Source organism: Anguilla anguilla, chromosome 4 (genome assembly GCF_013347855.1).
Source record: "Anguilla anguilla isolate fAngAng1 chromosome 4, fAngAng1.pri, whole genome shotgun sequence".
Classification (NCBI taxonomy): domain Eukaryota; kingdom Metazoa; phylum Chordata; class Actinopteri; order Anguilliformes; family Anguillidae; genus Anguilla; species Anguilla anguilla.
In genome coordinates, this window is record NC_049204.1 from 57,842,688 (window position 1) to 57,982,349 (window position 139,662).

The window sequence follows — 139,662 nt, forward strand, 5'->3', positions numbered from 1 at the left end:
TTTGTGTTTACTCAGTTTCCCTTAGTTGAATATTCAATTTTGTCTAAAGATCTGAAACCGTTCAGCGTGATAAAAATAGCAATAATAGGGTAAATCAGAAAAGGGGAAAATACTTTGTCACAACATACATATAAAGTACTTTAGGTAGAATATTATTTCATTTTGTATATGAAATCCAATCCAATGAAAACCCCACAACACAAAACCCCCTTTGCTTCCCTTGAAAAATTTTGTGAGGGGGTTTTATTTTGACATAAGGTTTATTGTGCGCCTGAACCATATCAAGGACCAGTGCTGTTGTCATAGCTAGAGCGTATTGTGGGGACATCATAGCCCGGGCGACATACAATTCATTACATATTCAGCAGAGGGCGCTCAAACCGAAGCATAAAAGAATGACATACGGAGAACCGAACTGATTTTTCTGATGATTTAAGTAGGCAACCTAGCTATCTAGCTGCACTGCTGCTGCTGGCCGTGGTGGTGTCCATAATGTTTAGTTCTATATTGAACGGTCTGAAAAAACTAACTCAATGGTTATCCGTTATATACCTCCGAAAACAGCCAGCTTGTGTGGCTTCACAACGAGATAGCTAGGCTATTTCACGAGTTGGACTCGGTTAGATAGCTGATGAGACAATACAGCCCCGCTTTGGACGAGGCTGCTGCCGTGGGCTTTCAGGCAGCGCTACCAGTACCATCGTGTTCTGAAGCGCTGACTCTGCACCTGTGCAGCAAGCTAACGTTGCCTAGGTAGCTTTCTATCATTACTAGACAGTGTTCGTGGAACCGTCAGCTGACAAACTATGGCAAAGGTACAAGTAAACAGTGTAATCGTACTGGATAATCCATCTCCGTTTTTTAACCCCTTTCAGTTTGAGATCACCTTCGAGTGTATAGAAGATTTGCCTGAAGGTAAGTTTTTTTTGCGGCGTTAGCCACGAACCGTTAAGATTAATGTTCCCATAATTTCAAGTTAATCAGTGGTCTAATCGTAGGCATGGCAACATAGCAGCGTTTTTACTTTCCGTTACCTGCTGCTGCTGCTGCTGCTGGGATGGGGTTTCCAGCCAGCAGGCTAGACTAGCTAGTTGTCATTCAGTTAGTTTAGGGGTTTCGTACATTGTATAGTGTGACATTTAAACCAAACCAAACAATTTGACTCTCTGAGTGCATGGCGAACGTCAGCTCATAAGATAATGTTTCTAGGGTTGTTGTTATTCTTTGCTAGCTTAAAAAAGCGACGCCAATTGACGTTGAGTAACAAACGTATCGATATAATGTTGGGTAACCTGGTGTTTGGCTAATTAGTTGGAGTAAGTTGGCTAGCTAACGTTTCTTTTTTGAAGTACTGGTGCATAGTAGTCTAAATTTATAACTTTAGACCTATTGCAGTTCACTAGTACAGTTGAAGGATTTAGTCAACGTTAACCATATGCTTACTTGCATGAGTAACGTTAATTGCATCCCTTAGCAGTTTATTTTTTTTAGCATTGCTTTTATTCTCATTAAAGCTAGTCAATAAATGATTGGCCAGGAACAATTTCTGCCAGGAAGAGCATTTATTCTTACTTTGAGTAGATGGACCTCTACTTTGTCTCTGCCTCATGCTGCTGCACTCTATCAGACAGGAATGGTGTGCTTATGTATGAACATAAACTACAGTTAAGTAGCATCTCACATGTGCTTTGCATTAGACGTGGGGAAGCTATACTGTAAACCAAATAGCCTACATTACACCTTGTATTCTGAGGGATTTATTTACTTCTAATGGGGGGGCACGGTGGTGCACTGGATAGCTGCAAGAGGGTTTGAAACTCGGCCGGGGCCTTTCTGTGTGGAGTTTGCATGTTCTACCCATAGACTGTACCCGTGCCTGGGTTTCCTCAGGGTACTCCGTTTTTTTCCCCACAATCCAAACACATGCAGGTTTCAGCTAATTGGGGGCGGGGGGTATTCACGGGGCACTGTTGTAAAAGAGCGTCAACCTACCCTGTATAAATGAAGGTTCATAAATAGTGTTTTAATGTGGTGTGTATCTTTTCCCCCACAGCGCGCAGGCAGGACTGCCGCCGTTGGCTGTGCGTGGAAAATTGTGGTCACTCACTCACCCATTCATGCACGTTTAGTCGGATGGATGTGCATGTGCTTCGTTTAGTAGGACGCATTCGCAGGTGGTGCTAGCTAAAATGTGTCTGCGGTAGTGAGTTGCACCCTGGTTCTGGACAGTTCCGTGCTTGTTTAGTCAATATTCACTGACGTTTTAGTAATAAGGGGATACTGTTTTTGACCAATAGGCTCTGTAACCTAAGCAAAGTTTCAAGTTTATAAATTAAACAATATATATATAAACAAAATTAAAGTTTATGAATATCTGTAGCTAGCTAGCCATGATTTAGCTTGTTAGAACAGGTTATAACCATTGGAACATTGGCGGTGTAGCTTTCTCTGAGCTGTGATAACTATTAAAAAACTTTGTAACATAGTCGAATGATGGAAAGTAAGAAAAAATATGTTTGATCGTAGTTCTTAATCACAACTAATGAGTTAGGTTAACTTTAATAACTTAAAGAACATTGAAACAATGAGAACGTTCAAGTGGAATTTACTGGAAGTCATGATTAAGGCAGCTGGGAAACTTATGTTTTTGGCCAGACCGCAACAGTGGGGCCAGCCCTACAAATGAAAATGTCTGTGACTGACTGAGTGAGTGATGAAGTCACACCATTGGTCAGCCGGATCACGTGTTAGGTCCAGCCATATACTAGGTTTTAACCTGGTTTTATTTAAATATTATTTTTTCCAGTGCAAACATGGTGAACGTAGTAAACCAGATTTTAACCAACAAAATCCAGTTTACATGGATAATTAGTAAGATTGTGCATGCTATCCCACTACCAGTACAAGTTGGGAAAAAGATTTAATATATTTCCCGGGGGTTGCAGTACAACCCCCCAGGAAAAAACAACAGCCAGTTTTTGCAACTTACCTGCTCATCTCACGTCCATGCTGAGTATCACCGTTTTATATTAACCCAAGTGAAGATACAAATATGCACAAACAAATCCTTTAATCCAGTTGCAATTCAAACATGTAGGTCTACTTCTATTTTAAACCCCCAATAAGTCTAAATACAAAACAGGTAGACTGCCTCACGTGACCTAATCACCCAGAGCTCCACACAAGCTACCCAAGAAAGACCTCCAATTCCATTTCAACCCCTTTACAGAATGAACATTTCTTAACAGGGTTATACCATGTAATTGCCATGAAAGAGGTATTGTAAAAATGTGTGTTGATCGCCACTGGAACAGAGAGACATTCCAAGAATCACCGCTTGTTAAAATGTACAGGAAATCCCATGTCTTCATACCTGCAATTGATTGTCCTACAGATCTGGAGTGGAAAATAATTTATGTGGGATCAGCAGAGAGTGAAGAATATGACCAGGTGCTGGACTCTGTTCTTGTTGGACCAGTGCCTGCAGGAAGGCACATGTTTGTGTTCCAGGTAACCTCTCCTTTTTGCCCTTTACAGAAAGCACCAAATGCCTGACATTTCTGCTTTAACTTGCGTCCTTGTGAACTATGCTCTTTGATAGCTTATTCTGACACAAATAATTTTACTAACATGTCCCTTTGGTTGAAATAGATTTCAGAAGCCCAAGTGATTTAATGTTGATAGAGAAAATGACCATACTAAAAACTGAACCAGTGCACCTGGGATGCACAATAAGGGCTGATCCGTTTCAGGATTTTGTGCCTGCTTCTGCTCATAATTATTTACTTAGCTCTATCGTATCTCGATCTGGCATTTGAATAAGCACCAGCTACAGCCACAGACTACAAGTGTACGCTAAAGATTTTTACTGTGCTCGAGTACAGGAGTGAACCAGCGTTGTTTATAGAGCTGTCGTGAAGCTAAAACTAAGGTAACCGTTTGTAACAAAAACCAGAGTGACAGACCGGTCCTCTAGGGCAGGATTTGTACATCCCTGCAGTACACAATAGTATAAAGAAGTACACAATGTTGAAGTTCCCTCAAGCAGTTTTGCTTTTATATGACATATGATCTCTAAATGGCAATACGTCTCGAGTGTTTCTCACCAGAATTATTAAGCTTTTAAAATATTGCCTTAATTTAATCCATTAAGACTTTCAGGTTAGGCTGGGTGTATTTGTGTATTCACTGGATCATGGATGATTGACATTTTTTTTTGCCAAATTTACATCACACATTTTACGGCAAACCATTGCTGAGTCTTGCTGTTGACAGGCGGTAGCTAGTTTTCCGACCATACTTGCAATTAATTATGCTATTGTTTTGAAGTTCTTTTCAGACAGCTGTGCTAAGGGAGCCACATGCGTTATAGAGACATTCATTGCCAGAAGGCAATGAAAGGTGGTGAGAAGCGATGCAGTCCTAACAGCAGTGAGAACCTCACTCCATATTTAGTAGTCAGTTGAGCATAAACGGGTCCTTTTTGGCAACGAGAAGGGATTGAGTGCTAGTGATAAGTTATTCAACAGCTTGAACCATCCTACCACTTACAATGCACGGGGTTATTACTGTATATATTCACTATACACCCTTGCATACTGTAGATGCGAGTGGGTCTTCATTACTCTGATTTTCTTTGTTTCTGTTCTGCTTCTTGTCTTCAGGCTGATGCAGCAAATCCTGCCCTGATCCCTGACGGAGATGCAGTGGGAGTCACTGTCGTGTTGATAACGTGTACCTACAGGACACACGAGTTTATTCGGGTTGGGTATTATGTGAACAATGAATATATGGACCCAGAGCTCAGAGAAAATCCACCCGTAAAACCAGATTTTGCAAAGGTAATTATTGATGTAAGGTATGTCATACCTGTTAAGTTAGTAAATGGTGTCATACTAAATATCTACGTTTCTTATATAGATCGGTAATAAAAAGACATAAAAAATTTGACATTGTTCTGTGTACAACTGCATTTTAAACTATCAAGGAATGTTAAGATGTTTGCTGCATTTTCGAAAGCAGCTTTTCATATTTTCTTTTGCTTCTCAGCTCCAGAGAAACATCCTGGCCTCAAACCCACGAGTCACACGCTTCCACATTAACTGGGATGAGAGTAACGTGAAAATGGATCATTCAGAGCCCCCAAACCTCAGCATTCAGCCGTTGCTCACTTCAGACAACTCGACTTCATCATCTAAAGGGCTGGTCACTGGGAATTCGTTACACCTCATGTCAGACTCACTTATGAACTGTCTATGACTGACCAGCTTCAACGTCATTGCCATTCTGTGAAGGAAAGGCTTATTCTGGAAAAAATGGTCTTTCTATGTTCTGTTTTAATTGTGTGTGTTACTTTGTTATAATGCCAGTGAATATAACATCAGGTTCTGAAAAGGCTAAGATTCCTTTTGATCGCCTCATTTGTGGCATTTCACCATCTAATTGCAAAACAGAAGTGCTGCTGTTATTTTTGTGAGAGTTGCTCTCAGTCAGACCAACATCTGTTTTCCACTGATGGAGCAGTGCTGAACTAAGCCATTCTAGACTATGGCCTAGCTTATCAATGCAGTTGGTTTTACATTATCGTGCACAGTTGTAGGAGAGGTACATATTACTGCAAGAAAAAATGTAACTTCAAGTTTCACTTTGTTAACAAATGTATTCATCTTGTATTAATCCTTGTTCAAGTAGTGCTGGTTCTGTCCACAGCTGTGTATGCTATCTGTAAAAACTATACATTTGTTCTAACTATTGAGCTTAACTGGTAGTTGCACTACGCAGAATATCGACAGAATATTTCTCCTTTTTGACAGTTTTGTAGCTGACTGACAAAAGTCACACATCCTATGCTCGTTGGTAACCACGCCAGCACTACATTGGTTGTGGTGTAGAGTAAACATGGGTAAACCTGGTTTGTTTTGAAAAAGACATTTATATGACGGTGGAAGTCCACCTGCAATTTGTGTATAAGGGACTCACTGTTTGGCAGCTGCAACAAAAAGGCTCAAATGAATATTATATTATGCTGATGATGCATACAACATAGTTGAAAATGGCATTTGCTTTTTTGGTTTCAGAACATGGTATAAGAGCAAGAAGGCATAATATTGGTGGAAAATACCAAATAAGGTACTTTAAAAGTGGATGCTGCCATTTCACGTGTAGCGGTTGGAAAGACACGTGTGTGAAAGAAAAAAATGTAATGAATACAGGAAAGTTTTTTTTTTTTTTTTTTTTTTTTTTAATGAGAAAATATTTTAGAAAATTGGCCTGCTACCAAAGGAGGGAAGATTGCATTCTGCTGTGCAAAATGCATTCATTACCTGCAAGAAAGCCATTCATTAGGGGCCAAATAATCAGACATTTTTGCAGTGCAAGATGTGCCACATTGGCGGCGGTGAGGGTGGGGGGCGGGGTTGTTAATTGACCACCATTTGTCATTTATGGCAATAAAAGTATTTAAATTTTGTCAAATATACTTCTGACAGTAGTGAGGAAGTCCATCTGTGTGTGGATTGAGAGACGGATGGAATTTTTCCATGGGGAGTGAAATGCCATCCAACAATATGGAGGACTACTGTTCTTGTCAGACACAGAGCATGCTAAAATAAGTAGAGCCCAGACTGACATGCAAAACTGAAATTTTTAAAGACTGCTTCTGTCAGATGAACTTGAATATATATATATGGCTTCACTTAAACATATATATATACTGTATGTGTGTGTGTGTGTGTGTATATATATATATATATATATATATATATATATATATAGTGTAATAATTTGAAAGCTAAAACATCTATCCAATGTATTTAACTGTGCTAATCCAGGTTGTCAGAATTAGCATAGGCTATATTTTATGTTACCAACAAGTGAACTAAAAATGCAGTTGTACCCTGCTTATGCATGTTTATGTATTGGGTGAGCAGTACAACGTTTCCCCTCTATTCACCATTGACAGCAGTAGGTAGTTCAGACAGTGTTTAGTGTGACTGACTACAACACAGTAAAAATAAGCGGGAGGGCATCTCTTTGACTTCTGCCAACATGCTGTCACTTAAGAATCTTGAGAATCCATTGTACAGCGATTGTTATATTGCTGATGTCAGCCTTCTCACCCAGTTGGACAGTTTTATATTTCAAAACTACTCTGTGAAGCTAAGTTTAATAATAATTTTAGTAATAAATGTTATAGATCTAACTATATTTTTCCATATAATATGCAAAAATATGAGATTTTGCACACAATCCACCATTCACATCTAAAGCAAATATTTTAAAAATATTTTATTAATGAAGATTCCACAATATGTTATGCTGATATGCTGATGCTCTAACATGCCAGCATATTATTTGCTGCACAGACTTAGCATGGGCTAAAAGTTTTGGTGATTTTGCACTAATCTTGCCTTTTAGTTCATTATTTTTTAAAGTACATTTTAAGCTCTGTCTCTAAGTATATTGTGGCTTTGGCTTTGCTTTTCATAGTACAGCAGGTGATAAAATGCATTGTCTACAATTATTAAAATGTGTCATTTAATAATTGACTTAGGCTTGAAGTCTTTGTTGCAATTTAATTCAGAGTAAACATGTATATGTGTGTGTGTATATATATAGATTGAGCTCCATAATGTTTGGGACAAAGACATGTTTTGTTTTTTTCTTGATTTGAACAGTCAAGGGTGGTGGGAGGATGTGGGCTGATTGTTTGACTTCTCCAGTTTCTAGTAACCATCTTCCCTATGCATTTGTATATGGGGGTGGGTGGGGAATTTTTGTTTCATCACAAACAACATTGGTTTTGTCACATAGGTAGGGAATTAACTGGAGTTCGTTACCATTTCATTTAAGGATATACTAGACACATTTACGGATTCCGATTTTGGAAGAAAAACGGGGAAACCTTGCTTGAGAGTATTCCATATACTTAAAAGTATTTCATATGCATTGCATAATTACAACCCATAAGCTATATAAAGTTAAACTATTTTTATGTAAATAAACACGTGCAAAACAATTGCAATTATATTATACAAATGTAAAACTCCACAATTGTAATTTGGATTCATTTTGATGTAAATAATCTTATGTCGCTTAAAGTGCATTTTGTAGATGCTCTGGCTTCGGAGCATTTATTTATAACAATAATGGCGAATATAACATTTCACATAAAAGTAATTTATTATTTTGTACTCTATACGGATGAGCTCGTAGGTACGGATGATTTTTCCAATTTAACAAATATATATGAATGAATGAATGAATGTGAAAATCATCCAGAGAGGCAACTATAAAATGCCCATTTTTGTCAGTCGCCTGATTCTTGACCATTAAATGTCGCTATAGTTCCAACCAGCTCCCTGTAATTTTTGTCGTCATTTCCTGTGTGCACCAAAACTGTTTTCCTTGGTCGTGGTGTTGAAAGAGAACATCAACAGTGGAACTAGAGGCTAAAGGAAAAAGTGTGAATGTATGTCCAATTCAGTAAGGCAGGCGAAAGCTTCCCCGTCAGTAATAGGATAGGAAATAACGAGAATAAAGGGGCTGACAAAGCGTGTTTGGGCTCACCCCTGCATCACACAGAGCGACCCAAACTAGCTAGATAGCTAACGTTAGCTGCACACTACAAGAACGCGACGAGGAATACAACGCAACAGAGGACCCCTTCCAGAAAGCATTATCGCCATCTCCAGCACTCTGAGCCATAGTCGTGTCTTCCTTACGATGGGAAACGCTGCTACAGCAAAGAAAGGCAACGAGCTAGAGAGCGGTGAGTTACAGTTGCACCGGCAACTCAAATGGCTAGCTAGTGCTATCCAAGTTGTATGTATTACGTTAAGTTATGGACAACTGGCTGGCTGGCAAACAAACTGTCTGTGCCAACTAAGTAACACAAGATTTTTGTAACATTGGGGGGCAAGAGCAGGCCATGGCCGGTGGAGGTTGCTGGAGCAGTTTAGGGAAAGCACACGCTCATTCATTCCTGTGGTGTAAACATTCCGTCAACATTTGCCTGTCCCCATCCAAAAGTTAAACTGGGCATGGTGGCAAATGAAGTGGGGGGTGTGTAAACTGAATAGTAAATCCAGTTGAAAAGCATAGCTAATTTCGGCTAAGTATCTAGGGAACAGGAATCAGAATAGTTCTTTAGATACTTGCCTGTCGGCGTTTCTCTTTGCTAGAGAGCGTATTCAACACCTTTGTTGACTGCTACCTCGGGTTAAATGCAAAGTTCGACGGTCACTATCATCATTAACCAGCTAGCAACCAACGACGTGGAGACCAAGTGATGTACGATGGTTGGTGCTAGCTAGCTGCTAACGCTACCTATTATATAGCTAGAAGAGATCAAACGCTCAGATAGATGTCACTTGATCCCTAGCAAGCTAGCTATCCATATTCGACTGGCAAATGTTGACTACCCTGCACATGTATCTAGAAATAACTGCAATTCTACGAGTTCCGCACCAACCAGCTAACATTAACATTAGAGATGTGTGGTAAGGATTAACGTTGTCTATCGATAACAAAGTTGGTCAGTCTGCTGTTCCGCTAGCTGACTTGCCAGTTGGATTTGGGACCAGAATAGGCCCCCGATCTAATTTGGAAACATTTCCATCCTAGTTGGTTGTCTACGAATAATTAGCTAGCTTACTAACTGTCTAGCGATACACCTTTCTCGTTTAATTTACAAACAAACGAGCTCGTATTAGAATTATGTGGTTTTCCTGATCCCCTACCCAGGTATCCATGCCATACAGCAGTAAGATAACAAGCAATGTCTAACGTTCGCACGACTCAATATATTTTGTTATTGTCCGCGAACGTTAACTTTGCACTGAATATTCATTTGACCTTAGACGTGGGTTTTATTTAGCAACTAGCTAGCTAATGTTAGCTTGCTGCTTTGGCAATGCCACGATTCCGAAGGCCTGAGATATTCTTGCATTAACTAGCGCTAACTATCCATTTATAGAAATGCATGCTGATTACTGCTGCTACAGAGTCAGCAATAAGTTTAGCGCCAGTTTGCAAACATTATATTGGTGGCGCTGCATTCTTATGGGTATATTTAAATGGACACTGAAAACAACCATGTTGTGGTCAGATGTCTGTTTGTATTTATTCACATGTTGGTTTGACGCAAAGCTTCATGTTGACTATTTTTAACCAGCTGTCGAAGGGGTATTGTTTTTAATGTACTTTAATCCTAAACATGTTAGCAAATGAAATGCCATTTTCTAGCCAGTATTATCTAGCTAATGTTAAATGACATTACGTTTGCTGTTGCCAGCTATTTGTCAGATAATTGCAGCAAGTAGCCTAAATGCTTCGGGATTTCGTTAAATAAGCAAACGTTGTACAAGGTTAACAAGCAATATGAGCCCTCCCCCCTTCAGATTGCAAACCTTACGTAAACGCTGATGAAAGTTTTCGTTATCGTAGCAAATGTTACCCACTCCAAAGCCGGGAAACGTAGCGCTGTTGTTAGCCCGTAAACTACCAAACGTCCACGTGCGAGACAAGTTAACTAGTAATATGCGCAATTAAGCATGTCTTGTGGCCATAACACGATATTACTTTCAACAGACAAGTTCAGAAAGGACGCGAAGTAATTTATCGTTTTCTGTTGTAACATTTAATTTATGTATTGTTAATGTGTATGTTATCGACTGTAGTGAATAAAATAACGGGGCCGTTATTGCGCTCTTAGACTTTTGATTTTGGAAATATTCAGAATGTTGTAATACTATACAAGTAATATTTATTTGTGTGAGTTGAATCACCTGGTTTTGATAGAATAGCCTCCAGTATGCAGAGAGTGGAAGGGGAAAGTCAAGTCTTTCTTTTTCTCATTTGGAGCTTAATAAACCCTGGAGCAAAAGCTGCAGTAGAATGAGTCTTCATCTGAAACATGACAAGACTGGTATTGTGTGTCAGTCTTACACAAAATTAAACGTCATCCTCTTGCAGTTTTTGAGCTATAGGTGCCAGATCTGTTAAGTTACACCTGAGTTGACCTTGAATAAGTTTTCTGAAAACATAGTCGTTTTTTGTTTGTGAAGCATTCTTTTCTGATTTACTAACATAACTGTAATATCATGTGAATGATGCCAAAATCCAAATATCTCTCAATCCTGACAAAAATACTTTGTTGTAATAGTTTAGTAGGACAGTCCTTGTTGTGCATATTCACCTGTGAAAGATTGACTTGGGTAAATGCCCTGTGCTATTAATCTAAATTGTATAAAATATTTTAGTAACTGTTAAGAGCCATATTTTCAAGCAACTAAAGATTATGTATTCCTCAAATTCATACTGCAAATAAATCAATAATGCCAGTGTAGAATTAATTTTATTTGTTAGAGCTTTCAGCTATCTCTATATCTGCAGTGAGTGCAGAGATGGAGCCCGAATCTGCAGCGCATACTCCAGGTACCTGCTTCACTAAAGACTACAAGGGGCAGGTACTTACAGTCCATGTGCTGGAGTCAGACAACACCAGTCACAGGTTGCCACTCCTATTGAATACAAATTGAGGGGCTGGGCGTTACTACAAAGCGCCCAAACCTGGGGTGAGTTTTTGAAGTTCACTTCCTTGTCTTATTGAGAGACATTGCTCACTTGCACCAGTGCAGTTTGCTTCAGTATCAGTGTTTCAGTCACCCATTTCAGTTTAAGTCAATGGTAACAATACGGTCAAATACAAAGTCAGTAATTTTTTCCCACAATAAAATGTAACTGCAATAGGTGTTTCTTCTTCATCTCATGTTTCCCCCTGTGCCAATCTGTTAAGTAATTGTTTTATTTGGACAACTCTGTAATATTTTGTGGACAAATCAGGGACAGTTGAGACTGCCGAGTCACCGTATCTCAAACTTTTGTGAACGACTGGACATCATGTCCATACTGCGCAGTACAACATGGCTGTACCCACAAACTGCACTTCCTGAGCTTCAAAAAGCTTTCTACCAAGCCCATGGAGAGTCAATGGGTGATGTCCCAGTTACTTTGAACTTGTTTTTCTACAGTCTATGGTTACTACTTTCCTGGAGAAAGGGTAACGTTACTCACTAACAACCTAGCCACTAATGACGGACAATATATGTTAACGTGTTCAGTTCAGTTTAAGTTCTGCTATAAATAGACTACTGCTTCAGTGGAAAAATTGCATTGGTTTAATGTAACTACTATTTGAATTACTGGGAATTATGCTGTTGGCTTATTGCAAGCTATTTCAGACATGGTCATGACTTGTGCAATATTTGCTTCATAATAAATCCAGAAAAACAAACGTTTTTATAGAATACCGGTAGTGAGAGAGAGAATGGGGGAGAGGAGATGAAGGCATTAAGCCTGGCAAGGAGAAATGTATGGTTAACATTCCATCATACAAGAGCTGATAAAGTTAGCCTATCTACGCATTTCAATAAATTTTTTGACAAAAATATCACGCTTGTTTTCAGTGTGGTTTTTAGTCATCCACATTACATTTAGTTACACTGTCTACAAGGTTTGGGTTATTTACCTCAATTTTGCACTGTCATTCTACCTTAAGCATTGACTTAAATTTTTTCAGTAAACAGTTTGTAAAGTGTGTGTTGTTCTTCTTAAAAACATGCCTATGGTGCTTGAGTAGCCATCACACCAAGCCTATACAGTAGATGATGTTGCACAATCCCAGAATGCACCTGTCTTGATCAAAACTACGTCAAATACAGTGATTACGTCTTTTTGTAGGTGAACCTGGACGTTCCTTCCGTCCATTTTCCCATTGATATTGTGTTTTCTGCAGAAAATAAGGTCTGAGGTTAACGTAAGCCCAAGTTTCACGTTGTGTTTTATGAGATAAATTAGCAACATATTTTTTTTGAAGTACATAAGTTCAAAATTCACGGTTGAGATATTAATGGGTCAAATTTATCTTGTAGAACAAAACTTGTTGGCTAATGGTTGCTTTGACCTACATGAAAAGCCGGCAGGCTAGCTGTGATGCAAATAATGTTTGCAGCAGTGTTAATGTTTATCCATTCCCATATTTGGCTTTCTCATATTTAGACGGCCATAATTACTGGGTTGAGGTGCATAAAAATCCCACTTTTCTGTAATTTTAATATGCAAATAAAATGACTTGTTAAGATTGAACCAGCATTTGGATGGTTGTTTATTGTTATTGCTAACTGACTTTGATGGCCCTGGCCAGGTTTTTGCCACTGCTAGCCAATGAGGCTGTGCTAACAAAATTTAAATGATTATATTACACATCTCTGTACAGTTCTGTGCACAAGTATATATTGCATACATTCTGTACAATCAGGAAGTATGGCAAAAAGTGAATTCTGCTTTTAATAGGATCTGGTGTGAATTGTGACCAGTAGAGAGCAGTATTATCTTTGATAAACCGATGTGCTTGTTGTTAGTGCATATGCAAATATTTACGGCTTTTTCTGTTGTTGTTGTAATTATCATTCATACTTACGTCGTCATAATGTTTTACAACCTTTTGCCACAAATACCGCAAAACGTGTTGTGGTAATATACATGTAAGCCTAATTTGCCGTTACATGACAGTCATTTTGCACTCGGCAAAAATATATGCGTGTATTTCCGGTCTGTGAAATCTAGCTTTTATTATTTTAGTAACAATGTAGGACTGCCAGGGCAATGGTCAGTGTAATTAGGTTGTATTGCCTGCAGTGGCTGTACAAGTCATGAATAAGTTTTGAACACGTAAAACATCAAACAAAGAAAGACTTTTAACTAAGGTGTTGCTAAAATATTAGGGTATTGTTCATACGTCTAACCAGGTTTTTCTTTCACTTGAGCACAGTGTGGAAAGTATTGAGAGGAAGTGGTTCATAACATAAAAGGAAATAAAATCTGAATAGGTCAACTCAAAATGGCACAGATATGTTCATGAGACTTATCAACATTGTAGGTTAATGGGACTGTTTGATAAATTCTAAATGCCAGGGCAAATTTGAGCATCATTAACTGTTTGTTGAATCAATGCAAGGAAAAGCAAAAATAAATAGCTAATGTTAAATTGTGCACTAAATTAACATTAAAACACAAAATGGGTTCAAGAAAGATGCAGGCCTGTTGAACCTGTAGTCACAGTCACAATAAGAGTGCATTTTAAATATCCAGTTTTGTAATATATTATTTTAGCTATATAATGTTAAAGTTTTCATTTGTTGATAATAAAACAATGCATTATGCATGTAACGTTGTTACCCATTCTAAACAAATACTTCTAGCGCAGAGAATGTTCAGCTGTTGCTTGGAGTTATTTCTAAATGTGTATGGTCCTCTAGTACTGGTTAAATGCTGGGACACAAGATAAGCAAAAAGTTGAGTTGTACTTGAGTGCATTTACTTAGGCAAAAAGAAAGTACATTATTGCTGACAGGAAGCATGACCAGTTTCACATGCGGTAAACCAAGCAGCAGCTTAAGTGTTGCAAACAGGAAGTCTATCACTCAGTCTCACCAAGTTGAAAATATCTTGCTTATCTTTTAGCTGTATATTCTCAAGCAGAGGTATAAGCTATCAAAGGAGTTTTTTTGGAAATGGCCCAGGCAAAGGACTGTAGCCAGTCTACAGGTACCAATTCTGCCCTGCAAAAACTGGACGACCTGGCCAGCCGATTCTTTCACAAGTATCGCAAGGGGAGCCAAGAGCAGAAGACGCAGGAAAGCGAAGGGCCCCACATTTCTGAGTTCACCCTCAACTGGGACAGATGGAGTAAGTGAGCACGGCAGACTTCATCTGGTTAGATAGGCAGCAGCTTCCTGCAGTTTGAATTCTCTTTGCCGCTGCAGTCCTGTTAAAAATATCTCCCGAAGCACGGCTAAAATGTAGAAACAAGAGCCATTACGCTAATGTGGCTCTTCGGTTAATTGCTGAGCACATTTGAAACCACGCATTTGGCTAATAATGTGTGGACCCATTCTGTATTTAATGGAATGTTGGAGATGTCTTTACTTGATTTCCTTGAATTAATATGGCAGTATTTCAATCATTTGTCATGTTACAATCCAATGGACTTGTAATGACTTGCTAAGAATCTTTTTGAGAATGTGCCCAGTAAGCCTAGCCTATATTTTTCACTATTTCTGTGCTGCTTCACACCATGGTGTATGACACAAACAGCCACGCAGTTTTACCTTTAATATGTGCTAATTTAATATATTGATGTTTTGAATATTTATTAAGGTTTAGTTCAGTGATCATTCTTTTTTGTTGTACTATAATAAGTGGTGCAGTAGAGGTGAAGATGTTAAGTGCTATATAAGGGCTTAGCTATTTAAACCAGTGAAAGACAGTTCTTGAATGTTATTAACACTGAATGTTAGCATTAGCAGCAGGAAAGGTGCAGCGGATTATTGCTTGTTGCAGGGCTAGTCTGCGCTTCGCTGTTATGAGGAAGTTGAACTGTCTGTAAAATGGCGCTGAATGCTCATGGTAAAAGTGTAGCTCAGTGAAAGCTGTTAAAAAGAAGCGCGCAGTTGCACACATTGGAAAAATGCATGCATGCTGTGCTGGGCACAGTAAATCCTGAAGTGCTCACCTGCAGGATTTATAAAAGAGTGTTTTACTTGAGGATACGATGTAATAGAAATTAGGAGTTAGTTACTCAAGCAAATTAAATTTAATCAGCATTGAATTTTCATGCTTAAATTTGTGTTTTTCTCTTGACAAGTGCTTCCACTAGATTATTTGATAATAAAATGCCTTTGATTTATTCACAAATCAAAAATATGTGTTGTAACTTGTTCACATTTGGTCTAGGTTACCAGTAATACACAGAAAGTCTTACGTAGCGGTTAAGGTATGCATACTGAAAGGCAAAAAAACTGACTGGAAAGATCTCAATTTCCTACCATAAATATTTCACACATTAATATGTGACATTTGTCCCTCTTTAATGCATTAGCAGTAGGTGACCTTGATTTATACCACCTACCACTAAGTACCCCTTCCCTCAAATCAAAACATGTAGCCTACAAGCGGCTGTCCTAAAATGTTGGTGTTAGTTGTCTCTTCTAGTTCAAAGTGAACATCATCTGTGGCATTTTACTCCCAGGTGCCCCCCCCCCATTCCTCCAATGAGTTTTCATTTTGATCTTAACTTTCTTTATCTCTGCATTAAATCCTTGTTTGTGTTCACACTCATATTCAGCACCACAAAGAAGGATGTAAAAGGCACTTAAAGGGTTAAGAACCACTCTGTCTAGTCAATGCTACAGCTTGAAGTCAAGTGTTTCTGTGCGGATCATGTTGCTATGGTGATGCCCTATGCTTGATCTAATTGCAAACATCTTTTTGCATCATGGTGTGCTTACATCCTGGGTTCCGTTTTAACATCATCTCAGCAATGCGTACTATAATATAGCTAACGCTCGGGGAATTCCTTTTTTTTTCGACCTGACCTGCATTTGCTTAGTTTGAAATGGTTGTGCTTTTCCTTTACCTTGCTGCTGGGAATGCTGTACATCTGGAACCTTATTTTTATTGATTATTTGCATTCTGCTGCATTTTGGATTCGTGAAAAATGCTTGTAATGTTTCTGCAGTATGTTTTCAAAGAGTTAGATTCAAAATGAATGGTGAGTATATGTTCAGATGATGCCGTTTCATTGTGCATGTTACTGATCAAAGACATTTGATCATTTTATTTTTTTAAGTAAATAAACCAATCGAATAAACCATTTTATTTATCATCTTGTCATAAGATATATACGTCTGTTTAAAGACATGCAGAAATAACGTGCACGGCTGTTCAAATGGTATCAGTTTGCATGGTGTATATACAGTATTCGTTTGATTTTAGTAGATTTAGTAGCAAAGCTTTTCTAATGTTTACATGCTGTGGTAGTTTTTTCAATGAAGTAGCATTGTTTTGGGAAGGGATGGCTGCTGAATATTGTGTAAAGGTGTCACAAAATGGATAGTATTCTGGATGTGTACAGATTGTTTTCAGATTGCATTGCACTATTATGACTCAATAATAGTGCAATGCAGAGGTGTTCATTTGGTAAACAAAGGCTGTATCCGATTTGTGCCATGATTTCTTTGCTAATACAGAAATATATTGTACAAATATCTTAAAAACTAGTACATCGGTATTGTTTGCATGAAAATATTGCAAATTTGACAATATGACTGCATTCCATTGCCCATGCTCAGGTTCACCTGATTCACACCAAATTAGCCTGTCCTCCTGAGCATTTCTTTGAGTTTCACCTGTCCTTTTAAAGCTTACAGCTGACCCTGAAAATATTCCCATTACAGCTATTGAATACTTCCTCACTCTACCCCATCCAGCCACGGTCAAAACCTAAAATGGAAGTGCTGCGGCTTTAAAATAGACTACTGCTTGACTGTTTGAAATATACTAACTAAACAGGTCAGCAAGTAATGGCTTTGTATGTCTGTTCATTTAAACATTTACATTACATTTATATTATTTTAGGATGGACAATGTAATGCCTGAGCAACAGGAAGTGCTACTGATTATGATATGATCTACAAGCCAACTACTTCAACTGAGTGTGGGCACATGAAACCATAGCAACACATTAACTCACAGAACTGTTTGAGACCATTTCATCAGAAAGAATGGTTTGATGTAAATTATTTGTAAAATGGCTGAATTGGAAGTGGTGAGAAATATTTGTAACGTTTGATAACTTGCACATAACAAAAATACTCACCAAATGCAGTTGAAGCATGAAGACAGATTATAAGAGCCAGGATATTATATAGCCTATTTCAGTCTGAAGGGAACGATGTCCAAGGTTGTGTGCTGTTCAGTCTGAATGAACCCAAATAATACTGCTTTATGTGATGTTTGAATGGAGCTTAAAGGGCTAGTTACAAATGTAATAAAATAGGCTAGGTTTCCAGAATTTTGCTGTTTCTCACAGAAGCAATAGTCAACAATTAAGGTGAACGCACGAGCACATTTTTCAATATTCAGATTTAGAAGGGACAGATATTTAAAGAATTAAAATAACACATTATAAACTAGGTCCTTATTGAACTAGCTTTATTTTTGATTTTGCATAGACCGATAAATGAAAAAATGAAGCAATTTTGTGTTCATTGAAATGAGCTGTTTGTAGCTGGCTGTTGAATCAGGTTGAATCAGACCATCGATATGAGGCGTGGAGAAACCAGTCATAGCTGAAGTACAGAATAGCTCTGAGTTTGATTAAATTTGTGTCATCCAGTGTCAAATACTCACCCCTGAGGCTAGAAAATTCCAAATAATTACATCTATGTTATAAATTGCCGATGTGTATACTCTCATGGACGAATATAAAATTGCAAATGAATTATTATTATTATTATTTTGTAACGTTTGTAAAATGTGCTCTTTTAGTCTCTTTTCATGAGTTATGCAACTACTGCTTCCCATTTGCTACTTTAGTGTCATTCCATGCCAGCTTAACCAGTGCCTTACCCTCTCAGTTTTTTCCAGAATTGTCCAGAGAATTTTCAGGTGTGACATTATTATTATTATTAACCTGTGTCCTAGTAAAGTCAGTAAAAAAGGGGACCTTGACCAGTAATCATCCAAACTTCAAGCTATAGGCCTATATCGCTCCTAATTTTGTTAACAAGACTCAAATAAAATACTTTTATTTTCTGCAGAAGATCTTTCAAAGATCTGCAGTCTTTGCAGATCTTTGAAGTTGTGTGTGTGATGCCTTCCAGTGTTGTCTGTTGAATGTTGATGCACACCACATATTTCTTGCTAAACTGCCTTTTAACTTCTTATTCTTCATTTTCTAGGTTTAGTTGTTGGATTTAAAGTGAAAGTATTTACTTAATAGTGCCACTGCTTGGACCACAGTTCCCTCAGGGCAATGTGTAATTGGTTGTAGTTCCCCAGGGAAGAAGGGCCTCAGTCTACACAGTATTCTTCTTTCCAGCCTGTGTGCACTGTGTGCTTGCTTTGTACAGTACATGTGCCTGTTCAAATCACAGTGTAGGAATTTTCCATCAGTGGGAGTGGCCTGCTGTTGCAGTTGGCCATTTTTCATGCAGCGGTCCAATGCTCAGCCTAAAATTTAGGAATTGAGTTTGGTTACTTTGACAGTAGTTAACTTTCTACTGAGGGAATGTGGTCATTGGGAGGGAATTTATTTTCTTATGGATACTCTTATAGGTTTAGCTTTCTAAATATAGGTTAGCTGTATAGTGGGATTATAGTTGGCTATGGTGACCTATGGGATTGTAATATAATGTAATGTCAGTTGTCTTTTGGGGGGCAGTGCTTTTCCTTTTCTTCTTTTTTAAAGGGGAAAAAATGCTCTTAATCCTGCCCAGGATCAGAATCGTCTTAAAATGGTTGCATTTTGGATTTAGGTCCATCTTAAATATAACTGATGTAAGGCATGATTCAAAAGTATTTGTTCAAAATCTGTTTACTCTCAAGTCTTCATCTACCCCGTAATAAAAATATTTTCAAAGTGACAACCAGGACTAGGGAAAGATTACCAAGAGGGCTTATTTTACTGTATGTCTTTCTGTCTTCCTGCTCTTGTAAGACCTTTTCAATTCAATATCTGATGTGCTTCTTTTTATATTCAAAATCCTTTCTCCCTTTCTCTTTCCTCATCATCCTATCCATGTGGGTGAATGTTCCTGCAAAACCTTGGTGAACTATAGAGACTTTTGGTATGCTCATTCTTTAACAAGATGTCCAAAGTCACAGAGAGTACACAAATCCTCATTCTATATGTACTGGTTACTGTAAAATTACATTTTAAACAAGGATTATTATTATTTTTATTATTATTATTGTAGGCTGTATTGAGACCTCAGAATTGCAGGGCGCTATCTGCCATTTTACAGTTATGAGATATTGCTTTAAAGTTTTCATAGTTTCGTTTTGTTTTATTATTTTATTTTATTTTTTACTATTTTTAAATAACATTGAAAGTTAAAATTAGTTTAAAATTAGAATGGGCTTGATAATTTCATGCTTAGCATTAGGACTGGCCCACCGTAAAGTTTCATATTAAATCTTTAATGTGTTGAATCTGTGTTGTCCATGTTGTGGTCGAAAATGACTTAGATGATTATGATCATTGCTCAGTGTTTGTCACGGAAGTCGTGGGTGTTGCGGATTCTGTGATTATATGTTTTTCTTTTTCTTTTCTTTTTTTATGGCCATTTCAAAGGTGTTGGGTATTTAACACCAACATCTGGACGGTGATCTAAAGAGTACTTGTGTATAACAAAAATATATATAGATGGTACTTTGAGCCTGGCTGTTCTTAGGTCTCAGTTTGTAGGACCTATCCCATGTGTCATATTACAACTTATAGGCTAAGTGCACTGTAACTAAACCAGTACATTATTTATTTCATGTTATTAGTTTTGACCTTATGTTTTATCTTTGAACCTCTGTGACTATGGACAGCTTAACTGCTTTGTTTTTCATATATCTCTGTTTGTCTTTGCTTGTAGTAATACTGTGCTTTTCAGACCATACCTTTCTGTTATTTAACAGTATTACCTCTGAAAGTGATGTACAATAGCTCCATTATTTGAAACAAGACAAATCTGGTTTTCAGGATTGTTCATACTCAAATTATCCATCTGAAATTTGGAGACCTGTTGGCATCACTTATAGGATTGCTTGCGTGGGTGTTGCAGTGGGTTGTAATCTTACAGAAATGAGAAGCATTCGTTTTTCTAATGGTGTGGTATATTTAGCTAACATTTAATGTAGATGGGAGCTTAAAAAGGTCGTTCTTTTTTATTGATCTTCCTCCAGTAATATTGAACTCCCTCTTACATTAAAGATTTCTCTGTTTGCTGCCCAACCCCGAATGTGCCTTATAGGGAAATATAGGCCACGCTCCATGTGTGCTGAGTTTGTTCTCATTTCTCCTTACAGTGAAAGAGTTCTTAGCCAAAGCCAAAGAAGATTTCTTAAGAAAATGGGAGTGTCCACCACAGGTAAAATGTGTTAACATTTCAAGACATCTGCTTTCCAAATGTTCAGGCAGCAAGAGGCCACTTTTTAAGATTTTCCACGTGAAGGCACTTTTCAAACAAATCTATATTTGCCTACTCTGCCAAGTGTTTGAAATCAATTTAAGTGCAATTCACTTGATTAAAATCCATTTATAAAACTCTTCTCCATTCATAGTTTTTCCACAAAGAAATCTATAGACATAATGTTTGCCATTTGCAGTCCCAGATGTCTTTAAATCCCAGTTGCTGTACAACTGGCATAGCTATAGGTATTACAGTTGATTTGAGTTGGTCTACTATGCTTAACGTACAATATATTTTACATTTAAGTTGTTGGCTAAGTCCTGGTTTCCACTTGATAATCAGTGATTGAGATCTATTTGCCCAAAATTAATTTGTACTTGTTAATATTTGTTCATTTACTTGCTTAAAAAACGAAATACAAAAAACACAAAAAAGTCTTGCATTGAAAAATATTTTCTTGAAATGTAAGCAAACAGACATTTTAGATTTGAATTGTTGGTGTGTCATCTTAATTTGAAGAAATGCATTTATTTGTTTGTGATATATGTGGATATTGTGCATATTGTGCATATCTGGACATTCATAAGCATCCCTGAGCTGTTTTACATATGTGTAATATTCTGTTCATCCCTCAGAGCACAACTGGTCTAGATGACTTTGAGAGGCTAAAAACTCTCGGCACAGGCTCGTTTGGAAGAGTTATGTTGGTAAAACATAAAGGAATAGACCAGTACTACGCAATGAAGATCCTGGACAAGCAGAAGGTAGGTGAAAATTGGATAAAATATTATTGAATGCAAAAGTATTGGGAGAGTGATATAATTTTTATTGTTTTTTGCTCAGTACTCCTGCACATTGGATTCAAAATGAAACAGTTGAAGTGCTGACTCCGCTTTAATTTGAGATACTTGTGTCTATATCAGGTGACCTGTCTCTGAATTGCAGTCTTTTTATTTCTTTTTATTACTTTTTATTAATATGTATAAAAAATTTGTGTAATTCCTACACTGACCACCTGACATGGGTATTGCTACCTTCAAATTAATGCTGACAGCCTGCAATTTAACCTCGTGTTCATCGCTTTATTTAAAATCTAATGTTCTGGAGGACAGAGCCAAAACAACAAAAATTATGTCACTCACCCAATGCTTTTGCATTTTCTTGTAACTTGTACTGCCAACAAATACAATTGAATATATTGCCCAGCGTTATTTAAATCTTTATTTATAATGAAACTTCCCTCCAGTTATCCAACTTTCTCAGTGTACTTTGCCAGTTACATACTAGTCTGTAATTACATTTACATTTTAAATTGTAATTACAATTTATTTAATTATATTTTTATTTATTTATTTCATTGTAGTAGCTGTTGTTTTTGTACGTAATGTCATTTATCTTGATTATGTTTTGTCATTTTAAAAGGTGGTGAAGCTGAAGCAAATAGAACACACATTAAATGAGAAAAGAATATTGCAGGCTGTGTCCTTTCCCTTTCTTGTCAGATTGGAGTATGCCTTCAAGGTAAATTCATTGCTTGATAAAGTCAAATATGGAACTATGTGGAAATGTCAGATTCTGCTAAACCTCTTTGGTCAGAACCTTTTGGCCATTGGATGCATCAGCCAATTTCAAAACAAAAACACCAGTCTGATGCATGGGGAGAGTTATTTCCTTGATTAACACTGTTTGTCTAAGGTGTGCTTATATCACTTTTCTTCAAGTATTGCATCAAGTATCACCATTTGTGAGTTTATCAGATCATCCAGTTGAACATAAAAATTATAAAATGTGAAATTATGCAAATTGTACATTTTAAGAATGATTAGGAAACTATAAATAATTATGATATGTTAAATAATTGATTTCCTTTCTATCCTTATTTTTAGGACAACTCCAATTTATACATGGTGATGGAATATGTTCCTGGTGGAGAAATGTTTTCACATCTTAGACGAATTGGCCGGTTCAGGTAATATTCTACAGTGATTTTTTTTTCTTTAAATCAATTTTGAAATTCCTGCTCTTTTTTTTATTTGATTTGATTGATGTTTTTATAACCTTTACCAGTCTTTGAATGTTGAACGCTCTCTCTTTTCGTTAGCTCCTGTTTCTTTGAAAAAAACTTCCATCAAAGTTTACTCGGGACTAATATATTTCTTTTCTTTCCTCCCCACAGTGAACCTCATGCAAGATTTTATGCAGCTCAGATAGTACTGACTTTTGAGTACCTCCATTCACTAGATCTTATCTACAGAGATCTCAAACCTGAAAACCTTCTAATTGATCAGCATGGGTACATCCAGGTATGTTATAAAGTTTTCAGGTTGTTGTTATTACATCTGCCAGCAAGTTGATAGGTATTATGTTGTCGCCCCATTTTGTCTGTCCATTTGTCTGTCTGTCGGTTTCCATCTCATCTAAAAGGTGCTCTATTGGATTGACTGCTCTATTGGACTGTGCAGACAATGGGAGTAAACTGAAGTCACTCTCATGTTTGTGGAACCAGCTTACAATGATGTGTGCTTGGCGACATGGTGCATTATCCAGCTGGAAGGAAGTAAAATGTATCCATTTTAAAAAGGGTTGACTGTGGCCACAAAGGGAGCCATATGGTCAATGTGTTGTTATCCTGTGGCTTTCAATTGGTGCTGAATTGGTATTAAGGAGCCTAATGTGTATCAAAAAAGAAATCTCCACACCATTACACCACCACCCTGCTCCGTTGACAGAGATGAGGATGGGTCCATGGATATGTGCGGTTTACGCCAAATTCAGTCGTCCAGTTTTGGTGATCACGTGCCCACTGTAGCCTGATCTAGGCGGCAGTGCAGTGTAGTGGGTAAGCAACTAGGCTTGTCATAGGTTCGGTTCATGGGTAGGACACTGCCGTTGTACCCTTGAGCAAGGTACTTAACCTGCATTGGTTCAGTATGTATCCAGCTGTATAAATGGATGCAATGTAAGTCGCCCTGGATAAGAGCGTCTGCTAAATGACTGTAATGTAATGTACTCTTCCTGTTCTTACCTGACAGGAGTGGAACCAGCTGTGTTGGTCTTCTGTTGTAGCTGTAAACAGCTGTTGTTTGAGTAGTTCCGATCTTTACGTTAGCTTGAATGTGTCTGCCCATGTTGTTGTGTATTGCACTATTTGCTGTAAACTCTAGAGACTGTAGTGCATGAAAATCCAAGGAGGCCAGCTGTTTCTGAGATGCTGGAACCACCACATCTAGCACCAGCATTCTCATCACAGGCGAAGTTGCTTAGATCAGGCATCTTGCCCATTCTAATGTTTCGACGAGCAACAACAAAACCTCTTCTCCATGTCTGCTTGCTTTATATATTGAGTTGTAGCCACATGAATCACTGTTTGGAGGAACAGGGTATCTGCACAAGTGAGCAGGTGTTCCCAATGAAGTGTGTTTGCCTCGGTTCTAAACAACACATTTCAGCCTGCAGCAGAAAGGTTCTGTTATTGGAACACAGTCCCTTCTATTCACAACCTCAGAAACAATTAGGCACCTCCTTTTCACCGAGCTCAGTGGCTCTTCATACGAGTTGGTGTCATGGAGCCATTGTGACAATCAAACAGGCACATGGGGCTGGAAGGGCTGTATGCTTGTCAGCTACAAGAGTCATTGCAAGGTGTGCTTCTCTCCTTAATGCGCATGCGTTTTAAGAATTGTCTACTTGAATAAATGGCCATTAAAGCCCTTCATTTGCCATAATCATCACCTCTTCCTTGAAATCCATGAATGAATCCTATTGCTTTAAGGCTTGAAACCTGCTCTTTGCGACTTTTAAAAATTTTTTTATTGTCTGTTTTCATTTAGACTTTACAATTGTACTACAGAATATTTAATCTTTTTGAGTTTTTCAGGTTCTTCCCTTCTTGATCTGTTTGTTTGAATGTGCTCAGTAGTGACCATCCAACTTTAATTTTTCTTGTGTGTTTCAGGTCACAGACTTCGGCTTTGCCAAAAGAGTAAAAGGCAGGACTTGGACGTTATGTGGAACACCAGAGTACCTGGCACCAGAAATCATACTCAGCAAGGTTGGAAATTTAACGTGAATTAATTATTTAATATTGATTCATTGAATTATATATAGTAAAGTTCATTGTAGAAACAGTCTTAATTTATAAAAAGTTGCATATTAAGTCAACTATTCTCCAGAACTGGAAAACCAAATTGCATGTTCATAAAGGAGTCTTGTTTGTATTCATGCTAATCTTAAAGTAATTAATCAAAGAAAAATCCTTCGGTAACTTTCCTTTTGCTTTGGGGATGATTGAAGTAGGGATGGGCAATATAACACAACGATAATTATCGAATGCCATAATGGTCTTCGCCACCATATGGTTTATTGCCTTTTTTTGGCTTTTTTATTTTTATTATACCTGAAACAGTAGTAAAAAACAAACTAAAAGAGGCTGCGTGAAATGCTTCTTAATAAAAAATGTTTTAAAACGTAACCATGTTTTGGTGACAGCCAATCGGCAGCTAGGTCGCACAGCTTCATGGGATCATGTGTTTTTCTCGATAGCATGGAAGTTGCGAGGCCTTGCTGCTGATTGGTTGTGTTATGGTCACCCAATAGATAACAGTGGTGACATTGTTCTGGAAGAATATCACGTGGCCTCTGAAACATCTGGGTTAAGTAAATTGACCAAGATGAAAAGAAAGGCAATACGCCACACGGTGGTGATGACCGTTATTGCATTTAATAATTATCGTGCGGGATATCGCCCAGCCCTAGATTGAAGTTGCATTTGTTTATTTGAGGGGTTAACTGGACTGATTGTTTAACAGGGCTACAACAAAGCTGTGGACTGGTGGGCACTGGGGGTTCTAATCTATGAAATGGCAGCTGGCTACCCCCCATTTTTTGCTGACCAGCCAATCCAAATCTATGAGAAAATTGTGTCTGGCAAGGTAAGAAAATATGTATTTATACAAATGTATTCTATTTTAGTTAGTTACAATCAAGTAGACTGTAAATAACACTATAACGCAATGATAAAGGTACGGTATGTTAACCACTGAGCTACAAAATTAGCATACCTATATTTCACCATGAGATGTTCTTTTCCATATAAATGCCAGACCCACTGCTGGTATGCATGAAAAATTTAGTTTTGTCAATTTTGAGCTGCAGAAATTTAAATTTTGCAGTTTAGGTCAATGCACAGACTGACTACGAATGTCAAATAGTTGGTCTGATGAAGTGTTCCTCTGTCGAAGGCCATATTTCTTAGCTAAGCCTTAAAGATTTTTTTTTATCCATATGGCTTTTTCCATTGTAGCGACAATATTGTTGAACACACTGGTTTTGTTCAGTAAAATGTATAACCAGTTATTTATTGATTTATTTATTTTACTTTTAGGTACGATTCCCTTCTCACTTCAGCTCAGACTTGAAAGACCTCCTGAGGAACCTGCTGCAGGTGGACCTGACCAAGCGCTATGGCAATCTGAAGAATGGCGTAAATGACATTAAAAACCACAAGTGGTTTGCCACAACGGACTGGATTGCCATCTATGAGAGGAAGGTATGAAGGAGCTAAAAAATTTTGCAATATGTTGTTGTAATTTTAGTGTGTACATGTCTTGTGTTGTCAGTTTCATTGTGCTGTACAGGCTGCTTTGTGGCGAATGGTCAGGATTGTTTGTTTGTGCTTAAAGGTGGAGGCTCCTTTCATACCAAAGTGCAGAGGCCCTGGAGATACTAGCAACTTCGACGATTATGAAGAGGAGGACATCCGTGTCTCTGTCACAGAAAAATGTGCAAAAGAGTTTTCAGAATTTTAGCACAAGAGTAGTGTTGCATCAGGGCTTGTGTATATATATATTGGGATATTTGCACTCTGCTTTAAAATGGGGTGGAGCTGAGTCCATCATGTTCATATAATTACCTTGTTCCTTCATTCCACAAGGCTGAATGAGGTCCTTATTGCCATTATCCTTGTGTGCAGTTATCTCTGACTCATTCACTGGCACATTTAAGCACTTCTTGTGCTGCAACACAAAGACCTAGACCACATTCTTCTTTTCTCCCCCCTCTGTTTTTAAAGCAGTTGTCGCTGTCTTTAAAGTTGTTTTCCCCTTTTTTAAACCAAGTGTTTTTAAATAAATGGGAAAGTCTACAGTGAGCGAAACGGAATTTTTGTTGGCACATGTTAAAGTAAGCGGTTGTACCGGGAAGAATTTCACTTGATATGTGATGGGTAATTGAAAGAAGGTGTTTCTTCCAGTTCTTCCCAGCTAACAGTTTGTCTGTTACATGTTTTGAGATTATATATTTTATAAGTTAAAAGAAAATCCTTTTAGCTCAGACAATATTATTGAAATGCATTGAGCATCATGCAGAAGGAGTACTTGCTCTTAATGCATTAAAGTATACTGATCAAATAGCATAAACCCCTTACGTGTTTAAACCAGTACCAAATTTAAAATGAATGGATTAATAAAATTCCCAGTGGTTTTTCCAAAACCAAAACTCCCAACAAACTTTAAGACTGATGCTTATCCTTTGAAATAGCTGTGTACTACAGAGCTCTGTGCATTTTATTAATAATTAGGCAAACCTAATTATTAAGCAGGAAACCTTTAGTAGATGTGCTTGCCATTTGTAGCAGTGTTTTACAGGTTTGTCAACTCATTGAAAGTTTCCTTTTAACTCCTTTTCCCATGTATCAAAATATGTTTGGCAATTAAAACACGATGAGACATTTTCAAGTACACAAATTTAGGATTCTATGAAGAAACATATAGACCTTTTCGTTACTGAATAGTACAAAAATGCAATATTGCTAAATTAAATGGTCTCTTATGATTCATATAATGTATATGAAAAAGGGTTACTTCCTAGTTTTACCAGTGGAACAGTGTTGGTAAAACTGGACTTGTGATGTGCATACACTTTTTTTTCCTCCATCATGTTAATGCTTTTTTTTGTTTCGCAAGTTCGCAAGAGAGATTGTAAAACTGCCATATTTTTGTTTTCAATTTTACTTCAGCATTTTTAGTTGAGTTTGTTATGACAGAATGTAGTGACAACTAGTATATATCTATGTTAAGTTATATTCACACACCAAGTAAAGCAAATTTTCACATGCTGACATTTGTCAGCTTCTGCACCTTTCTGTCACATTTAATCCAATCTTTGTTGAACTAATTTCATAAGACACAATTGTTTCTTATGTATTTTTATTTATATACATCTTAGAGAAAGAAGCTGTTAAATAAATGTCATTTTTAAAGGGTTAAAACAACTTAGTCCTTCCTCTTTTGAAAATGTTTTTCAGTCTCATTAACATGAAGATACCACAGTATACCACTGAAATGTAGTCATATCTGTCAGTTGGTATGACATAACTGATGACACTTTTTCCTAACCATAACAATGCAACACAAAATAAAATCATTTGGAAATGATAGTACCTGTTTGTAGTCAAATACATTACATTATGAGCTCTACCATGATTCACTTATGGATTTAGTTTGTTGGATATATTTTACAATGTCATTAGAAGGCTCACACTGACAGAAATGTTGTCCTCTAGTATTTACTTGTATTTGCAAGGGAAGTAAAAATACTTTGCTGTTGCATATTATATGTAACTATATATATATCACATTAATAAATTAAAAGGAAACCCTTTGTATTAAAATGTAAGAATCTTTTGTATTTTATTTGGACTGAGGACATACTGTTTGCTAGCAGTATAAAATAAATACTACAGTAACTTACCATTCATGGACATAACACCTTTAATAAATCCTAGTAATTGCATTTCCCTTTCTTTTCAGAATTGCTGTTTCATGGTTCCATCAAAACCACTCCTGTAGTTTAACTTAATTTTACTTTTTTGTTTTTTATTAGTGGATTCAACTAACAGAGTTTGGTCATTATGATTAAGTCTTGAAATTTTGAAGTTGTCCCAAATTAAATCACCAGTGATGTTGGAAACATGATTGTGTTGGGTAACTATTATTACTTATAGTGTACAAATGAATCAAACCACACTTCCAATGTGTAATTATACACTGAAATAAAGGTGAAAATTTTCAAAGCAAAAACATTCTATAAACAGTCCCACTCACATTCAAGTCCAAAGGGGTTTTTCAGTGAATACTGTAGAAATGTCTGGTACAGCTTAAGCTTTCACAGTAGTTCTGATAATTCCAAAGGCAGCATATTGTTTCAAGCATATTGTTTTTTTTTTTTGTTTTTTTGTTTTTTTTGAGGTACTTGTTTTCGTGAATGACTCCCGTCATATTCACAACACATTGCTAGGTAGGAATATTAGGGTTATGCATGGCTTCCTTTTCTTCAACTCTATAACAACTTCCTGGTTACTGGTGGGTTAGTCTAACATGTCTGTCATAAGGACCTGTTGGATATTGTCTTTAAGAGAGGGTAGTTGAACTGAGAAAGTAGTCTGAAACCCATTGCTTCCTTTCCCCCTGAAAATGTGACATTGGAAGGCACATGCATTTCAGTCATATGGTGTGCTATATTAGATATGTATTTTGTATGTGCAACGCCTGGAGGTGTATGCAAGTCCTTCACCTCATGCATCATCTTTGAGAGTTCTGCACAATGCAGAACTGCACTCTCTCTTTTATGAAACCATTTGGAACATATCACCGTCATTCTACTATTGCTTCAAGCAGTAAATGTGTGGGTGTTGTTACCTTAACACAGGCGTTGCTGAGAGAAGCAGCAGCACTGCACCAAACCACAGGTAAGACATATCTGAAGACTGCCGATCCCCCCCCCCCCCCCCCCCCCCCCCAACTACTTTATATTCCATGAAAGTGTTAGTACTATGTGTGCATTTTTTAACCTGAAATTTAAATTACTGCTACTGTTAAACTGTACTTTTTTAAAAACATAACTACAGGACCTCTAATAAATGTTTTGATGTGAGCAATTTGAATTAGAACTTGTCATTATTTTGATATCAAAACTTCACTTTTCAATGATTCATATAAAAAATCTGTATTGTAATTGAGCTAGTTCAGTTTTTTTATGTAATTGAAATGAATTATAGTCAGAATTATATTTTCTATATCAGAAAAACGTATTTCCATAGCTAACTATGCTAGCAATTAACACAAGAAATGTTCATTAGCAATGAAGTGATTATATAGAACTACTGTATCCACAATCCTTTGTAGACTACTGGCTTTTGTGATTGGATACTTCGTGATTTTTGTCGGGAGCTCTATGATGTGAATTTAGCGCTGGGAGGAAGCTATCAACCTATTTTCAGAATCGAATATTTAGAGAGAGAAGGTAAGTGCGTCTTTTTGTTAATTTTCATGTACTGATGAAAATGTACAGTTGATCTCAGAGACATATTTGTTTTTCCATGATGTCCGGTTGCGAATTTTTTTACATTTTATTTTGCAGCTTGGTTGCTGCTGTTGCTAGCAAACCAGTCAGCTAAATGTCACACGCCAGCTACTTATGCTGTTTTACTGCTGTTTGTAGCTAGGCAGATGACACTAGCTAACTAGCTACCTAGCTATTAAAAGTGTTCACGAATGTCCGTACATAAACCGACTTCCACATTTTAGCTAGCTTAGCGGTTTAGCCTATGTGTCTTCTTCGCTAGCTAGATAACTAAACTAGCTTGCTAACGTTATCTAACGTAAGTTGCATTGGAGACAGGACGAGATGGGTTGAACTTGAACACTGGATTAGCTAAACTCAATGTAGATAACGTTAGGTAGCGAGCTATAATTGTCTACTTAGCTAGCTACGTTACACACAGAGTAGGTCAGCAAACTACTGGAGATTATATTAGCGGTGTGAACAATGTATTTTAATTAGCTGATGTTATCGTTTTAAAATCTGTTTTTAGCTACATAATTTATTTTATCGCGCCATTCGGTGGTACTGTACCAAATGTAGTGTTTGCTATCCATTTAAGATGTTAGCTGGTGAGGTGAGCGTCTGAGGTTCTAGGTCTGGATTCTTCTGAGCTTGGGAAGTTAACTTAAAATCAGCTAATGCTAAGAAAAACAAGAAGATCATCGCTCACGTTGCAAGTAGGTAAAACTTAGTAGCCAATGCTGCGTTTTATTTAATTGTTGCATAATTGGTTTGTATTTGTTTTGATTGTTATTGTGCAACTAATGGTCAATAGCTGGTGATCAACAGCATTATTACTGTGTCTTCAGTAAGCATGAATTTGAACAAACAGGCTTTCTGTGCGGCAATGTCGGTAATTAACGTTATTTCGGTCAATGTCTAGTTAACGTTATCCTTGCAAAGAGGTAGACTAGCTAAGTTCCACGTCGCTAGCTAGTGCAGACATTCAACAACAACAAACAAAAAAATCATTTAGTTTGAATGCTCATGAAACATCTGAATAGTTCTAACAGGTGTATGCTATACATTACATTCTTTAAGTTCGTTACCTTGCTGGATACCTTGGGCAGTAGCGGCGATGGTAGCCACCTCTTGTTATTTATCATTTCTCGTAGTCTGGATTTCTACAGAGGGAATCGTTGTTTGCTTTATGGAGACATTGTGGAGATGTCTCGTATTATAAGTTGTCAGGTTTTAAAAAAAATCGAATTATAAAAAATGTATTCCGCGAATATTTTTAGTTTTTATTAGTAGGCCTAAGTTGTATTCCACTGAAATGCGTTATTCACCTTGTGTTTTAAACATACAACACGTTATCATCCGTAAGGCTGCGGTGTCAGTTGTCAGACATTTTGATTAAATAGATTCAATCGTAGACTACGTGGTTTCTTGAAATAATTGCTTGGCTACTATCTGAGAACTTTGGATACTTTCGTTAAACCGTCTGTGTATGGCCGAAATTTGGTAGCTTTGCTAATTTGCATTTCTGGTTCTGCGATTTTTGTGATTGATTCCTGATAAATAAGATTTTTTTTTTTTAAGATGAGGGTTAGGCCGACGCTAATGCAATTCATTTCTCGTTAATAACATACATTGATAAAATGAATAATAATTAGATTATAATAATATTTTGCAGAATCTATGTTTGTATGATACTTGTTTAATTTATGCATATTAAGAAATAAGTCAAAGGTAGGCAATGAGGGCCATATCTGTTTCTGGTTTTCGTTTCAACTTCTGGCCTTAATTACTGAATTAGCCCCACCATTTATGCCGTCTGACATTTTAGTTATAGTTCTTGATAAGCGCATGAATAACAGCCGAAGACTGTTCTTGTGTCCCTATCTGGTCCCTATGTGAAACTTTTTGCTATGATTTAATCTATGAGTGAACCAGTGTTGGTGTATAGTATACAGCCATTTAGCTCATTTAGCCAGGGTAATTGGTAACAAAACACTACATACACTACATCAGTTTCTACCCAGTTTGTCTGCCTTTCTTAATTTTTAAGAAAATCTTTTAAGAAATCTTAAATTAAAGATTCCTTTTGTGTTTTCAAATAGTAGGCCTACATGCAGGTGTTACATTTTTTATTTTTATATTATGATTATTGAAATATCACTCCTAGGATTTGCATATTGTTTTCAGTCATTGTGCTTTTATCAGTGTGGTGAATGCAGTTTGATTAGGCTTTGCATCGTTGGCTGAAGCATCACTGAAACTGTTTAAAATATATCGATGGCTCCAGGACCTGGAGGAAATGCAGTGCCTAAAGTAGAGACATTAAAGGAACAATGCTTCTGGTGGAAAGATCGTCCTGCGATGAAGTGTTGCGACTGAAGACACCCAATGAAAGGACCACTACAGACGGTAAGGAAATCAGTGGGGACAATTTTAATGGCCGAAGAGAACAGTACTAGGTGATTTGCAAGAGCTGTTTGAAGACTTGCAGGTTGCTAGATTGGAACATTATAATTCTTGAAAATTTACAAGGGGATGAACTGACAGGCTATTATGCCTATATAGGATAATTCTATGCTGCATTGTACTTTTGTGTTCTATCTAAACAGTCTCTTTTAAAGAGATCATAGGGCCAAAAGTTGTTCTGAAGCATTTTGTAAACCATAACTTCCAGCACATTGATATGGACTGATCAATGTTTAATACCATAGTTGTTTAATACCAAGTTATTGTTTGGTTATTGTTAGGAATTGAAGGGATGTTGATTGAGGACTAGGGCCAAAGAAAATGGACTGGAATAGGACTTTGGGTTAAACTGGACTGTTAAATGTTTCATTTCTTAAAATATGTGTGTAGCATGACACCAGGCCTTTTCTAGGCTGCCACTGCTAATTGTGCATCCTGTGGGGTGATGCATAATTGCCCATTGCTTCACCACAGTATGCAAGGTTTGCAGCCTGCTTCATCTGCACAGTCCACAAGGTCTTTGGCAAGAATTTGGTGATACGATACGGTATATTGCAACACTACAACCACTGCAATATCTTGCAATATTTAGTCAAAATTGCTGTGTGCAGAAGAATGCGTGTGAAAGGACACTGCTGGAATTCACTGGGTCCTGGTCTTGCTTCCATGTCTTCTGGGCATGTTTGTAAATATAGCAGCTCTCTAGGGCACTGGGGAGTGCAGGGAGATATCCTTTCCCTGCAGCCCAGGCTGGTGACTGAACCAGAGGAAGAAAGCAAAGGTCCAGTCTTTTAAACTGTATTTTATGTACAGAAGATCAGGGTGTACATTATTTGTGAGCTCCTCTTAAAATGCTACAAGCTTTAGCTTACAGGGTTACTGAATTTGGCATAAATGACTAGAAGGTAGCAGAGGCTGTCTACTTTTTTTTATTATTATGAAAATCATGACATTTTTAATTATATCATTCAGTTATTATTCAGTTTCTGAGTGATTTGTATTATGTTTGCTTAAATTGGAGGGGAGAAGGACTGTTTCTGAGGGCCAAGTGCAATGCAGGGCTGAGCATTGTTGGAGCTGTGTGGGCTGGCTCAATATTGTGTTAAAATAGGCCCCTAATTCTTAATTTTCAAGGACGCTTTCAGTCATTTTTAATTGTAGCCATTCTAGCCCCAAAACATGGGTCCAGATGGTAACCTGGGTAAATTCAGCAGAGAGTTGACCTCAATAACAGTTGATAATGACTTGCTTTGGGAGATTGCTTATGATAATCAATCGCATATTCTGTGATAATAGCTGCTCTTTTTATAAATGCTCCTCAGTCATGTTGCTAAGCGACTGGCTTTTGTTCTGTCAGTGTAGAGATGTGTATAAAAAAATTTAATGTCTGTATGTTTTCTATTTTTGCTCATCATGTAAAGTTACACAAATCAAGTATTTCAGTAACTGCATTGGCTTTATGTAATATTTGGTTTGTGGAAGGCTCAGAATATGCCTTAATACTGCTATTAGTAGTGAGGTGAAGAAAAATGCTGTTGTCTTTTCTTTGAGGAAATTTGTTTGGTTATTATCAATCCAGTATTATAGGCCTACTTGAGATCGTAATCTAATTCCTAAAAATGCCAAAATAACATTGTCAATTTTTTTCTTCCTAGCTGGCATGGAAAATAAGGCAAATGGCTCAATGGACACAAAAAGGTCAGTGATAAAACATAGGCTACATGATTCATGTATTCGTGGAATGAATTTTGAATTGATTGGGTCAAAGTAAGGGAAGGTAGCATTCCCAGAAATTTAGAGCAATCCACCCAGTCCTCCACAGGAGGGAATTTTAAAACTTTAAAACAGGAAGAACAAACTTGACCAGACTAGCCGGATCTGCCTCTTTTTAAATACCTATACATCAGCAAACACACCCAGTGCAATTGTTGCATAAATTACACCAATGCCTTTCCACCATAGCGGTGTGGAGTTTTAATATGGGCATATTAAGCCTGCCTACACTTAATATGGGCATAATATGAGTATATTTCAAATATGACTCACAGAAGGATGCTTTCTTGAACCTGAACTCTTCTGGTACCTCTCTCTCTTATATCATTAGGGTGGGACACCTTATATGTCTGTAAATCCAGACAAACACCACATGACTTTATCCTCTGGCTGACTCTGATAGGAGCTGCCAGTAGCCCTATCAACATGACCATTCAGCTGCAAAATTATTTTGGTTTATCAGATTTTTATAGTACACAAAATATTTTTTTTACTGCTGCCCAGTTGATGTTTTTGCTTTAGTCAGATTTTATCTGATTTTACAGGCTGTCCTTCCCTTTAATTTTCAGTTTGTAACCCAATGATATACCTACACGGTCCACTCTCCTTCAATTTACATGCCACCACTGCGCCACTGACATCTTGCTAGATGTCATTTTGAAATTGGGACATCTTAAAATTTGCTTTAAAAGGGCAAGGAAACACACTTGCAAAAGAATATAGAAAATTTGTCATAAAAACAGGCCATTACTCCCTTCTAAGCTCATAAAGACATATTTTTGTGACTTGAAATTGGCCAGATCACAGGCAATGTCATTTTAATTAACATCTGCTTAATACTGGTGTGTGACCTATCAGACCTGTTTGTTTCGCCCGGCAGCCCCATGGAGAACGGGCAGCTCCCTGACCCTGCAGACTGGGCCGTCACTGACGTCGTTAATTATTTTAAAGCTGCCGGATTCGAGGAACAGGCCAATGCTTTCCAGGATCAGGTATGGGCCGTTGCTTCCTTTTTTTCCCCCTCTCAGTGTTTTGTGGAATTTCGGCTTACTTTCTTGGCTGTGGCAATGGGTTGTGTAAGGATTTGGATTTTTGTTGCTGGCAGGAGGAGAACTCTATTCATTTCAAAACCTGCAACCTGGTTGTTTATGTGTGAATTAGGAATGCATCGATTTATCGGCCAAAGATACAGTCGAAAATACTGCAATGGACTATCACTTTGTTATCCATATTCAGTGTTTGGCCTATAACTATAGGGAAATTCCCCCTATATTCCTGCTCAGTCACAACTGAAGTGTTTGAGTTTAAAACGTACTGAAATCACCTCCTTTCACTGTCTTTGTGTTTTGGTATTTTAGAGACTGCCTTATTTCTTGGTGGTTGCTTTGATAGTTTACCTAAGTGTGCTTTATGGTCTCTGATGTTTGCAGCTCCACCAGTGTTATAAATTTCACCTTACAGCTGCATAACAGGGTAAACCCTCAAATAATCTGCTAGAGATAAAGAGTGAAGACATTTTTATCTACTCAAATTGACACCACCGAGCAATTTTGTGTGCATGTTTGTTATTGGGCAAAAAATATTCTATTTATAAAATATGAGCATGCATGCCATCCATTGCTTGTGTGTTTTCACAAGTACAATTTAATGGTAGGAATTCCCTGCAGCACATTTACGGTGTTAATGGGGCATGTTAAGCACACCAACACACGTTAATATTTTATACCTTTCAGGAAATCGATGGGAAATCCCTGCTGTTGATGACTCGGAATGATGTCTTGACTGGGTTGTCGATAAAGCTGGGCCCGGCTTTGAAGATCTACGAGTACCACGTGAAAGCGCTTCAGACCCAGCACCTGAAGAACAACACGTCGTAGCGCCGCGCGCAGACGCGCACAGAGGACGACAATCACTGGAGGACGCAGCGAGGAAGCTCTGTCTGAGGAGACTGAAAAATGCCAGACTTGTTCCAATCTGCGTCTTATGCAATTAAAACTGTTTTCTGTCCATTTACAGGAGCGAGATGGATCACATAACCTCACTCTGTAGTGATATAATTTTGTGACCCTCAGTGCTGTACATTTGTAAAGGGAACTCTGGGAATCTCCAGGATTTTTTTCAGTTGCTTTTTGACCATTGTAGGCCAGAATCTTGTGTAAGTATTTAAGTACGACCACTAAATATTGTATCATATATGAAAACCCGACAGAAGGGAAAAATGCCATTTGATTTCTTCATATTTCAGGAAATTGTTTCATCTATTTTTTCTTTCTTTTTTAAAAATTTCTCATCATTTTATAAATCCTAGTAAATTAGGATTGCAACTCCTCCACTGCTGTCACGGAAAACTGAATAGTGTGTGCGTGCAATGATCGGGCCAAGTAGTGATCATTTGTGAAAGTCCCGAGACAACTGATTATAAACTGCAGGGTGCTGTAACATTTGGAATCTCATTTTGCCATCAGGACTTTGTACATAAATAGCAGGTGAAGAAGGGGTAGGAGCAAATTTCAGTTTCCTTTCACCCAGATATAAGTACATCCTTTTTGTTCTAAAAAGGGAAATGCAACAGTCAAAACCATAGGACAAATGAGAAACCGTATCTATCGAGACAAGGAACTACTGACGATTGTCCTTAAAGCCGGTACAATGGCTGAAGAGTACCAGTCGCCACATTTACGTGCAGGCAATATTGTAAATACTTGACGATACTGAATAAGTGAAATCCAAATGAACATTCTCAACAAGCTGTTTACATGTATGCAAAGTGTAATGTTCCACAAATATCGCAGTTCACAAATTTGGAATTGCTGAAGTGTGAACATGTGTGACGCACTGAGAGGTACAGGTGGATCATAATGAACAAAACAATCGGGGTGCATTAATCTTTTTTGAATATCAATTAAACCGTTTTGGAACCGGCACTTCAGATGGATGCTTTCATTATTACGTGCTGCTTTCTCAGATGCATTGACAATTATTTGCCATGCTTTCAAATTTCTTACCGTACTGATAATGCATATTTTCCTGCTCGTTAGTTGCACAGTAAGTGACTGTGTAGTGATGTACCCAGATGGGCTTTCACACATTATGTTAATACAAATTAATAACAAGTGATGTACATGGCTATAATTGTGACTAGTAGGACCATTAACGGTGCCCTTCCCCTCATTTAGAGATTCATTACTTTAAGAACACTCTTTTCATGGTCAGGTCCTGTGGAAATCTTGAATAGTCCAATTAATGACAGAATTTTTGGGTGCATGTGAATATAGCCATTAATCTGTTGTCGGACTCCTGAATTTAATATAATTATATGCCTAACCTTTAATGTCTGTGTTTAAAAACAAAAAAATATGTCTGTGTCAGTTTTTTTGACAAGCGGTGCTTTGATTGCTCGAAAGAGTATTTTTTTTATTCTTTAAAAAAGGAGTTTCTCAACGACTAGTCAGAAGTAAATTCATCTTCAGAAGGCCTATCTGAGCTTTGTCAGAAATTCTTGGAATTCTAATCAAATAATTCTTTATTTTACCATGCAGTTAAGTTTCATCACTGACTCATTCTTGTTAATAGTGTCACAGTGAAATGCATAAATTCTATTCATTGTTTTTTCACCACTGAAATGGTGCTGATTCTATGGTGACAACGAAGACCAGCAGCTATGCTTGCCTAGAACATTTTGTGACAAGCTATCCCTGTGGTTTTATTCTGTTTTTTTTTTCTTTCACCTGTGAGCAGAAGAGTATATGTGAGCTACAGCTTCAAGTCAAGACACACTTCTGCCATTAGTCCACTGAAAGCATTCCGAATCCCCCCACATATGAGTGTCATCGTGTTACTGTAAAGACAATTACTGTACTGTAGAGTTCACTGGCAGTAGCATGAAGTGCTAGGAGATGTATTGCATGATATAATTGCATCATATTTGCAGCTCAGAAAGAGTTGAAAAGCGACTCTAATGGATAATGATTGGACTCGTCTTGGAAGTGAACCTGCTTTTAGCGGTGGTCTTTGAGGCTCATTTGTTTCGGTTGGAACGGAAGGGGGTTGGGAAACTATACACTAAAGATGGCATCTTTGTTATTCTTTCTGACCTAATGGCACTCGCAAAAAGTTTGTCTTTTTCCATGTGCAAGGGCTTGTTGCTAGTTCCCCCAACTCGTTTTTTTATACAGTATATATTTGTAAGTATGTTGGTGCTAATAAAAACTATGGAGACGAAAGTATCTAGCTTAGCAAACAGAATAATGAGAGCTTGACATGCTTCATCAAAGCAGTTTTTTCTTGTGATGAGTATATGGTTTCTCTGCTGAATCCAAGCACAGTGAAGCACAAGCACAGGACTGAATATAAGTTGATAAGCTGTGTGTATGAATTGAAATGCATGTCGGCCAACAGTTCTCCCTGTTTCTAGTGTTGTTCTTTTTTCCTCTGGCTATAGGCCTAGCTGTTGTTTGACTTGTGGGGAATAAACACTACTGAGAAAATGTCCGCAACCATAGTACATAAAGCTTTTTGGGAAACGGGAAGGTATGGTAAAATATTGAATAACAATGATGGACAGTTGGCATTCATCTGGTCATTTGCCAAATCTAGTCTTACTGTCATATTAGTGCTGTTCTGTCAACAAAAATTTACATTAAAAAAAACATATATAGCAGTCAAGTATTCAGTATTCAGTCAACAGATTGTGTAATTCTAAATATCTTAATTGGACGTATTTAAACCCTGATTGAATTGCACATTACTTGCAATACAAATGAAAAATTCTATTTGACCTTCATGAGGAACCAAAAACTAATTTTTAGACACTGTTATGGCTCACTGATATCAAAGTTTATTTGCTGTTTGATTTCTCCTTTGCAGCTGAACTTATTTGTATTTTGATGTCCAACCAAATTAGGTGTCAATATGTGTCATTTTATACTCCTCGTTTTAGACTGAGACTGGTGGCTGGGGTGAATTTAATGAACAAGTTTGACGTGGGCTAATTTGTATCTGTTCCAGGGTTTGTACGTAAATAAATGCTCCAGATGTGGTTGTTTTTCAATGAAAACATGACATCCTGTGTTTATTGTATTGCCTTTTGTCACAATGTTCTAATTTGTCAGGGGAAAATGTCATTTGAATCACAAAGAATAACATATTTTATTGCACATATTTTAACAAATAACTAGCCTGTATTTAAATCGGGAGGAATGTATCAGCAGTAATGGCCCAGGGAAGAAACGGCAACCTGTCACACCTGGCCTCCTTTCATTCTCCAGGGGGTTGTGTGCAGCTTCTTGTGACTGATAATATATGAATAATGTAAATTTTAAAATTGAGCAGGTTGGTGAAGTAAAAAGACCATTTCCAAAGACTTTATTTATTGGACTTTATTTGCGATATAGTAAAAGATGCAGTTGGGGAGAACACACTGAATCACTCATGATGAACAATTTGCTTCAAATGTGAAAATCCATTCTTCTTTTACTCATGTAGGAAACATCATGACCAGATGTATATATTTTCTGGTGATTAAATTATTTGAGACAAATTTGTACTGTGGTTGTCTCTTGCCTTTTAACGCTCTGCTACTCTTCCTCTCACAGTTTTGCACGTTTCCTCTTCACTGTTCCTCTGATGTCTCCAGAGGGATTATCCAGGGGCAAGAGGACCTAACAGAGAGCATATATCTTAGATTACCTATTGTTGGAACCTCTAGGGCAGGGATCATCAACTCTGGCCCTCGAATCCAAATCCAGCCCTGGTTTTCTTTTCTCCCGGGTAATTAGTACTACTGATTGGCCAGACTGTCTTCACACCTGACTCCCAGGCAAAGGGAGGGTGGAAAACCAGCAGTTCTTGGCCCTTGAGGACCGTGAGTTGCTGATCCCTGCTCTATGGCAAAGAGAATGTATGTAACATGATTTGAACAATTTGTGTGTAAAAGGACAACATCGTTACAACATTTTGTGCCAAAAATTGTGGTTTGAAATTCAAAATTTCCATGCAATATCTTACTATATGTTTGAGCAAGCATGCTTGATAAGAGATCCTGTTTCTTAAATTCGGCTGTTTTCAGTGATGGGAATACGCAGTTGCTGAATTTACATTCAACGGTTTTCTTAAAGCAAATGATAGCAAGATACCAAACAATCAGTTTTGAATGATTTGCAACCATTATTGTTTAATTTCTGTTTCATTGTATTGTTTTATAGAGGGAAAACCCCTTTTTATAGGGGGAAAACCCCTTTGAGTGACATACAAAATCAGTCAGAAATTTGAAAGCCTGTGTTATTTTTAAATTCATTTAAATAAGTAAATCTGCTCTGATATGATTGCACAATAACCACTCTCCCTGTTCATGCAATTCCTCCTGTTAACTAGGGATATATTCAATTTGTAATTTTGAAACAATTATGGCCATTGAATTCAATGGCATATTTCAGAATCACTGCACTACATACTTAAACACACAGAATGTGCTGTTTATATTTTTAGTCTGTATGCTTTTTTTATTTTATTTTTATTTTTTTTACATAAAGTCGTGACTTAAAATGGCCATTAAATCCCTACTGTAATGGTGTCTGTTTTAAACAGCCTAATAACAGCGGCAGCTAAGACTCACCTCATCCTTGTTGGAAAGCCCCATTTTTGTCATGTCGATGGTGAAATAATGCTGGTTTGGCATTATTATCTCAATTTCTTCTACCTGGAAAGGGAGTTGTATTAGCTGTATCCGATTTTAATACGCTCAGGTGTGATTTTGTGTGGATTTTATCTTTTATACTTTTCCTTAAAGTATAAATGCCCATTCAAATGTGTAAGCCAGACCCATTACAACAACTATTTCCAGTGAGCAGACTAGTATACAGCTTATCCATAGCATGATCTGCCAGATGATGCTTATTTCCTGTCTATAGCATAGCTTTGCTGTGCATTTCATTGTGTTGTAGGGCTGCACATCATATGAACCTGGGTGGCAGACTTCAGGAGTTAGATTGACCAATAGTGAACATACAATGGTAGCCTTGTAAAATGAGCCCTTCTCTGGGAGGTGCACCCAATTATGTGCCATCCTTTGGGGCTCCAGCCAAAGTCATCTCCTGACCCCATGTATTACAACCAGACTGTGAATGTATACGTATTAATCAGGGAAGTCCATGTTTATTTCTCGTGAATGGCCCACATCTGGAGATATTTCAGAAGCATCATACCTGCAAATAGTGCAGTTTGACTGAAGCTCTGCTGAATTTCTGTTATATCACACAGCACGGGAACCCACCTCTGGCACTCTGCTGAGCACTATAACCTGTGTCTCATACAGGGTCTTCTGGACAGAAGGAGAATATTCCCCACGGTCATAGGGGCCTGCAAACTTCTCAATGATAATGTCTCTGACAGTCTTCCTGTGAAAAAAATAAGGATTCTTCGTAATGTATGTATAGATTTTACCTTTTACCAGAAGGTTTGTCGGACATGACTTTCACTTGCGAAAACCGTGCTGGCTATCCCTTAGGATGTTGTTATTTTCAAGAAACTCTCCTAACTTTTCTCTAATGATTAATTTCCATTTTAAATGGAATATTTTAAATGTGAAGCAAGTTAAACTGACAGGCCTGTAGTTACATAACAGTGCAGCCCCCTTTGTTATATATTGGTATTATATGACCTACCTTCCAGTCCTCAGGTATTTCTCCAGTTTCTAAAGACTGTCTAAAAATACCTGCCAGTGGTTTTTAGATGATCCCACCTAACTATTTGAGTACCCTTGGGTATCAGAGCCTGCTTCCTTATTTGTCTTCAGTTTGTCATTTATCCAGTACTTCTTCATCCTCTATCTCAATATCTGAGTACTGAATATACCTTCCAGTCTACTTGTAACCTCTTCTTTCAGAAAACTCTCAAGAAAATATTTATTTAAGGCATCAGCAAATCTTTGTTCTTATGAAGCCATGCTTCTTCAATCCTGATGCACCTGACATCCTCCTTCACTTTCATTTTCCTACTACAGTATTGAACAAAACATTAAGGATTACTTTTTGCATCTTGGGAAATTTGCCTTTCAAAGCTCTTTGAATGCTCTTAGCCTCCCATAGTTCTTTTTTAATCTTAGCACGCATATTACAATATTCAGACTCATTGCTCTCAGTGCTATCATTTTTATATATCTTATACAGTTTATTTTTCTCAAGTCTCCTGTAGGTCTCCTGTATGTATGGCTTTGTTCATCCAGATGGGGCAACTACTTATTCAACTTTTCCTTACCTTTGGAATACATTTAGATTGTGTCTCGAATAATCCTTTTGAACCTGTCCCACTTTTCATTCACAGTCTTGCAGTCAAGAAGTTGCACCCAGTCAATATTACTTAAATCTGCTCACATCTTGCTAAAATGGGCTTGTCTAAAATTTAAAACTCTGGCCGTAGAGGACGGCCATGTTAATTCGCCAAAATACATGCATACATACAAAATACATACAAAATACAACTGACTGGAGAACTTTTCCAAACACCACCAGGCTCCTTCCCCTCACTCTGTCCACCACAAACAGGAAATGCATGTTAGACACAAGCAATCAGGTAAGAGCAGCAGCAGCAGAACAAGAAAAGCAGAAAGATGTAAAAAAAAAAAAAAAAAAAAGCAGATAGACGTAATTTCATTTTGTTTTAGAACCTGGTATTTCATCGTCCATGTCTTTTCTACCAAAGAGCAGTACTTCAGCAATTACCATATTGAGTTGAAGGGGATATCCTTGTGTGTATTGTAGTGCCATCTGCAGTAAACAGAGGTACAGAAGCACCTGTCCTTAGTTTCTTGAAGTGTGGTGAACCTGTCTTTCAGGAAGTTCTCAAAGCCAGATTGTGTGGTCTTCAGAACCGTCATGTTCTTCATACCAGAGTGGATCACAGGGTTCTCTGTGAAGCATATCATAGTCAGCTGTGCAATGAGGCTCTCATCAACCAGCCAGGCTGGACAATAAGATGCACTGTATTACCAAAGGTATCTGGACACCCCTTGGTCTGGGGCTGTTTTTCACAGTTTGGGCTAGTCTCCTTAGTTCCAGGTAAAGAAAATCTTAATGCAACGACATTCTAGACGATTCTGTGCTTCAAAATTTGTGACAACAGTTTGGGGAAGGCCTTTTCCTGTTTTAGCATGACAGTGCCCCCAGGCATACAGCAAGGTCCATATAGAAATTGTTTTGTCAAGCTTTTTGTGGAAGAACTTGACTGTCCTGCAGAGAGCCCTGATCTCAACCCAATCCAACACCTTTAGGATCAGGTGGAAAGCCAACTGCGACCCAGGCCTAATCACCAAATCAGTTCCCGACCCCACTAATGTCCTTCTGGCTGAACGGAAGCAAATCCCTGCAGCAATGCTCCAACATCTAGTATAAGGCCTTGCCAGAAGACTGGAGGTTGTTGTAGCAGCAAAGGGTGGACCAACTCCATACGAATTGCCATTTTTTGGATGAGATATTGGATGTAATTTCTCACATACTTTTGGCCATGTAGTGTACCTGCCATATTTTTTTAAAAAATTACTTTACACTCAAAGATCCCAGTATGAGTAACCATGGGGAAGCACAACTATGAGCACAGTGCAACAGACCACCAGATGAAGATTTGCTTATAATGGAACGCTTACCATTTAGATTTTGCTCAACATCACAAAAGCGGCAAGCTTCTGGGGTGAGGATGAATGCGTGGCTGTGCTCTACACCATTCTATGGAACGGACAGTGGACTGATTACATTTACACAGTGAATGAGGAACACCATTTTAGATATTAGGAAGCACTTAGGGAATATGAGCCTATTGTTACCTTCTCTAGTCTTTTCCATGGTGCCTCTTCAATGTTCACCTTGGCTCTGGTGACATGGTTGAAGGCTGTCAAAAAGTGTTCACAGATGTCTAAAGCAAACTGCTCGATAGTCCTGACCTGCAAAGACATGAAACTATCCATTATCACCAGCCTCTCAGCAACGAGGCAGGTACACAGGACAGAGAATAAGAGATGAGTTCCTACCCCTTTCAGCTTAGCCAGAGCATGCACAGTATTTTTGATGGTGTCAGTGGGGATGATGTCAGAGTTGTCGCCATGCAGGTAGTCTTTGCGTGTCTTCAGTGTAAGCTGCACATCTGCCTTGAGTTCTATGATGCTGTGGTGTGTCCCCTCTCTCCTGATGTACAGCACTTTCACTGCGTTCTTTCCGTAGGCTGTCCGCACGAACTCCACTTCCTAAAACATAACCAGAAGCATGTTGCAATGAGAAAACGGGGCTTCGTTTCCCCCCAAATGTGGAATAACTGATGTGAACCAATCTTGGTCAGGGGCAGACAAATCAAAACTTTTGATTTTTTTTGTTATAAGTGGAATTTACCTACCAAGTGATATATCTTGATTAATGCACGTGGTCATAATTAACAGTCCCCATGTAGGTGCAGTGGAAATAGGTAAGTTATTAAGCTAATTGAGGGAAATCCTCAGGTTGCTTGTTACTACATGGCTTGTTGGAAGAGGTTGCATGGAGCTAGATCAGGGCCAAAATTTTCATAATTTTGAAACAGAAATGTAACTGACGAAACACACCATGAAAAATGTTACATAATGTCACAAAAATAAACTTTCTTGTCAATTTTATTTGAACATATACAGTGCAGAGAAAAAGTGTTTGCCCCTTTCCTGATTTACTCTATTATTGCATATTTGAATGGTTTCAGATCTTTAGTCAAAAAGTAATATTAGACAATGGGAACCTGAGTAAACACAGAAGACATTTTTTTTAATTATTATTTCATTTATTTGGTGAAAAAAGTTATCAAACACCCATATCACCCATGGGAAAAAGTAATTGCCTCCTTAAACTTAACTTGTTGCATCACCTTTAGCAGTAGTGAGTGCTACCAAACACTTCCAATAATTTGATATCAGTCTTTCACATCGCTGTGGAGAAATTTTAGCCCACTCTCCTTTGCAAAGCTACTTTAATTCAGACAAATTGGTAGGTTTTTGAGCATGAACTGCTCGTTTCAGGTCCTGCCACAGCATCTCTATTGGGTTCAAGTCAGGATATTGGCTAGGCCACTCTAAAACTTTAATTTTGTTTCTTTTCAGCCAGTAAGACGTAAATGTGCTTTAGTGTTTTGGATCATTGTCTTGTTGTATAAGTCAATTACTCTTCAGCGTCAGCTCACGAACTTGCTAGTCTTCCATGAATCCAATTTTTTCCCACTCTCTTTCTTATTGTGGAGATGATCACTGACCATATGATCACTGACCATAGCTGAGGCTAGGGAGACTTGCAAGTCTTTAGATGTTCTTCTGGGATCATTTGTGACTTCCTGGATGAGCTGTTGTTGCACCCATGGAAAAAATTTTGGCAGGCTTGCCACTCCTGGGAAAAAAATTTTCATACTTCCTGGAATGTCCTTTGATTGTGATATAGTGTCCTTGTAAAAATTTTGTGGTGAGTGCTTCACTCTGATGGTAAGATTCAATACGAGTGAGGTTTAGATTCAACAGGATTGGCTGCAATCAAGCCTGGCTGTGTTCATCCATCCATCCGTCCATTTTCGAACCACTTAGTTCAAGTCAGGGTCTCAGGAGCAACAGGGCAGAGAAACCCAGACATCCCTCTCCCCAGCAACTTCCTCCAACTCATCCCAAGGCAATCCCAGGCCAGCAGGTAGATATAATCGCTCCAGCACAGCCTAGGTCTGCCCCTGGGTCTTCTCCCTGGTGGGCGTACCCAGAACACCACCAAAGGGAGGCACCCAAAGGGCATCCTTTTCAGATATCCGAACCACCTCAACTAACTCTCCTCAATGTAGAGGAGCAGTGGCTCTACTGTGAGGTCCTCCCTGACAGCTGAGCTCCTTATCTTATCAGGAAGCCACCCCGAAACCCCATCTGAGCCTGATTTTATTCGCAATTTCACTCTAATTCACTATGTGTTCAATCAGCTGAATGTAATTACCAGTTAAAATTGGCTTATTATTTGATTGAGTAACTAGGGGGCAATTACTTTTTCAAATGAGTGTTAGATAACTTTTTCATTAAATAAATATTTTTTAAAATGTGTTTTGTGTTTGCTCAGGTTCCCTTTGTCGAATGTTACATTTTGTCTAAAGATCTGAAACCATTCCGAGAGACAAACATGCAATAATAGAGGAAACCAAGTATGGGGCAATTGCATTTTCACGACAATGTATCTTATTTTAAGTTTTGAATTCGCTACTGTCCTTAGTATATTATATCATCCTAAGGCTGTGCCAGCAATGTTCCTTGTGACTTGCACATAACTTTCAAGGGACTTCCAGAGGACTGGACAAATGTATTTGCTGAGAGGTTTTGCCATAACTTTCCTGGAGCATTATTAGCTGGGAACTGTAAACTGTACTTTGTTTCAGAAGGCATTGACCGAGAAGTCAAAAACTTGTATTTTCACCTTATCATAAGTAAACTAAACTAACCCCAAATTGGATCAAAGGGCCTGATTTCAGACCAGTGCAAAACAATAATGAGTTTTTAAAGTGGGTGGGTTAGTCATAGGTGCATAATAAATAATAATAATAAACATCAATATTTACATATCAGAAAGTAATACTGATAAAGTGTTTTCTGAAAAAAACTGACATGTAGAATGAAACCTGCCCGAATCTGTGATTTCTGTGAGTTAAAATTGAAAATTTAAACAGACCCTTAAAAGCCTTTTTTAAAATCTCTAGGCTACAGTAGCACGGATTTCATTGTAGCTTTACTCATCTTTAGATGTACAATGTACAAATTTATCTGTACAAATCATATGCAACCCATAGTACTATAATTCATTACTGAGGATCTGAAAATGGTAAAACTGAAATGATAAACCGTTTTCATGCCTTCACTGTGCTTCACTAGCGAACTAGCTGAGTTACACCCACTACACAAAGAGCATAGCTAACATTGATAGCTGTATTTCTACCCAGCAGTGACATGACTTGCGTTACCTTAGACATCACTTCAGGCATGGGAACTTGTAACACAACCCGATAAATGCGATTATGGTGTTTACATGTACCGAATAATGTGAGTAAGATATTTTTCCAACACCAGATATTTTACAGTGTTATGCTTAGTGTGACTAAGAGCTTAATCGCAATAAAATAATTGAAGTAACGTGTATAAATGACTTTTACATGACTCGGAGTATTGTCTTAATTGCTTAAAAATCACATCATTAATATGCATGTAAATGTGGCCATTGATATGCTTGATGCAAAACAAATCTGTTGACTGGTTCAAAACTCTTTGCAATATGAATCAATATGTATTGCATGATGGTCTTAAGTCTGATTTTCAAACCATTATAATGGTGTACCAAAAGGCCCAGTCCTTATTCACAATGTATATAAGTAACTTGAATCAAGAAATTACAAATCCAATCCCACATTGTGCTGATGATACTATAATTAATCTTCTTTCATTCCTTCCCTATACATGTATATATACAGTTTATGCACTGAAGACTCTCTCTATTCTATTAATCACAAAATTCAGTACAAGCATTTTTCTCCTTTGTCATAAACCAATCCAGAAAAAACTAACACTTAAATTGTCACTTTGGAGTAATAGTTCAGTATTACACTAGTTCATACTAATAAAACATGGAAAAGTCTTCCGGATCATCTGTGCAGATTTTAAAGGGGACCTGATTCATTCTTGATTCACTGTTTCTGACTGTATTCTAGCACTTTTTTAATCTCAGTGAGCCCTTAGCCGGTTAAATAAAGGGTAAATAAAGGAAATTCAAAAACAAAATGATTTGTGAAAATAGCTAAGAGACAGAAGAACAGGAAACCAAACAGTAGCCACAATCTAAGAAGAACAACGAAATTCCCTACCTGATGTGCCATTTTCTTTCCAGCAGTGTTCTGTCTTGTGTTTTCCTTCTGTCCTCTTCTACACAAGGGTTTGGCTCTGGTTGGGGTTTTTATTAAGTGGGACAAGTCTAATGGGTTGTCTGTAGATCTTTTGGATTTGGGCCGTCTGACTTTTAACCAATGGCAGCCAATGCTTTTATGAGGTATAGGTCACAACTATATGCATTTATCCATCATATCCTCTGAATACCCAGCATTACATTTTTTTCCCCTATAGGGGACATGATTCTCCCTGGTTTTAATCTGAAGAACCATGTTTTTCACTAGGCTGAAGCTTGCACTTACAAAAGACATTCAATAAAAAATTAAATAAATAATATTTTTGAATATATTTGCACTGTAACACAATTGTGGCATCCAAGACACTTTTCCTTACAATACAATGCGAAAGTATGATATCATCATTTTTTTAAACATTTTTTTTACCTTAACCGCAAGTCTCAGTGTCCCAAAAAAGGATGAAGATCTGACATTCCTACCCTATGTTCCTGGAGATGATTTTATGGATAATCAAAAAAGCTGTAAGACTTTGTGATTAATGCCAAAAAAAAGGATGTAAAGAAAAAAATTAATCTGCAGCCTGATTTTATCAGCTGAACTAGCTTGACAAGTGGCCCAGAGAAACTTCCACTATGGACATTAATGGGTTACCTGTTAATGTGTTAACTGTAGAGTCATTTTTGTTCTGCTCAAAGTCGAGTGGTTGGTAGAGCCAATTAGGGAAACAGAATCAATACAGGAGAGCAATTTCACAACATCAATATTTGCCCTAGAGGCCAGATAAGAACCGCCGCACCAACAACATCTCACATTATGACTTCGAAATATCGCCAAAACTGTAAACAGGACGGCTATGGACATCTTATCCGGTCTTGATGATTCTATATTTTCAATTAAGGATGTAAGTGTGGGGCATCAATGAATCTACATACTGAACACTCAGATTAGTAATATAACGATTTTGAATCCATCCTTACATTGTATTTTCTATCTCACCCAATAGCCTGCTGATAACCAAAACGTATTTCTCATAGAAATATTCAAATTTGTAAACAACTTATCCAGGCGTGTCTCTGGTACAAGTTTTTTTTCTTTTTCTTTTCCCCTCCCCATTGCCACATATGCCTTGAACCGGCTCTGTATTAACCCTTGAGTGGTGTTCTGGTCTGTGGGACCCGTAGGCTATTCAGTGTTTACTAAAAGAAAAATGATACAATTAATTATATTTTCAACCTGAGACTCGTTGGCCTTGGCTCATTTTCTGTGAAGAACATGTAAAAGAACACATTTTTACTGAGTGCACACTGCACCCCCCCCCACACATTTATATTACATATGTGGTGTTCGGGTCCACTGGACCTGAGGGTAATAAAAGAGGAACTTATTTGTGAAAACAAGTCAGCATGGTAAAAATGAAACAAAAAGGTTTCCTGTGTACCTTCACTCTGTCTTCCTCCTACCTGGGTGTGCTGCATGTGTGTGTGTGTGTGTGTGTGTGTGTGGTTTGTCCTTCAGATTTGCAGCATATTTCATAGATTGAACACGACCCTCTCCACCATTTTATGTTATATTTTATTACCAAATGTCCCAAGCCTAATCCCATCACCACCCCCCACACCCACTCCAACTCCACCAATACACCCCCATCCCCACACACACACTCACAGTCCATAAGGATTCTTATTTCTTTTTTTTTCAAAATCAGAAATCACTTCCAAGTTTCTCTGTGGACAACACACACACAAACACACAAGGTTTCAACACAGCTCCAAGAACCTGTCTGCTCCCGCTTTTCCCGCACACTATACCCTCTGTAGTGTGTGAAACTACACACACAGACAAGGTTGTAACATTGTTACATTTCAAGCACCAATAACCTGTCTACTACTGCTTTTCCTGCAATCTTTACCCTCTGTAGTGTGTGAAACTGCACAATGTCTTGTGAGAACCTGCACAATGTTGCTTCAAAACATTCTAAACATTCAATATTTTCTCACATTCTACCCCAACTGCAAATTGGGGGAGGGACACAACAAATAAATAGCTTTGCGTGTGGCTCCTTACCACAATCGATTGGTATGGCAAAAAGAATCTCTGCTCAGAGGGCCTCAGAAATCATTTTAGAAGAGAGAGAAGCTAGAGTGGAAGGAATGTCTTCCATTTTGGAAAATGAAGAATTATTTCTTCATTTTCCAAGCTTGAATTAATTGAAGAATTAAGCTTGCACCAGCATGAGATGGAAGGAGACGCACTTCACGTGCAGCTGGAGCTTAGGCTTGTCACAGTGTCACTGTGCTGGCACTTGCGCTATTTCCCTCTAGATACTGTTGATAGCGGTATTACTTCCCTTGATCATTGGTCTAAACCTGTTTTCAGGGATACCGTGTGAATATAATATAATGAGTTTATATTTATTTCATAATGTCAATGTTCAAGGCCTGCTTATACACTATTTTTAATTTTATTTTTAAATCATATTTTTACATATGTCTAACTGCAAAATGCTGATTGTGTGGAGACAACTGTACTGGTGCAGGTGCACACACTTTATGCCAACCGTTAAACTCAATACCGCAGAAAGCCTACTTGAGCCAGCTGACTGTGGACACTGACTAGTAATTTCCTGCTTTGTACATCAAATTAATCACAAACCCTTGAATTTAACTGCAATCTTTCAGAAATAACTGAATAGGGGATGTGGTAACTAAACAGCCATTGTTATGCCACAAGAAATATAGAATGTCCATGTCAGGAGACAAACTCCGGACTTCCCCAACTGTCTTACAATGCAGCTGCGCTGTGGCCAGTTTCAATATTTCTCAATAAGCCCAGACTGACATGGAAACCACTTCTCTTTTTCAATTAAAAACCATTGCAAGTCCACTGGCTCCATCAGACTGCTGATCTGCAGACACATTTAAGATGTGCTGCTTTCATACATGGTTCATTTTGCTTCTTGTTCTTTTCAGTTTTACCCCCTGTCATACAGAAATATCCTGCAAGAATGAAGATGGGAAACCTGTTGACTGGTAAGTGGATTTTGGGATCCTTTGTTATGTGATCTTCAGCAAATCGTCACTATTTTTGCTTCAGTAACGCATGTTTCTATATGAGAATATGAAACATAGCAACGTATGAGAATAGCAACAACTATTCTCATACATTAGCTGGAAAGAACCAGTTTCTTGATAATATTTTTAGAGTGGACCAAGTTTGCTTGACTGTATCATAAAAACTGAAACCCTTTAACTTCTCAAAAACATTGTATTATATTAAATTAATAAAAATAAAAATTACTCTGTGCAGGCTCAATATTTAGATAATTTATTAATATATAAGCTTTTAAGTTAGCAACCAGCTTCATAGTTAAATTAACTTCAGATGAATAGAGCATGTCATGTCGGTAGAAAAGGAAAAAGAACATTTATAAAGACAGGGATAAGTGGAAGTTTATTTGTTTTAGTTGCTGAACGGCCCATGTGCAGCCTTTATGCTGTGTCTGCTTTTTGGTATGAACTAGTGAATAACCATTTTGAATGTATCCTTTTTCTCACTATGTAAGCCATGGATCAGCTAGATTTCACATTGAAGGATTCATTTCTGTTTTACCTTGGCCTTGGATTTTTATGCTGAATTTTAAAAAATATACTTCTCTCGCAAATCTTGAGGCAATCCCCTTGACGGTGGCACTTGTGATTTTAAAATCTCTAGCGTTTTTATCATGTGAACTGCACTTTTTTAAGTAGCTTTGGCTGAAAGCATCTAAATGACTAATCTCTAGTGCTTCTACCATTCGAGACAGGTTTTTTTGCATCAATGCACAAAGAGTCTAAGCGTTAAAATGATGCAGGCATTACAGCAGTGCATCTTGAATCGGTGTCAGATCAAAGTGATAATTTAAGAGAATGCTATTTTTACACGCCAGCATCTCATTGGGCAATAAGAGATTTTAAATCATGGCTGACTTATAACTTTGTAGGATACGCTTACATTTTGAAGTGACACTGTTTCCATTAACGATAGGTTCATCATGTACAAATTACCCAAATATAAAATTGATGATGTTGGAAGTGGACTCGAATACATGTACTTGGACTCCTCAGAGGAGGGCTGGCAGTTGAGCCAGTTTCTGGTCAATTCCAGTCAGGGAGCCCTTGGCAATACACTGAAACCACTGTACACAAGAAGGGGACTCAAGGTAAAGTTATTTTAAATTGTACTTGTTTTGCCTTGCTTACATAAACGGGGGTGGGGGGCAGGGGGGGGGGGGGGGTGGCATGAGCCTATCCCTGCGTGCAGTGGGCGAGAGGCAGGAATAGACCCTGGGCAGGTCGCCAATCCATTGCATGGCCCACACATAATTTACTCCAAGTAGCCCATTACATGCTGAGCAGAACCTGTAAGTTCTATACAGAATGGCCCTCGGTTGGGCTTCAAAATTGATACCATCTTGCTGCGAGGCAAGAAAAGGAACAGGCTAACATCAGCCAATGAGTACGAAGCATTGATTTTCTCAAAATGTGAATGAACCATGTTTGAATGTTCATCCTGACACTTTTATAAAGATTGTGCGAGGTACAGTACCATCATATATATATATATATTTTTTTATTTTATTTTTTTTTTACATTTTTTAAAAAATGTATCCATATTAAAATCCTGTACCTTGAACAATTTAATATGTTTTGTTTTTGGTGTTGGAATTCCTGCAATTCCTGCTTGCAGTTTCATTACATGTATGGTTCTGTTTAGTCCAACAGGTCAGCCTATGTGTTGTACAATGATGCCCCTCCCTTGATGAATTACACACGTCAGTATGGACATACAAAAGGTACTACTGTTTAAATGCTGACTGAAAGATGCTGTTTTTGGACTGCTGAATTTTAATCTATTCTTCACTATGCAAATATAGCCTGCAAAACATTTTTATCCTACTTTTAATTAGTGGTGCGAAAATACTGTACTGGTACACACCGCGGTTCATATATTATCTCCTTATTTGAATTTGTGGCCCTTTGTGTACAAGCATACAGTACATTAATAAACAGATGTCTGGATTAGTTTGTCAGATTCAATATTTATTTAATTTGACATTTATTTATTTATTTTACAATCAGTATGTATTTGTGGATGTTTGAAGTTGTTCGTGAATTCTGTTTGTTGCGCTGATGAGGTCAGAACATAATGAAGCTCAGAAGAAATGAATGTTGTCAAGGGCTGAGAGTCTGTGGTCAGTGTGGTTATTTCTGTAGGATACCCTGAAAAGGGCAAAACTCTCGATGCTGTGTAGATAAGGAGCAGGCCGCCCCTCCAAGCCACAACTTGGCGGGATGGTATCCTTGTCTACCTCAGGCAAAGCCAAGCTTATGACTCTGCAAAAACACAATGTGCTTTAGACTAAAAGGGGGGGGGGGGCACTGGGTGTGCAGGGCAAAGGACACTGATATGCAGTGCTGGTTCCAAGAACTTGGTAAAGGGGTCAATCAAACTTTGTTAAATGTATTTTGCTTAAATGCTACTTCCTGACCCTGCGATGAAAAAAACGTAGTGAAAAAACATTGCAGTGCTGATGCGGCATTAGGATGCATAACAGATTTTTAATGTTTGTGCAAGTAGCTGCTTATGTGTACATGTGTCTGCACATACGTGTCTGATTGCATGTGTACATTTGCACGGTACGTTTATGTCCTTGACAGGAGCTCTACACTTTGACCAGTCTCAAGGCTTCTGGCTCATCCACAGTGTCCCCCACTTCCCACCATTTCCAGAAAGGGGATATTCCTGGCCTTCCACTGGCCAACACTATGGCCAAACTGTGCTTTGTGTCACTTATAAATATGGACAGTTTCCTGAAATAGGTGAGAAAAGGCCAAAATTACATTTAAAATTTGAAGCGTATCCTAGGAAACCAGATTTCTTCTGATTTTTTAAATGTGCCTGCTGATGGAGCTGTTTCCCCACCTCTCCCTTCAGCCCAGCAGCTCCTATACTATAATCCCCATGTGTACAACTGCTCCTTGCCTGTGGAGTTCCAGAAAGACATGGCCAGCCTGGCTCTCCTTTGTGATGGCTCCAAGTTGCCATGGGTCTCTAAGAGAATGCAGGGACTGATTTCAGCAAAAGGAGAACACTTCCTTAGTTTTGCTAAATCAAAATTCTACGTTGATGGTAAGAACGTTGGTTTTAAAACAAGAATCGTGCTATGTGATGCTGTGAAATTGTATCTGATAAGTCTCTAAAATGTTTTCTTTACCTGCAATCCTGTTTTCCTATTGGAAGGTCCTTTTGACATGTGATGTATAACTCAAAGTTCAAGAACATTCTATAGCCCAGAAATTGTTGACATAGGTTATGAAACAGTAAAAAGGCATGCTGTACTAAAGATTTTCGTATTTAGACATTCAGTACATTACACAGCCACTTTTCCAGTGACTCCTACTGTTTTTCTAAAAATCAACCTTTATTTCTAGATATCAAGTTATATTCTAGTGCACTTATGTCAATATTGGACCCAAATTAACTTTTAACGATTAACACTTGTTTTGTGGCTTAATTGTATTTTGCTACCTTGACAAAAGTCATGATAATTACAGTTGTATACAACATCATTTTGCAAATGCACAAGCTCCACAAAGTCTCATTTCAAAAAGAATATAGGGAAAGTTGGGGAAGATCCACGTAAGGTTATGCTTTAAAATCACTTGGAATGGATCTTAAAGCCTTAGCTGGATCTGCTTTGTCCAGACAAGGGGTTGCAGAAAGCCGTCATTGTTGGGTCAAAAGACATTTGTCAAGGTATCAAAATGAATAACATTCCTTTTTAGGATGAAATGTTTGTTTAAAGCTATTCTACTCTCAGGGTTGTGCAGATATAATGACATACTACATAAAACAGAAATGTTTCTAACTTATAGATTTAATATTTCTGTTGACATTCTCCACAGACATATACACGGGATGGGTAGCTCAGACCTTGAAGACTGATCTGTTAGCAGAAACCTGGCAGCACAGCTATCATGTGCTGCCTTCCAACTGTTCTCTCCCCAATCATGTAATGAACATCCAGCGGATCAAATTACCGGGGCCAATTCAGTTCAAATCCTCTTTCGATCACTCGAAATGGTGCGTGTCACGGATGTACAAGGACCGCTGGACATGTCTGGGGGATATGAACCGGGATGGCCCACAGATTTGGAGAAGTGGGGGTCTGGTTTGTTCACAGAACCCGATCATCTATAAAGCCTTCCGCCAGGCTGTAGCCTGGTACATCAGCTGTTGAGACAAACTGCAACAGGAGCCTTTCGCAATCCTTATTCTTCAATACTTGTACTATGAATTGCTTTTCATTAGCCAAGCTAAGCCACTGTATGGTGGTTAAATATTTCAGAGTAGGCTCTCAATAAAAATAACTAACCCTGAAATGGGGGCTATGCATAAAAACGTCTGTATTTTCTACATAATGAAACCAAAATGTATAAAATATTGTTTTATTAAAAGCTGACAATGTTTAACCACATATTAATTGTTTGATTACCAACCTAAAATTATGTTTGCAGGATTCAATGAGTTGTGGTTTCATCATGTCTTAAATACACTTATTTTGTCTATGTAGCATTTCTACATGGAAGTGTAAATAAACCTTTTTCAGCAAATCTTGTAATTTTCTGTAGGCATTACATAATTTGTTGGCCAGTTACTAATCATGTGCGAATGAATTTGAATGAATCTCTTATGAGATTCATTCAAACTCAACTTTTGAAAAAAGTGACTGCTCAGCTCTGCATCTTCTGTAAAAGGTCTTGGGAGAAGCTTCTGATTAGTATATCCTTATCATTGTCTTCCATTGGAGTGTTTGATCATGGAAACTGGCAGCACAAGGCTTTAATTGACTGTGAATGAATCCGTCTGCAACACGCCCACTGATAATATATTCAACATAATCCAGCCCATTTTCCACCTGTGCCATGCACTTTGAACTGTGCGCTCCTTGTCTCTGGTCACAAAAATACCAACATTTAAAAGGCATGTGCTGTGTGCCCACGCGCCATGCTATTGACTGCACCCATGCGTCGTGCAACATTGAATCCAAAAAATAGAGCCCTAAGATTTGATGCTGTTTTGGTTGCTCTCCAGACTATATGTAGTCCTGCACTGAAAGCCTGAGCTATTGTTCTCCTTTTCTTGTGACTGCCATGTACTTTTAATGAACATACATATCTTCATGATGTACAGTGTGACCGAGGTATGATCTCACAGCACACCCAAATTCTTCAGAGCATTTCATACATTTTTCTATGAAACATGCAAATTCAGTGAATTCTGTTTAAAAGTTGTTGGGTTTTTTTCTCACCAGGTCAGTCTGTGAGAGTTATCCTTTCTGTTTTAAAAAAATACTTACCATAGTTGAATAAAGGTATGTGGGCTAAAGGTACAAAAAATATCTGACATGAATAGAGAAGTCAGCGAGGAGATCCAGGCAGTGGAGCTGTGTGTACAGATCTGTCTGTTGTGGATCTTCAACACTGGATAAATATGAGTCTTGTCCTTACCCCATTCCAGGCTGTATGGATCATCAATTGTTCATCAATTGTTTCAGTAGCTGTTATTTATTAAAACAAATAACAAATACACACTGATACTACATTTTATTTTATTACACATTAATCCTCAGTTTGATCTTAAAATAATTGGTTGGATAGGTATTCAGCTAATTAGCAATGGCAAAGCTAAATTATTTCACATGCAAAAAAGTCTGTCCGAAACCCCTGTGATGGGGACTTCTCTTACAATAAAATAAAATGCTGCCATCCCACACCACGGCTATCGCCTCTACAGATACACAAGCAGGCTATTCATTTTCTATTTAAACCCTGGCTTTATGGCTAATATTTTTCATAATGAAAATTCCTAGCCAAATTTGCTGTGTATATTTTCTGACTATGTGTTTTTGAGTTTAAGCATTGCCTTGTGGAGGATATTGTCTATATATATTGTAATTTTGTCTATATCGTTGTTGCCTGGTATTAGATTTTAAAAGTTCTGAACCTTGGAGTTAATACATTCCAGCATTAATTACTCAATGCCATTTGATATGAAATATCAGTCCTGCATACTGTGTAATTGATTAACTTAACAGTATCACATCTCGCTTTGGTTTTACAAAACTCCAGACCGAAAAAGGAAAACCGATTTATCATGAGCGACATCTCTAGTTCGATCAAATTCTCAGCCGCAAAAAAAGTGTAATAGCGAGAATAAAATTATATTCTTTGGCGTCGCTAGGGGGCATAATCAACGAACTGTGGCTGTGCGTTTGAATGAACTCGGAAGTCATTTGAAAATTGTTTCCTGGTCAAAGAGTAAAGGTCAGTAAACGCATGCGAGGAAGAAACTTGGATAAAAAGCACGCAGCATGGATTCCGAAGTGCAATCAGAATCGCGGATTACGAACAAGAAACAAAAGAAAAAGATGAAAAACGAAAAGATACGGAACAAACTAAATCAGGAGGCTGTAGAAAAGGGCGCCGTCAAAGAATCTGAAAATGCGAATGCAGAACCAGAATCGTCGTTTCCCCCACCATTCAGCGTGTCAGAAATAAAAAACAAACAACGGCGACATTTTATGTTCATGAAATATAAACAGGAAAAACGAAAAGTAAGATCTGTTGTCATAAGTTATTACTTTGCTTTGTGTGCAAGATAATTGCCTACATGACAAGGCTAGTGTTATTTTGAAAGTTACTTAAACCGTACAACCACCTTTCTCTGTCTATGCTGGCGATATTTGACCATTTTATTTTATCAAAGGAAAAGCTGGCTTTGAAGAAGAAAAGGAAAAAGGAGAGGGACGCCCTTGGTGACGCGGTAAATTGCACTTATTATACACATTTGCTTGTTATGCTACCATTAGTTTTACTGTGCAGCAGTAACGTTGATGAGGTACTGTTTTTCAATAGTGTAGCCTACTTGGACTGAATGCCGGATGTGGATGAAGATTTAAACGCACAGATGTGATCTCTGTGGTCTTTTAACCATTAGAAGAGTAGTTATTTTAATGCTATTTGTTTAATTCTATGTCGGTGTTATAGAAGTGATTGTTACATCAACTTTATAATGTTCAGTTCAGAACATTCTAATCAGATATTTGTTATCGTGCACCTTAAAGGTGTATCAACAAAAAAAAAGTGTGTGGAAGAAAGTGATGTGGTTGTATATGAAATATGACTTGCTTTTCTGTAGGCACCTCCAAAACCAGTCCCTAAAACCATAGAAAATCAGAGGATTTATGATGAAACCACAGTTGACCCAGAAGATGAAGAGGTAAGGTTTCTCATTTGATAATTATAGGAAAAAGATGAAGCATTAAGTTTGACATCATTGTAACATTAATTCAGACTGAAATATATTAATATAAAATGTAAAATGTTGTACTTGTGAATATTGTGTATGCAGTGGGTAGAGAATGTAAAACACATGCCTCATTATGTTTGTTTACTGTTGTTGCTTAAACGTATGTTTTCGTTTTAATTTTTCAATTTTCTGCAGGTAGCTTTTGATGAGGGAACTGATGAGTTTTCAGCTTACTTCAACAAACTAACAAATCCAAAAGTTCTCATTACCACCTCAGACAGACCAAGAGGGGTGAGCATGTTTTTGGACCGCACCATTAGGACAATTCTTGCATTCCAGTACAGGATGTATGCAAAATGTAGACATCCAGTATGAACATAAATGCTGAAAGTTGTACTCAATTTATTTCCCCCTATTTAAAGTTGCTTCTTTGTTTTTCAGAGGACGGTGAGGTTCTGTGAGCAGCTTGCAACCGTCATACCAAATGCACATGTGTATTATAGACGAGGTCTTGCTTTAAAGAGGGTTATCCCTCAGTGTATAGCTAGAGATTTCACATTTCTCATGGTGGTAAACGAGGACCGTAAGATGCCCAGTATCCTTTTTTATGTGTTTTAGGTCACATCATGAGTTCCTTGAGCTTCTCACAAAAATAAATAAATTCTCCAGCAATTCTACCCACAATTTTCCCATTTTTAACACAGCATTGTCCATTGATTCAGTTTGTGCTTTATACACACTATTTTTGCAGAAATGTTGGCTGCCCAATATTTATGTACATGCACACATTTTGTTTATTGGAGTCTCCTTAACCAAAAATTACAAAGATGGCCTTGTTCTCTGCCATCTTCCGGATGGACCAACAGCGCATTTCAAAGTAAGCAGTGTTCGACTGCGCAAAGAAATGAAGGTAAGCTGTTCTAGCTTCAGCTTTATCTTGTATCTTTTTGAGGTCTGTAGAAATATTGCTTGTTTTATTTAATTGTGAATCCAAGAATGTGTGTTCGGGCTGTACCTGTTGCTGAAGAAAAACATACTTTGCTCTTTCCTGTGAACACTTTACAGAGACGAGGCAAAGACCCAACAGAGCATTCTCCAGAGGTGATACTAAACAACTTTACAACACGTTTGGGTCACAGCATTGGACGGATGTTTGCTGCACTCTTCCCCCATGATCCACAGTTCGTCGGTCGGCAGGTTGCAACGTTCCATAATCAGCGAGACTTCATCTTTTTCAGATTTCACAGGTGAGTACCCGGACCTTGACACCTTCAACATATTTAGAAAAACCAAAACTCATATACTCTTAAAATGGCTGTTTCATTATTACGGAAAGGAAGGGGGGACGGCTGTTCATTGACTGCAACTATTGAGCACTCTGTATTTTCTGAGACTTCCATGGGCGTAACTTACTATTTACCATGTACCACGTGATGGCATTTGAAAATGGTACTGATAATGAATGCAACAATAGTAAAAACAATAGCATAATAAATAGTGTTAATATAAATTAGGGCATGTAGAGAAGTGAAAATGATGTAAAACAGAGGATAGTGTAACTAAAACTGTATATCATTCTACCGGGCTTCTTTGTTAAGGCCTATCATAGTACGTGGACGGTTGGAATCAAAACCAGCATGTACAATGGGGTCAAAGCTCTGACTTTTAAGAAGCCATGATCTAGTCTTAATGTAATGGAAAGCTGTTTTGGATAAATTGGACTCAATCACTGTTGTCTGCTCCCCTAAGGTACATCTTCAAGAACGAGAAGAGAGTTGGCATTCAAGAGCTAGGACCACGCTTTACACTTAAACTTCGCTCTCTCCAAAAGGGCACGTTTGACTCCAAATTTGGAGAGTATGAATGGGTTCACAAGGTGAGTGCTTGCATAGTGATTCTTAAACATTTGGCTCAAATGTTGAGATGAGCAACTAATCCAGAAGACCTGGAATCATTCATGTTTGGAGAAGTAGCTGTCAACTACTGGCAGATGAGGGATTAATACTTCCAGTAGTGTGATAGTGTGAAGTATTCCTGCATCTACATTTCCCCTCTTGTATCTGCACAATTAATTCCTCTAGGATCATGCTGTCCTTGGTGCATAAAGCTAACTGTCATTTAGGATAGTGTCACAGCACATTGTTTCCATTTGGCAAAACGCAGTAAAAACAGAACTACACACATTGTGAATTCAGATTTTCAGGTTGTCGTTATAATGTTTGGGTTTTTTTTCTCTTGGTTTTCCTGATTGTGCATCTTTTAATTAACCGGTTTTCTTTGGCATCCCACAAAAAACTTGTTCTTTCCCTTTCTTGTGTTGAATACTGTGGAACATCCCAATTTACATTCTTTAGCTGTAGTGTCAAGATATGCCTCTTAATATTTAAAGTTTTTAATTTGTGGAAAGTGGGACTTAAGTTGAATGCTTGTCTTTCTGCAACAATGTTAAGGAGGAATTTGGCTAAGTCCGGTGACTTACCCAATGCAATATATAGGTGTTTTTTTGCAGGTCATTAATTAACCTGCGCCCACACCCCCACACACGTATGGACAGGTGTGCTTATATGTCAACTGTACCTTTTTAATTCAATCTTTTCTCACTTTTCAGCGACATGAGATGGACTCCAACAGAAGGAAGTTCCATCTTTAAACATGGATTCCAATATGCATCAGACTACAGCTATGTTAATGTCATTTTTAAAAATATGTATTATGTATATAAATATAATTTGAGTTTGAAAAATGACAAATGTGAAAGAACAATGACCTGTATTTGAATGATTCAAGTTTCCACAAAGTAATTGACCCATAGGCCTATGTTTTCTAAGGCCTGCAAATTAAAAGGACGTGCTCCTATTCAATTGACATTTTATTTTCTTATTATAAAAGTCCAGTGAAGAATGTTGCCAAAAAAGAATGCATTAATTAAAAGGCACAAGAGAATATTTAAAATCAGTCTCTCCCCTTGATTTAACACCAGTTAATGCGGATTTAAAAGTACTGCAAAGCACAGATCCTTCATGGAATTTAATGTAAATTCAAGGTATTACAAAAGGTATTCATTCCACATCAATGGCAGTAAAAATAATTGGCAGGTAACATAATTTTAAATGAGGTATAGTGCAGACACTGTTGCTGGTTTGTAACCAACACATTTCTCTGATGTCTTCACATGTCATTCAATATGACAACTTGACCAAAAACCGTGAAGCCTGGAAAATGAAGACATACAAATATTACAAAACAGCAAAAAAAAAAGGCTACTTTTCCTGTACCACAGGCAATTTAGGGTGAGTTGTGGATTGCACACTAACGTAAAAATATTACACATTACAAGAGTTATTTAAGTTATGGCTCAGGTGAGTTGTTAAGATTGTATACTGATGACACTTACCAGCCTATAGGCCAGGAGCATGTTATAGGAAAGAGCAGACTTTCTGAGGTCTGAAGGGGTTCGTACTGGAAGACAATCCTGTCAACAGAGGGTCATGGAGTGCGTTCTGGATACAAAACTGCTGCAGGTCAGCCGCTGCCTGAGACACCTGTGGAAGGGGGGTGGATGCGCACCGCTAATGCATACCAATAAAAGCCGCAGATTCACACAGTATCGTACACAAAAACTGCGTTACAACCAGCTTAGTCACTTGCACCAAAGCGAACCGCAGGTTACTGTTGACAGATGGTACTGTCCAAATACTTGGCTAGATCTGTTTGTTTGCCGGCGTCTCGAGGCAAAGGAAGAGATGCAGGCTGCTGTTTCTAAAACCAGTTTAGTAATTTCCCAACAAGATGGCTAGCTATTAATGTGAGACTATGGTTAACACCACTCAAACCTATCTTGGCCATCTTGCTAGCCAAACTACGTCAAGATGGCTCGGCAACCCGGTAGTTTTCCATGCTGGCTGAGGTACAAGGTTTATTGAGTGAATAGTATTCGTAGACTAATTTATATCGATTTTATATCTATCTATCAGCACACCTTTATAATTAAAACACCAAGACAACTGACGGGTAACGAAATCGCTGTTTTTTTGTTCCCACTATGCGCCCTAATCCATGATACAGCTAGCTAAATAGCATAGCAACCTAACGTTAGTACACATTTTACCAAGTGATCATTTCAACCACTATTGTACCTTCACTCTGTTGATGCTTGCTTCAAAACGCAACTGCTGAACAGTTTTCTTCATTGCAAGGATGTTTGATGAACCAGACATGTTGATGTATTTGTAACGTCACTAACAAGCAACTGCTGGGAACAAAGGGAAGATGCTGAATCAAGCACACCGCTTGAAACACGTTTCCGGTTTTGAATACATTTCAAGGGTTGCCAGATACAAGAGAACTTTATTGGTGAGTAAAACGGTGTACAACACACGCGGTGAGTATTCTGCGTTTAACAAGTCACGAATTGTATTGTAATACAATTGATAACTTTTACGTCTCGTCTGAACCACTAATCTACAAGAGAGTAGCCTTGATGAATATAAATAATTAGCTAACTGAGTCAGTGTAATTGCACATCACGGACCACGTTTGCATAGCCTTGGTAACTGGCAGTCCTGTCATTTCTTTAGTCTGTTCCAAAACTTTCTCTTTCATCTTCATTTTGTAAATATTTTGTGTATCTCCAAATGCCTGACTACAGTGTTTTCCCTTAATCACACTAAAAGCTATATGATAAAGCGAACTTCTGAGGCGTAGGCAGTCATTACGCCAACTTCCAAGGCTATTTGCGAGAATGACGCCTTGTACATCAACAATACTGTCTGTGTGTACCCTTACCCCTCACAATTTCCGAAGGAACTGCCCTGCCATATAGGCGACTGTTTGATTACACAGATTGTTACTTAGCAGTCTGCTCCACTCCCTTCCCACTCACCAAGCCAACTGGCCAAACATAGTCATGTTTTTTGATGGAATAATTAGTAGCCATTATTATATCAAAGCACCCGCTTTATACAACAAACGGCATGTAAAATATGGCTTCACTGCGACATCACACGCTACATTAGGTTCATTTTAATCGTGGAGTTTATTGGAATAACTTCATCTGTCCACATGAGCAGAATTCCAGAAAAAGAAAGACCAACAACCGCAAGGGTAAGATGCTAACGGTCTGTATGTTCTTTTTTGTGACCGTGTGTAATTATTATTATTATTATTATTATTATTATGCTGTTGCAGTTGGGAAATGTAGGCTACTTTTCTATGAAAAAAAATTTCATTTCACCTTTACACCTTGCTCGAAGTCACAACAGCATCCATAGTATTACTACAGAAACATGATAAATGCAGTCATGAAACTGTTACAATTTGGTCCAGGTTTTGGTATGATTAGGTTGTTTTTCTGAACTATTTATAATTCACTAGTTGTTGGAGCTGCATATATTCTATGTACCAGAAGAAAAGTGGAATTCAAAACTCAATAAAGCTCCAATTGAAGCCATTGACGGCTTCATATCTGCCGGCTTTATCAGGTAAGCATCCTAGCTATTTCCTAACTAAATGTGTCTTTTACTTTGATAAAATATACTGTACTGAATGCAGAACTACAAAAAAGTCATATATTTAAAAATGAGACTCCTCATGAGAGACACAGTGAAATGACTGATATTTGAGGTTAAATGTCATACTGAAATTGTGTACTTTTTAAATACTGGAACTCATTAGTCATGCAGTGCAAATTGAATCCAAGTATAAATTAAAACCTAATGTAACATTTTAGTTACTTTTTTATTTTTTTTATTTTTTTACGTTGTATGCTCTAATTTAATAATGTGTCTTGTTGCAGAGTGTATCCCAACATAAGTTTAAAAACTCTCAGGGATGAACTTGGTGGGCTTCTTGGGGCAGAAAAGTCAATTGACAATTTTTCATTTTTGAAATGTGTCGGTCGAAGTTTGGCATTGGTGAGTACAATACGTTTCACCTGGGGATAAACACTATATATAGTTTGGCCATCTTAGAAAATGTGGAGTGGGGCTGAATATGAAGAAAATGCATGATTTATGCTTGTGAATTAATGTGTATGTATTTATTACCACATGATCAGGTCAAAGCCAAACAAGAAAGGGAACTGAAAGTGAAGTCCTTTGTCCCTCCATTTGTATGTATATTGTGTTGTGTATTTTTAATACAGAAATAAATATTTGTATATTTTATTATAATTCAAGCCCATTTATGGTCATTCATTTTGACTAATTTTATTAATAGGAATTAAACTGACTTGTATATTTTAAAATATGTTATTGTAAGCAGTTTTAAAGAAAAAAAATGTTTTATTGCTTCTTTTTTCATTGTTTCTTATCAGGCCCCACATCCAGAACTGTACCTGCTGCCCATGGTGGAAAATAGTGACAGTGTTCTCTCTGATTCGCTCACACCGGATAGGCAGATTTACCGCACAGACCTTCACACGTACTCTGCCAAGAGTTCCCACGTGCCTACTGTGACAAAAAAGTCCTCAAAACTTCCCCAGATCAAACACCAAGCACCCCAACGGCCTCCCCCAACACAGATCATGCAAGGTTTGGGGAGCTTCAGCTCTAGCGATGAGAAGGAAGATGTCCTCCACTCTCAAGAGCCAGGGTGGGATGAAACCCGCAACCCCCCAGGGAGAGACCAGGATCAGTCAGAATCTGTTCTAGAACAGGAAGGTGAGCAAAGCACACAGCTCATGTAACTATCTGCATGAAACTCAAGGCCTTATTTATATAGTATTTCAGATCATATTTATATATTATCATATTTACACTTCTGTTTTCAGTATTTGTTTCTAGGTGAAAAAGACAGTTTGAAAAACTAATATGTAAATTGATAATCTGATCCCAGGAGGAGTAGAATGTATTGATCTATGTATTCATGTCAAAATATAGAAATGGCTCCAGCAGCAGAGCCTCAAGCTAAAAGCAATACCTACGTAAAGATGGGCCCCCGTTTCCGGAAACACCCCACTAGAGATTCTGGAGTTCCTGAGTCACTGGAGGATTATGATTCTGGATTCTCCCCCTCCAAAGCCAGGTAAACAGGTCTGTCGCATGTACATGTCAATACTTGTTTTTCGCAAATCCCAATAGGATATGTTTAAGACAGACATATTTGTATTTACATGATTCTTCACAGTCTAATATTTTGGTATGCATTCCTTTGTTTTAGGAACTCAAATCGCTCTCAGCCGTTAAAGTACATTAGCAAGAAATCAAATAATCAGGTAAGTAATGTAAAATTACAATGACTTTTTCCCATTGGTTTATTTTGAAAAGAACATTGATATATTTTTCTGTATGACTGCTGAATTCTGTTTTCTAATTAAATGTAAAGTATAGAAACGATTAAATATAATAGCCTCTTTGTACTTTTTCCAATTTCACAGATGCAAAACTTTTGCATACCAGCTTTGAATGTTCTATTTTAAAACACACTATGAAGAATGGGCAGTTGTTTTTATGGAGTTTTGTTGAATCGCTCAAAGTCCACCAGGAAGTCTCGTAGACATGTAAATGAGGGATTCCCTGTAAAATAAAGTTTAGTGTCTTTGTCAGTATCTTTCCTGCACAAACCTTTAGAAATTCCATAGCCAGCAGGGGGGCTGGATACTAATGGAAGAGCCTGGTTCTGTGTCATGAATGCAAAGGGGAGAGCGTCCAGAAAAAGGACTTAAATTTACAGTCTGAGGACAACACACATTTTGAATGTTTTTTTTCTTTTTTACAGATCCGGAGAAATCCACCCCATCTGCCCACTTCTGCACAGTATTCCCCACCCCCTTCCTCAGCACTTCCTCATCATACCATAGCAACGTGCAAACCCACTGCTTCTGTTTTCCTCACAGATAGTAAGCTGACAGTGCTTGGGTCATTTCATGAGCTAATTTCTTTGGACACTTTCAGCCAAACCTATTATGTCTTGCATTAAATTGGTCCTGTTTTCAAACGGGTTAAAACAATGAGCTTACTGTGCCCTGCATAATGTTTAGGACAAATGCTTCAATACTTATAGTGGCATTGGATCTGTCACATTGTTAGACCAACAATGTATTTGGATAAAAATATTTTTGGGTCAAATTCATGCTGCATGTTTAGTTGATGACCATATCCGCTTGTTATACCAACTCATCTTTTGTGCACCCATGTTTTCCAACTTAAATATACAAACTATGCAGTTGAATACCCATCTTTTTTTATTTTTTTAATGATGCCCCTTGACTTTCATTTCCAAGCAGGTACTAAACAGATAACGGTGCTTTTCTCTAGGAGAGGAGTTGATTGAGCAGATTAAATTGGTGAAAGAAGAGCGGAAGCATCTTGAAAGGACTCGACAAGGCCTGCTGCGAAAAGGCAAAGACCTACTGGCACAGAACAGATACCGTAGGATGAATGGTATGAATGAATTAAAGATGTGTGAAACATACAGTGAAACTACGTTTTACCGTACCACTGTTTAACTACAGTAAAATAGTGTTGAATGAATGTTACAATTGAAGTTGTCCTCAGCGCGAGACAGCTGGAAGAGGAAGTACTTTGATACAAAGAAGGCCACAGAACACCTGGAGAGCACTCTAAAAAGTCTCAGACAGGACTTGGAAGCATTTTATCACAAACTGCTCCAACAGCTGCAGGCACGGGATGGCAGGCACAAAACCAAACACCTGGGGAAACCTTACGCCAAGGTGAATTTCCACCAAACGTTTCATAAGGGTAAAGCTGTGGTACTGTAATACAATTCTGCACATTGAAGAGCCACTAGGGGGTAGCAGGCCCTAGTTCATTAGTCGTTTGTTATTATTAGTTGCTCAATGCACAAAACATAAGTTTAAAAGTATTTTAAACTTTTATTTCAAAAGTTAAAATGAGAAATCTGGATTTATCACAGGTAAAAGGATTAATGTATGAACTGTGTCCTATGTGTGCAATACATCCAGCAGTGCTCAGCTGTTTATGTTGTACTGTACACAGTGTTTCCTTTTCAGAATGAACTCATCATCCAGATTATTTTGGAGAGCCATGAAATAGACAAGCTGAAAAAGAAAGTGGATGATGCCAAAATGAAACTGGTCACAGAGCTGAAGGTATCATGAAAACCATTTTATATCAACACAGGAATATCAGCTCTTATTTTTAACCAAGGTTTCTGATCTTTAATAACTCCATGTTTACGGCTCTTTTTCAGCTCAGGAAGCAGGCTGCAACTGAACTCCAGGCACTAAAAGCAGAGCTAATACAGAAGGTCCAGTCTTCTCTCCCTGTCCCACACAAAAGCTCTGTGGGCAATGGGTTTGGGTCCTAGAGCAGGTTGAGTTAGCTGGGCATTTCAAGTAAATCTCTGTGGCTTCAACTCTTATCATAAGGAACTAAGAATTAAGGTTTTTTTCTGTGTGAAGAGGCTGTTTTTATCAAAAGGTAATCAGTGCTCAATAATTCCAAACAACTTCTGTCATGTCAAACCCACTGACATACAAGCGTTATTTCTTCTACAACTTGTTAATCACTTGGATTTTTACACTACAGGTTATAAATAAGCAATTGAGGTTTTACTATATGATTTCAAGATGTTTTATTCAACAGTTTATTAAAGGTTTTGCATTAAAACCTTATTGTTATCTTATTACATGAATGAAGTGCATAATCAAGGTAAATTTGTTTGCGAAATTATATTTATCATTATGTTCAAAATATTCAGCATAAAGCATTAAACAGAAACAAATTCAGATCAATACAGAAACAAGTTTTTTGTTAAAAAACCTGAGAAATAACCATCTCTGCTGCATATCAAATCATTTAAAAGTGGTGGTGGTCAAAAAAAAAAAGTTTCTTTTTTTGACAACTGCTTAAAGGACATCCCACCAATTTTTTACGACTGTAATAAAAAGGCTGTTTAATTGAAGTGCTAGCACAAATCCCTAAATTCAAGAGAAAAACACTTGTTCCTCCTCAAGTCCAAACACAAAGCATTATATTGACTTGTAGAAATAGCTGAGGAGACTGGGTTGTCTCTTCACTCAGCGCTCTTTCTCATGGTTTGGTTTAAGGGCATTCCACATGTCTTTAGTCTGCTGCTGGGCAACAGGGTTGTTACTGTAGTCCAGGAGATTGCCATTCCACATGCCAATCCCCCGAAGGCCCAGTGTGCTGACGTAGGCTGCCTTCAGAGAAATGCTCGCTGGGTCATCATACCACACCTGGTGGACTTGCCCCTCTTTGTTCTGGTGACAGAAAGTCAAAGCTAATATCAGGCGCGGCAAATACTGAGTACTCTCGTATTGTAAAGAAAGGCAATTCACGCAGTACAAGCTACATAATGTACAGAATTTCCTTGGACTCTATGCCAAAGGGGCTCCATAATGCTTCTATAAAATGAACACACCTTGTAATTGTAGTAAGGGGCAGCCTGCACCTCATCCCACATTCTGCCAGACATGGAGCTGTTGATCTGTTTCATCATGGTACTGTAGGGCACCTGTCGTCCAGCTGCATCGCTGCAAGGAGCTCCACGGAAGGGAACTTTAGAGATGGCACACACACCCTCCTAAAAGGGAACGGCCCTTAATGCATTAACTTGTGATTAATTTTAATAGCAAGTATTAATTAGGCCTAACTGTTAAAGACAGGATGATAGATTGGAAATCTGGTTATAGTTCTGCAATTTGGGGGACCACCACAGTCAAAATAATAATGTCATTAATTGCTTTTCAAAAGTTGAACTCATTAATCATTAAATATTAATCAAGAGTCCTCATTTTAAGTCAAAGATACAAAACGCACCCAGTGGTCTTGAAAAAAACAACCCAAATACATAAATGGAATATTCAGCTAAAATGTATACAGGAATAAGATTGGGTAATTTGTTTCATACATGTAAAAGGCATAACTGGAAACTAACAATCACCAAAGTACGGATAATTATTCGTAAAGTGGTGTGCGTGTAAACATGGTCAACTGTTTATACTCAGCCTTCTTTAGAACTTAAAACCCAGTTATTCCAACAAAGCTGCTGATCTGAATTATGACAGGATAAAGGCAGACCCGTGGGCACTACAAGTAGTACTTAAACCACATCATTCTTCCTGTGTGACTGTAATTGCACTTTGGTACTTACCTGTGAAAAATTAAGACATGGGTAGTCATAACCATACCATGGCACTCCCATCACAAGTTTTTTGGGGTTTATCTTCATCATTATGTAATCAGTATATGCTAAGAAAAAGAAAGTTGAGCATAAATTCCAAGAAGTCACCTGAAAAGTTATTCTACTTGGGGAATTCCCTGTAAACCAGCCTAAGCTGCTTGGGCTGGTTTAAGCTGTGTTTTTGACACCTCTGGCTGCATTTACCTGGTCGACCTGCCTACTGCACCAGTTTGTCCATTAGCCTACTCTACCTGGTTTAACCAGCTTTGACCAGCCACAGACCAGCTATGACCAGCTAAGACCAGCTTAGAATCCCACCTGGTCTTAGCTGGAATTTTCAGCAGGGTTGGAATTTTGGAAGATATAAAAACCTGCACACGCAATAGGTCCCAAGGACAGAGTATGGGCAGTCCTGGCATAATTTATATTATGAAATGTAGTAGGCTATATGTAAAAAAGTTCCAAACTAAATCTTTTCGCTAATACTCACCAGTTAAAGTCTGGTTAACAGGCGCATTTGCCATAGCAATGCAGTCACCCCATATCTGACTCTGCTCATCATATGACATCACAAAGAGCAGATCACATGATTCTGCGATGGTAGCATAGTCATAACAACGTTTGTCAATACATTTTCCGGACCATGCCACATCAAATGACACCTAAGAATGGAAAAGACTTTGTTATTCCTATTAACTACACAGTGATATGAGCAGAGTGAGTAAATGAAGGCAACAAGCAACAACTCTAATGCCAATATTGCTATGTAAAAAGTTGTGTAAGTCGCTCTGGATAAGAGCGTCTGCTAAATGCCTGTAATGTAAAGTAATGTAATGTAATGTAATATCAGATGTAATCCATTTTCACTTATGCAACAGGTGATAACACATAACTACACATTCCTTTAATTCATGGAATTAAAGGAATGTGTAGTGCAATGCTCCCGTATCTACCACAAATATAATGATAAACATTATTGGAAACTATTATATTAGAATAAATTATGATATTTCACCTGTGACCCTGGAATATCTCTGTGAAAAGCCTCGGTGGATTCTTTGACAAGGGCAGTCAAAGCATAGTACTCAGGTGAGGACTCCGCCACCTCTTGCTCAATGTCAATATTGATCCCATCCATAAACTGCTTCTTGGCCAAGTCCACTTTCTCTGCAATCCACGCAGCCCTCTTAGCAGGGTCCACAATTTCAGAAAGCGGTACATCACCTGAATGACCCAAATTAGCATGTCATTAAGTGAGTGTGCTGTGAGCGGTGTGCCTAAATTTCGAGTATTTAATATATTCATCAGCACTGCTTACATCACAAAACTGAGAATGAGTGTACAGACTTCTGTTATCTTTGTTATTGTTAAAATGTCTAACGTGTAAATTAAAACTGCTCAGATGATATAGGCCTACTTCTTACCTTTCAGGACTAGCCGTGCGCCCTTGGAATGAGCGTAACACATGAGCTCTGGATCATATTTTCCAAACGCAGCTACTGTAGTTACCTTACTCCAGTCATAGGACTTCCATGCCTTGTTTCCAACATCAAACACGTATACCTGAATAAGGATTAGTCAGGGTGACACTTTTCACTTTTAAGGTCTAGCTGCTTCCAAACAGTATAAGGCAGCTATAAGCATAGTTGTAGAATTTCTTCTTACCATTGAAAATGCATGATAATAGGACAGCCTTTGTACTGGTCGGGATGGATCTTGTAAGGAAACTGCTGGGAAACTCCAAGCGGCAATGCGTACATATGCTTCAATCAAGATCCATCCCGACCAGTACACCTGAGCAGTTCCAAAAGATACGGAACAATGGAGTGGACAATGAAATATTGGTAACTTTATATACAGTGGCATTAATATATGACTTTTTCTTTTTTTAAGGGGGTGCAGAGCAATATGGTTTTAAACACACGTTATGATGGCATTATAAACAGAATGAATAGTGTTTGTTATGCATGGTAGGTTTGATCTCAATGCAGTTATAGCATATAGCCGTTTTTCCAAATTGTATTTCTCGCTATAATTGTGCCGCCGTGGTAACACAAACTACGCTTGCGGGTCAGACACTCTCCATGGTAAGACATTTCAGGATATGCCGGACTTGTGTCTGAAGTGCTGCGACGGAAACAGCGATAGATTTACTTCGCAGTCACATCAGTCCGGAATGTAAACAAGTCAGGCATTCTTCACGGTAATAAGAATTTTACGACAGCGTTTGCTAAGCTTTAGCGTTATTCACTACAAATGCATACATCTTTCACAATAACCACACTATTGCCACCAAATGCTAAGCACGTAGTCAGTACTTCACCCAGCTCACACAGTCTGTTCAGTTCCCTAATTTAGCTACCTCAAAATCCTTTTCATCGGTGATTTGTTTGCAGAGCTCCGCAGTTTCACACGGGCACTGCACATTACAGGAGACCAGTGTCAAAAACATAAAACATATCCAGAATACTTGCATGGTAATGTAATGACTTAAACAGCGACTGTTCTTCGCGAGCAATACTTGCTACTCTAATATGAAGCACATCGAAGGTGCAGTCGCCTACTACTTAGTTGGTTGATATTTCATTAAGTCATGCCAACAACGATACTTCTCAATTCCTGTTGCGACTTCCGTCATTCCGTCAATACGGAGTGCCTAACAGGCCATAAATAACCAGATTTTTCCTTTCACTCTAATTTAAACAATTCTAAGATTATTAGGGGTCTTAGCAGTTCAGGGTCTGGAACATTTATTATTATTATTATTATTATTATTATTATTATTATTATTGGTGTTGTTGTTTCTAAAAATAATAATACTAATAAATAATTTCACCCCTCTCTTTTTTTCTGGTTTACTTGCCAAAAAATTAAAAAATGGTGGATAATCCAACATGATAGATATTATAAATCAATAAGCAGATTTGTTGATGAGGAGTGTGATGTTTTAAAGTTCTTTTCAAGTTTGTGTGTCTAATATAGGGCTGAAGTTACAATTGTTTGAATATTCAAAAGATGATTATAGCAGCATCATGTGGCCACACTGATGGTTTGAGTAGGGTATTTAATTAACATTATCAAAAGGCAAAGGCGTTTGGTGGGGGTTGGGGGGGGGGGGGAGGGGGGGGTTGGGGGGGGGGGGTGGGTCTCAGCAGAAATGTGTAATGTGGATCAATGCTAGTTGATCATTACCATGGCAATTTCCAAAATGTATTTAATTTAGTTGTTTTTACTGTTTAAATAAGGGAACTTTTTAAACTTGAAAGTTCAAAGTCAATTCAGAACATTTGTTTCCACAAGATAAAGAATGTGTCTTGATGTTATGTTGTCAACTGTTCCTCGAGCCTGCAAACTTCTACAGGACAATGTAGACCTGGGCAGGACTCTATTTGGAGAACCATCCCATTGTTATTCTGCTAAGCCAGTTCTGTGCTGTGCCCCTGGGTGTTCCCCTACCCGCACAGCCCTCCTCAACATCAGCTTTCATTGCCATCCTACAGGTAGAATGGCTGCTACACCTCATCCTGATTCTGTCACTTCTAATCTTATTCAGGAATGCTTTATTGGCACGACATAATATAATATATAGCCAAAGCTTTTATAATGGGCATTAATTCCAGTATTTATTTCTTCATTATAACAGTAAAATCTCTTAAATACTACCTTAAAATGACATTACATTACATCATTCACTCTAATCACATTTATATAGCACAGTGAAATTTAGGCATCAGAAATGAAGCACATTAATAGGTTGACAGAAGGTACTTGATGCACTATGGTGCATTTTTACCATAGCATAACACAGTATGACATGACATGACATGACATGTCGACATGACATGACATTCCATGACATGACATGACATGACATAACATAACATAACATAATGACAAGAACAGGCCATTCAGCCCAACAATGTTCACCATTTTCCTGTCTAAATTGTACCTTGTGCTGTGATTACCTACAGACTACAGTAGAGAGTATCTAACACCTTATCAGGCCTGGTCTTGAAAATCCTTAGAGTTTCTGCCTCTACTACATGACCTGACAGGCTAATTCCACACATTGACCACTCTGAGCAAAAAAAAAAAAAAATTTCTAACGTCTGTACAGAATTTATATTTTGTTAGTTTCCATTTATGTCCCCTTGTTCTACTAACATAACTGAACCTGAAGAATCTCTTGTAGTTCACTTTGTTGATCCCCTTTATGAATTTAAAAGCCTCCATCAAATCAGCCCCAAGTCTCCTTTTATTAAGCTTGATGAGATTAAGCATCTTAAGTCTTTCCTCATAGCTGTTATCTTTCATACCAGGACTCAATTTGGTTGCTCTTCTTTGAACCTTTTCCAGCGCCTCCATCCCACTCTGGCATCATGAATTGCATTTGCAGAAAAATTATCATGCCACTCCCTGTGTGTTTTGCTATATTTCACAGATAACCCTCCAAAGACGGATGATCATTCCACCCCAGTGGGGAACAAAGCAGTCATGATGGACCCTGTTGTATCTGTTGTGTTTTTGCCCAACAGACCGATGTTCTGGCTGAGCCTTCTGCAGTGCATGCTGCAAGATTCATCAGTTATTATGATGTAATCAGCTGTCAGAGATACATGGGAAAGGACATCTTCTGCTTTTTGGATCTTTATAACCCCATTCATTTGATTCTTGACGAATGTTTAATTAAAATAATTAAATAGCTGTACAATTATAGTGGTGTCCCCTTTCTATTTTCCTCAGGAAAACATCTTTATCATAGTTAAACCAATCCTAAGCAACACTTATGTATGCCTTGAAATAGTCAAAATAAGCTCACACGTTATGCGTGCTCATATCGTTTTTCTTATGAAACTCTATTGAAGGTTTATTTGAGTCCTCTCAATGTAGCTGTTCTGTCGTATGGAAAATGTATGCAGCTGTTTTCTGCAGTTACCTTCCCAGAGGTGATTTAACATCTGATAACTCCCCGAACATTATCATAAGTAATTTAATAAATAATTAGTCGCTTTGTGCAGGTACCAAATCTGGCCAATCCTTGCCCATTTAGGTGCTGTTCTATTTAAGGCTTAATATCTCCAGATGTGAGCATCACAGAGACTTGGAAAATGGCTTAAATGAAACAAGACACTAGTACCATTTATTATGCCTAGTTAAATAAAGTTGTCCTCCTTTAGTTTTAAATGAAGGACTGAGAGATTGCATATATAATACAGGTATCGTGAACTCCTCAGCCACAAGTGTGTAAATCTGAGGGCGATATGCAGAAGTACTAAAAATCTATAATGCAAAAAGTAAGCAGTGCACCCTCGTGTCCCTTGGTGTCTCCAAATCAATCCAAAATGTATAAATTGTGCGTTCCTGTAAATCATAACATAATCATATATTCCACTACAAATCAACTGTTTTGAGACATGAAACTTACTTTTGCATCATTTTGAACTGGGGATTATTCTCTTCATAAGAGTCTAAGTTATCTAGGGGTCCAAATACCTATCCAAAACCAAAATAGATACAGTATATGGCCAAAAGTATGTGGACACCCCTTCACCCCTTAGTGGGTTTGGCCACTTTAGCCACACCACTTGCTAACTGGTACATAAAATCAAGTGTACAACCATGCAATCTCCATAGACAAACATTGGCAGTGGAATTGCAGCTGAAGAGCTCAGTGACTTTCAGCAGCGGTCATTATGTCCCAATAGCTGACCACCTCATCAGGGATTATCTTTCACATATTGTATGACAGGGTGGTGATGCTTAACCACCCCTGTAGTACATTATTTTTCAATGACAGGACAGCACAGTGCGGTTTATTTCACTTATATTAGTTACTTTTATCATTATTGATTTTTATCAACTTAATCAGCTGAAATTGAAATATTCTTCCATAAATTTGATTAATTTGTTGACTTATTTTCTAAGGGGGAAACTGGTTGATTGAGTAACTCAGGGGGTAATTATTTTTTCACACAGGTGATATGAGTGGTTGATAACTTTTTTCATTAAATAAAATGAAATAATAATTTAAAAATGTGTTTTGTGTTTACTCACTTTCCCTTGGTCTGATATTGGATTGTGTCTAAACAATTCAGTGTGACAAATATGCAGTAATAAAGGAAATCAGGAAAGGGGCCTGTTTGAATATGAAATAAATTAAACTGAGTGTGGTCTACCTGGTATTTTTCAGCAAAATAAAATGAAGAAATAAAAAGCACATTTGTAAATACATACATAATATACATGCACACTGTTATAGATAATTTGGCATTGGAGGATTTCACTAGAAATAAATAAGCAAGCACTATGTATTATTTATATCATATATGACTATTAATATTTCAAACTTTTATTCCATATTTACTTATTTTAATGCCACCCTGGGCTCCTTAAATTATGAAAACCAAATTTATTTAAACCAAATTATTGACCAAATTTAATGAAATCCACAAAAAATACTATTATTACTACTACTACATTAATACTATTATTGTGAGCAGTGACACATCAGCCAAACTAGCCAGTTTAATTGGATGCTCCCAATAATACAAACAGACACTCAAGAATTTGAATATGAGAATAAAAAAACAAAATACATTCAAAGAATTTAATTATTAGATCTTAATTCATTTGTATACACTTTTTCATGCATTACCAACCAGTGCAACCAGTATTAGAGCAATGTAACCATATAAGTAAAATAAAAAATAAATAGCAGTTAATTCATACATTACATTTTCACCTTTCAAAAACATACTCTGGTGGCAAGTAAAAATAACTAACATTAATATGTTCAGAAAATATAACTTAAAATAAAGGTAGAAAAATATTTTTGCATCAGGTAAGCTACGTGAACTTGAAATTATTTGGTCCTCCAATTATTAATGTTAATACTGTGCTTCCATCTTGCCTGACATGTATACAATGAATAGTTACAATGAATACAAATGAACAAGACCTAGAAAAAATATATATTATTCCAGTTTTAATTTCACTGTCAATTCTTGTAGTCATAACAATGAGAAATTAGTTATTGAACATTTTTATATTTTATGTTTTTGTTGCTTAAATGCTTCAAAGAGTTCAAACAAATTTTTAAAATAGCACAGCAATGCTAATTACAATTCACAAATGGTGACAAAATCTTTCAACTTGGACATTGAACTTGACATCTTATGGAAGCCAACACAATAGGTCAGGTTACCCTAGCCTGAAATATATTTGACCAACTTCAATATGTTGTGTTGTCCAATTTGTTTGTAAAACTTCTGTTGTGCTAGATAAACAGCAAACAAAATTTCTCCAACCAGTTTGCAATCTGACAGTGATTTAGACTCAGATTAGTTAATGATATGTTTCTGACAGGTGTGCAGTCAGCAAAAAATTTCTTTAAAAAGGCAGTGTATGTCCAGGAGTCTTCACATCCCTTTGGCCATGAGAGCAGTTGTTCTTGCCCTGACTCTAGCCCTTGTGGGTAAGTACATGGACATTTTCAGTTCTGGTCTTGTGAAATTTGAAAATAATATCTATTTAAAATGAACTTATTTGAGAATTTTTAACAAGAAACCAAACGTAATATGTTTAAATTAGTTTTGCGCTGGAAACATTTTTGTTATAAATATTAAAGAAATGACCTGCTAATGCTGTATTTAGTTTGACAAGTGACTTTCCAAGTAGTGGCAAGCTCAACAATCTGGCAAAAAAAAAAAAATCCTAAACTGCCGGTATTGACTGTATTGTCAGCCTATAATTAGCCCTATTGTGTGTCAGGAAGAGAGGGTGTTTATACTGATTATGTTGTCAATATCGTATTACATAAAAGTAATTTCATTAATTAAAGTAATTAATTAAGACCTGCAGTCTGTCTGTAACAATTAAACATGAAATGTAGTCCTCTAATGCAATGCAGGACTGGCTGCTTTAGAAGGCGAATGCTTGTCTGTCCAAAACTGATGGTGAAAACTGGAAGAAAAATTGGGGTTAACAATTTATAAAAAAATAATAATAATAATAATAAATGAATGAATAGGTAAAAGAAATTGCAGCTCCAGTATAAGCTTCACCATGTAATGAATTAAAATGGAGTGGAAATGGTAATGGAATGTTTCCTGTGTTTTTCAATAAATAAAGTTTTGAGTTTTGTAAGGTAAAAATCAATTCTTATAAAAACAAGACTACCAGAAATGACTGTAGCTGTAGTATTAACCACGGTGTTATACTTTCTCTTGTAGCGGGTCAACAGACTGCCCCAAGTGAGTATTTGGCTTTCTTACTATGTTTTACAATAAAATATTTTGAATGGAGGTATAATTCTAAATGTTAAATGTTAAAATGTTGCTTTTTCAGTGTTTAAAACAAACAAGCTGTTTAATGTTGCATAAATGGCTGTTGTTACAGCACCAGACTTTGGCACCAGTAAGACTTATGCGTACAAGTATGAAGCAGTGCTTCTGGGAGGTCTGCCTGAGGCAGGCCTGGCCAGGGCTGGAGTGAAGGTCAGCAGCAAAGTTCTCATCAGTGGGGTCGCCCCGAATACCTACTTGCTCAAGGTAAAATTTACCAAGACCAAGACTACAACATACTACAGTATATCAAAGCAGAACTACAGACACGCTATTGATACATTGATATGCTGTCCAGAATATAACCACTTAGTGTTAACCATCATTGCTGTTCATAAAATGATTTAATATTTATAATTAATTAATTTTTAATAAATAATATTTTTTAAATAAAAATATTATTTAAAATAAAATATTATTTATTAATGATTTAGCATTTCTTATAAAGTTAAAATGTTGTCTTCCCAGCTCATGGACCCTCAGATCTTTGAGTACAGTGGCATCTGGCCCACAGACCCATTTGTCCCAGCTGCAAAGCTCACCCAGGCCCTAGCTGCTCAGCTGCTTATTCCCATCAGGTTTGAGTACACTAACGGTGTCGTAGGGAGGGTGTTTGCCCCGGAAGGAGTCTCTGCAACAGTTCTAAATGTCCACAGAGGTATCCTGAACATTCTTCAGCTCAACATCAAAAAGAACCAAAATGTGTATGAGCTGCAAGAGGTAAGTCAAGAAGTAGAGGCAGAAATTTGGGGTATTTTCAAGGCTAGGCTTGATACGATGTTAGATGCTATCTAGTCTGTAGGTAATCAGACTAATAATTTAGTCAGGAAAATGGTGAGCATTCTTGGGCTAAATGACCCATTCTTGTCATTATGTTATGTTATTTTATGTTATGTTATGTTATGTAATGAGATGAGAAATGATGTTACTGTATATCAATACATTGCAATTGTTTTTGAGTTGTCATTCATGCTGTATAATGTAATTACCAGGCTGGTGCTCAAGGAACTTGCAAGACTGACTACGTTATCAGTGAAGACGCGAAGGCAGAGCGCATTTACATTACCAAGTCCAAAGATCTGAACAACTGCCAGGAGAGAATAATGCAGGATATTGGCATGGCATACACAGAGACATGTGCCCACTGTCAACAGGTGAGACTTACAGGAACTAAGTGACTCTACTAACATTACCTGCTGCTCATGCATATTCACCATGCTGGTCTCCTTCTGCAGAACGGAAAGAACCTGAGGGGAGCTGCGGCTTACAACTATGTCATGAAGCCAACTGCAGCTGGTGCTCTGATTGCTGAAGCAACTGTTCAGGAGCTTCACCAGTTCACACCTTTCAATGAGATGACTGGAGCAGCCCAAATGGAAGCCAGGTAAAGCAGTTTACAAAACAGTTGTGAAACTCACTGTCTGAACCTGATTGAAATACAATGTCTTATATTCCACCAAACGTTTACGCTGTTATTTCCTTCACATTTGTTCCACAGACAAGTCCTGACTTTCCTTGAGACCCAGAATGCTGCAGTTCAGCCTATCCAGGCAGAATACATAGCTCGTGGGTCCTTGGCATATGAATTTGCATCTGAGATTCTCCAGACACCCATTCAACTCATAAGGATCAGTAATGCTCAGGCTCAGGTATTGTGGATAGTTTTGGACATAATAAGTCTCAATTTGATTGAGTGATATTTGCATAACAATGTACATAAACATAAAAAAATAAACATCCACTTTACATTTTGAAAAGCTCAGGGCTGTCCTGGAAGGGTTTCATCTTTTTCGCTTCTATAAAATTTGTAGATTGTGGAAATCCTGAATCACCTTGTGGCAAACAACATGGCTGCTGTCCACGAAGATGCTCCCCTGAAGTTTGTGCAGCTGGTTCAGCTCCTCCGTGTAGCCAGCTATAAGAGTATTGATGCCATATGGGCTCAATCCAAGGCTAACCCTGATTTAAGGTAGATTTCCCTAGATATGTCAAAAGCAAAATTAAAAAATCACCATTCTGCACAAATTTGCATCCCCAAAAGCGATGAAGACTGATGGGGTGGGTCTTGAAATATTTTTGCTTCCAGACGTTGGATCCTGGATGCTGTCCCTGCCATTGGAACACCAGTTGCGCTACAGTTCCTCGAGGAGAAGTTCCTGGCTGGTGACGTTACCACAGCTGAGGGGGCTCAGGCACTGTTGACTGCCGTGCAACTGGTCAAGGCTGACCAGCCCACCATTGAACTTGCAGCCGTGGGTAGTCTTATTGATCTCAATTGTTAGAGGTACTTTCATCGGTTGTTGGAAAAAGGCTAAAATTATGTGTATTGCCACTACAGAGCCTGGTATTCAACCCCAAGATTCAGACAAACCCCATTCTGCGTGAACTTGCAATGCTTGGTTATGGCTCCATGGTCTATAAGTTCTGTGCTGCACACCCCAGCTGCCCAGCTGATGTCATGAAGGTAAATTTATATTTTTATCATGAAATTGATGTGCTAGAGTGACGATTTTGAATACTGAACATCTACATCCCATTGCTAAAGAATAATTCAGTTCTACACAGAGACTTCAATCATGGTTGAGAAGCCTTAATACATGATATCATGGAGAGAAATAAAGCGTTTGAAATTATCTGCAGTTAAGCAGACAGGAAATCTCATAAAAATCATAAAGAAAAGCATAAAGAAATACACTCTAAATAAGTCTTATGTGCTATTTTCCACAAAAACGAAAACAGTCTATTAAATCCTTCATCCACCCATCTATTCTCTCCAGCCTGTCCATGACATTGCTGCAGAAGCTATTGATAAAGCCAATGTGACTGAGATCACCCTGGCACTGAAAGTTATGGGAAATGCTGGTCATCCTGCCAGTCTCAAGACAATCATGAAGCTCCTGCCTGGATTTGGCACTGCAGCTGCTGCACTCCCAACCAGTGTCCATGCTGATGCTGTGATGGCCCTGAGGAATGTTGCCAAATTTGAGCGTAAACGGGCAAGTTCAAATAAATGAAGGGATTATATTTATATAAGATGAAAGTAGTTTTGACATACACATTTAATGCTAATCATTTTCACCTTCTGTCATTTTCCAGGTCCAGGGAGAGGCTTTGAAGCTGTTCATGGACAGAGCCAATCATCCAGAGGTGCGCATGGTGGCCAGTATTGTGCTGTTTGAGACCAGGCCAACCATGGGTCTGGTGACTTCTATGGCTAACGCTCTGAAGAAAGAAGACAACCTACAAGTGGCCAGCTTCACCTATTCACATATGAAGGCCCTGACCAGGAGCACTGCCCCTGAATTTGCCCCAGTGTAAGAGCATATATTGACATCTATCTTAAACCTGAAGGTCTTCAACATTCATGTGAATGAACCCTAAAAAGAGTTTTCTTCCCATTTTAGTGCTGCTGCTTGTAATGTTGCTGTGAAGCTCCTGAGCCCCAAATTAGACAGACTGAGCTACCGTTACAGCAAAGCAATCCACCTTGATACGTACAGCAGTAAGAACCTGTCCATACTGGTGAACATAAAATATTTACTTTCATGGAGTCATTGATGAATTCTAAAAAGACTGATGTTTTTCTTATCACAGCTAACCTAATGGCTGGAGCTGCTGCCAGCGCATTCCTTGTCAATGATGCTGCCACCATTTTACCCAGGGCTGTTGTGGCCAAATTGCGTGCCTACTTTGCAGGAGCAGCAGCTAATGTTCTAGAGGTAAAAATGTGATGTTTGTAGTACAATCAACATGCTAAAGACCATTGAACTTGTTTGAACTGACAGAACTGTTTCTCTGTCTCAGTTCGGAGTTAGAACTGAAGGAATTCAGGAGGCTCTTTTGAAAACACCTGTTGCTGCTGGTGCTGCGAACAGGATCAACAGGATGAAGCGTGTCTTGAAAGCTGTACGTCCCAGTGAAAATATTCAGATTCCAGAATCACAAAAAATTTTCAACATGCGATAAAAATCTTTATATATCTTAATCCCACAGCTTGCAGACTGGAAAGCAGCACCAGGCAACCAACCGCTGGCCTCCATGTACTTCAAGCTGTTTGGTCAAGAAATTGCCTTCCTGAACATGGACCAAGCCATGATTGATCAGGCAATGCAGGTATTGTCTTTGTTTCCATGCGATGAAATGGTTTTCAAAAAATATAATAATCCAGTTAAAACTGAGAGTTCATTTTTTGTATTGGTTGACAATGTTCCGCACATGGGAAAAAAACAACTTTTTTTGTGATGTGACTGACTGCAGTACACGGCTGACGTTCCTGCAGCAGATGCAATGTTGAAGCGTGTGCTGAATGCACTGCAGTCTGGAGCTGCAATCCAGTGGGCCAAGCCCCTGCTGGCTGCTGAGGTGCGTCGCATCTTCCCCACTGCCGCTGGAGTTCCCATGGAATTGAGTCTGTACACTGCAGCTGTAGCTGCTGCTGCTGCCCGCTGTAAGTTCTCATCAATAATAGGAAGTGTGGTTTTTCATTGTTCAGTACTGCATTTCTGCTTCTTTAGGCAAATATATATCTCTGTATTCACAGTCAAAGCCACCCTCACACCTGCACCTGCTGAAGCCTTCCATCTTCCATCTCAGCTGTTGAACACTGATATTCAACTAGAAGCTGAGATTACACCAAGGTAAATAAAAGGATTTCTTTAAAAAAAATGTGACAAACATGAATTACTTGTTAAATTAATTACTTTTGTCTCTGCTTTCTACAGCTTTGCCATGCACACATTTGGTGTTATGGGAGTGAATACTGCCTTTATTCAGGCTGCAGTTATGGCCAGAGCTAAAGTGCACACCATCCTCCCTCTGAAGTTTGCTGCAAGAATCGACATTGCTCAAGGCAACTACAAGTTTGAAGCTTTGCCTGTTCAGGCTCCGGATCATATTGCAGCTGTGCGGTATGCAACATATAATTGCCTTATGAAGGACATATATAATGGACTCATATATAGTATATAGATTGTTTTAAGGAGATATGACCAGCAATGATGACTAATATATTTTCTTGTACACAGCCTTACTGTAGTCAGTGATTATGAATAATTTCATGGCTACTTTTTCATGTCCTTTCTCCACAGCTTTGAGACCTTTGCTGTGGCAAGAAATGTGGAAGATGCTGATGCTGCTAGAAGCACTCCAATGGTGCCTGCGGCTCTAGCAGCCCAGCTGTCCAAGGAGAAGTTCACATCAAAGGCAGCAGATTCTGCGGTTGGTGGTTTTGTAAGATAAAGATAATCAGCCATACATTCCGAAAACAACAGAAATATTTTGCAGGGAATGCAGATAAAAATATTAATTCCCAAATATTTTATAGTATTCTTTGTTGAATACCATGTTATGCCCTTTTAAATTAGCTTTGGCTAAACTGATCTGCCAGATTGATAAATGTTTATTTCTCCTTATGTTTATCCTTTCTGTCTTTTTCAGTCGAAATCATCCGAAGTACTATATAATGCTTACGCTCAGCCGAAACTGACAGCCATTTCAGCAAGGGTTCAGAAAGCATACTGCACCATGTTCACAACCTTCGGACTGAACGCTTGCTTTGAGCTCACTTCACAGAATGCAGCTTTTCTCAGAAACTGCCCTCTTTACACACTGGTGGGAGATCATAATGTCACTGTTGGTATGACACCAGGTAAATAGTCCAATTTCACTTAATGGCCGTACATCTAGAATACATGTATCAGGTGAATATATGTGTATATATTCTTCAAACATATATTCTTCCAATACAATACTTAACTTGGGGTCATTCTTTTGCAGCAGCAGCTGAAGCAGCCATTGAAAAAGTGCAGATTGAAATCCAGTATGGACCCAAGGAAGCCTCAAAAATAATCAAACTGATCACTCTGAAAGATGAGGAGGAAACTCCGGAGGGAAAGACTGTCCTGCTGAAACTGAAAAAGATCCTGGCCACTGGAAATGTGCGTAGTTCTGAGAAACAATTCATGTGATGACACATTAGATTGCTGGTATCTGACTGAGGAACAACCAAACTAAAAACATGACAGTGCAACAAACATGCTAAAATATATGTTGTTGGGGGACTCTAAGAACAGTACTGTCCTGTAATTCTCAATGTTCATGCTCATCTTTCTGTCTCTTCAGAAGAACCAAAGGAAAAATGCTAGCAGCTCCTCCTCCAGCTCACGTAGCTCCTCCAGCCACCGTGCACCGAGCCTCAGCAAGAGCAGCCATTCTTCTAGCTCTAGTTCCAGCTCTTCCTCTTCAGCTGCTTCTCAGCACAAGAAAAACAGCAAACACCAGGCCAGTGCTAGCAAGGTGAGGCGAACTCCCAGCAGCAGCAGTAGCAGCAGTAGCAGCAGCAGCAGCAGCAGCAGCAGCAGCAGAAAGAGCAAGTCTCCCAAAGGCTCCAAGAAGGTCAGCGCCAGCTCCTGGAGTTCCAGTCGTTCTGCCAGTTCTTCCAGCTCCTGCACGTCCCACGTAAGGCACTTTTCACTTGGTCCTCTTTGAGTGAAATAAAGAAGTTATGCTTACAATTCACATGCTTTTTCTTCTATAGGCGGAAATCTATGACTACAAGTTCACCAAAAACCACATCCACCAGGTAAGGATTTTGCTGAAAGAGAGCTTTGAGAAAATGCTTAAGATCAGCCGTATAAGTGTTCTTCAATGGCTCTGACCCCTCTCTTGCAGCATGCCACCTCTAAAGGTGCATCCAGGGGCAGGGTGTCCTCCAGTTCAAGAACTAGCAGCACTGGCAATAGAAAAGCCAGTCGAAGCCAGAGCAGCAGCTCTAGCAGCAGCGCCAGTAGAAGTCGGAGCAGCAGCGCCAGCAGCAGGAGCAGTGCTAGCAGCTTTCAGGCCATTTACAATAAGGTAGAAACACCCTCACATATTCCTGATCAAAATAATTTTACTGTTGCATCATAATCTGTCAGCTTGCTTAGGGAACTGCCTTTCATTATGTCCCTACAGAACAGATACCTTGGAGATTCTGTGCCCCCTGCCATGGCTATTACTGTTCGTGCGGTGAGGGCTGATGGAAAGAAGCAAGGATACCAAATTGAAGCCTATAAGGATGCTGCTGCTGCTAGGGTGCAGATCATTATGGCTGCTCTTGCTGAAAATGAGAACTGGAAGATGTGCGCTGATGGCATCATGCTGAGCAAACACAAAGTCATGGTGAGATCGGATGTTCTCAACCAAGGCATTCTGTCCAGGATTCATATTGTCTTTTAATCTGTGTAATACTAAAGCCCTTCTTTCCTGAGCGACATCCCACTCTTCAAAGTAGATAACATTTTTCTCTATACAGGCTAAGTTTGGCTGGGGAGCAGAATGCCAGGAATATGCAGCAGTTGTCAAGGCAGAGACTGGCATGATGGGTGCAAGCCCTGCAGCCCGCGTGAAGCTGGAATGGACCAATATTCCCCGTGCTGCTAAGCACTATGCTCACAAGTACAGTAGCCCAACCTGAATCCAGCTTTACTGAAGTTTGTCTTTTTACTAAAAAAAAAAGATGTTCTTGAATACTTCATTTTATTATTCACTCTTGTTGCAGGATCGCTGCTTACGTCCCTGGTGCTGCTCTCATGGCTGGAATCAGTCAGGGCAGACCCAGAAACAGAGCGGGACAAATCAAATTTACTGCAGCTGCCACTTCCGAAAGGACCTTCAATTTTATACTGAAAACACCAAGGGTGACAGGCATCTTTACCTCACTTCGCTTCATTTTAGATTAATGATGTTGAGAGTATATTATAACATTTTTGCAATTCTCTCTAGATGACCCTGTATAAATTGGCTGTGGCCCTTCCCTTTGCCCTGCCTTTTGGAGGTGGAGCTGCTGCTCGCCCAGAACAGAACGTTGCCAGTAGAATTGCTGAAGTCAATGGAGGTTGGTTGTAGTAGGAATTGCAACAACCATTGTTATTGAATGTCTCAAATACATGGTTGCATAATGCACCTTTAAGATATTGCATTTTGATTACAATTGAGATTAGTACTACATGTCTTATCTTAGAACTACACAACTGAATTACTATAGCCATATCATTATAATGTTGTGTTTTCCTACACCTCCAGTGCAGTGCAGCCTGGCCAATGATACCCTGACCACATTCAACAACAGAAGGTACAGGAATGAAATGCCCATCTCTTGCTACCAAGTGCTGGCCCAGGACTGCACCCCAGAGCTTAAGTTCATGATTCTGATGAAGAAGGATTCAGTTTCTGGACAGCACCAATTCACTGTGAAGCTTGATGACATGTAAGTAAAGCTCATACTCTCCTCCGTATTTAAAGACTGAGGCAATGCAAATGCATTGCATTTCACTATGTCCTAAGCAGCATTCTTGTGCTTCTCCTCCAGGGATGTTGACCTGTACCCCAGTGACAGTGTATTGCGGATGAAGATCAACGGCAAGGATGTTCCTACCACCAGCTTACCTTATGAACATCCCACAGGTTCCTTTTTGCATTTTCAAATATGTCGTTCTTGAATGTTTTCTCAAATTTGATATATGTTTTCTTTTGCTTATATTGTGAGAAATTGAATTTTAAAATAGTCTCTTGTTTCTGAAGGTACAATCGTCATTGGACAGAACGGTGATGGGCTGTCTCTCTATGCTGCCAGCCATGGCCTGCATGAAGTCTACTTTGACAAAAATACATGGAAGGTGATAAGAAGCTCATTTTCCAAGTTGCTTTTGATAGAGCACTGTCAAATTTAGCATAGCTAATCATGGAACAAACTTATCTCTTAGGTCAGAGCTGCTGATTGGATGAAGGGTCAGACTTGTGGAATGTGTGGAAAGGCTGATGGTGAAGTTAGACAGGAATTCCGCACTCCCAGCGGACGCTTGACCAAGAATGCTGTCAGCTTTGCCCATTCTTGGGTCCTTCCTGCAGAAAGCTGTCGTGCTGCCAGCCGTAAGTATCTTTCTACTCAAGCTCAGTGTCATTGTTAAGTGAAAGCTTAATCACATTTGCCCTCTCTCTGATCCAGAGTGCTACATAAAGCAGGAGTCAGTGAAGCTGGAGAAGCAGATGATTCTGGATGGACAGGAGTCTAAATGCTACTCTGTTGAGCCTGTGCTCCGCTGTCTGCCTGGCTGCAGCCCTCAGAGGACCACCCCTGTCACTGTTGGCTTCCACTGCATCCCCACTGGTAAGATAACGGCCATGGTTTGAGACATGGTGCATGTGTACTTAAGACAAAGCTTTACGTTGTATGTTTACCTTCTGGTTTTAACAGAGCTTCTGCAATTCTTGTTTGAAAGCAAAACAGTTTTCTGCAGTGTCTGACATTTTCTTTGTTTTCCACCTCAGAATCCAATGTGAACAGGTCTGAGGGCCTGAACAGCATTGGTGAGAAGACCGTGGATCTTCGGGAAACAGTGGAAGCCCATCTGGCTTGTCGCTGCACAGAAAAGTGTTTCTAGGCTGCATGGCTGTCCATGTCACGCCCCTTTTTCCAAAAGTGAGCATTTATGTCTCCACTTCTTGAAGACTTTGAATGTCTTATGTACCTAATATAATATAAATAAAGTCTCAGCTGCATATTCAAAACAATTGTCTCTGATATCTTAAATTTGCAAGCATATAAAATTGCATGTTGGACACTAATTTAATAGGAGAAACCCCTATGGACTGCAGACCTCCTAAACAATCTCCCTAATTCAGCTTTGGACATTTCAAACTGAGCAAAACTCCTGCTAAATGCCATGTACATACCAATTGTGGACTACAGGAGAACATTTAACATATCCAGCGATTCATGTAGGCATTACAGCCCTTTTTATACATAGTCTCCCCATTTTAAAGGACCAAAAGTAATTGGACAAATTAAAATATTCTTAAATAAAGTAATCATATTTAGTACTTGGTCGCAAATCCGTGGTATTTATTGACTGCATTGTCTTGTCTTAATTAAGTGTAATGCGGGTTCAATAGTATTTGGGTCACGTGATTGTCTTGTTCAAGAAAACTCCACTTTTTGACCCTGAAAAACTCTTTGGTTCCTTTAGCAGTGTGTTGTCCACCCCATGGTGGCCTGCTTTATTAGGTACTCATGTTGAGAGAAAACAGCAACAGACTCCAAATGGAAATTACACACCTAGAATCAATTCCTTTTGACGTTTTGTTAGTTTTTTTGTGTGCATGAACTAATGAGGCAACAGCACACAGCTGGCCAAGAAACAGCTGTATAAAAAAGGCCTGCAATTCACCAGATATGGATGCAAATACCCACAAATTCAAGATGACAATCTGCACTTTATCCTCATGATAGTTTTATGTTTTATTTCATATCCAATCATCTGGAGCACAGAGCAAAAACATCAAAATTAGTCTCACTGTCCAAATACTTACAGATTGGCACAGTAGTTCTGGTTCTCAACTGAGAATTGCCAATTTAAATTTTAAAAAGAAAAAAAGTGGGACTTGCACTCACCAATAACAACTGGGTACTGGCACTCCCTTTCACTTCTATAAAAGTCTTTGTGGTTTCAAGCATATGCTATTTGTCAAAATGTAAATGTATTTCAGTCTGCCTTTCACAAATCAACAACAATTGTGAATTCACTGGGCGTCATTCACGAAACATGTATAATCACATATGATCGTAAACTGTGTGTAAGAGAATTTCAGCATTCATCATTTCTTTCTTATCTGCATTTGTTCATGGCTAGTTTCTTATGCTAATCACATGAACAAGATTGCGCATAAAATTTACAAACAGTCAGCATCTTCCAATACACCTGGGGTATGACACAAAAACAAAGGTCTGCACATGTCATGAATCCAATATTGGTTTTTCGTAGGAACATTTTTAAGAACAAAACTAAAAATCATTTTTAAAAAGTTTTGTGAATGAGGTCCAATATGAGGCTCAACACAAACAAATGTTAGTCAAGTAACAAAAAGTAAAAAAATTACCAGCTTTGGATTGTTCAAGAAAATTGAGTTAAAATATTTGTGCTACCTTAGTTACTAGATTTTTAAGGGTCTACTAGTGAATTAATTATTTCTAAAAAAAAACAAGAAAACAAGGCATTTATTTTGGCAATGTAACAATAATTTTAGTTTCTTTGGAAGGTTCTTCACAGATCATGTTGGCTTAGGATTTTCTGCCTGGCAACCAAGAGACATTTCAGGAGGCCTTTGTAAAGTGGAATCTGAGACAATGTGTCATAAAGTTAAATTTGATCTTAGTCACTTTAAGGAGATGGAAAAGACACCATTAAAAATGGTATGAATAGACGTATGACATGTCCAAGCATTCTTATCATAGAGGAAAGATCTACAGATAGGCAAAAAAAAAATAACACAACCATTAAATTACTTCATAATTTAATTTGATTGTCATTTACAGATATTATCCTGCATCAACATGGATCACTATGCCCTCGGAGGAGTTCAACTGTCAACCATGGGCTACCCCAAGATAAGTTAAAATCACCAGAAGAGGCAGGAATTTATAAAAGGATACTTTTAACATACATGCAGTCTTGCGTGAACATACTTTGCAGATTCATAATGATGAAACACATACTTCACATGAGTCGCCTCGACACGCTGCTTTGAGTCATCTTTTGAACCTTTGCATGCAAATGATATCATGTTTAACATGAAATAATATACTATCTGTGGTATAAACATAATAGAGGGGGAGAACTTTTACTGGCCACGATGCAGACGAACACGGCAAACACCAAGCAGCCAGACCAGCAGAGGATCTTTTTGTTATTTTCAACACGACAGTGCAAATTTATTATTTGGATTGTATGAACCACAGTACCATTTAGTATCCTTGAACATGGAGTACCATCTAAAGGGAATTAATATAATTGACCCAGACCCCAGAAGCAGCAGTTGTGACAGCTTAAAGATATTCAAATCTGACCCATTAATTTACTCTGGACCAGGGCAGGACCATATGTACTATGTAAGAATTGATTTAACACTTGACATACTGTATCATAAGCCAAAAAAGAGTGGGCACCCCTGGTTTAGATCTATCGGAAGAGCATGTGAAAATGATAAGGAGATTTGTATTTTTGGGGACTTTAACATCAACTGGGACAATAACATCTGTCCACTGAAGAATAGGCTGAATGAAGCCACACTTTTTGCATTTAATTCTAATGGTCAAAGCACCAGTATGTATCAGTGCAGTATAGACATGGTCATAGTACATCAACTTGCATTGACCTGATATTCACTCATACGCCTGAGAAGTACAGAGCAGCTATGTCATTTAGTTGGGGTTGCACAGACCATTATATCATTAGTATATGAAGGACCATTAAGATTCCTAAGCAATGACCACATAATGTACATAGGAGAAGCTATAAAGACTTCAAACCACTTAACTTTATACAGGAAATATTGAGTACTCACTGGGATCTTGTCATTTTCTTTGATAATGTTGATGACTCTTGGATTGCTTCATGACACTTTTTAATATGGCTGCCATCCATTATGCACCAATAACAATAAAATCAATCAACTCTGGTGGTGGAGCAGCAAAGGAAAGACTTGTGATTTTTTTTGTCTACCTTGGCACAACATATCCCAAAACTATGGACTTGGTTACATCATCTGAATTATTAAAAACTCCAGACAATTTTAAGCAAACAAATTTCAGCAAAAGCACAGTACTTTAGAAGGCAGAGGAACAAACTGGGCACACATAAATGGGAACTACCCTTAAATAGGCACAGCTAAATGGGCACAATAATTAGAAATACACATGCACTCTAAGAGGCACAATAATCCCAATGAATTACACTCAGCACACCAAATTATTTAAACTCACATGGACACTATAACTTGAATTAGCATAGAAGCTGCTCCATTTTTTCCATGTCTGTTCACATAAATCCACGTATTCTACATAGTAAACCCACATATTGTATGGGGTGGTTCTGTACCCCTGTCTGCCTTGGAAAAACAAGTGCCATAAATAAACAAAATGTCTATTCTGCAATCCAATGACACTTCCCTGGCTGAACATGTCCATAAAACGTACTTAATTTACAACATCAAGCAACTGGTGTGCCTGGTTTTCTTTTGTGTAAACGCTAAGTGGTTTTGCATCAATCAAACCAGAGTAAGTGTTTAGCTAAGGCGGTCCTGGCCATTGGAGCATAAACAACCATCTATTCATTTTTAGGCCCAGATTATGGATCAGGAATTTGTTCCCCCATTCTAAGCGATAATTTGTTCTGATAAAGGTCACAGCCCTCACAGCCCACATGAAGTAAAGTCTCCCTCGGCCCCTGTACAGCAAAGTAGTTCAGGCTGCCACTTGTTATGAGTATTTATACTCTGTAAAAAAAAAAAAAAAAAAAAAAAAAACATGTAATACTCAGGGAAATTAAGTTAATGATATATTTTTGATCAGTGTAATGTCAGCAAAGATTTGCTTTAAAAGGCTATGTGTGTCCAGTGTTCTTCACATTCCACTGATCATGAGAGCAGTTGTCTTTGCTCTGACTCTGGCCCTTGTGGGTAAGTAAAAGTGCAGATGTAATTTATGACTTTTTATGTTTGTAGTAGTGTCAAAGAGTTTTTGTTGTCATGCTGTAAATAATTTACCAATTAACATAATTGAAAGCTATTAAGCTTAAAAAAGATATTAGATATTAAGCTTGTTACAGTGCAATATAATACACCACCATAAGTCACTGGCTGACTTTATGGATTTGAAAAATTATTGTTTTCCATAGCAGAAGTTCAATTTTTCCACATTTTTTCCCCAATATTTCCAAAGAATCCTATTATGCTGGAAAATATGAAATAATATAGACAGAATGAATGTACATTATTGGACTGTTATATTTAAACCAGGTTTGTCATGTGATGTACATGATACAAAATGTAATTATTTTTGCTTTCAAAAATGATTTGTGTTTATGTATTAATCATCATGTAATTATGTCCAAATCCAAAAGAGAAATTATATTTGTGTGATGGTTTTTCCAGTTAGTGTTAATCATTATCTTTCTTTTTATCTTGTAGCAAGTCAAGAGGCTTAGCTTGGTGAGTATTCAGAAAACTACAGCAAACAGATATTAATATTTCATGGCAGCAGTAAAGAATTAAGCAAACAAACTGTTTAATGTTGCATAAATGGCTGTTGTTACAGCACCAGACTTTGGCACCAGTAAGACTTATGCGTACAAGTATGAAGCAGTGCTTCTGGGAGGTCTGCCTGAGGCAGGCCTGGCCAGGGCTGGAGTGAAGGTCAGCAGCAAAGTTCTCATCAGTGGGGTCGCCCAGAATACCTACTTTCACAAGGTAAAATTTACCAAGACCAAGACTACAACATACTACAGTATATCAAAGCAGAACTACAGACACGCTATTGATACATTGATATGCTGTCCAGGATATAACCACTTAGTGTTAACCATCATTGCTGTTCCTAAAATGATTCAATATTTATAATTAATTAATTTTTAATAAATAATATTTTAAAATAAAAATATTATTTAAAATAAAATGTTATTTATTAATGATTTAGCACTTCTTATAAAGTTAAAATATTGTATTCCCAGCTCATGGACCCTCAGATCTTTGAGTACAGTGGCATCTGTCCCACAAACCCACTAATCCCAGCTTCAGAACTCACCCAGGCCCTAACTGCTGAGCTGCTCATTCCCCTCAAGTTTGAGTACACTAACGGTGTCGTAGGGAGGATGTTTGCCCCTGAAGGAGTCAAGAAGTAGAAGCAGAAATTTGGGGTATTTTCAAGGCTAGGCTTGATACGGTGTTAGATGCTATCTAGTCTGTAGGTAATCAGACTAATAATTTAGTCCGGAAAATGGTGAGCATTGTTGGGCTAAATGACCTGTTCTCATCATTATGTTATGTTATGTTATGTTATGTAACGAGATGAGAAATGATGTTACTGTATATCATTACATTGCAATTGTTTTTGAGTTGTCATTCATGCTGTATAATGTAATTACCAGGCTGGTGCTCAAGGAATTTGCAAGACTGACTACGTTATCAGTGAAGACGCGAAGGCAGAGCGCATTTACATTACCAAGTCCAAAGATCTGAACAACTGCCAGGAGAGAATAATGCAGGATATTGGCATGGCATACACAGAGACATGTGCCCACTGTCAACAGGTGAGACTTACAGGAACTAAGTGACTCTAATAACATTACCTGCTGCTTATGCATATTCACCATGCTGGTCTCCTTCTGCAGAACGGAAAGAACCTGTGGGGAGCTGCGGCTTACAGCTATGTCATGAAGCCAACTGCAGCTGGTGCTCTGATTGCTGAAGCCACTGTTCAAGAGCTTCACCAGTTCACACCTTTCAATGAGATGACTGGAGCAGCCCAAATGGAAGCCAGGTAAAGCAGTTTGCAAAACAGTTGTGAAACTCACTGTCTGAACCTGACTGAAATACAACGTCTTATTTTCAACCAAACATTTACACAGTAATTTCCTTCACTTTTGTTCCACAGACATGCCCTGACTTTCATTGAGACCCAGAATGCTGCAGTTCAGCCTGTCCAGACAGAATACATAGCTTGTGGGTCCTTGGCATATGAATCTGCATCTGAGATTCTCCAGACACCCATTCAACTCATAAGGATCAGTAATGCTCAGGCTCAGGTATTGTGGATAGTTTTAGACATAATAAGTCTCAATTTGATTTTCAGTTTCTGGACAGCACCAATTCACTGTGAAGCTTGATGACATGTAAGTAAAGCTCATTCTCTCCTCCGTATTTAAAGACTGAGGCAATGCAAATGCATTGCATTTCACTATGTCCTAAGCAGCATTCTTGTGCTTCTCCTCCAGGGATGTTGACCTGTACCCCAGTGACAGTGTATTGCGGATGAAGATCAACAGCAAGGAAGTTCCTACCACCAGCTTACCTTATGAACATCCCACAGGTTCCTTTTCACATTTTTAAATATATCGTTCTTGAAAGACTACATGTTTCCTTTTGCTTACATTCTGAGAAGAATGAGAATTTTAAAAGTCTCTTGTATCTGAAGGTTCAATCGTCATTGGACAGAATGGTGATGGGCTGCCTCTCTATGCTGCCAGCCATGGCCTGCATGAAGTCTACTTTGACAAAAATACACGGAAGGTAATAAGAAGCTCATTTTCCGAGTTGCTTTTGATAGAGCACTGTCAAATTTAGCATAGCTAATCATGAAACAAACGTATCTCTTAGGTCAGAGCTGCTGATTGGATGAAGGATCAGACTTGTGTGGAAAGGCTGATGGTGAAGTTAGACAGGAATTCCGCACTCCCAGCGGACGCTTGACCAAGAATGCTGTCAGCTTTGCCCATTCTTGGGTCCTTCCTGCAGAAAGCTGTCGTGATGCCAGCCGTAAGTATCTTTCTACTCGAGCTCAGTGTCATTGTTAAGTGAAAGCATAATCACATTTGCCCTCTCTCTGATCCAGAGTGCTACATAAAGCAGGAGTCAGTGAAGCTGGAGAAGCAGATGATCCTGGATGGACAGGAGTCTAAATGCTACTCTGTTGAGCCTGTGCTCCACTGTCTGCCTGGCTGCAGCCCTCAGAGGACCATCCCTGTCACTGTTGGCTTCCACTGCATCCCCACTGGTAAGATAACGGCCATGGCTTGAGACACACTGTACTCCAGAACAAAAATACCATGATTCCATTCAACACTCATACAATAATATGCTAAATCTATTCAATCATTTAAAAAGCATCAGTCAAAACATGTATTGACTCATTCTTCATTACTTTTCCTTTCCAGATTCCAGAGTGAACATGTCTGAGGGCCTGAACAGCATTGGTGAGAAGAGTATAGATCTTAGGGAAACAGTTGAAGCCCACCTGGCTTGCCGCTGCACAGATGAGTGTGCTTAGTCCATATGGCTGTGCATGTCATACCACTTCTTACGGTGTAAACTTGTTGGTTCAATCGAAGGTACAATTGTACAATTGTAAATAAAAAAATAAATTTCAAGCATATTAAAACTTTCTTGTCTGTGATGCATTTCTTACGTGCTGAAATACTTGCAGTAACAGGTTATGCATAACATATCGTTATCTTAATAACAAGCTGTTCTGCTTGTTTATACCACTGCTGGGAAAATACCTCAAAAGGACATTTAACACTTTCAGTCAGGAGTAGTTACTATTTTCACGAACTATTTTTTTTTTTTAGTTTTCTCACATTACAAGCAACACCTCTGATTAAGTAGGCAGTGTTATCAATTCATTTTCTTGGTACTGTGAGGCATGGCTGGGGGTGGCCACAGCTCACAGGCAGGACAAACAACTGAACAATGTGGCAACTGCCTGTTATTGGTAACATACCAAAGTAATAAAGACCCTTAGGAAAACATAAAAAGCCCTTTCTAGCTACCAAACCTTTCCAAGGAAAAGAAATGTAAAAAAAAAACATGCAAAACTGGGACCAACCCACCTCACTGTGTATAGCCTAGCTTCCCCAAACTCAAATACTCCCATCCTCTAGGCCTGGAAGCTATGCCTCTTAAAGAGCCCATAATTAGATAATGGGCCACAACTAATGTGATCGCAATGACCCACAGCTCTGGCCATATCTGACTGTAGAGTCGGTAGTGCCCCCTGGTGGGCAGCACCCATATTCCCTTCGTGGCGTCACAGTACATATAGTAATACTGTACAGTGTAAAACAAAATGCTGCAATTTAAGTAGAGGCTACTGGGTGGTTCATCCTATTAAGTCACCACTCTAGTGCAGGGATGAGCTCCAGACAGTGGCAATGCCGAATGACTGCCAGCCACACAGTGATGCAAAACTGGCTGCAGTGGTAACCAGGGATGGGGGGGTTTACCTCAGTGGGATCTCTGGAACTCTGCTGCACAATCTAGCATGGAGGCGATCATCTGTCATTGTTGACCTGAACCTTGACATTTTTATTTAACCTTTATTTTATCAGGCAGGGCAATTAAGATCGAAATCAGGCAAGAGTAAAAAGAGCTCTTGAGGAGGCAAGAGAAGGATGTGGGAGTGGGGTTTTAAAAGGGGTAAAATAAAAGAGCTAAAGTAAAGTAAAATAAGGATAAACCGAACAACAACAGACAATAGAGGCAAACAAAAGGCAAGCTATAGTCAGGTAACCAACACCAAACAAGTAGCATACAAAATGTAGCAGCAAAAGCACAAAACTAATGACAGGTCAACACACACAGTGCATGGCAAGATGAGCAGCTACAGGAATTTGCCATTAGCAGGATATTAGAGATCATTGTGAATTAAAACAGCAACGTGTTTCAGCAGCAAGTCCATTAGATATAGTTCTTCAAAGTCAGGCAGAGGGATTACATTTTGCATCCCAGTCTTTAGCAGCTTAGAAAATGAACAACAACTGACCCCATAAAGTTGTTACTGTGGAGACATTGCGCTTAATGAATTTAGCAGATTGAGTATTTTAACATGAGGGTAATTTGAAATGGAATGCTCTGTATTTAATAACGGTTTGAAGACTTGATAATGTGAACAGCAAGTGTTCTAATAGCCCAGTTAATGACCCACAACATTGCGTCTTACGGTGCTTGCTAGAAAAAATAATTCTGAAGCATGCATGGTCTAATTGCCTATAAACTTTCATATGGTGAAGGGATTGGCAAAATAAAAGAAAATGTGTTGTGCATTTTAAAAATGTGCATGGCCACGAGGAAAAGTTAGTACACATTATGCAAACAAATAAACCACGACAACCTCTTGGAGCAACATTTTAACTGTCCCAGAGAGCTGAATGAAAACCTTTAGTGAGGCAGCATTAGGCGCTCATGCTCCTATTTGCTGGAATAGACTCCCTGAGGATGTGAGGGCAGCTGAAAGTATTGTTATTTTAAAACATAAGCTTAAAACGTAGCTTTTTAGCTTGATTTTCAATTTTTTTATTTATCTGGGAAGTTTTATTTATTCATCTATTTATTTTATTTTTTATTTATTTTAGCATTTGTATCTTAAATTTTGGCATGCACTGGTCTCCATGGTTTTACTTTTTTAATTTTTATTTTACATTGTTTCTTGTCAATCAGATTTGCATTTGTATGGACTTTGAACTGCATTTACTTGTATGAAAGGTACTATATATATATATATATATATGTGTAAGTTTGATTGATTGATGGATTGATTGATTGATTGATTGATTGATTGAGGGATGTGTACGAATCCCAGAAGTGGGCTGTGTGTACACTACTGATTAACCTTTAATTGAGAATCAATTTTAAGCTTGAAGACTGTAAGAATCGTGATCAATGAATGTCAGTGCAACATCTAGACTAGAAGGCCTCATCCAGAATGTCAGCAAACAGCCAAAGGACATCATCCGGCCACGTGGCTATTCTACGTAGGACAAAGGACGCCATCCCACAAGTGATCCAGAATGTCCACAGCAAGTAACCACGGTTAAAATGTTCTCACAACACACAAAAACAAATAGTGTGTGATTTGTAAAATGACTTGTAAATAAATATTTCACTACAAGCTGCTGCATTTATTCTAATAAGTAGGCTCTACAGATTCATATAAGCTAAAATAAAGGTTTCTCATGGAATGTTACTGTTAATGTTAATTCAGTAACTGGTAACTGGATGTCTGGAGGAAACCTTTGATCCACTTCTGAGGTAGATAACTCGGATGAACAAAGTCACATTTAATTGGCAAACACCGCTACAATGCTATTTCAGCCAAATCTTACACAAATAAATCAATGACAATGTCACCTTATCAAAGCACAGCCACAGCCCAGATTTTATCAATCGGACTAAACCATATTAGTCTGTTAAGCAACCTAATGAATGCCATAATGGGGTGCCCTTCAAGATATCTGAAAGCAAAAAAGTTTCTTTTGAGACCTTTAGAATTTTTTTCTTTTCATCAAATGTTTATCTCTTCTACATGTGAATGTCAATACTTAAGACAGAACGCAACTGGAAAAGTCCTATATTTTGATCTCTGTATCTGTTTTGTCAAAAATATTTACTGTAAGTCATCTTACAAGTTGTAACATATCTAACAGTACTCATAATGCGGCTTTGTGGCGCCATTGGTACTTAACTAAGGCCACTAGTTAAGTCTCCACCATGTGATTCAAACTTGTATTTCATTAGTTTTCCTCCAGGGGGTCTCTACAGCAATGAATTAGCTAGACAGTTGATTACACAGTTAACTCAGGCCACCTGGTTCCTTGGGTCTGTCACTGATCTTAAGGAAAAATAAAAAACCAACAGGCTCTGTGGCTATCCAGAAACGGGATTGTGTGTGGTTGCAGGAAAAAGAAAAATGCAACCATATAAAGCAGGGGTGTCCAATCTTATTCAAAAAGTGGTGTGTGTGCAAGTCTTTATTTTAGTCCAGCACTAAGGCATCTGATTCTACTTGATGTTTTGATTTGGAAATGGGAATGGGTTACCGACATAAACTAAAATTACCTACATGAACTACAATCAAGTACACATTTCAATGAATTGAAATATTCCTTCATAATACTTTTTAAGACAGTACTCCTCTTATTGAATTTGAGTTCTCATTTCTTGTATATTTTGCTGTTGTGTGCATTTAGGAAGACAATTTATATTTGTTTATATTGATAAATCTAGTTTTACAATTTTTCTTAATTTTCATGGGACCCTGTCTATGACAAGATTCACAATTTCAAGAGGCTTTATTCTGTCAAAAATGTTTAAATAAAATACCCTTTACACACGCAGAGTAATGTCTTTTGAGAAATTTTTGCCCAAATATATTTGTTGCTTTATCAAAAAGTATGATAAATACTTCAATTCAAAAGCATTCTCTTGAGTTATCCTAAACTTGTGCTTCTGAAGGCCATAGTAAATAAAAAGCAATTGATTGACATCTATCTTGTTCCCTTTGACAAAAATGGTCGTTTTGACCTGATATAGCATGTCATGCCAACTGTATTGATTTGTCCAAACAAGTTTGAAGTTATTCTGGCATTCTAAAACAGAAATGATGACTGATCAAAATGTATTCATTTTCTGTTAGTAAAAGGCAGAATGAATGGAAATATAATTATTATAAGAAAATGCTAATTGCAAAACAAAGCTTATTCGATATTTGTGTACCGCTCCCTCCAGAATTATTTATGCCGCTGATAAAGATAAGTAACATTACGTGGTCACCAAATTGGTAAATTATACTAATACAATGGCTGAGAAAAAGATTTTGTTTAAGATCCTATTTTTCCCCAGAACGATTATTCACACCGTATTAATTATTTTAAATAAAATCCCACTAAAATAAATCTGGATTAACATTTTACCATCTTAAAAAAAGAAAAAAATTTTTTTAGGGATCTGTATTGTGGCCGAATGGCATCATGTGGTGCAAAAATAAGTAATCACAATAAAATGCATCTTGCATCAATATGGGAAAGGAAATAGTTCTTTAGAAGAAGACAAAGGGTTGTTGACATTTACAAGTCAGAAGATTGTTACAAATAAATAGATACAAAATAAATACCACTTTCAAATTTTAGGTCAATAACTAAGAAGTTTAAAACCACTGGTGTAGTGGTAAAACTGCCTGGTTGAGGACCTGGTATCTATTTTGATTGATACAACTAAATGGTTACTAAAGCTACATATTTTCCCTATTTCGGAATTAAAATATAGTTAATTACTTGCATTATTCATGTACTAGACTTTTTGTTCATCTATACCAAACTCTGTGAATCATTTTGAAGGGTCTGTATCTTTGTATTCTTACTGAATTTAAACAAATACCATAAAATGCATATAAACTAACTTTTAAAAAAATTAACTTTTCATTAATTAAAAGTAAAGCCATGCACTGAACACCAGTGAGTACAATTAAACACATAAGATGACATCATATGTCTTGGAATCCATTTAATCTATGAAATCATTTGAAATTATAAAAGTGATTGTACTTCATATAAATTCAGCTCATGAGGAAGGTAAACACAAAAGCCAAGGTTAACCTAACCTGTTATGGCTGTGGTCAACCTCACTATCAATCATTTGTCTATTTATTCAGAACTTTGTGACAGTTAACAGATAACCTTTCTCACTATGTGAAATCTTACAAAGTTATGTGAACTTGAGGCGTTAAGTTAATATTATATCTTGTAATACCCTTTGCCAAAATATTTCTATAAAAGGGCAGGTTGTGTCCAGTAGTCTTCACATCCCACCAGCCATGAGAGCAGTCGTCCTTGCCCTGACTCTAGCCCTTGTGGGTAAGTAAAATGCCTTTTATCCCATCTCTGATTTTTCATGTTTGCAGTACTGATAAAACATATAAGTGGTATACTTATTAAGTTAACATTTTTACATTTTATCAGGCCATAGATCTCATTATTTTATCAATGGCCCTCTTTGTTGTAAAGTTGATTTAGATGCATTATTTTCATTGGCCCAATATATTTTTGACAGGTTTGTCATTGCAAGCCGTCAACATATCAACAATACAAAAGCATTTTTGTATGTAGCTGGACAGCTTTACAGCCCTAATATCATCACAGAAAAGTACAACTTAAATTCTGGCACTGATTGAAGTCTTTACTTACAACAAAATGTCTTGGAAAAATATAACTATTAAAACAACCTGTGATTTGTCCAAATTATATATAATATAATGTGATATTTATTTGTGAGTGTTAAACACAATCTTGCTTTCTGTCTTACAGCGGGTCAACAGGCAAAGCTTGGTAAGTATCCATATTACTAAAATTGCATTCAGATTTTGTGATAATGTAGCAATAGTACAATGAATAATACAAGCGTTTTATTGTTGCATAAATGGCTGTTGTTACAGCACCAGACTTTGGCACCAGTAAGACCTATGTGTATAAGTATGAAGCAGTGCTTCTGGGAGGTCTGCCTGAGGCAGGCCTGGCCAGAGCTGGAGTGAAAGTCAGCAGCAAGATTCTCATCAGTGGGGTCGCCCCGAATACCTACTTGCTCAAGGTACAATTTACCAAGACCAAGACTACAACATACTACAGTATATCAAAGCAGAACTACAGACAAGCTATTACTACATTGATATGCTGTCCAGAATATAAACACTTAGTGTTAACCATCACTGCTGTTCATTATTTCATTATGTAATATGTATTATCTGTCCAACATTTTTAATATAATATACTATAATATAATATACATTTTTCTATATTGTATGCAAAGTAATAATCCATGGTGATTGACCAGTAATTCTTATTAAGTTAAAATATTGTCTTCCCAGCTCATGGACCCTCAGATCTTTGAGTACAGTGGCATCTGGCCCACAGACCCATTTGTCCCAGCTGCAAAACTCACCCAGGCCCTAGCTGCTCAGCTGCTTATTCCCATCAGGTTTGAGTACGCTAACGGTGTCGTAGGGAGGGTGTTTGCCCCTGAAGGAGTCTCTGCAACAGTTCTGAATGTCCACAGAGGTATCCTGAACATTCTTCAGCTCAACATCAAAAATACCCCAAATGTGTATGAGCTGCAAGAGGTAAGTCAAGAAGTATGAGAAATGGTTATTCAATACATTGCAATTATTTCTAACTTCTTGTTCATGTATTATAATTTAATTACCAGGCTGGTGCTCAAGGAACTTGCAAGACTGACTACATTATCAGTGAAGACGCAAAGGCAGAGCGCATTTACATTACCAAGTCCAAAGATCTGAACAACTGCCAGGAGAGAATAATGCAGGATATTGGCATGGCATACACAGAGACATGTGCCCACTGTCAACAGGTGAGACTTACAGGAACTAAGTGACTCTACTAACATTACCTGCTGCTCATGCATATTCACCATGCTGATCTCCTTCTGCAGAGTGGAAAGAACCTGAGGGGAGCTGCAGCTTACAATTATGTCATGAAGCCATCTGCAGCTGGTGCTCTGATTTTGGAAGCCACTGTTCAGGAGCTTCACCAGTTCACACCTTTCAATGAGATGACTGGAGCAGCCCAAATGGAAGCCAGGTAAAGCAGTTTACAAAGCAGTTCTGAAACTCATTGTCTGAACCTGATTGAAAAAGAAATGTATTTCCTGCCACAAATTTACACCATTATTTCATTCACTTTTGTTGCACAGACAAGCCATGACATTCCTTGAGACCCAGAATGCTGCAGTTCAGCCTATCCAGGCAGACTACATAGCTCGTGGCTCCTTGGCATATGAATTTGCATCTGAGACTCTCCAGACACCCATTCAACTCATAAAGATCAGTAATGCTCAGACTCAGGTATTGTGGACTTTTTCTTTAGATAACAAAAGGTATTTGAAGGGTATTTGCCATGGTTGTTGATGCGTTAGCCATTTAAGAAAACATGATACAGTTTGGCAATTCTACCTGAATATGAACGCTTACAGTACTTCTGTCATCTTGAGTGTGCCTTTTTTAATTCCCTTTTGTAAAATTTGTAGATTGAGGAGATCCTGAATCATCTTGTGGCAAACAACATGGCGGCAGTCCACGAGGATGCTCCCCTAAAGTTTGTGCAGCTGGTTCAGCTCCTCCGTGCAGCTAGCTATGAGAATATTGATGCCATATGGGCTCAATTCAAGGCTGAACCTGATTTCAGGTAGATTTCCATAGTTATTTTAAAATCTTAATACAGTAAAGCAATATGAAAATATCACTATACTGCACAAATGTGCAATCCTATAAAAATAAAGACTGACGATTAATGAAGTGGGTCCTCTGAAATTTAATTTTCAGACATTGGATTCTGGACGCTGTCCCTGCTATTGGAACACCAGATGCACTGCAGTTCATCAAGGAGAAGTTCTTGGCTGGTGATGTTACCACAGCTGAGGGGGCTCAGGCACTGTTGGCTGCCATTCATCTGGTTAAGGCTGACCAGTCCACCATCGAACTTGCAGCCGTGGGTAGTCTTATTGATGTAATTCATTGAATGCAATTTCATCAGCTGTTATAAAAATTGCTAACATGATGTGTACTACCGCTACAGAGCCTGATATTCAACCCCAAGATTCAGACAAACCCCATTCTGCGTGAACTTGCAATGCTTGGTTATGGCTCCATGGTCTACAAGTTCTGTGCTGCACATCCCAGCTGCCCAGCTGATGTCATGAAGGTAAATTTATGTTTTTATCATGAAATTGGTGTGCTAGAGTGTCGATTTTGAATACTGAACATCTACCTCCCGCCTTATCTCTCCAGCCCATCCTTGACATTGCTGCAGAAGCTATTGCTAAAGCCAATGTGACTGAGATCACCCTGGCACTGAAAGTTCTGGGAAATGCTGGTCATCCTGCCAGTCTCAAGACAATCATGAAGCTCCTGCCTGGATATAGCACTGCAGCTGCTGCACTCCCAACCAGTGTCCATGCTGATGCTGTGATGGCCCTGAGGAATGTTGCCAAATTTGAGCGTAAACGGGCAAGTTCAAATAAATGAAGGGATTATATTTATATAAGATGAAAGTAGTTTTGACATACACATTTAATGCTAATCATTTTCACTTACTGTCATTTTCCAGGTCCAGGGAGAGGCTTTGAAGCTGTTCATGGACAGAGCCAATCATCCAGAGGTGCGCATGGTGGCCTGTGTTGTGCTGTTTGAGACCAGGCCAACCGCGGGTCTGGTGACTGCTATAGCTAACGCTCTGCAGAAAGAAGACAACCTACAAGTGGCCAGCTTCACCTATTCACATATGAAGGCCCTGACCAGGAGCACTGCCCCTGAATTTGCCCCAGTGTAAGAGCATATGTTCACATCTATCTTAAACTTTAAGGTCTTCAACATTAATGTGAATAAACCCTAAAAAAGATTTTTCTTCCCATTTTAGTGCTGCTGCTTGTAATGTTGCTGTGAAGCTCCTGAGCCCCAAATTAGACAGACTGAGCTACCGTTACAGCAAAGCAATCCACCTTGATGCGTACAGCAGTAAGAATGTTGAAAAATTTAAGACATGTCCATACCTGTGAATATGAAATATTTGCTTTTGTTAAGTCATTAATGGATTCTAATAAGACAAATTATTATTTTTTTCCCCCAGCTAACCTAATGGCTGGAGCTGCTGCAAGCGCTTTCCTGGTCAATGATGCTGCCACCATTTTACCCAGAACTGTTGTGGCCAAGCTGCGTGCCTACTTTGCCGGAGCAGCAGCTAATGTTCTGGAGGTAAAAATAAACTGTTTTTAATACAATCAACATACTAAAGACCTGTGAACTTGCTTGAACTGACAGAACTGTTTCTCTGTCTCAGTTTGGAGCTAGAGCTGAAGGAATTCAGGAGGCTCTATTGAAAACACCTGGCGCTGCTGCTGGTACTGTTGGTGGTGCAAACAAGATCAATAGGATGAGGCGTGTCTTGAAGGCTGTAAGTCCCAGTGAACATGTTCAGATTCTAGAATCACAAAAAATTTAAACATGAGAAAAATCTTAATATCTTTATCCAACAGCTCGCAGACTGGAAAGCAGCACCAGGAAACGAACCACTGGCCTCCATGTACTTCAAACTGTTTGGTCAAGAAATTGCCTTCCTGAACATGGACAAAGCCATGATTGATCAGGCAATGCAGGTATTGTCTTTGCTTCCAAACAATGAAATGGTTTTCAAAGAAAATATATATAATTCACTTGAAACAGATTATTTGTTGTATTGAGTGGACAATGTTCCGCACATGGGAAAAAAACAACCCTTTTTTTGTGATGTGACTGACTGCAGTACACGGCTGACACTCCTGCAGCAGATGCAGATGCAATGTTGAAGCGTGTGCTGAATGCACTGCAGTCTGGAGCTGCAATCCAGTGGGCCAAGCCCCTGCTGGCTGCTGAGGTGCGTCGCATCTTCCCCACTGCCGCTGGAGTTCCCATGGAATTGAGTCTGTACACTGCAGCTGTAGCTGCTGCTGCTGCCCGCTGTAAGTTCTCATCAATAATAGGAAGTGTGGTTTTTCATTGTTCAGTACTGCATTTCTGCTTCTTTAGGCAAATATATATCTCTGTATTCACAGTCAAAGCCACCCTCACACCTGCACCTGCTGAAGCCTTCCATCTTTCTCAGCTGTTGAACACTGATATTGAACTAGAAGCTGAGATTACACCAAGGTAAATAAAAGGATTTCTTTTTAAAAAATGTGACAAACATGAATTATAAACTTGGTTAATTAATTACTTTTGTCTGCTTTCTACAGCCTTGCCATGCACACATTTGGTGTTATGGGAGTGAATACTGCCTTTATTCAGGCTGCAGTTATGGCCAGAGCTAAAGTGCACACCATCCTCCCTCTGAAGTTTGCTGCAAGAATCGACATTGCTCAAGGCAACTACAAGTTTGAAGCTTTGCCTGTTCAGGCTCCGGATCATATTGCATCTGTGCGGTATGCAACATATAATTGCCTTATGAAGGACACACTGTATATACAGGGCTTACTTTAATGTGATATGACCAGCAATGATGACTAATATTTGGTCATTTAGACAGCGTTTCTGTAATTGTAATCCCACTGTAATTGCATGGCTACTTTTTATGTTCTTTCTCTACAGCTTTGAGACCTTTGCTGTGGCAAGAAATGTGGAAGATGCTGCTGCTGCTAGAAGCACTCCAATGGTGCCTGCGGCTCTAGCAGCCCAGCTGTCCAAGGAGAAGTTCACATCAAAGGCAGCAGATTCTGCGGTTGGTGGTTTTGTAAGATCAAGATCATTATTTGTAAACAGTAACCACCAATACTTTGCAGCAAAGGGATATTCAGGTTACTTTTCTGTTGTTCATGATCATATCTGTCTTGTTTTCAGTCAAGGTCATCTGAAATCATTTATAATGATGCCAATGCTGGACCAAAAGTGAAGGCCATATCTGCAAGGGTTCAGCAGATGTACTGTGGCTCTAGCTCAACCTTTGGGTTGACAGCATGTGTTGAGGTTGCATCCCAGAATGCTGCGTTTATGAGAAACAGCCCTCTTTACACACTGGTTGGAAAACATGCAGTCATCGCTGCCATTAAACCAGGTAATAAGGCTTGAAAAATACATGCTTTATAATACGGCATGCTACACTTTTGATACAAGTTAAAAGTATGGGGTTGTTGTTTAAAAACAGTGGCATCACTTGAGCTAAACAAGAGTTAACTGGGAAAATTGCCTTGCAGCAGCAGCAGCTGAAGCAGCCATCGAAAAAGTGCAGATTGAAATCCAGTATGGACCCAAGGAAGCCTCAAAAATAATCAAACTGATCACTCTGAAAGATGAGGAGGAAACTCCAGAGGGAAAGGGTGTCCTGCTGAAATTGAAAAAGATCCTGTACACTGGAAATGTGCGTAGTTCCGAGAAACAATTCATGTGATTATGCATAAGATTCCTGTTATCTGGCTGAGGAACAACCAACCTGAAAAACAACAGTGTAAAAAGTATGCTAAAACATATTTTTTTGGGGGACTCTATGAATAATACTGTCCTGTAATTTTCTCATCTGTCCTGTCTATTCAGCAGAACCGAATGAGAAATGTTACCAGCTCCTCCTCCAGCTCCTCCAGCCACCGTGCACTGAGCCTCAGCAAGAGCAGCCATTCTTCTAGCTCTAGTTCCAGCTCTTCCTCTTCAGCTGCTTCTCAGCACAAGAAAAACAGCAAACACCAGGCCAGTGCTAGCAAGATCAAGCAAACTCCCAGTAGTAGCAGTAGCAGTAGCAGCAGCAGCAGCAGCAGCAGCAGCAGCAGAAAGAGCAAGTCTCCCAAAGGCTCCAAGAAGGTCAGCGCCAGCTCCTGGAGTTCCAGTCGTTCTGTCAGTTCCTCCAGCTCCAGCATGTCCCACGTAAGGCACTTTTTACTTGGTCCTCTTTAGGTGAAACAGAGAATTTATGCTCACAATTCCCATCCTTTTTCTTCTATAGGCGGAAATCTACGACTACAAGTTCACCAAAAACCACATCCACCAGGTAATATTTCTGAGAGGCTTGAGAAAATGCTTGAGATCAGCCGTATAAGTGTTCTTTAATGGCTCTGACCCCTCTCTCGCAGCATGCCGCCTCTAAAGGTGCATCCAGGGGCAGGATGTCCTCCAGTTCAAGAAGCAGCAGCACTGGCAATAGCAAAGCCAGTCGAAGCCTGAGCAGCAGCGCCAGTGGAAGTCGGAGCAGCAGCGCCAGCAGCAGGAGCAGTGCTGGCAGCTTTCAGGCCATTTACAATAAGGTAGAAACACCCTCACATGTTCCTGATCAATAGAATTTTACTGTTACATCATAATCTGTCAGCTTGCTTAAGGAACTGCCTTTCATTATGTCCCTACAGAACAGATACCTTGGAGATTCTGTGCCCCCTGCCATGGCCATTACTGTTCGTGCAGTGAGGGCTGATGGAAAGAAGCAAGGATACCAGATTGAAGCCTATAAGGATGCTGCTGCTGCTAGGGTGCAGATCATTATGGCTGCTCTTGCTGAAAATGAGAACTGGAAGCTGTGCGCTGATGGCATCATGCTGAGCAAACACAAAGTCATGGTGAGATCAGATGTTCTCAACCAAGACATTCTGTCCAGGATTCATATTGTCTTTTAATCTGTGTAATACTAAAGCCCTTCTTTCCTGAGCGACATCCCACTCTTCAAAGTAGATAACATTTTTCTCTATACAGGCTAAGTTTGGCTGGGGAGCAGAATGCCAGGAATATGCAGCAGTTGTCAAGGCAGAGACTGGCATGATGGGTGCAAGCCCTGCAGCCCGCGTGAAGCTGGAATGGACCAAGATTCCCCGTGCTGCTAAGCACTATGCTCACAAGTACAGTAGCCCAACCTGAATCCAGCTTTACTGAAGTTTGTCTAATTAAAAAATTATGCTCTTGAACTCTGTAATCATTTCATTATTCATCCTTGTTGCAGGATCGCTGCTTACGTCCCTGGTGCTGCTCTCATGGCTGGAATAAATCAGGGCAGACCCAGGAACAGAGCGGGACAAATCAAAATTACTGCAGCTGCCACTTCTGAGAGGACCTTCAATTTCATAATGAAAACACCAAGGGTAAGGCATCTTCACCCCATCGTAACATAGCTTTGCATTCATGTTAGATGTGCGTTATATACTAATTGCTATTCTCTCTAGATGACCCTGTATAAATTGGCTGTGGCCCTTCCCTTTGCCCTGCCTTTTGGAGCTGGAGCTGCTGCTCGCCCAGATCAGAACATTCCCAGTAGAATTGCTGAAGTCAATGGAGGTTGGTTGTAGTAATTGCCAGTAGAACTTCTGAAGTCAATGGACGTTGGTTTTATTAAGAATAGCAACAACCATTGTTATGGAATATTGTGAATACGTGTCTGCATAATGCCCCTATAGGATGTTACAATTTATATTAGAATTGTGATTCTGATTGTACGTCTTATCCTAGGGCTGCGAAACTGAATTACTATAATCATAATATAATTATGTTGTTTTCCTACACCTACAGTGCAGTGCAGCCTGGCCAATGATACCCTGACCACATTCAACAACAGAAGGTACAGGAATGAAATGCCCATCTCTTGCTACCAAGTGCTGGCCCAGGACTGCACCCCAGAGCTTAAGTTCATGATTCTGATGAAGAAGGATTCAGTTTCTGGACAGCACCAATTCACTGTGAAGCTTGATGACATGTAAGTAAAGCTCATAATCTCCTCCGTATTTAAAGACTGAGGCAATGCAAATGCATTGCATTTCATTATGTCCTAAGCAGCATTCTTGTGCTTCTCCTCCAGGGATGTTGACCTGTACCCCAGTGACAGTGTATTGCGGATGAAGATCAACGGCAAGGAAGTACCTACCACCAGCTTACCTTATGAACATCCCACAGGTGCTTTTTCAAATGTCATTCTTGAAAGTCTGTTTTCTTTTGCTTATATTCTGAGAACGAGAATTTTTAAATAGTCTCTTGTATCTGAAGGTTCAATCGTCATTGGACAGAACGGTGATGGGCTGTCTCTCTATGCTGCCAGCCATGGCCTGCATGAAGTCTACTTTGACAAAAATACATGGAAGGTGATAAGAAGCTCATTTTCCGAGTTGCTTTTGATAGAGCACTGTCAAATTTAGCATAGCTAATCATGGAAAAAACTTATCTCTTAGGTCAGAGCTGCTGATTGGATGAAGGGTCAGACTTGTGGAATGTGTGGAAAGGCTGATGGTGAAGTTAGACAGGAATTCCGCACTCCCAGCGGACGCTTGACCAAGAATGCTGTCAGCTTTGCCCATTCTTGGGTCCTTCCTGCAGAAAGCTGTCGTGATGCCAGCCGTAAGTATCTTTCTACTCAAGCTCAGTGTCATTGTTAAGTGAAAGCTTAATCACATTTGCCCTCTCTCTGATCCAGAGTGCTACATAAAGCAGGAGTCAGTGAAGCTGGAGAAGCAGATGATTCTGGATGGACAGGAGTCTAAATGCTACTCTGTTGAGCCTGTGCTCCGCTGTCTGCCTGGCTGCAGCCCTCAGAGGACCACCCCTGTCACTGTTGGCTTCCACTGCATCCCCACTGGTAAGATATAAGATAGCAACCATGGCTTGAGACACGGTGTACTCCAGAGCAAAAATATTATCAAACATTAATGCAATCATGGGCAAAGGCAATTCAATTAAATTTAATTCAAAAAACATCAGCCAAAAGTTTCAGTGGACTCATTCTTCATTACTTTTCCTTTCCAGATTCCAGAGTGAACATGTCTGGGGGCCTGAACAGCATTGGTGAGAAGAGTATAGATCTTAGGGAAACAGTTGAAGCCCACCTGGCTTGCCGCTGCACAGATGAGTGTGCATAATCCATACCTGCGTCAGGCATTGCACCACTTTCTAAAGTTTATCAATTCATTTTTCCAGTACTGAACACTTTTGTGTCCTGGGCTGTTTAAATTGTAAATAAAATCTAAGCCGCATATTACAATATGCTTCATGGGTACTACTTTGTTGTGACTGATGTGAGTGTTGTGGCATGCTTTTTCCGCATTAGAAGACATTTTGTACCTTAAAGTGGACCATAAAATATTTGAGTATATAATCAAATGGGGGAACCAGTGCCAAATATGACATACGAACGGTTACATTGACCCACCCAGGCAAAAAAAGAAGAAAAAAAGAAAATGTGACTTTGTAGCACCATTCACTAATCCAGGGCAGCAACACCAAATCTTCACGTAGTAGTGATACATAGTTGAGTCACAAAGGTATGTTTCAGAATAATACATTTAAACAATTAGAACTTTGGAGAAAATGTGATTATTCCACAATCCATTATATAAATCAAGCAATACAAGTTGGTTATATTTTTTATTCAGTTTATTACAATCTTATTGCATTGTTTGTATGAGCAGCATTTCAACTATAAGTTCTTACATTCTAAAACCCAAAGACTTGCCATAGTTGGGGAAAAAGTCCTAAACCATGATATCCCTAAATGGGAAAAATGATACAATTAGACTATATAACTGCATTCGTGTAAACATTCAACTTAATAAAACATCTTAACACAATACAACACATACACTTTCAAACAGAAGACCAGTCAAAATGTACATTTCTACTTAAAAAAAACTTTAGAGATGTTTATTATACCCTCCTAACTTCAAAATCACACAGCAATAGCAACTGCTGTATTAGACAATATAGTTCTATAGGTTACACAGGCTACATCAAACTGCCTTAATGGAATAAGAGGGTTACATGTTAAAATGGGTACAAACAAGAAATTCAAGATAAATCGGTTTTGGCATGTTCAAGTGCTTAGCTTGATTTCTTTAGATTTTACTTCTGATTCATCTTTGACGTAAATTGCGGTATGTTATAAAACAAAATGCAGTGATGAAGTTCATGGATACGGCTTTAAAAAAGAAAGTTCAAATTTTAAAAGACGATGACAGCACTGGGGTTGTCAGAAATACAATGGCCTTAGGTTTGACCATCATCTTCTCCAGCATGAGAAAATATGCTTCTGTCACCAGTTCCGTTGCAGTGACTTGACTTGATTGAAAGTTCGCTGCTATGCATGATATTGAAGTCTTGCCAACTCCCCCTCTTTGGTAGTGCTTTAGTTGAGCTGAAAAAAGAATTTAAATTTTTAAAAAAGCATTTCAGAAACTTCTATTGAAAATTAATGCAGCATTAATAATATTAGAAGGCACAGTGACTACCATGTTTATACATAGAAATGACGCAGTCTTGAGTACCTGTGGTCAGCGATGATACAAAATGTACGGTTGGGATCGGTGGATGGCATCTTCACCGGGGTAGCTTTCGGTGAGGTAAAAGTGGCATGAGATATCGATTCACCTCGTCGTGCAGGAGTGGATGTGTTTTCAACTTCGGGCTCGGTACCTACAATAAGACTTAAAGGTCTAATTTCTTACATTTAAATATAAACATTACATACATCATGCCATGCGAACTACTGCAGTAATACAGTAGCTTCACACCTTAAGAGATAGACGTACAGGATCAATATTATCAAATAAATTCAGGTATTAATGGCATAACGATAATTGATCTCAGCCTTCATGAAAGCATAATCCAGACTTACAAGCTGATAAGGCACTTTGAGATTTCGAAGTATGGGATTTTGTGCGTTCTGCAAATGGAGTCATGTTCAGAAACTGATGTTTGAGCCAAGTTGCGCGGTCCTCTTCAAATGCTTTCCTCTGAAGAGTTCAAAGAAAAACATCAACTTGTACACTACAGCTTCCAACTCTACATTAAACAGTTATTACTCAAAAAGGAAAACATTATTGTTCAAATTACAAATTGACCCATACAGATACAGTTTTTGTGAACATTCCACTTATGTTTCCCATGAGACTGATGAGATACTACTGGCCACATGAAATGGAAGAGACTGGAATATCTCTAAATAACTTCACAATAACTTATTTCATCTCATCTGCCCACATAATGTCTTTTGAAGCTATACATGTTTGAATCGATAATCAAAATGAAACTACAGCTTACTTTCAAGCCAAAGTCAAATTTCAAGGACATTTTTCACAAAATATTATTCCGTTTGCAATTCCATCCCACTGTGGCACGAGTCCACTCACAAATGAAGCGAGGCACAGTATTACAGTTTGTAAAATAACTGGAAGGTTCTGACAGGAGAACTACCTCAATATAAAGAAAATATCCCTTTAATATTTAGGCCATTTAATTCTGCCATGCAGTTCCACAATTTTTATAGATTTCCCCAATCTTAGCATATCCCATTTTGCATGGTAGTCTTCTATGGACAGTCATTTTCAAAGAATAAAATGGTATTTAACACTTAGTTTAAGCAAAGTCCTTGAAAGGTAGAAGCGGGTAAGCGTAGTATTGACACAAAGCTATGTGGTCGGATCGACAACTCTTGAAACGAGTCAAAAACTGCCACTTTGATTCTGGGCTGCAATAAGCCTTTAAGAACTTTCCAGAAAACAAAGAAAAAAAAAAAAAAAAAAACACTTAAAGCTGCTCAGGGAAATACCTCATGGCCTAATCTAATGGCAGCCTCGGTGAAATTCTTCCTTTCCTTTTCAAAGTTTTTCCTCTGCTCTTCAAAGAGCTTCCACTCCTCTTTGAGCCGCTCCTTCTCCTCTAGCATGTAGCAGTCGTTGAGCAGGGCCGCAGTCTCGTCGTCACAGGGGGAGCTCAGCTGCTGCTGTACAACAATGAGAGGGGGTGCGCACAAAAACAAACAACAAACAACAAACATATATATATATATTTTTTTTTTTAAGTTACACAACAGCCTAAAGCAAGCTTCATACACCTCGTCACGTTCTCAAATTTCCACAGACCCTAAAAGGCAAAAGGTGGTGCTTTAGACAAACCTGCAAGAGCTGCTGCTGGGTTTGAATGACATCTTTACATTCCTGAATCTCCACCTTAAGCTTCTCCATCTCTTCCTCGTGGGCCTCCCGGGCGATGACGTCATTACCGACCCGCACATCCATTTGCGCCAACGACGCTGGGACAGTGCACAACATGAAGCCATTTAATCCCACTGAGAAAAACCTCACATTTGTTTTTAAAGGTTTATACTGCAATTATACACAAGTCGATTAGGTACACCTGGAGCAGGGACACAAATCCATACACGCTCACAGATTTTAGTTCAGCACAGGAATAAGTGTTGAGCATGCAGGGTAATGAACACGCATCGGTTAGGGTCAAACTGAAAGATGGGAACAGAGGGTCTGAGCAACACGGTCAAGTACACAGAAGAGCTTGCCTTGCTAGATTTTCAGGAAAGGCTGTAGTCAGATGACCGTGTAAAAACACCTTTGAAGAAAATAAACATCATTCCAACTGAAAAGTAACATTTGGAGCACGGCCAAATAACAAACAAGAGCAACAACAAAAAATTACACCAAATTTGCCGTCTTTACTTCAAGTAATTTTGCCTAAGAATCTTTCAGTGAAAGGTTTCATATATATAAGTTTCATATGACAAAAATGGGCCTGTAGAGGTCACTGTGTGTTCACTTTCCATAATGATGGCTGACAAACTGGGCAATTGTTTTTCATTCAAGCCCAAGGAAATGGGTGACTTTGTAATCACTGGACTGACCTCTTCCGAAAGGCCTGTCATTCATTTCAGTGCTCAGAAGTACATCCGATTGCCATTTACACAGACCATCAATCAGTGAAAATGATTTCCACCACATTGTCAAATTATGGAGGACAACCAAGGGTCAGAGGCAAACCAAACAACACCCTCATCAGTAATAATGGACGACGTCAGTCTGGTATGTTTAAGGACGTTAGAAAACCTAAACAAGGTCTTCAGGATTTCAAGGCCACTGCCAATACTTAAAAGGCAATTAAGTCATAATTAAATGAAAAATATTTTTTATAAGGCCCTTATCAAGACTGCTTTCGATAACAATAACCCCAGCCCCCAGCTTCCTTCCCACACACACACACACACACCACGTAAGGGTACCTAAGTGCATTAAAATAGGTACAAATAAATATATCATTGAGACTTAATGTACGTAAGACATTTAACTTGCATCAAACAAAGGTAGCAAATATCTTAGGAGGGTATGTAAATATAATATAAATATTTGGGAGATGGTACCATTACTCTGGTCTTACAGTACAGGTGTGTGTGATGAATCACTGATTATACAGACCAATAGGGGAAAAAGGTCTTAAAGCTAGATAAACGTAAGGATTCCCACAGAACAAAGAGTGTGCCTGAGCTAGTTCCTGGAAATGCTCTAACATTCCAAACTAAATGACTGCAAAGATGCAATTCGCATATGGATGAAAGAGCTAGATCACATTTTAAAAATTTAAAACAATGTCTATATAGTAAAATTCATTTGACGCGTTACGTTACGTCAATTCATTGTTTCACTGTGAATTCTATAGAATGACCAGGGGCCTCAAAGGATCATTATGAATAACAAAAACGCACATACGTTCTGAAAATGTGAAAATCCTTGCTCGACAAAATGCAAAAAAAAAAAAAAAAAAAAGGCGATGGCAAACAAATACAGGCGTATTGAACATATCCAGGAACTAGCCAGTACCTTGATTGTCAAGTTTCTCCACGTGGTTCTTCAGTCGCCTCCACTGCTGGCGGATGCTGTTGGTGAGCTGCTCCCGGGCGTGCTCACACGACAGCTCCAGAGTCCCGCGGCTAGAGTCGTACAGCTCCTCGTCGTTGTCAGAGCCCACCTGCAACATCCATCGCTTTAAAATGATGCCTCAAAAATACTTCCGGCGTGCCGATTTCGAAAAAAAAAAAACAATATAAAAATAGTACGACACACATACAAGCTTATGTGTTTTGTAGATATTATTGGTTTTACAAACGTACTGTAAAAGAGTAAAAAATTGGGGGCTAAATAAGGGGAAAATAATTACCGGTTCTGTGCCATCATCCGGCTTTTCACCTTTCAGACTGTGCTTCCTTGGACTTAAAATAGACACCATTTCCTTTTTCATCTGCTGCAGTACTTTCTTCAGCTCTGCATTCTCCATCATCAAGTCCTTCTGACGATTCTCATAATCGTTCAGCAGCGTCTTGTACATTTCTCCCTCATGTCTGAAGAACAGATATTGGATTAGAAATATTCTCTACCCCAACAGTGGAGACAAAGAGGACGTGTTAGAACCATGAAGCTTTGCCCCTGGTGTTACATGCAAACAAGCCGCCAGGATTACTCTGACATACAGCCCTAAATGTACACAGCTAACTATTAGTTGAGATCATGGAGATCAAATAAGCACTTTTCCTGCGCATATATATAAGTACGAATTGAACAGCTTCTAAAATGAAGATTAAATGAAAATAAATTGTATTTTTCATAAACAGCTTTCCACAGTACTCAACAAATGCATTTCTTTTGTCAATGACTAGTCGATGCTACTATGATCAAACAGAGAGGGTGCAGTCTATCAGTGCCACATGGTTATGGGAGAGTGAATTAAGTTTATTATTCAACAAATTTTTCAAATAAAACGTTAAAAACATTTGAATAGAATAAAGCTAGTCTGAAAAGGAGCCAAGTATCTCAAAGATGACAAACTATGACAATGGCCCAATTTTGTGAAAGTACTTTAGTAACCCAGGCCAGAGCCCACATATGGGCGTTAGTGAGGAGCCGTTCCCCAGGAAACATAACGACGGACTTGGCAGCTGCTAGTGAACTACCCAGTATTCCTCTGCAAAGCTCCACCCTCTCCCGTAGAGTACCAACATCTGACCTGCGAAATCAGCAAGCTTCTCCTTAATGGTTTCCCCTCACATATATAATGCTCTGAATCACCACAGGACCTAAAGGATCCAGTACTCCAGTTACAACACATACTACAAGGGCCTGAATTCTTTGAACTGACCTACAGTATAGCCATTATTGGCGTTCTAGTTGGTGCCTTTGAATCCTCCCTGTGGATAGAGATGTTTGCCACGGCTAAACAGGGACTGGAAGGACTCCAATATTAAATCCTGTTAACAGTTTATAATGACAATCCTTGACACTAATCAATGTTGATGCAACGTCTGTACAAATAACCAGCCTATCAGGCTTAACTGCTTATAACCACTCCAAAGCATGAGCGATTGCTGTGATCAAGTGAAAACATATGATCGGCTGTTTATTAACCCAGTTATCGTCACACTGTCATATACTGGCAGTAGAAGAACTGTCATTACAAGACTCTGGCTATGATCTATAGTATGTTATTTATATGCACAGTACATATCAAATACAGGGTTTGTTGGGCAAGTCTGAGACAAATGTAAACAGTTTCAGCCTGGGCCAGGTGTAGTCATTAAAGCAAATATTTAGTATTAATAATCTTCTGCCCATCCATCCATCCATCAAACCTGTGCAGGACTGTTGATCTCTCAATCTAAAGTGCTTAACTTTGACCTCTGCAAACCAAAAAAATAATAACACTGCAGTTTAAAAACAAACTAATCTCATTTTAAGGAAAGATCCCAAATTCTAAATATCCCCAGTTTGAATGAATATAATCATTTCCTCCTGAACTCCTGGCAAGGTATGCCCCTTCACCAAACTGATCATTTCACTTATGATAAACATTAAAAAAGTTGTAAAATAATATTGTACATTTATGTAAAATACAGGACACTTTTCAGAAGAGTGGGTGTCTGTGACAGTGCAGCTGCCCATTACCTGGCCTCAGTTTTCCCAGTTTTCCAAAGGCCCCTCTTCCCATCAGACCTTCCCACACAATTCAGGATTTCAATAGCTGGAATCAGAAATAATGACAGAGGCAGAGAAACAACAATTATCTCTGCTGTGCAAAGATGCATGCAAATAGTACATCTATGGCACTGTACGTAGCCTCTTCCCTGTAAAAACTACCCAAAGACACAGTATGAAACTATTTTCTCCCAGGTCTCATAAAAAGTGATTCCACTAATTTAGAGTATTTTCAGAGTTCAGTCCAATGAGAGGCATTAATTGTGTTTTCCAATATTAAGAAAGATTATCAAAGAAGCCATGAAATCAAATAGATGCCATGTGAAATACCTTTGAAAACCAGTTGTTATCTGAATGATGTATAATATGATAAATGATGACGGGTCTACTGAAATCTATAAGGAACAGAGCGGTCAGTGCCTTGTGGTGCAGACAAGGCACAAACTAACAAGCACTCACTGACAGTGCAGCCTTTTCCCAAGAGCCACTTGCTGCTCAAAAGGCATGCTAGGGTCTGCACTGAACATGCAGATGTAGAATTTAGGTTACTAAAGCTCTCAAGAGTTAAATGCAAATTAAATTTGTTTATATGTAGACCTATTCCGGTCTGCTGAGCATCTACTGCACTGTAGGTGGATTAAAAAATTGCAAAAATTGGTAGGCCTTGTTTTGTTTGAGAAGACGCTTCAAAATCATGCATACTATAAAATCCAGTAATCATGACAGTTTCTATATATATAAAACATACTTTTAAAAATGTATGTCTTGGCTTCTAGACAGCTCATCTGGTTAGGACACTTCTCAATTTAGTCCACGGACAGGTCACATGGTGTAGTATCTAATCTCGACTATGCCAGTGGCGGACTGTGACCAGGGACACCACAGAGCGATGCATGAATCGGCAGGACTTTAACCCATGGTTAGGGAGGGTGCAGTTGGCAGGGGTATCCGTCTCATTGTTCTCTAGTGAACGCCATTGGCCGAGCAGGCAGCTGCTCGTAAACCTTTAAACTGCACGTGACGAGTTTATCCCCGCCCCCAACTCATCCCTGTGCACACCTGACTCACACTGCAGTGTGATGAGTGTGCTTGATGTCACATGCTTCAGAGAGCACATGCTTGTCTGTGCGCTCCCACATCTATAGCGGAGGACCCTGTAACGTTAATATGTGACTGATCACTCCAAACTGGAGAAAAAAAGCAAAACACTTCAGTTACACAATTCAGTGAAAGGTCACACTTAATGCATACCAAGTTTCTTGTCCTTTTTATCAATTAAAAGCTGATTCAAACGCTCTTTCAGTTTGGTGTATTCTCTCTCTTTCCTTTTCATGTCATGGTTGTACTGCGTGGCACGGCTTGCAATTATGTTCTGCAGCTTCTGCACCTGAAAAAGTGATTGAGAAACAATTTAGCTCAAACGTGATGTTTCTTTGTGTTTTAATTGGCAGAAAGTCTGTTGCAAGTTGATCAAGCCCATCAGTCTTTCAAATTCTCAATTGCATAAAATAGATCATTAAAACAAATCAGTGAATTTAGGCGAATCACCTACCTCTTCCTTCTCATTCTTTAGGCAGTTTTGTAAGCTCTTTACTTTCAGTTGCAGCTGGCGTTCCCTCTCATGAAGCCCAGAATTCTCCCTTCTGGAGAATTCAAGTTGATCCTAGAAAAACCAAAACACATATAAACCACAAGCTTATTCACCTGCAATGGAATATGACAGCCTAAGACATAACAAAAGCATTCTGTTAAATCACCACCTCCCATTACATTCATTGTCTGAAATGTGGAAAACGGTTCATTAACACCTTGCAAAAATGAGGAAGAAAAAAGCAAAAATCAAAGGACAAACACAAATACAAGTCGGACCTTCAGCCGGGAGTTGCTGAGCTGAGCGTACTCCAGATCACTGCTGGACTTGAGCTGCTCTGTCTCCAGGTCCTCCACAGAGCGCAGGCCACGGCGGTGCAGCTGCAGGAGCTCGTACATGGTGTTCAGAACGGGGACCGTGTTCAGGCCTCTGCTTCCACTGAACTCGCCACACAACGGTGGAAACCCCAGAGAGGACACCTCCTGTAGTTGCACAACCAGAAGTCAGAATAATGGTAAAACTAAACAGCACACGCCACATAAAACAGCACTCAAGCCTCAAATGCTCAAATATTTTGCTGCACCCTTCAACAGCCAAGAGTATACATTTGTCCTTTGCATTCACCTAAAATGGCTTAAGGCTGTAAAACGATTCCTGTCTCTATTCCCAAGGGTGGTTCTCCTCCCTAGTGCAATACGATACACGCCATTGTGAAATTCCGACTCGACTACACCTCAACCGTAAAAGAACACAACAGCAAATTATGTAAACCAAAATCAAAATCACGCCACAGCGCAATTAGATTTGTGCCCTTCTGAAACATACTTCCAAAAAATATACATATTCTACATATATACACACATTATACACCCACCTCCTCGATGTATGAAATACACTGCGATACATTCTCCTCAGTGCAAAAGGCACTTAATATGTTGTACGAGTTTTTGGACAAAGACTTTGAGTGCATTGAGGGCTGGGTATCATGCCTTGAAGGAGACATTGCAAATCAGGAGGAACTGCTGTTCCTGTAATGAGAAATGAAGAATACATTTAAGGTGAATAATTATCTAACATTATAAACACCTTTTCAAATGTCCTTTGGCTAGAATACCAATATTTCCTATCCAGCCGGTTAAACAGAGTTAAGTCTAACTGTAACTGTTATAATTACCCAGTAAGCACTCTGGCATTGTTACAGTCCAACTTTCCAAACCAACTAAATACTGGCGTACCTGGGTGTCTTGATCATCCACAAGATGTGACACATGCAGAAAATGGAATCTCCTATGCAGGCAGATCCTGAAATAGAAGAGCATAGTCAGCTAGTTTACCAGAGCCCATTCAATAAATGCACAAGATTAACACACAGCAAGTGGTTTTGGGATGGATGTGGGGGTGGGGGTGGGGTATGACTAGTGGCATGGAGGCAGGCAACAGTTAAACCAATGGCACACCTGGTTGAGTAACAAGTGGACTAAATACAATGCGAAGAACAGTGCATGTATAGCTTATTTTTGGACTAAAATAGTTAATCTGCACACACAGTATAATGTTTGGCCTACTTGCAAATAAATTGCTCGGAGGACAAGAAACATTTGCATTTATAATGGCCAAAGCATTTCTTTAGGTGCATTCTCTTGCTTGATACCACAAACCAATCAATGCTCTGATGCCAGCCATTTTGAAACTGGTAGATCATCAGAAACGCCTATCTGAAATGTCTTTAATCTTTTTACTTCAAGAAGTGAACTACCTCAATGAATCAATTAAAGAAGTCTAATACGGTTGCCTCACTGGTTTCTTGAGTCTGAACTGGTTGCTAATTTTATGGTGAAAACAAAAACCAGCAGACCCTGTGGCACTCTAGAAACAGGGTTGAGACCCCCTGATCTTTCCTGACAATTCAGGAAAGGATTCTCATTCTTAATGCTAAGTTTCACTGCTTGGATAACATATTGTAAATCATGTTGTGGAAGAATACTTGATTTGTTCATAATCACACAACAGTGACCTTTCCTACACAATGTTCATACACATTTGTAAGCAGAATATTTTTGCAGGGCTGCGCCATAATACAGAAACCTCATCCTGGGCCCGTACTTGTATCATTTGTCTTTAAACGACAGATAACAAAAAAAAACCTTCAATGTGAATAAATGGTTGCAGTCAGTACCTGCACAAGGACATGATACTGACAACGGATCAGCTTATGGCAGCCATGTCCAACAACCCCTCCCCCCCCATTTTTTTGATGGGTGACAGTGACAGATCATTAAAAATGGCAAACTCAGCTACTGTAACTAAATAAGGGTCAACACAAGCCTTACATCATGGAATGGGCTTCTGTAAAATAAATTAAATAAATAAATAAAAAAATAAAAATTGCCTACAGTGTGTATAATTGCCTTTTCCTATGGCTGATTCAAAAATTCAATTTCAACAAGATTAGCTTTTAAACTGACTAAAGAAAGAACACAAGATATCCACAGAGCTAAACAGAAAATAAAAAAGATCATATGCAACTGTAAACAGGCAAGGGAACACTACACAAAATACTAATTAATTTGGATTAGATTCGAAGTCACATTCTTCTGAAAATAAACTGACTGAAGTCAATGACCTCTTAGCCAATTAAGCGGAAGACTACTCTATACAGAATGAAAACAACAGATGCTTTATGTCTTATCAGGAGCTTTGAAGAGTTAACCCAGATCTACATTAAGAAGCCAATGGACACTCTAATCCAAGCAACCATACGGCCAATTGCTATGACAATGAAGTATTACTAGTTTATAAATACGGATATAATTTTTTCCAGTATTAAAAAAGACATTTTTACATTTTATATTTAATAAATATCAAAGTATTATACGTTGACCTACATAAAATAACATTCGAATGTCTACGGCTAGGTTTATTTGTGGGACAAGCTTACTTCAATTATTGTGTAACATGCACTGCAGCGTTGTGGGTTAACATAGTTATAATATAGCCTATCAAGTAGCTAATACCTCTTTACAGGTAAATAAGTATAAAAGGTGCAATGCGATCACAACCGCACCTGCTCACACCCACAACATTCCATATAACAGCGTCACCAATGCAAAAGGTCAACATAGACTCAGACAAAAATAAATGTGTTGGATAACGCAAAAACATGAACGTGCAAAGTGAACTGAGAAGAAAAATAGCCAACACATTCATTACTCGACATGATAACATCGATAACGTTTGGACGCAGCTCCAAACGGCAAAACTAAAATTACGTTAGCGCAGAATAAGCTAGCTAGCCGCTAACTGTGCTACTGAGTTCCTAGAATGGATAAAAAAGCTAAAAAACTGGCCAACGTTAACAGTGCACAACTAGCTATCTAGTTAGCTTACATGTCACGTCATACTCGCACAGACACAGAATGCACTGTTATGGCTTTTGCTTAATGCGTTAGGTTGATGTCCTTCACAAACACAGACGGTCAGCTAACAGTTTATTAACTAGTTAACGTTACTCACTCTTAATCATCGATCCGGTAAACGCGTTAGCTGTAGTAGTGATCACCTGTTCGCTAGCTATAATCTGTCGCGTTATAAAATTAAACCACATTCAGCTACACATCCATATCAGAATATTACCTTCAACACTGGGAAGAAAACGTTAGTTCGTGTAGAATGAGCAGATTAGCGTAGTCTAATAATACCCCCACGAGTCGCATCAAAAAAATAACGTTAGCTAGCTATCGAGCTCAGGTATCTGGACAGGTGTAAAGTGCCATTTTCAAAGCATAGCTAGCAGCCACCTCACCGATATGATAGCTGTCCGTCTCACATTGACAAGACTAAGTGTAAGGTGTTACTAAACCTTAGACTACCCTAATGCTTCAATAATCAGCTAGCTACCTAGATAGTTTGTAAGTAAATAACGTAACTATAGCTACATGTTTCGATCGGAAATATTCGCTAGACAGTTCTTAGTCTAGCAAATAAATGAAGTTTAAACGTAGAGCCAATTTTACTCTGAACGATGCCTGGCTAGGCTGAAAAGAACGGTGTGTTTGTATTAGACAAATTATTACTGGCTAGGGCAATATTACTCTGTTCCATTGTTTGTATGTAACTAGTTATGGCTAGCATGACTAACAAACCATACTCACATTGAGTGCACCGTACCTTGCTACCTAGCTAGTTAGCTAGGTACGCTAGTTTTCTCCATTTCCAGCTGATGATGCTAGCAATGAACCCTCCCACCACAGGTTTGAAGCTCCCGACTCTTGTCTTTACAGTAACAACAAGCAGTATGGTCATTGGTAGTGCGTTGTCAAGCAACAAATACACACTTACTCTATTGGCTGGAACCCAAAGCTTTCTGGTCCGTCGTTTAGCCAGGTAACATTCTTACTGAACGCTTTGAATCAAAACGCTAGACTTTAGATAATTTATTGTCCTGGTTCCAGGCGAAAAAAATAATCCAACATCAGGTCCATTTACCCATTTCTTTGTTATCATTATAAAAACATTTGTTTAATAAATAAAAAGACGCATAATCCGACAAAATCGTCACCCTACACCCTTGATGTCTCTCATAAACCCTCTAAAAGCTTGCTTATGGCGGCAGGCACTTCCCAAGTTAAAATCGGCACTGTGCATTCCTGCTAAATAAATTTCCGTTTTACATTTGTCATGGAGGTCACCAAGAAAATATATTAACGTTAAAATATTGTTCCTTTACGTATGTACACATATTCTTATAACCATGTAGTTTTCCTGAAATTGTTATGCTTTGTATTTACTGGAAGTCTATGCATTCCTGAGTAGCATATTTATTATTATTATTATTATTATTATTATTATTATTATTATTATTACTATTATTACTATTATTATTATTAGACAAAAATATTATATTATGTTTGTCGTATTTTATAGTGTGAGCAATAGAAGCTAAAAGAAAGCTGTGTTTTGGTTTGGAGAAAGAGCTACATTGTGAGAGGACTGGACAGACCAGACGGGCTAGTTCTTGGTGGGTGTTGGTACATCATTTGAGTAGAAGTGATACATAACAGATTTTTTTCCCCAGCACTAAAAAATACAAAGACCATTTTACTTATGGAGATTTTGATTTATGATTACTTTGCATTAGGACAAGCAAATTCTGACAGCCTTTGTCGTATAAATGAGTCAAAAAGAGTTATACTGAGACACACACACACACACACACACACATATGCCTTGGTCTTCACATGAAGAGCAAGCTAAGTGTCTGCTTTTCAACAATTTTCTTCCACAAAGGAAGCCAAACACTGACCAATTTTACAGAGGGATTTGTTGGACTGAATGCATTATGCCCTAGTTTCAGCTGTAATAATTTCTCAGTGGATTTTAAAAATAGAAAGAGTGAGTAAAATTGTTTGCAAAGATCACAGGATTACAGAAATCAAACTGTCCTACTCCCAGCCTTTGTATTCTAAACCCGACTCTGGCTTTAACCAAAACCTATAACCCCAGACACTTTAATCTTTTTAATTGTAATTAAACCTATGTACAGTTTATGACTTGAATTTGCAGATGTAGGGTGAATAGGCCTATTCCTGCCATCATAATATGCCATGAAAAACAAAAGAAAACTATGTACAATTTTATGGTAAATATCAATTTCCCATAAAACATGCCCTTGTTTGACTGTTCTTTGCCCAAGATAATGAGTTTAATGTTATTGCAGCTCAGTTGTGTCTACAATACAGTGACAATGAAGTGTGCAGGCCAAAAGGAACTGCCCAAGATCCAAAGCAACCCCCTCATCTGTGAAAAATGGTAGTGGGGGTGTTATGGTTTGGGCATGTATGGCTGTCACAGGTACTGGCTCACTAGTCTTCATTGATGATGTAACTGCTGATAGCAGCAGTAGAATGAATTCTGAAGTGTATAGAAGCATATTACCTGCTCATGTTCAAGTAAATGTCAGCAAACTCATTGGAGGGGGCTTTATCCTACAACAAGACAATGATCTCAAATATACTAATAAAGGATTTTCAAAACCAAAAACTGGACTTGACTGTCCAAGTCACCAGATCGGAGACCAATTGAACACGTGTTTCATATGCTGAAGAGAAAACATAAGGCAACTAGACCCTGAAACCAGCAAGAGCTAAAGATGGCCTGGGAGAGCATCACCAGAGAAGATACTCAGCAACTGATGGTGTCCATGGGTTGCATACTTCAAGCAGTCATTGCATGCAAAGGCTATGTAACAAAGTACTAAACATGGCTACTAAACATGATTACATGACTAATTTACATAACATTAATATGTCACAAACATTATGGTGCCCTAAAATGGGGGGTCAGGGGTATATATAAAATGTGCTGTAATTTCTACATGGTGAAACCAACGTACATAAAAATACAATTAAATAAAAGCTGAGAATGTCTACTTTTACCACATGTGAATTGTTTGATTACAAATCTAAAATGTGTAAATTGGCTGTGCCTTTTAAGCTATTAAAAAAATCATATCATCTAAGGCCTGCATGCAAACATGTGCTTGTCAGACAGTATTTTTATTAAGAAATTGATGTACCTGGCAGTTAAATGGTGTAACACAGATTTAGTTTAATTCTTCATTGGGAAATGTTTAGAACCATGGAACAATGTATTTTACTGTACACATGATCGCATAGAAAGAGACTGCATAAACTAAAAATGACAATAAAAGTTCAAAGTTCAATCCACTGGCACCCACATGTATAATAATGGTCAAGTCTGTTTGAATATAACTGTGAAGCATACTTTGTTGCCTCAATCCCAGCTATCAATCACTGTATATATTCTCAGATATCATAGAACAGTGTGTGTAGACATGGTAAATTAGTCTTTATCAGTGCACTCACTTTCTCCAATTATGAAGACAAGTATTTCAGGTGGCAATATGGATGAAAAAAATCACCACCTGATCACACACATTTCACCAAGTACTTTCAAGTCAAAATACAGGCCATTATTTTCAGCAGATGTGCACACATGACTAAGGAACAGCTAAAACAATAGCATGATTTTTTTGTACTAACAGGTGAACAAAAGTCTACATGTGGAAATGCATTAATTAATACACTGTCAAATACCAGTAGAACTGCTTCCTTATTTCATATATTACATTTAAAATGAATGTTAGACTCTTAAGGACACCATATACTGCATTTCAAATAATCTTTGGAATATAACTTTGCAAAAATACCAAAATGTATGCTTAGTCACTACAGTTGTTATCATGAGAATGGCATTGCCTTTTTTAACTAGAGTAAATTACATCTCACATTTACCAAGAATGTAAATTGAATATAGTATGATCTCCTCAGTACCCTGCTCAGACAGAAATGTAAATTCAGCTCTTTGTCAATTAAGTTTCCTATTCAAATCCGACTCCATCATATCTGTTGATGACAGCAGTAGCACACTCAGAGGCTAGTTACTGACAGGTACAGGACCTCCATGAGAGTCATTTCTTTTGCCCAGTAGATCACAGGGTCCCCTCTTGGCTTCCAGCCACCAAGTCGTCATTTCACCTTTTCCCTGTCAAAGAAACATTTATGCCATATGAACAAAAGACTAAATGCCAAACTGCTTCTGCTGCACAGGCCACCGGTAATGAAATGCAATTCTTGAGGGTTTGTCAAGAGATGGGCCTACGCAGCATGTGTTGCCCTGAGAACAGGGAATGGGAGCAATTAGGTTCCTGTAAGTACTCAGCACAAAGCAGCTGAGGCCCTTCCTTCACTGACACATGCAACCCAGCTGGGTACGACACGCCATGCCCCCCCCCCCACCCACCCACCCACCCCCTTGGGCCTGGTTTTCTTGCACACATCTGAGTTCTTTCACTACATTACACATTACAGGGGACTCAATATCACATAATAGTAATAGCATTAATATACAAATTTTCTGAACTTGTCCGTATACATTAAAGGTTAGTAAAACAGTATCATTTTTATCAACAGAAGGATGCAGACCAGCACCCAAACCTGATTTTAATAACATAGTGACTACATTGCTAGGATTCTGTTGTTTAGTAGTTTGTTCAATAGGTTAACTTCAAAAGCAAAAGTCTTGGAATCAATAAGTCTTGATGTCTTGTGTTATATTCTAACTACTAAATGAGCATTTTTTGCATTCATTTTCTTTCATGATCAGGCGTATTTATTCAGATTTATTGTTTATATGTATGGACAAAATTATTTTGTAAAAGGACAAAAAGGTACAAGAAAAGGTACATTTTACCACAAATATGCTTGCTACCAGTATGGCTCTGGGCTGTAAAACATCCTGCAATCAATTGTACTTTTCACAGCTGTGATCTTTGCTCTCATACCAAAGGGCAAGCACACACACAATGTTGTGGCATTGGTGCTAGTGCACATGAAACAGGACAGGTTATTTTACCTTTACATTCAGTGACCCGCGACATGTCAGACGGTATCCTCCCAAAGTGTGTAGCATGTCTGCAGTGGTACCACTGCACTGGATCTTTAATGCTTCAGAGAGGAAACGCAGTTGAGCTCAATGGGAGATACTGCCACAAGCACATGAGTAATATAATTTATAATGCCTTCAAATTAATTTTCAGAAAAGGTAATATACACTTGTTGAGTATATTATCCAACATTACATCTGATGCCATTCCTATCTGTAAACACCATGAGATGCTGAAATAAAAAGCCAGAATGTTTCTGCCCTTCCTCCTGCAGTGAGACAACTGTGTCAGAACTACAAACAACATGGCAGGCCTGCAGTGTGAATCTCCTGAGGCCCATGCAAATCACTCTGGCACCAGAAGACTAATTACACTTCCCCCCTGGGGAACACGTTGCACTGAATTGGGTTCTCATTTTCTGTGCTGAACAATGAGCTCGAGTGGAGCCTCTCTGAGCTCCTCTGTAATGCCCCTCCCCCAATGAGATACACAGAGCATATCTCAGCAGACTGCAATGTGCACCAAAAAAAAGAAAAAAAAAAAGAATAACAGCATGTGAATACAAAGATTCTGTGTCCTCAATTCTGTACCTTCACTTGTTGATTCCATTCTGGATGCTGTATTCACTGTATCGCCAAATAAACAATACCGTGGCATTTTGGTCCCAACAACGCCAGCAACCACAGGGCCTGTGGGGACACACATTCATAAAAGTGGGTGCAGAAATGCCTTTTGAAAAAATGTAATGTTACATCTACACCAAATAAGTTCTAGGCAAGTAAATACATACCACATGGCTAAAGGAAAAGACTGAATGCTAAAGTAATGCTTTCATCATGATTGCAGGCAGGGTGAGGTTTTGTAAAACAGTTTGTTACATAAGCATAGTGCATACCTTGTTAAAGTGAGTAAGGAGACAGGGAGATTTACAGTTAAATGTACATGCATTGGAATAGTGACACAATTTTTGTTTTGGCTCAGTACTCCAGCATTGGATTTAAAATAAAACATTGAAGGCAAGGTTAAAGTGCAGACTGTCAGCTTTTTGTCTGTAAAAACGGTCAGACGTTTACATTCATATTGGATTATCCATGTAGGAATTACAACCCGTTTTATATAGTCCTCCCATTTGACATAATTTTACATTATCAGTTCTTTGAATTGTTTGATGTAGATAGGCTATATATTGTACATCTAGAAGTTGTAAAGTATTACAATAAATGAAAGTGACATGCAAAATTAGTGTACAATAATTAGCAGTCACCTACCAATGAGAAATGCTTGATCTGATTTTAACTGATATAAATTATATTTTAATGTTGTTATAGTTATGGAATTTCAGATGAGATGATATAAAGGTGTAGTGTTTGTTTTGAAGGCCCAAGCTAAAGCATCATGGTTGGTTTGGAGCTGTCTGACAGGGTTAGGGAGTGGAGCAAGTTCCACCAAGATCCTCAAGGGGCACATGGAAATTAGAAGTGTGAAATGTATTGCGTCTGCATATTACAGTAAACATATAATGAAAAAGAAAGGTACCTTAGCTACCATAAAATACATTTTATAATCTTGTGTTCCTTGGTGTATACAGCATTACAATTCAAAAAGTAAGGTAAGAACTGATTGCACAAGTCTTTCATTTTTTTTTTACAATTATAAGGCTTTGGCAAGCATACCTGTGTGGATACCAGCTCGGATCTTCAATTGCGTGGTGGGCTTGTGCGGGATTTTAAAGCTGTGGCAAACATTAATCAGGTCCAAAGCCATACTGGCTATTTCACCTGCATGGTTAATGCCATTTTCATTTGGAACGCCAGAGACAACCATATCTAAAAATAGGCAAATTAACAACTCAGGTTATGTGCTGGATTAAATTTTAGGTCATCTGCATTATCATGTTTTTAAATATGTTAAAAACCAATCTATTGTTATGCCAGGACCAATACTGATAACTGGAAGTGTGTAGTTATAGATTCTCTCTTAAGACTATGAGGCTTTAAGCCAAAGACAACTTAGATGGAATTCCGTAAAGCTGAATAACAAAATAAGTATTCAGAATGTGAAGCACACTCACAAGCATCTCCTATGGTCTCCACCTTGTATACATCATAATTGTCAATAATGTCATCAAACGTGGTGTAGAGCTTATTAAGAAAATCCACCACCTGGTGAGGGGTGCTTGATCCTGAGAGCTGTGTGAAGCCCACAATGTCACTAACATCAGGGAGAACAAAAGCAGCATGTCATGCACAGAGTTCAAATTTGATTAGATTAATATGCTAAATTAAGAAGGATTTACAAACAACTGGTAGTAGGTTGTTGGATTTTTTTTTTTTTTTTTTGTAGATAAAAAAATGTAGATAACCAAGGAAAGATAACAAGTGTAAAGTCACGATTCAACACATCACATGCTGCCCTGAAATAAAATATACTTAAAAAAAAACTGCAACAGTATGACAAAAACTACAATATCAATTGTAATAGTACAATAGTACATGCATTCTGATTGATTCTGGCTCTTTGGGAAAGTACGCATCATAGGAAATAATGAATGCGGTAATTCCATAACATCTTGAGACACCTGCCTGAAATAGACTGTCGCGTTAGAGTAGCTCTGAGCCTCTGCTGTCCTCCCCTGACGAAGGTCGTCGGCCACAGGCTTCGGTAACATACCTGGGTACATCGATAACGTCGGAGTGAAAACACAGTGCACTTCTTTAACACAGCATACTGTGCAGTATATCAGAAATAGTGATCGAGAATATACTCGAATGGGATTAGCCGTAACACAAAAAAAGCTCTAATTTTCTAAATGGTGTAACACTTCATTCCGAGATCTGACCTGGTCTTATTTTCACATGGCCGAATAGATCTATTTAAGAGAAGGAGCCATTTTATTTTAGTAATCGTATTGTGCAAAATTCCTTGTACCCTTTAAGGAATTGCTGGTATAAGGATAGTACACAGTCTGGATACAAGAACAAATACAGTGATGACAAATAGATGATCCCAAGGGCAACAAACTATCAACAGACAAGCTCTTAGCCACTTACTGTAAAGCAAGCGGTCTGTTTTCTGTTTTTCTTGGAGTAGATCTTGAGTTCTCTCAGCCACAATGGCCTCTAAATGTTTGCTATACTTTTCCATCTGGAGTTGAAACATAAAAAAAGCTCATAATTAGTTTCAAAATGTGACTCAGTGAAAGTCCTGTTGCCACAGACCATACCACTAAAATATTGATTTACACTTTTGGTTGTGCAATATACACTTTTTAATTGCACTTACGTAATTTGTTTGGATAAGAGCATCTGCTAAATGCCTGAATGTAAACTAAAGGGCATTTCAAAATATTAGAAATGATAAATGATTCTGCTAATCTATAAGTGGATATCCTATTGGAATTATATGCTAAATGATAAGGACATTTTAATACAAAACAAAAACAAAACAAAAAAAACTACATAAAGAAAAACACTTTAAAAGTACAATGATGCATTTATAATGTAACGTACCAGGTTCATCATCATGTCCACAGGGCTGACTTTATGAGGGTTCATTTTATCCAGCATCTTCTTCACTTGTTCAAAGGTAGGCCTCATTGCGACATTGTGGCACCAGCATTTCTTGATCAGCTACACAAAATGTTCAACTGTAGTTTAGAAAATCCTCCCTTGGGGAGTTTATGGTTAAATTGAATTTAACAATTTTCCATGTTTAACATATTGCTTATTATCCTGTGCTTTAGCTTGTTAGTCGTGTAATATTATTGTTAAGCTAAATGTTGAAAAAAAAAATAAATTAGGCAAAGGTATGACATCAAACTTATTGTATTGTAAACTACTTGGATACAGACCTCGCAGTAATCTGCCTGATTTGGGCAGTCACTGTCTGATTTCCCTGTTTTCAGTTCGGGGAGGGAAGGCCGCCACATTACATCTAACTTTGCTGTCTCCATCTGCCCCTGATAAAGAGGATTCAATGACAGACTTAATTGGAAACATTTATCCAGGACAGTTAAGCAATTATCTGAGGCATCAGCTCGCACACTTACGGAAATAAGGTCACAACGAGTAGCAATCTCCACCAAGATAACAGAGTAACTGAAAAGGTTTAAAACAGAAAGTCAGAGAAAGCTATACACGTTAGACACTGCATCAGTTTCATGCTGTTCTTGGGACGGTACATATTCCATATTGTGTATGTTTTCCTGGCAAATTTTGACATAAAATGTTTGGGCTTATAAGAACAATGTTTTGTCAACTTAGGCCCCAAGTCCAGTACTCAACAGCATACACTGTCCTGTTGTCTGCTGCAGCATTACCTGTATATATCAGCACCTGGAGTGGTATTGGAGCAAGTGCCCAGGAGAACCTCAGGGGCATAGTATATTCGGTAGATATTTTCACAGGGGAAACCATTACTGACAGCCTCAAAGTCTTCCTTTCTGTAAGCGCAAAGTCCATAGTCTAAATGGATAAGAAAAGTATTTAGTTGTTCAGATATTGCAACTTGTTTTATTTCAAAAGAGCTGTTTCCCATAAAACAAGCAATACTGGATATTGCACTGTGCAAGGTCTATCAGTATAATTGTAACAAGCAGGAAAATAAGCTTTTCATCTGATACCTATCATGTCTATTGTGTAAAAGCCTTTTACAAAATGTCCCTCAAGAGATTTTTAAAATTAAACCAGAACTGTCTAATTGATTTTTTGTCAGACTTGCAGAATCTATTCAATGCATGCAAACTCCCTCATAACAGGACAAATTAAAGATGTGGCTATCGTGTCTAAGACAATGCTATAATATTGACAAAAGACTGGTATTGAATGAAAGAGTTTTAACTGTTACCTGAAATCTTGCAGACCCAGCGATCATCAATGATACAATTTCTAGAGTGAAGTCTTCCATGAAACATCTTGTGCTGGTGGAGGTATGCCATCCCACGGGCAATGTCAGTAGCAAAGGACAACCTGGGGTGAAAATATATAAAAACGTAACGAAACATTACCAAAAAATAACAACAAAAGAGGACCAAGTCAAAAACTGCTGCAAAAAGGTGATGAATCAGCCTACCGAAACCCCCAGTTTATTGGAACATCTTTGTTCAAAAGAACATCAGCCAGGCTGCCCTTGGGACAATACTCTGTTATGATGGTGATGTAGGGAACGTCAATGGATCCACCGATGAATTTACACAGGTTAGGGTGATCAAGCTCCCTGTTGATTGAAATGAAAAGCCACAGTGAAAATCCACACGATCTTAAAACATTAACAATTACAATTCAGCTCAATTCAGCTTTTCTAATGAGTGTCTGAGATACGAGTGCATCACCACATGAAGTGTGATTGTGTCAGTGTTTGAGGTTGATGAACATGCACGCGAGCATATGAGGTTTGGTGCATTACACTTACCGCACTTCTTTGACCTCCTTCCTGATAGTTTTGGTCAGTGTGAAGTGTTTCTTCCTTACATGTTTAACTGCTACAGGTCTTCCATCACTGTCAGCAAACACAAAGTGCAATGAACACTACTTGAATTTTTTAAAAATTGCATCTCCATTCCACCACAATTTGGAATGTCCAATTCACAAATATGTACAAATGTGCTTATATACGCCCCTGTTGCCAGCTTGGGAGAGAAGAAGACAACTTGTGGTTCTTCTCCAAAACATACGGAGCCAGCTAGCGGCTTCTTTTCACACCACAGCCACAAGATTCATACGTACAGAAGGGAGATGGAGGAGACCCAATCATATACACACGAGCAGACAGCAAGCTATGGGTGCCTGGACAGCCAACAGGATTCACTCCAGCAATGAGCACTGTTATCTCCACTGACTTAATCCCTCCCATATATCCCTTGGGATGACGCAAAGCCAACTGTGCGCCAGATGCACAGTGTTCTCCTGTGCTACCTGCACCCACAGAGAGCGCAGCTGCAGAGCGTGTGTGCTTCTACAATGAACATGTCTGTGACAGCAAGTGTGACTGTGACTACACGCTGCACTACAAACCATACAGTGTACAGTGCCAAACAGAGGACAGAGATCATTGACGTGACAGCTGGTAACCTGTAGGTGTCTGCTGAATAGTTAACTTATCTTGAATAAACTTGAGCTTTTGAAGCAAACTTTGAGATATAATAACAAGTCCTTATTTTGCTATTTTATGTTTGTTATATTAAATGAATGAAGTACTTCAAATGAGAATGATTTGGTCATTAGTGGTTGATGTTAATGTCACAACATGCGCATTGTCAATGAACATGTCTTGAATTTATTTTCTAATTCATTCAGAGAAGGCAAACACCTACACTGTAAATATGAATTTCACATCCTTAATGAGTCTGACTTACTAAATGCCCGGCTGGATGAAGCCATGTTTGAAGGTGGTGTTGGCCACAGTACACACAGTGACATCGGTGGTTCTGCTCAAACTGGAGAGGCTCTTCACAAGCTGAAGGCTGGTTGTGCTACAGAAGCCCATATAGCACACTTTACCTGAAGGGCCAGAGAATTGAACACAATTAAAACCTCAGCATAGGTGAATCATAAGTGAATCTAATCAGCTATCTCTTACCAAACATGATGTTTTTGTAGTTTATGATCCAGCTCTCATCCCAAAACATCTTCTGTTTCTGGTATTGAAACCACTACAATGAGAGAATTATGCTATTAAGAACACATCCTTGAAAAAGTTGTGCAACACGTTTCCCCGAATAGTAAAATTTTCACATTTCCCAACCCGGCTTTAAAATATTTATACAATGCTTCAAACCCAGTTTTCAATTGTTTTTATTACTTAATTAACGCTAGGGCTAGTTGCAAGAGCTAGCTGAGCCCCATCTATCTTGACCTGGTAGAGCAAACTTGGAAAATCATATGATAATAAACCCATATTCATAATAACTCATATGATAATACCCTTGTCTGTCATTTAATTAAATTAAATGTTTATTACTGTCACAACTGAGTGCATCACTACCATTTTATTGATTGCAACGATGCTGAAATGAGGCGTGTTAAATATGCATGGCTTAGGCTAAGAGCCCTGGTGCCTGTTTCCGCGCAGATTCATTATTAATTTGGACATATGCGCACTGTCTCACCACCATGGTTAAGATGAATCCACTGCAGAACAGGGCCACGGGTAGTCCAATGGCAACTTTAATGCCAACTGCCATCGGACAGACCCCACAGTCTGCTGGGCAGGTGAGACAGCTTTCCTCCGGCTCACAAATTTCATCCCCGCACACTGATACAGGACAAGATGCACAGCACCCTGTTAGATTTCCTATGCATTCATTGGTTTTCTCTCCTAATTGTAAATCTTGTATTCTTGTATGCTTTCTGTTAAGTCTTATTGTTTTTATGCTTTGCTCTGTAAAGTGTCCTCCAGAAAAGTACAATATAAATAAAAATTTATGAAGTCCATGAAAGCATATTCACGCCTTGAGATTCATATAAAGCATTGCACTGTATGCAGTATGCACCACACAGGGGTGCATTACTGGCATAACGATGCTGACCTTGAGCACTTACGACCAGGACCTTGGACTCCAGTGCTGCATGCATCTGCCCCACTTTGATATGAGCAATCACAGAGGTTACTCCTACATGGACCAAGACCACCTTAACAGGACGAGACATTCGAAACATTACAGATAATGACAGATAAAACAAAATCTTTTTTAGCATGTGCACCTAAAACTAGTCTTGTGTATTTGTTCAGTTTCACTGGGAAGCACCTTTGATGTCCAGAACTGCTGGCTCATCTTGCCTGCCTTGGAAACAGTATGCGTCACAATTTTTCCATCATCAGGGATCCAAGGGCCACAGATTCCCCCTTGTTTCTGCGGAGGAACATTGATTGGAATCAGACTGACCAAACCGTGTGGCTCCTCACAATAACACAAATCCTGATTGTAGAATTGCTCAAGAGTTAAGGTCACCTTGCAGTCACAGCACACAGAAAAACAGAACCCTACAGCAAGAGTGGGTCTTAACGAATGTTAATTGTGACCCAGATTTCCACCACTGATGAGGTATACTTGAGGCCTCCTGCCCTGCTCATAGTAATCAAATTGTTTACCGCTGTAGCCAGATGATTACACAGCCAATGGCCTCTGTGCACCTATAATTAACTCCCAGCTGCTGATGTAAAGGCTTAGGCTGAGAGGAACGAGAATGACGGTACTCTCTCATTTGCTCTCCCACTGTCTGTCACACTCAAGGTCAGCGGCAATTGACCAAGTCAGGATACAGAGTAATGCAACATACTGACCATCAGAGCAAGAGGGCAGGAGTGGATGTTGGCGTGGTACACACAGCAGTTGTGCTCATTGGCACTGTTCCAGTTTGCAGGACACTCCTGCTCATTACAGAACCTCTTGGCCTCTGAAGAATTGCTGTAAGAGGAGGAAAATCATTTCTCCTGTTGGTGGTCTACTGTCTAAAGTTTCAACCAAACTCTACACACAAAATATGTTAGACAAAGAGATGCTTCGAATATATGATCAGCTTAATTAACAGTAAATGCCCCCTGGGGTTTATTTTTGCATATATGAACTATCCACACTTAATCATACTAACTTTGTCGAGTAAGTATGGAATTTTACATTATTTTTATTTGTTTATAGTACTGAATTGTGACCAATTACAGTACATCTCCATGCAACTGTTTGGAGTAACACCTTTCCTACTTGTGAATATCCTTTCAAATGTCCCATTTAAGCTCACCTGAACTTGAAAATCTTGTTTTCGACTGCATACTCATAGAAGGAATCCGTAGCAGTGACTGAATAAGTGACGTTAAACTCTTCTCCATTGCTGACTTTTTCAGGAGGACGCTGGATCCAACCCATCTCCAATCCTTTGAATAATAACACACAACAAGCTTTCTCCTCTGAGACAAGGTTACATGTGATCATCATAATCCATTATGTTACATGATTAGCTGATTATTTGCTTATTGCATTTGGTAAGACCTGCAATACTCACAGAATTGTTCTTTTAAAAAGTCTAGTGAAATCACTACCCCTCCACATCTACAACTTACCATTATAAATTCAATTTAAAGAAAACAGTTTTTGCCACCTGGTTTTCCTGATAAAAGCTTCTGATATTTGATATGAAGTACACCTATTGTCTATGGTTGAAGGAAAAGGGCTGTTGTAATATTATGCATCATCATTGCCTTAATGTTATCCGGCATCTGTGGGTCTTATTGCATTTAATGTTTGGCTGATTCAATCAAGAACACTGAGTATATTTTTTCAGTGGACACTTTGCACAAGAAAAAATGTAACAGGAAACTATTTATTAATATTTGTCCACAGCGAAATGTTCAGGCTTACCCCCACAATCGATCATATTATAATCATTTGGCTGTAAAATTGGCCAACAGTCATATTCTGTATTGTCCAGATCATGCCAGCAATCCACAGCCTATAAGAAAAAATAGTCTGACTATTGTAAAGGGCATATTCAAAATGTACACAATAGCTTCTTAAAACATTTATTTTTTATATAAAATTCATACAACTCTCTGTATGGTAAAGAAATTTCCCCAAATTCTCATTTTCTACTAACATTCTACATTCATTCTAAATGAGAATCTGAAATTAAATTGATTCTACTGATTCTGTTTTAAAATCGCTCTAAAAACAGTATGTTAACAATGACCACAACTTACAATAACAAATCTCAGACTACTTCAAAGATGCACTTGTAGATGCACTCCAACGCAGTGGAAAAGGCATTGACCATGCCTGCTACCGCCAAGTGTTTTTGACATTACAAGAAAGCACAGGGCTTTCTCTGGGATCTCAAATATAAAACCACGTTTGTTTCTAACCTGAAACAGCCTAAAGCAAATGCTCATCAGCCATGTCATACTCAGGTCAAAGTGATAAAATCCTAAATGAAAAGCATAAAAAAATCACACTGAAAAGTGTACTGGATACCCAAAGAGAAATCGGCACCTGTTCAGTCACAATTACACGGACAAATAAATCTGGTGCTCTGTCACAGATTTATGGATGTGCGGGCATTTTGTATTTTGTACTCACCAGTATGAGGGACAAGGAAAGGGCAGTCCACAGTGCCATGCGGTCCTAGCTGGTCTCTCCAGCGAGGACTGACAGTATGTGAGGGGCTAGCTCTCCCCTCCTGGCTTTGGTCACCCTTAATTGTTCAATCAGAGAAAGAGTGCTCTCTGCAGACCCCCGTTAATCACGACCAGGGCCACCCTCGTCCTCATCTCACAAGCAGACTTTATCTCAAGTGTCTACATAAGCACAACACACAATTATGTTATTCATTTGGCAATTTTTTGTTGAAAAAACTTATGTTTGAAGATGTGTAGGGGCTTACCAGTTACAGCCCAATGGCCTTCATTTTATTGCTTAAAATAACTCATAAAATGTGTTCATACACAATTATAACTGAATAGATGCAGTGAAATATCAATTAAATATTTATTTTGCTATATAAACTATAAACAAATAGATGCACACACGTAAAGACACCCTTTGAAAACACCTAATTTCATAAATTCAGCATCCCACTTTTAAAAACAAAACAAACGTTTCACACTAAGGAGTTATTTTGTGAACTGGTCTGTAGAAAAAAAAACGAATAATTACAGTGTATAATAATGATTTCAAATCTGTTAATCAATCTATTGTAATTGAATTATGAACGTGTGGCTCTGCTCTTAAAACACGACTACCATCTTCCGGTCAGTAATTCTACATTGCAGTCCATAAGTATTTGGACAGTGACATCATTTTTGTTATTGTGGCTCTGTACTCCAGCACACTGAATTTGAAATGAAACTATATAGAAATTTACATCCATCCATCCATTATCTATACCCTGGTTATGGACATGGGAGGTGCTGGAGCCGATCCCAGCATGCATTGGGCAAGATACAGGAATACACCCTGGACAGTTTTCCAGTCCATCGCAGGGCTGGCAAACACACCATTCACTCACACACTCATACCTAGGGGCAATTTAGACCCTCCAATTAACATAACCTGCATGCCTTTGGAATGTGGGAGGATCCTGGAGTACCCAGAGGAAACCCACACGGCCCTGGCCTGAATTCCACACAGAAAGGCCCTGGCCTGGATTCCAACCAGCATCAGCGTGCCACCCTAAATACAAAAGTGCAGAATGCAAGCTTCAATTTGAGGGTACTTACAGCCAAATCTGGAGATCCATGTAGGAATTACAGATGTTTTATGCATAGTTTTTCCATTTTAGGAGACCAAAAGCAATTGGACAACTGGCTGATCAGCTGTTTCTTGGCCTGCTGTGCATCATTTGTACATGCACAGGAAAGCTTACAAAAGGACCAGAGTTGATTCTAGGTGCTGCATTTGAATTCGGAGTATCTAAATTGATCAGAGTCAAAATCAACTGTTTGATACATTTTTAGGAATGCACTGGTGAGCTCAGCAATAGCAAACCGCCTGGTAGACCATGGATGACAACAGTAATTGATGACAGAAGAATATTTTCAGTTGTGAAGAAAAACCCCTTTTCAACTGTCAGACAGATCAAGAACACTCTCTAGGATGTAGAGAAGACTACATTAGCATAATGTCAGAGGGTTTAGCGCAAGATGCAAACCAGTGGTAAGCCACAAAAACAGAGCAGCCAGGTTAGAGTTTGCTAAGAAGTACATTGAAAAAACTGTAGAGTTCTGGGATAAAGTCTTATGGACAGATGAGATGTGTCTTAATCTGTACCAAAGTGAGAGAAAGAGGAAGCTGAGAGAAATAAAGGAACTGCTTATGATCCAAAGCATACCACTTCATTTGAGAAACATGCTTAGGTCCTACCAAACACCTGAAAACTGATTAGATGGTGCTTCACCTTGCAGCTGGATAATGACCTCAAATGTTCTGCCAAAGCAACAGTTTTTCAGGGCCAAATAGTGGAATGTTCTTGACAGGCCAAGTCAATCAACTGACCTGAATGCTACTGACCATGTGTTTCACTTGTTTTCGACATGACCAAAAGCAAAAATCCCCTGAAACAAACAGGAACTGAAGATGGCTTGCGGCACTGGCCTGGCACAGCATCACCAGAGCATATCCAGCATCTACTGATCTCTACGGGTCACAGACTTGAGATATATATTATACACACCCTCAAATGCAAGCCAACAATCTGCACATTAACCTAGTTGTTTCAACTTCAAATCCAATGTGTTGAAGTACAGAGCCATAACAACAAAAATTATGTTATTACCCAAATACTGACAGAATGCACGCCATTTGAATAAACCTGTTCTCAACAACAAAAATCACAATAGCCTCTGAGCTGCAAAAGTATAATTAGGAAACTATGGTAAAAAAAAAACAACATTTAATCAGAATCCTATTTTTTGGAAATACACATATCACATTTAGTTACTACACTAAAAAAACAAAGATCATTAACTAAAACTAATACATTACCTCCTCAGTGTAGTATTTATTGGATGTCTTAATTATATTCAGTTACAGCAGGCCAATGAAATTTAACCTGCATATTTGAATACCACAGTATTCTAAGTGTAAGGTAAAAGTTATGTTAGTGTGAAGGGGATTACTGTATGGGAAGCCAGTACTGTACGTTATTCCAAATTGAACCATAACCTAAACTGAAATTTTTATTCCACGTC

The 139,662-nt window shown here is 38.5% G+C and overlaps 13 protein-coding genes and 1 pseudogene across 26 annotated transcripts; 9 read left to right on the plus strand and 5 right to left on the minus strand.

The window, feature by feature from the left end:
- The first annotated feature begins 221 nt into the window (after nt 1-221).
- LOC118226504 (histone chaperone ASF1-like) lies at nt 222-7,547 on the plus strand. The gene is made up of 4 exons (XM_035416198.1): nt 222-915; nt 3,395-3,510; nt 4,665-4,841; nt 5,050-7,547. Exons 1-4 carry the CDS (start codon nt 807-809, stop codon nt 5,257-5,259), a joined length of 612 nt encoding a protein of 203 aa, XP_035272089.1. The 5' UTR covers nt 222-806; the 3' UTR covers nt 5,260-7,547.
- An 834-nt stretch (nt 7,548-8,381) lies between these two features.
- Nucleotides 8,382-28,772, plus strand: prkacba (protein kinase, cAMP-dependent, catalytic, beta a). Of its 5 annotated transcripts, none has more exons than XM_035416193.1 (11): nt 8,382-8,770; nt 19,683-19,691; nt 20,920-20,981; nt 21,659-21,787; nt 22,446-22,544; nt 22,910-22,992; nt 23,200-23,326; nt 24,979-25,074; nt 25,832-25,954; nt 26,407-26,571; nt 26,705-28,772. In XM_035416193.1, the coding sequence occupies exons 1-11, from the start codon at nt 8,725-8,727 to the stop codon at nt 26,828-26,830; spliced, it is 1,065 nt and encodes a 354-aa protein (XP_035272084.1). In that variant the 5' UTR covers nt 8,382-8,724; the 3' UTR covers nt 26,831-28,772. The 5 variants fall into 5 exon arrangements, with proteins under 5 accessions (XP_035272084.1, XP_035272086.1, XP_035272083.1 ...); XM_035416196.1 differs by lacking the exon at nt 8,382-8,770 and adding an exon at nt 15,737-16,612; XM_035416195.1 differs by lacking the exon at nt 19,683-19,691 and having other exon boundaries at nt 8,383-8,770.
- Nucleotides 28,773-30,198: 1,426 nt separating this feature from the next.
- Nucleotides 30,199-39,660, plus strand: samd13 (sterile alpha motif domain containing 13). Of its 2 annotated transcripts, XM_035414825.1 has the most exons (6): nt 30,226-30,323; nt 30,964-31,081; nt 32,653-32,774; nt 34,487-34,529; nt 35,485-35,596; nt 36,338-39,660. In XM_035414825.1, exons 3-6 carry the CDS (start codon nt 32,699-32,701, stop codon nt 36,479-36,481), a joined length of 375 nt encoding a protein of 124 aa, XP_035270716.1. In that variant the 5' UTR covers nt 30,226-30,323; nt 30,964-31,081; nt 32,653-32,698; the 3' UTR covers nt 36,482-39,660. The 2 variants fall into 2 exon arrangements, with proteins under 2 accessions (XP_035270715.1, XP_035270716.1); XM_035414824.1 differs by lacking the exon at nt 30,964-31,081 and having other exon boundaries at nt 30,199-30,323.
- Nucleotides 39,661-39,967: 307 nt separating this feature from the next.
- uox (urate oxidase) lies at nt 39,968-49,125 on the minus strand. 2 transcript variants are annotated; one of them, XM_035414823.1, is made up of 9 exons: nt 48,945-49,125; nt 48,480-48,555; nt 44,623-44,835; nt 44,419-44,535; nt 44,242-44,320; nt 43,322-43,508; nt 41,875-41,998; nt 41,218-41,301; nt 39,968-40,264 (listed from the first exon to the last, which is right to left on the minus strand). In XM_035414823.1, exons 2-9 carry the CDS (start codon nt 48,489-48,491, stop codon nt 40,193-40,195), a joined length of 888 nt encoding a protein of 295 aa, XP_035270714.1. In that variant the 5' UTR covers nt 48,492-48,555; nt 48,945-49,125; the 3' UTR covers nt 39,968-40,192. The 2 variants fall into 2 exon arrangements, with proteins under 2 accessions (XP_035270714.1, XP_035270713.1); XM_035414822.1 differs by lacking the exon at nt 48,945-49,125 and having other exon boundaries at nt 48,480-48,907.
- A 2,247-nt stretch (nt 49,126-51,372) lies between these two features.
- On the plus strand, nt 51,373-56,178 carry dnase2b (deoxyribonuclease II beta). Its single transcript, XM_035413526.1, has 6 exons — nt 51,373-51,547; nt 52,542-52,716; nt 53,271-53,349; nt 54,215-54,376; nt 54,492-54,686; nt 55,463-56,178. The coding sequence occupies exons 1-6, from the start codon at nt 51,441-51,443 to the stop codon at nt 55,795-55,797; spliced, it is 1,053 nt and encodes a 350-aa protein (XP_035269417.1). The 5' UTR covers nt 51,373-51,440; the 3' UTR covers nt 55,798-56,178.
- A 1,688-nt stretch (nt 56,179-57,866) lies between these two features.
- rpf1 (ribosome production factor 1 homolog) lies at nt 57,867-61,733 on the plus strand. Its single transcript, XM_035413525.1, has 9 exons — nt 57,867-58,173; nt 58,326-58,382; nt 58,758-58,838; nt 59,064-59,159; nt 59,310-59,463; nt 59,696-59,778; nt 59,934-60,115; nt 60,618-60,744; nt 61,477-61,733. The coding sequence occupies exons 1-9, from the start codon at nt 57,931-57,933 to the stop codon at nt 61,516-61,518; spliced, it is 1,065 nt and encodes a 354-aa protein (XP_035269416.1). The 5' UTR covers nt 57,867-57,930; the 3' UTR covers nt 61,519-61,733.
- A 147-nt stretch (nt 61,734-61,880) lies between these two features.
- Nucleotides 61,881-63,108, minus strand: LOC118225326 (guanine nucleotide-binding protein G(I)/G(S)/G(O) subunit gamma-5). Its single transcript, XM_035413527.1, has 3 exons — nt 63,005-63,108; nt 62,263-62,410; nt 61,881-62,080 (listed from the first exon to the last, which is right to left on the minus strand). The coding sequence occupies exons 1-2, from the start codon at nt 63,083-63,085 to the stop codon at nt 62,285-62,287; spliced, it is 207 nt and encodes a 68-aa protein (XP_035269418.1). The 5' UTR covers nt 63,086-63,108; the 3' UTR covers nt 61,881-62,080; nt 62,263-62,284.
- An 8-nt stretch (nt 63,109-63,116) lies between these two features.
- spata1 (spermatogenesis associated 1) lies at nt 63,117-68,578 on the plus strand. Of its 4 annotated transcripts, none has more exons than XR_004764805.1 (12): nt 63,117-63,221; nt 64,242-64,348; nt 64,663-64,780; nt 64,924-64,977; nt 65,182-65,527; nt 65,747-65,891; nt 66,027-66,081; nt 66,585-66,705; nt 67,124-67,249; nt 67,364-67,539; nt 67,826-67,938; nt 68,040-68,578. XR_004764805.1 is itself a non-coding variant. In XM_035413520.1 (12 exons), exons 1-12 carry the CDS (start codon nt 63,138-63,140, stop codon nt 68,154-68,156), a joined length of 1,548 nt encoding a protein of 515 aa, XP_035269411.1. In that variant the 5' UTR covers nt 63,117-63,137; the 3' UTR covers nt 68,157-68,578. The 4 variants fall into 4 exon arrangements, 3 of the variants coding, with proteins under 3 accessions (XP_035269411.1, XP_035269414.1, XP_035269412.1); XM_035413520.1 differs by having other exon boundaries at nt 67,840-67,938; XM_035413521.1 differs by lacking the exon at nt 63,117-63,221 and adding an exon at nt 63,391-63,971 and having other exon boundaries at nt 67,840-67,938.
- ctbs (chitobiase, di-N-acetyl-) lies at nt 68,411-72,639 on the minus strand. The gene is made up of 7 exons (XM_035413524.1): nt 72,358-72,639; nt 71,420-71,558; nt 71,011-71,219; nt 70,486-70,657; nt 69,966-70,063; nt 69,234-69,395; nt 68,411-69,072 (listed from the first exon to the last, which is right to left on the minus strand). The coding sequence occupies exons 1-7, from the start codon at nt 72,469-72,471 to the stop codon at nt 68,869-68,871; spliced, it is 1,098 nt and encodes a 365-aa protein (XP_035269415.1). The 5' UTR covers nt 72,472-72,639; the 3' UTR covers nt 68,411-68,868.
- A 4,609-nt stretch (nt 72,640-77,248) lies between these two features.
- LOC118226297 (vitellogenin-like) lies at nt 77,249-87,824 on the plus strand. The gene is made up of 35 exons (XM_035415822.1): nt 77,249-77,469; nt 78,227-78,247; nt 78,393-78,544; nt 78,806-79,057; nt 79,330-79,491; nt 79,573-79,721; nt 79,836-79,986; nt 80,149-80,306; nt 80,424-80,589; nt 80,676-80,801; nt 81,115-81,333; nt 81,434-81,651; nt 81,742-81,839; nt 81,932-82,056; nt 82,142-82,243; nt 82,331-82,450; nt 82,595-82,784; nt 82,878-82,974; nt 83,059-83,244; nt 83,425-83,554; nt 83,774-83,984; nt 84,116-84,273; nt 84,458-84,793; nt 84,873-84,917; nt 85,007-85,189; nt 85,289-85,495; nt 85,629-85,771; nt 85,875-86,013; nt 86,099-86,210; nt 86,399-86,582; nt 86,685-86,779; nt 86,897-86,991; nt 87,079-87,244; nt 87,321-87,482; nt 87,644-87,824. Exons 1-35 carry the CDS (start codon nt 77,400-77,402, stop codon nt 87,754-87,756), a joined length of 5,241 nt encoding a protein of 1,746 aa, XP_035271713.1. The 5' UTR covers nt 77,249-77,399; the 3' UTR covers nt 87,757-87,824.
- Nucleotides 87,825-93,865: 6,041 nt separating this feature from the next.
- Nucleotides 93,866-95,192, plus strand: LOC118226296 (annotated as a pseudogene).
- Nucleotides 95,193-100,511: 5,319 nt separating this feature from the next.
- Nucleotides 100,512-110,047, plus strand: LOC118226295 (vitellogenin-2-like). Its single transcript, XM_035415821.1, has 36 exons — nt 100,512-100,551; nt 101,002-101,022; nt 101,130-101,281; nt 101,559-101,810; nt 101,897-102,058; nt 102,140-102,288; nt 102,401-102,551; nt 102,734-102,891; nt 103,029-103,194; nt 103,282-103,407; nt 103,494-103,712; nt 103,813-104,030; nt 104,122-104,219; nt 104,332-104,456; nt 104,542-104,655; nt 104,738-104,851; nt 105,016-105,199; nt 105,293-105,386; nt 105,473-105,658; nt 105,825-105,966; nt 106,128-106,287; nt 106,433-106,594; nt 106,652-106,676; nt 106,742-107,087; nt 107,167-107,211; nt 107,294-107,464; nt 107,564-107,770; nt 107,904-108,046; nt 108,148-108,286; nt 108,368-108,479; nt 108,711-108,894; nt 108,997-109,091; nt 109,182-109,276; nt 109,364-109,529; nt 109,606-109,767; nt 109,935-110,047. The coding sequence occupies exons 1-36, from the start codon at nt 100,512-100,514 to the stop codon at nt 110,045-110,047; spliced, it is 5,196 nt and encodes a 1,731-aa protein (XP_035271712.1).
- A 491-nt stretch (nt 110,048-110,538) lies between these two features.
- On the minus strand, nt 110,539-122,880 carry ssx2ipa (synovial sarcoma, X breakpoint 2 interacting protein a). Of its 5 annotated transcripts, none has more exons than XM_035416385.1 (14): nt 122,862-122,880; nt 119,759-119,825; nt 119,398-119,551; nt 118,802-119,005; nt 118,485-118,595; nt 118,184-118,319; nt 116,903-116,978; nt 115,125-115,305; nt 114,788-114,935; nt 113,078-113,214; nt 112,732-112,905; nt 111,799-111,916; nt 111,449-111,596; nt 110,539-111,318 (listed from the first exon to the last, which is right to left on the minus strand). In XM_035416385.1, exons 3-14 carry the CDS (start codon nt 119,524-119,526, stop codon nt 111,171-111,173), a joined length of 1,710 nt encoding a protein of 569 aa, XP_035272276.1. In that variant the 5' UTR covers nt 119,527-119,551; nt 119,759-119,825; nt 122,862-122,880; the 3' UTR covers nt 110,539-111,170. The 5 variants fall into 5 exon arrangements, with proteins under 5 accessions (XP_035272276.1, XP_035272273.1, XP_035272277.1 ...); XM_035416382.1 differs by lacking the exon at nt 122,862-122,880 and adding an exon at nt 122,691-122,826; XM_035416386.1 differs by lacking the exon at nt 122,862-122,880 and adding an exon at nt 122,675-122,807 and having other exon boundaries at nt 112,732-112,902.
- A 2,229-nt stretch (nt 122,881-125,109) lies between these two features.
- Nucleotides 125,110-137,170, minus strand: LOC118225167 (atrial natriuretic peptide receptor 2-like). The gene is made up of 23 exons (XM_035413244.1): nt 137,054-137,170; nt 136,340-136,430; nt 135,723-135,855; nt 135,268-135,391; nt 134,732-134,836; nt 134,513-134,615; nt 134,093-134,238; nt 133,564-133,636; nt 133,340-133,484; nt 132,397-132,483; nt 132,058-132,201; nt 131,833-131,954; nt 131,306-131,450; nt 131,036-131,084; nt 130,838-130,945; nt 130,497-130,616; nt 130,038-130,131; nt 129,570-129,657; nt 129,059-129,198; nt 128,661-128,813; nt 127,578-127,676; nt 126,957-127,048; nt 125,110-126,086 (listed from the first exon to the last, which is right to left on the minus strand). Exons 1-23 carry the CDS (start codon nt 137,090-137,092, stop codon nt 125,979-125,981), a joined length of 2,508 nt encoding a protein of 835 aa, XP_035269135.1. The 5' UTR covers nt 137,093-137,170; the 3' UTR covers nt 125,110-125,978.
- Nucleotides 137,171-139,662: the final 2,492 nt, after the last annotated feature.

What these genes read in the sequence shown, in the direction of transcription:
- rpf1 (XM_035413525.1), top strand. Translation starts at nt 57,931, where the DNA reads ATGGATTCCGAAGTGCAATCAGAATCGCGGATTACGAACAAGAAACAA. An exon ending in CGAGGACCGTAAGATGCCCA is followed by an intron (nt 59,464 to 59,695) that starts GTATCCTTTTTT and finishes AAAATTACAAAG; the next exon opens with ATGGCCTTGTTCTCTGCCAT. An exon ending in AGTATGAATGGGTTCACAAG is followed by an intron (nt 60,745 to 61,476) that starts GTGAGTGCTTGC and finishes CTCACTTTTCAG; the next exon opens with CGACATGAGATGGACTCCAA.
- dnase2b (XM_035413526.1), top strand. Translation starts at nt 51,441, where the DNA reads ATGTGCTGCTTTCATACATGGTTCATTTTGCTTCTTGTTCTTTTCAGT. An exon ending in ACACAAGAAGGGGACTCAAG is followed by an intron (nt 52,717 to 53,270) that starts GTAAAGTTATTT and finishes GGTTCTGTTTAG; the next exon opens with TCCAACAGGTCAGCCTATGT. An exon ending in TGGACAGTTTCCTGAAATAG is followed by an intron (nt 54,377 to 54,491) that starts GTGAGAAAAGGC and finishes CTCTCCCTTCAG; the next exon opens with CCCAGCAGCTCCTATACTAT.
- LOC118225326 (XM_035413527.1), bottom strand. Translation starts at nt 63,085, where the DNA reads ATGTCTGGTTCATCAAACATCCTTGCAATGAAGAAAACTGTTCAGCAG. An exon ending in CAAGCATCAACAGAGTGAAG is followed by an intron (nt 62,411 to 63,004) that starts GTACAATAGTGG and finishes CCCCTTCCACAG; the next exon opens with GTGTCTCAGGCAGCGGCTGA.
- ctbs (XM_035413524.1), bottom strand. Translation starts at nt 72,471, where the DNA reads ATGCAAGTATTCTGGATATGTTTTATGTTTTTGACACTGGTCTCCTGT. An exon ending in GAGATATTCCAGGGTCACAG is followed by an intron (nt 70,658 to 71,010) that starts GTGAAATATCAT and finishes TTCCATTCTTAG; the next exon opens with GTGTCATTTGATGTGGCATG. An exon ending in CATGTCTTAATTTTTCACAG is followed by an intron (nt 69,396 to 69,965) that starts GTAAGTACCAAA and finishes GTTCCCTTTTAG; the next exon opens with GAGGGTGTGTGTGCCATCTC.
- LOC118226297 (XM_035415822.1), top strand. Translation starts at nt 77,400, where the DNA reads ATGTCCAGGAGTCTTCACATCCCTTTGGCCATGAGAGCAGTTGTTCTT. An exon ending in TGATTGATCAGGCAATGCAG is followed by an intron (nt 82,451 to 82,594) that starts GTATTGTCTTTG and finishes GACTGACTGCAG; the next exon opens with TACACGGCTGACGTTCCTGC. An exon ending in TTCAGGCCATTTACAATAAG is followed by an intron (nt 85,190 to 85,288) that starts GTAGAAACACCC and finishes ATGTCCCTACAG; the next exon opens with AACAGATACCTTGGAGATTC.
- uox (XM_035414823.1), bottom strand. An exon ending in ATCCCCTTCAACTCAATATG is followed by an intron (nt 41,999 to 43,321) that starts GTAATTGCTGAA and finishes TTTTTTTCACAG; the next exon opens with GAAGACTGTCAGAGACATTA. An exon ending in GGCTTTCCAACAAGGATGAG is followed by an intron (nt 40,265 to 41,217) that starts GTGAGTCTTAGC and finishes GCTCTCTGTTAG; the next exon opens with GTCCTCTTGCCCCTGGATAA.
- LOC118226295 (XM_035415821.1), top strand. Translation starts at nt 100,512, where the DNA reads ATGAGAGCAGTCGTCCTTGCCCTGACTCTAGCCCTTGTGG. An exon ending in ATGTGTATGAGCTGCAAGAG is followed by an intron (nt 101,811 to 101,896) that starts GTAAGTCAAGAA and finishes TTTAATTACCAG; the next exon opens with GCTGGTGCTCAAGGAACTTG. An exon ending in AAGCTGTCGTGATGCCAGCC is followed by an intron (nt 109,530 to 109,605) that starts GTAAGTATCTTT and finishes TCTCTGATCCAG; the next exon opens with AGTGCTACATAAAGCAGGAG.
- ssx2ipa (XM_035416385.1), bottom strand. Translation starts at nt 119,526, where the DNA reads ATGTCTCCTTCAAGGCATGATACCCAGCCCTCAATGCACTCAAAGTCT. An exon ending in ACTGGGAAAACTGAGGCCAG is followed by an intron (nt 115,306 to 116,902) that starts GTAATGGGCAGC and finishes TCTGTTCTTCAG; the next exon opens with ACATGAGGGAGAAATGTACA. An exon ending in TCAAAGTGCCTTATCAGCTT is followed by an intron (nt 111,597 to 111,798) that starts GTAAGTCTGGAT and finishes GTCTTATTGTAG; the next exon opens with GTACCGAGCCCGAAGTTGAA.
- LOC118225167 (XM_035413244.1), bottom strand. Translation starts at nt 137,092, where the DNA reads ATGGCACTGTGGACTGCCCTTTCCTTGTCCCTCATACTG. An exon ending in AAGGAGGTCAAAGAAGTGCG is followed by an intron (nt 132,202 to 132,396) that starts GTAAGTGTAATG and finishes TTCAATCAACAG; the next exon opens with GGAGCTTGATCACCCTAACC. An exon ending in AATGGAATCAACAAGTGAAG is followed by an intron (nt 127,049 to 127,577) that starts GTACAGAATTGA and finishes TCCTCTCTGAAG; the next exon opens with CATTAAAGATCCAGTGCAGT.
- spata1 (XM_035413520.1), top strand. Translation starts at nt 63,138, where the DNA reads ATGCTGAATCAAGCACACCGCTTGAAACACGTTTCCGGTTTTGAATAC. An exon ending in TTCTCCCCCTCCAAAGCCAG is followed by an intron (nt 65,892 to 66,026) that starts GTAAACAGGTCT and finishes CCTTTGTTTTAG; the next exon opens with GAACTCAAATCGCTCTCAGC. An exon ending in AACTGGTCACAGAGCTGAAG is followed by an intron (nt 67,939 to 68,039) that starts GTATCATGAAAA and finishes GCTCTTTTTCAG; the next exon opens with CTCAGGAAGCAGGCTGCAAC.
- LOC118226504 (XM_035416198.1), top strand. Translation starts at nt 807, where the DNA reads ATGGCAAAGGTACAAGTAAACAGTGTAATCGTACTGGATAATCCATCT. An exon ending in TATAGAAGATTTGCCTGAAG is followed by an intron (nt 916 to 3,394) that starts GTAAGTTTTTTT and finishes ATTGTCCTACAG; the next exon opens with ATCTGGAGTGGAAAATAATT. An exon ending in GGCACATGTTTGTGTTCCAG is followed by an intron (nt 3,511 to 4,664) that starts GTAACCTCTCCT and finishes TCTTGTCTTCAG; the next exon opens with GCTGATGCAGCAAATCCTGC.
- prkacba (XM_035416192.1), top strand. Translation starts at nt 14,574, where the DNA reads ATGGCCCAGGCAAAGGACTGTAGCCAGTCTACAGGTACCAATTCTGCC. An exon ending in AGATCCTGGACAAGCAGAAG is followed by an intron (nt 21,788 to 22,445) that starts GTAGGTGAAAAT and finishes TCATTTTAAAAG; the next exon opens with GTGGTGAAGCTGAAGCAAAT. An exon ending in AGAAAATTGTGTCTGGCAAG is followed by an intron (nt 25,955 to 26,406) that starts GTAAGAAAATAT and finishes TTTTACTTTTAG; the next exon opens with GTACGATTCCCTTCTCACTT.
- samd13 (XM_035414824.1), top strand. Translation starts at nt 32,699, where the DNA reads ATGCTTCTGGTGGAAAGATCGTCCTGCGATGAAGTGTTGCGACTGAAG. An exon ending in TGAAAGGACCACTACAGACG is followed by an intron (nt 32,775 to 34,486) that starts GTAAGGAAATCA and finishes TTTTCTTCCTAG; the next exon opens with CTGGCATGGAAAATAAGGCA. An exon ending in GGCTCAATGGACACAAAAAG is followed by an intron (nt 34,530 to 35,484) that starts GTCAGTGATAAA and finishes TTCGCCCGGCAG; the next exon opens with CCCCATGGAGAACGGGCAGC.